Source organism: Barbatula barbatula (assembly GCF_947034865.1).
Source record: "Barbatula barbatula genome assembly, chromosome: 4".
In the NCBI taxonomy this organism is placed as follows: Eukaryota; Metazoa; Chordata; class Actinopteri; order Cypriniformes; family Nemacheilidae; genus Barbatula; species Barbatula barbatula.
In genome coordinates this window covers 25,904,173-26,029,878 of record NC_136768.1, presented here as the reverse complement: position 1 = coordinate 26,029,878, position 125,706 = coordinate 25,904,173, and the positions used below count along the sequence as shown (strand labels likewise).

The following is a 125,706-nucleotide window of genomic DNA, read 5'->3' as shown; positions in this document are numbered from 1 at the left end:
TGTACACTCTGAGCAGTGCTGATTTAACACTGGCCATTTTACTGTGTGGGCGGATATAAACAAGAACACAAAAAAAGAGTGAAGAGACCATAAATGAATTTGACATTGTAATTCATTGTTTATTAAAGCGTAATGCTATATTTTATACATATAGTGTTACAATATTCAGTAAGCAGTGCTCATGGTACTCGCTTTGACCTCTTCATGCTGTACTCAATATCAAACAGCAACTTAAGCATGCAGGACGTTTTTGTAAGAGTTTGTTCACACCTGGATCAGATTTAATCTGATAAAGCTCTCTGTGCAACAAAATGCAGGAACAGATTTGTTTTTTTCGCCTGCTCAGAGACGGGTGATTTTGATCTCGGTGGAAAGTGTTTTGCTATTAGTCTGTTTGTGTGAGTGAACTTCCTCCCTCCTCACAGCCACCCACTGAACCGTACCAGTCAGGGTACCAGCAACACTGTTAATTACCGGCTCCTATTCACACGCTTGCCATGAAGGCCTTTTGTGGATGCCGGCATTGCTCCTTGACAGAGCGGTCTTCCGCCTTATACAGTTCTTTGGTTTTCCGCCCTGCTGGTTTTTCGCTTTCACACTAATTCCTGGTCAGTTTTGTGGTTTGTTAGCAAGGAATGGGTGTGTGTACCACTTTCCTGTAGTTTAGCTAAAGCGTGAAGGACAAACAGAGATGAGGGGGCATTTTTTTGTTGTTAGATTAGTTTTTTTTCTCCATTTCCTTTTCGAAGGCAAAGAATACATTGCAAAACATTATTTAGAAGGCATTGCATGTCTTCAGAAACTGGGTGTTAAATCTCTTAAGGGCACTTACTGTAGGTGGAGATGTTGACATAAAATATAATAATGAAGAATTAATGGTCCGTGGTGGTGAAAGTCTTACTTGACCCAATTCAGCCTAATGAGCACAGTGGGTCATAGAGGTTCATGAGGCTAAACAATATGAGCACCTTACAATCATGGGATGTTAATGCGTTCAACTTCAAAAATGTTAAGACATAGGACACAGTGGTTACAGTTTACAGTTTTTTTCAATTGCTTACACACTAAAATTAAAACTTTCCCACAATTAGCAAAACCTTACACCTCAGGGAGCAAAACACCAGCCTACACTAAAAAATTGGATGAACTCAATGTATTTGTGTGCAGGATCCAATAAATATGTGTAGCTTCTAATCATAAAAAACAGACTAATTCAATTACATTTAATTGGCCCAACGTAATTTTATTAAAAACACTTTAGATCAAACTCATAAAAAAGACACATGTGTTATAATGGAATTTTGCTCGAGTAGGAGTGTATATAGTGCTCTTATTTGACCACACTAACATAAGAGCACTATATACAATCCTACTCAAGCGACAATTTATATCCTGCCCAAAAATATGTAGCTCATTCAATTAGTTATTTTTTGAGTTAAGATTTCCTTGCCATTTCAAAGCAAAGGCTTTCAAATGAACACACCCATGAACCAATTGGTTAAACACAGCCACAAGGTGTGCACAGACACTGGTGCTTAATTGTAGACACACCAATCAGGTTTAAGCACTGAAGGAAGGCAAGAGGTCTTCAACAGAAATGGATGGTGTCAGAGGAAGAGTGCAGATGAGAGGGGGAATCCGGAGAGACGAAGGTGGAGGAAGAGACAAAGGTAGAGGAAGAGACCCAGGTGGAGGAAGAGACCCAGGTGGACGAAGAGAGCATGGTGGAGGAAGAGACCAAGGTGGAGGAAGAGACCAAGGTAGAGGAAGAGACCCAGGTGGAGGAAGAGACCACGGTGGAGGAAGAGACCCAGGTGGAGGAAGAGACCAATGTGGAGGAAGAGACCCAGGTGGAGGAAGAGACCAAGGTGGAGGAAGAGACCAAGGTAGAGGAAGAGACCCAGGTGGAGGAAGAGACCAATGTGGAGGAAGAGACCACGGTGGAGAAAGAGACCAAGGTGGAGGAAGAGACCACGGTGGAGGAAGAGACCACGGTGGAGGAAGAGACCAAGGTGGAGGAAGAGACCACGGTGGAGGAAGAGACCAAGGTAGAGGAAGAGACCACGGTGGAGGAAGATACCAAGGTGGAGGAAGAGACCACGGTGGAGGAAGAGACCAAGGTGGAGGAAGAGACCACGGTGGAGGAAGAGACCAAGGTGGAGGAAGAGACCACGGTGGAGGAAGAGACCAAGGTGGAGGAAGAGACCACGGTGGAGGAAGAGACCAAGGTGGAGGAAGAGACCACGGTGGAGAAAGAGACCCAGGTGGAGGAAGAGACCACGGTGGAGGAAGAGACCACGGTGGAGGAAGAGACCAAGGTAGAGGAAGAGACCAAGGTAGAGAAAACAGAAAATTCACAGCTTACTGCATGTTATATCAACAGTTTTGGTATCTATTGGTGTATCATTTTACAGTAAACTACTTGTATTTTTTTGGCCAACATATGATTGAACGTTGAGAACCCCAAGGAGGGATGGGCCTCATATTTACCCAGGATCAAGAAAGAGAGATCATTAGCCTCGTTGGGCCAATAATGCAATTAGACTTAAAGAAATTCAAGCCCATATTGTCAATCATAACACAGTTTTCAATAATGCCCAACAGGTCTCCGTCAACAATAGCGCATATCCTTACCAAAAATTAAGTTCTGATGAAACAACTGTATAAAGTGCCATTGAAAGAAATTCAGACAGGGGGAAAGTCCTGGTGTGAATATGTGGTGGTACATTTTGTTCACTGACTGTAGTAGTATGTACTGCACATATAACCTTTTTACTGTACATGTAATTTTACTGTATAGCAGACCTACATATTGATCTACACAATGTGATATTTTGCTGTATTTCAGAGAGTTTTGCAAATGGATGCGGAAGAAGTCCTGCATGCGTTTATGCACATTGATGAGGCTGGATTTATGCTGACAACAGTGAGAAGAAGGGGAAGAAACATCATTGGCTATTGTCAATGTACCAGGGCAACGTGGGGGTAACATTAGCCTTTGTGCTGCCATTACACAGAATGGGGTCCTCCACAGCCATGCACACTTGGGACCTTACAACACTGACCTCATGCTTACAATTTTAGACAGATACTTCCCCTTCCTAAACCCCATCGAGGAGTTCTTCTCAGCATGGCAGTGGAAGGTTTATGAACTCCGGCCGTATGTCCAGATGGCCCTAATTCAACCACGGAGGAATCATGTAATCACATTGAAGCAGCATCCGTACAAGGGTGGATTCGTCACTCCAAAAGATTCTTCCCACGTTGCCTTGCAAATGAAAATATAGCTTGTGATGTTGACGAGGCCCTGTGGCCAGATCCAGCTAGGTGGAGAGATGTTTATTTTTTTATTCGGTACTGAGCTGGATATGTCATTTCTTACATTACTTTATTACTAAACGTACCATTGTACTGTAAGCTTACTCTATGAAAACTGGAAAATGTTTTGTTATGAATGTTTTATTGAAATGTTCAGTATTGACTGACTTGAGCACATGAAAAGAAAGAAATATTTTCATTAGTCTGCACAATTGTGGTGTTGGAAAATGTATTTATACACTTTCTTTGTGTAAATGATAATATTGTTTTAGGTTGAGGACAGGAGTGTTTAACTGATCCGAGAAGAATCAGACTTTATGATGGTTGGGTTTGTTATGACAACAAAATAAGTTTTTTCTAAGACATCATTTTCACAAAAGTTTTCCATCTTGGTGTTGTGCTTAATGTGTGAAGGGGTTTGAAAGACCGGACCCTGTTTTCAGAAGTGTGCCTCAGATCCTCCCAGTCTCATGATCCATTGAGATAAGTAGTTTCAACATTAGTTTCACAATGATTTCAATATTTGACATTGGCCTCACTCATTAAGTGTTTAACATATGAATGTTATATTTACAGAATGTTCTTAACATTTTATGTATTTGCGCAGGGTCAAAAATATGTTGATCTCCTCTTGTGGCTTTAGGTTACATTCCAGACATGCTTTAAACTTTTGGATTGCATCTACAATCCAAAATGAATATATCGCACAGATGTCAGTTGGCCATTACTGAATATACACACAGACTGCGCTGTTGTAGTACAAAATTCTGATCAAAAATAGACCCATTAGTTGTTTTTATTGGTGCAACAAACATGATTCACAAAATTCATTTACTTTTTTATTACAAATTAATTGTATTCAAAGAAGCACAATAAATCATCCCAATCGTGATTTTAGCATCTTTAAGAAGTTAACCAGCATACTTTTATAAAATTGGGTATATCTTGCATATTAAGCTAAAAGTATCCGAGCATTTATACTTCATTGTAATATGGATTACATTTAGAAGACATCCACTGCATTCAGTCCCAAAAGCACATTTTCGAAACAATTTCAATTAATTCAGGAGTTAACAAATCAATTAATTTATAATCATGATAATAAAGGGGGTTAAGGTGGGCCGAATGAAACGTCTCAACATGCGGCGTACTGTGGCATTAAATTAGCAACTATGCAACAACATAAGAATGTTGATCCCTTTCAATTTATCAGGACGTGTTAGATTTATGTTATGTTTTTTAAACAAATAGCTGATCTGAATTACAAAAGGTTGACATTGGTTACACTGCAAAAATACTTTTTCTTGTTTTTCAATAAAAATGTCTAAACATTTTGATGAGTAAAATGACCTTAGAAAATAAGTCTTGTTTTTAATAAAAGAATATTAAATTTCAGTGAATTTGCGTTATCTTGAGTTAAGGTTTACCTTTTTCATACTCACTCGATTCAAGATGTCTTTCGTTACCCCACTGGCAGATTTATCTGAATATACATTAATATATTGTATGATTTACAATATGATATTCAACGATTTCAGTTTTACTGAAGCATTTCTTCATCACAACTTTTGAAAACCAACACAAAAAAACACAGGCCTTCCTGTTCGCATTTATCTCTTTTATTTCTAATAATAATAATAATAAATCATCTTACATGTTGTTCTTTCACCTTTGCTTACTTCAGCCTTAATCCGAGTAACATGGCTTTATAAGATGTCGTTTTGACAATATGTTATATGCTCTCCGACTTGTAAGTCGCTTCGGATAAAAGGTCCGCCAAATAAATAAACGTAATTGTTAAACTGAAGTCATTCATAATCTTCTATGACTAAATTAAGCAAAAACTTAAAGGAAACAAGCCTTCTGATGATCTCACAAGAAAAATCTTACATCCAAACCAAAAGGTTATGAACAGAACAAGTTACATCCGCCAGTGAACTCCAACCAGCACCACTGGGAGAAAATTCTGCCATCATGTACTCAACCTATCCTCATATATGCACTGTGTGACTTGTGTAAAAAATGTGAATGTGTATTCCTTCGAAATATCTTCTTGTGTATTCTGCAAAAAAAGTCATGCAAGTTTGGACTCTAAAATAATGGAGTAAATGATGACAGAATTCTCCCTTCCTTGACAGATATTCTAAGTCTTATCCACATTGTCCCAGTTCCATTTCAATCCTCAGATGACAGCCTGCACATTTCCTCAGGTGAACTGACCTCCAGGAGGTTTTGCAGGTGTTTGATGTAGCTTATGGCCGCCCTCAGCGTCTCTACCTTGCTGAGTCTTTTCTCCTCAAATTCCCGTGGCAAACGTTCACGGAGTCTCGCGTATCCATCATTGACGCATCGAACTCTCTGGCGTTCTCGCTCGTTGCGTTTGTGGATGAACGCGGGTTCAAACGAATAGCCACGTATGCCTAAATGGCCATAAAGGTAGGAAAAGCATCTAATGTATCGCTGGCCGCAGACTGGTTCCTGGTAATTCAATGGATACTGGTGGTTCAAAGACAAGCTCAAAGCCAAGGGATGAGTGTTTGATGCTCTTCCTGCATTACAGTGATCAGAACCCATTTCTGTGAAGAAGCCAAGCACACCAAAAAACACCACATGAGGTTTGGAAACAACAATTAATGTCAAATTGACTCACTTTGTGTATGAACTTACTTTACGCCACACGGTCTGTTCTTCTCCGTCGTTCACCAAACATCAATTGAGAGTCTGTCTTCAGCTTTTCTTATTGCTGATTATTTTAACACTGAAGGTATAAACTTCCGCTTTCTTGCTTTTTATGGGGGCAGGTGAATGAAGCTTCACAGCAGAAAGCAAGAAAGATGATGTAATTTGATTCTTATGAGATAATCATCTCATCTTACTGTACATCTTAGGAGAGAAACCTTAACCTCTCGGTTGTGAGTCTTATCTTGTTCAGAACAAAAACAAAACTACAGTAGTATTAATTTGGGTTTGCAAGCATTTTGTCCCACTGGAACCATTTCTTATCAACATACATAAGATTTGAAAGTAATGCTTTAAGGTAAGCAAAACCAGTAGTATTGCAAACGTGTGCAGTTTTGATATAGGAACTGCAGGCACATCAACAGTCAAAACACCCTTCTTGAAAAGAGCATTTATTCCTAAAAGACAGTAAACGTATTTAATAAACTCAATAAATAAACAAATGCATGAAATATAAGTCCATTAAAAGACAACAGTCATTTTTTATCTGGCATAATATCTGTTTATCGCTTTGTTAAGAATAACACATATTCAGGAGCTAAGACGAGGTCTGCGGTATCAGGGATGTTCAACCTGTGGTCGCCGCCACCTGGTGATCCACAGAAGTGATGCAGTTGGGAATGTTTCGGAAAATCTGCATATTTTTGTCAGACCAAAGGGTTTATTATGCGTGATGTCACCCAGGCGCCATTTTGGAGGTATTGTTACTGACAGTGAGCATAGAGATTATACAAGACGACTACAAAAACATCACAATTAAATGTCAAAGTGGACAAGTAAGTAAAACCAGAGAATCCCATATTGTAATTTACCACTTCGAGACTTAGAGGGGTTGAGGATCTAAATGCAGCTTTATTAAGATAAACAGGCAATAGCTCAGGGCAGGCAGCTGACAAACTTATAAAAGGTCACAGGCAATCATCGAGGCAGGCAGCAGAGGTTCCCAAAACGACAAGCAAATCCAAACACGTAATCCAATAGACGAATGCGCAGAAATACGATAGTCGCACTAAACAAGTTTTAGCAATGACAAAATGATTGAACCTGGCTTATATTGACAGATGTGATTACAAACAGGTGAAGGGAGTCCGGGTAATGTATTATGGGAAGTGTAGTGAATGATGAAAGGAGACAAGGGACCGGGCCATTATTTTAAATAGGAATTTCTTTGGATTCTCACATTCTTGGGAATATTTTGGATAAGAACACAGCGGCATGAAATGTGTATAAGTGATTTTTGGATATATCACAACAAAAGTCTTCCATATTGTGGCTTTAACTTTAAATTATTTCCTAATCCTGAATCCCTGAACTCACTTCACTGCATTTTCTGCCTGCTCTTAGTCTACTTCTTCACTGTGAAAGGAACACAGCGCAAACGAATTACATTTATAGTATTTCAGACTTCTAACCTTAAAAGTTGGGATGTTGGTCATTGAACTGCCCATTCCAAGATTTTATCATCATCTAATCCATATTGCCATTTCGGGTACTATAAGGCAAGGCCAACAGAATAAACGTGTTTCTCTTTACTCCCGGTAAGCCAGTCTACTCTTGAGTACAAATGGACAGAAAATCCTCTCCGAAAATCCAAACACGAATGAAGCGTTAAGCGCGAGTGATTTACATGTTAAGTCAATGAAAAGATGCGATGACCTACTTGCGGCACGAATAGAAAAATCTGAACTTTGGCGAAAATTCGGAGGCATAATGAATACATTTCAAATCATAATAAAATCTCCACAACAATTCAAGTAGTACCTCCGGCCCATGTAATTTTCTGTTACAAACCGACCCGGCCCCCCATTAAAGACAGGGAGAATTATGTGGCCCTTGCAGAAAAAAGTTTGGGACCCCTGGTCTACAATATAATAGCCATATAAACGTAGCGTAATTATAATAATTAAAACATAGCAAAGAGGCATTGACAGATAAATTATGATGAGAAGAACTATTATTAATATTTCAGTAAAGTTCATCTATTCTGTTGTTAGTGTGGTCTTTAAACTTATGAACTGTGTATGGATTGACAAAAGTGTTACATGAGGTTTTTGACAACAATGCAATAAATATTTTAGGTGCATCAAAAAGCGTGCTGGTTAACATACCAGAAGACAAGCTAATCCAGCAGAAATTAGTGCATAAGGTCACCAAAATGAATTATTTGAACCTCATAATTAAATACAAAAGGAGAAAAACTGCAAAAAGGTCCACTTATTGAAAAAAAGAACCTCCCCTTTCAACTGGCTGGCTACGGACCTGCTGTTATATATATATATATATATATATATATATGTAACCGGGTCACAAAGCTAATGCTAGACACATCTAAAGCTAATTGATCCCGATCAATTTGAAATCGCTGGTAGAAATGTTACACTGGCCCTTTAAGAGGTGATAATTAGCCGAGGAGTCTCGCGCTTGTGTTCTTCCGGTGAGCAGCGCGCTCGATCAGGCGTCTCTTGCTCGCGTGGTAAAGAAGGGATGCTTTTAAAGAGCTTAAGTTACTCAATGTGTAAAATTCAAACGCATTGTGTGTTTAACTTGTGCTCCCGGTATTAATATGCGATTATTTAGCTGAATTTAGAGGGAAGAAAGTGTTTCATAAGGCCCTCGTGTGCGCGCCTCAGGAACAGCATCGTGAGTGAGTGTTTTTATCTATTTCTCTTATGGCCAGTAACCAGTTTTCTCGTGTATGCGTGTTCTGCGCGACTGTGTACACAATTGTGTAATCGGGTTATAAATGTTCATACAGAGTTTGTCTGCTATGCAAAATACGGGAACGAGGCAAGATTGTCACGTGCTAGTGCGTTTTTGCATCAGCGTGAAGAAACAACAGGAAGTTGAATGATTAATTCACTTGTATGGTTCTGTAATACGCTTGTGTGTAGTGTTACTGAAGCAATTATTAGTTAAATGGGGAATTCCTGTTTAACATGTGTGTAGAGTATCAACCATTCTGGAGATTTTTGGAGCTCTACGTTGTGGAGGTTTTACTTTTCTGTATTTCTTATGGAATTGCAACCGCTTGTTTTGTTTGGACACTCTGATGTTTGTTTATTTTCCAGCAGGCTGCTAGCGTTGTCTATGTTAACCGTACCATAACACGAACGAGCGCACGCGCACTATGGAAAGCCAAGAGGGTCAAAAACGCGCGAATTTTAACACGTCAACGACACGTTAATTACGTGTAGTTTACGCTTGAAAAAATTAACGTGTACTTAACGTGTTAAATCCTTTTGTTTATTTGCAATTTTCTTGTGTAGCCCACACGCATAAATATCATCTTAAAATCAAATTTTATTAGTAGGTGCCATATTACAGAATCGAAATTAAATCACAATAGATATCAATGAAATAAGATACTGACACGTGTTTTTTCTGTAATAGCCCATCCCAGGTTATACTCATTAAAGTATGGTATGCCTTAAGATATAAATCATAAGACACTAATATAAAAGCAATAAAATAAACTGCAATGCTTAGCTATACTCCACGTTTTCAACTGTATAGTTTTAACAGTAGAAGGTTTACAAGTAATATTATTTCTGAGTTCTCGTCAATGTCAAAGGTCCGGTAAAGTTGTTATTACAAAACTTGCTTTTAATAAACATTAAAAACAACTTCTAATAACAAATCAACTCTTTATGAAGCGTTCATTTGAAAAACTGATCTGTTAAATTTTTTTAAATGTTTTTGTGTTAGTTAGCTGTATTTTTGCAAATAAACTCGTCATATGCTTATCACCATATTCATGGTATTATCTAGTAGTACTTGCGTTTACTGTCTTAACTGTTACATACATTACTGTATTATTATTTATACAGTAAAATGCCAAAAGTCGTTCTCATTTACATATTTGAGAAGAAAAACCACACGCTCATGGGTCTGATACCTGCAACATTTTATCTACACGCTTTAGCAGTGTTTACCGAATTCTTCGGCTAAAGGCAGCAAAAACACGAGACGCCCGGACAGTTATGTTTCCACGTTTTCTATACGGTTGTCTAACGGTGCTGAATCGTGCTAATGAACGTGACCAGAGGGGTTAAAGCTCCGTCTCTTGTGTTACAAATTCAGCACGTGATGTGTTTCTGTTTCGTTATCAGCTCTGCGGATGACATGGATAGTGACGGATTGGAACGAGAACGACCCTTACACTGGTTTGTACGCGCGACGTGCCTGTGTACACGCGTGCCTGCATGTGTGTTTGTTTGGCACTTGCCGGGTCCGGAACGAATTACGCAGTCTGGACTTTGAGAAGGGTTGATATAGGCCATTGCTTGTAGCTCTTAAAATTATTATTCCAGACAAATAAACACTTGTGCAGTTGCACGGCTGTTTCCGTTTTGAATCTGTGAAACCCCTCTGTCTTTGAGGATCAGAATGGTTATCTATAATCAAGGAAAAAAACAGTCATTAATATCTTATCACACATTATAATTTGTGCATTAAATGTAGAATTGGTAACTGCATAATTCATACCCTACATTTCAAATATATAATAAGCTCTTGAATTATTGTGTTCTTCACAAAACATGACATACCTCAGGTGTCATGACTTCGATAGCATGCGAAGGGCTAGATAAATCATTTTTTTTCCAATGTCAAAACACTGTACACCTTGTCAATGATTCCCTCAGTCTATGACAGATATTTCACTTAGTATCAGGAAAAGAAATCAGCATCTAAGAATCATTTAATTTAAATATCAATAGTTTCAGATTATAATAATTGTCAAGATATTGGTAATCTGTAACAGTACAATGTTATATAAATAACAAATAAGTACAAAACGATCTATAAAAAAAGTAATTGTGGTATGTTAAGATGTCACCAAGTATGTTGCAAGTACCAAGTTAATGTAAAACATCTTTTTATTCCAAAGAAATATTATTGTACCTGTTCTTGATCAACAATGGAGATCCGTAGGTTGCATTGGTTTTTCAGTTTGGGTGGATAACTGGGATGTTTATGTAAAAACATTGTGTGATCTAACAGCACCAGATGTGAGGTCATGATGCAGTTTCTACAAAAAACAATATTACCAATTATCAATATGATAATCCTGATATTAATTATCACATGTTTCATACAAACATATTTCTGTATTTTATTTAAAGTTTCCATAACAATTTCTTCATCCTCCAAATGTGTCAACCAAAAGTCCCTGTTTCAAAGCCGTGAGGGTGCTGTAACATACATATGCATTAAAAGCAGTTCAGTGAGCTTTAGTTTGTATTATGGTTCTGTTGCCTACCTTTGTAAAGAATATGGTTGTTGATCACATCCACAGCTGAAGGGGGTGTGTTTGCGCATTGTTGTAGGATCTATGCCAGAACAATCTGTGTGTAACCATTTGTTGCACAGATCACACTGAACCCACTTCATCCGTTTGATGTGTGGATACAGGGTTCTTAAAAAAACATAGTCAATGCAGCAATATTCATATACACTAAAACTCGCAATTTATATGGTATACTACTTACTTATTTCCTGTGTTTTGATAAACACATGCTTTTAAGTTCTGGGCCATGCAGGTGTTGGTCTCTATTTCTCCTTCTCTTTCTCCAATTGCAGTCGGAAAGTCCTGTCCAGTAGTACATATGAGTTTTAATATTGTATTTCTATTCTATTGAAACTCTTAATTCCTGTTTGTCTTCAGTTACCACATCTTTCAACATGCTTGTGGCGTGGTAAACACGCAGGTGTACTAGCTGACAAGTTTGAAGCACTTCAGAAGACATTTTCAGGTTTTTGGCTTCCATTTCAGCTGCCTTTGAAACAAACAAAATCACTAATGCGGTTCACAGCCCAAAATAACACATTTTAAAAGCTCAAGGTCCTCTATTGTTTCAGGACTTGCATTTGAATGTTCTCTCGGTAATGATGGACGCTCCTGGAATACCCACCACATGCATACGTGTCTAGGGGTGGGCGATATGGACAAAAAATATCTAGATATTTTTGGCGATTTTAACGATAATAAGACAATATCCATTAAAAATGTGTTTTTAAAACTCTGAGTTACTTAATCACTGATGATGCTAATGGGCACAATGTTGAATGAAAACAGTGCTTATTTATTTTCTTTAACATGTAAGTATTCAAGTAAAAATAATTCAAAGACATACAAAATACTAATTGAATTGGTGTAAGAACATCGAACTCTGAGTAAACATTCAGTTGTACACCTCTGCTGTAATGTAAATTGTGCAGCATACAAGCAAGATGAAATAATAATAATAATAATAAACAAATAGCATCTGTAAACAAAGTACTCTGATCTGTAACACAACCTATGGCCTTATTGAACAAATACCTAACTTCAAGTACTGCCCAGTACAAAGATTACACAAAAAAAGGAAAATCTGCCCAAAAGGTGCACTTCCAAATCTGAAATCCTTTCGACTTGGCACTGTATATCTGGGGTCTAGGGTATTCATGAGTTCTATAAAGCAACTGAATCTGCAGCATTTCTTTTGCTTTAAACTTGGTGATAGCATTTGTAATGTCCTGCCACCTGTTGCTTTTCTTATCGTTAGGCACATTTCTGCTAAACAACTCCGCTAAAGTTTACTGAGTGTGTTGTGCTGCAGGTACCTTAGCTGATGTTGGCTTTTCTCAGGCAGCGGAGTCTCTGAACTTTTCATACTCTTGGTATTCCTTGCTATGGTTGGTCCGCAGGTGGTGAAACAAGTTGGTTGTAAAGCTGGTTCCTACACACTTTGCTGAGTGCCGTCTTTTGCGCAACATCAGTTTTCTCAAAACCAAACCACTTCCATGCAAGTGAGGCTGAGCCACGTTTAGCAACGAAGTCATCCAAAGTAGATTGCGACGCTGTGGGTGTCTGCATGTTGTCTCCTGTCAAATGTTTAGCCTAACCACATTCGTTAACCGGTGTTGAACTTGTAGGCGGCCATGCGCTAACCATGCCTGTGAGAGAGATGACGACGTGTATGCGCACAACAGCGACGACGTGCTGCTGCAGCCTCTGAATATGTGGGGTTTTAATGCGTGTTTTGGAGTGTTTTTTTCAGAGTAATTTAAATGCTAGATAATTGCACTTGGTTAACACAACAATCACGCTATTATCGCAGATGATATATATTGCCCACCCCTACTGTGGACGAGTGGTGGACAGTAACGAAGTAAATGTAATTTGTTACTATACTTTAATTAGTTTGTGTATCTGTACTTTACTCAAGTATTTCAATTTTGGGAGACTTTTACTGAATTCGGCATACAGAACAAGCTTGTTCGAACTACTACAGACAATGGGTCAATTTTTTTTTAAAGGCATTTCGTATATACGGAGAGCAAGATGAGAACAACAATGCTTCAGGTGAGGCTGAAGATGATGAGATTAGGGATGTACCGATCCGATACTCTGGATCGGATTTGGCTCCGATCCATGCCTTTTTTAATGGATCGGGTATCGATCATGCGCGAGTCAGCACAACCGATCCAAATCCGATACCAAATTACCAGCAGTTGTTGAACGGGGAGCTGTATTTAAGTAAATAGAAAACGTTCGTTTATTTTGAGAAAAATGCATTTACTTAAAAATAATAATTAAATACTTTGAAATTTATTTTGCGTAATGGCCCGACAGGCGAGTTTAGTGGGGAGACCTTTCAGGACCCAACTTATATGGCAAAAAAAATGCCTATATGGAAATTTCAGCGCGTTGAAGATGTCGCAGATGTGGAAATATTTCACGCTTGAAACGGCAGAAAGCAGCACAGCTGCCAGTTGCGCGTTACAACACGACACATTTAATCAAACATCTTCAGAAGCATCACGGAAAAGATCACGAAGAGTTTGTACAAGCGAAACGCAAAAAGGACCAATTAAAGCACCAAACCTTGCAGGAATTATTTCAAAGGCAAGAAAAACTTCACAAAGACGACAAAAAAATCTGTAAAAATCACAGAAAAAGTTGTGGAATTTATTGTACTAGATAATCAGCCTCTCTCTGTTGTGGAAAATGTAGGCTTCCGTCGCCTGAACCGCGTTAGTTTACCATCGCGTAAATACATTTCTGAAACAGCTTTGCCCGAGTTATTCTATAGTGTCGTCGCATGTTGCGGATCAGTTAAAAGTAGAGCTGCAACTAACGATTATTTTAATAATCGATTAATCTGTCGATTATTTGTTCGATTAATCGATGAATCGGATACAAATTTTTAAAAGCATTCATTTTCAACCCTTTATTGAAAAATAGAACTGACATTGCAAAACATATTTCAAAAGCTTTATTATTACTTATTATATTATTATTACAGCTGGCTGTGGTTTACATGATGCATTTCCCATCAAGAAGCCTCTCATGGTTTGCTGTTTTTTTCTGGAATTTTTTCGGGTCTCTCTGATGGTCTTTCCTCTACCTCCGCTCTGCTTTTTTTATTTATTTTTCCTCCGCTATGCTGCGCGGCGCGATCAACTTTTTTTAGTCCTGTGACACACTAGATGCGTGGCGTGAGCGTCTCAGAAGCCTGGCGTGACCGTTTTTAAATCGGCTCCCATGTTAACAGGTTAGAGCTTGCACACTGCCTGCGTGAGACGAGCCGCACGGAAAACGCGTGCATGCTAGGAATTGAATCGACGCCTATTTTTCACGAGACACGCAAGCGTGTTGGAAGCGTTTCCAGGCAAAATAGAATAAGAAAAGATGTTTATATGTAATTGTGTACACGAATACATATTAATGAATGCCATTTTGATGTTTGAAAGCTAATCATCATTTATTTGATCGTATTTTCAAATTGAATTTCATTAAACCAACATCTACACGTTACGGGGTTTACATGTCCACTGTAGAAAACATCAGGACTTAAATCATGTTTATAATGCATTTTTGGAGAAACAACAAGTGAATATTGAAATAAATTATACATTAATAGTCCTATTAAGTATGAGATATTATTACTAAAATGTTGCAAATGAATACTCCAATTAACTACTTTTTTCCATAAAATCTTCCTCCAAGAAAATGCTTAGGCTATATCCAATGAAAAGATACATTGCATTGAATGGGAATATTAATTTATGTCCATCTGAAACACATATTGCATAAAGTAAACTCGTGCATCAATTGATTACGTTACAACTTTAATAACATATCTGAGAATCATCTTAATACGAATTGTGGTTCGTATTAAACCCCAAAATGTATTGGTGACTGAATTATTTTTGTTTTTTATGCTCTTAACAATGTGATTAAAAATGGAAAAAAATATGACACACTACAATAACAACGTAGTGTAGTGTGTCATCTGAGTGACGGTCCAACATCAGGTAATAAAGCTACAAAACATTTGGAAATGTTATTTAAATAAACAGACAGCCTACTTACTCATTTTTCGGATTTTGGAAGGTGTAGGTTATGTGAAAAAAGTTTAAACCTGTCGTGAATACAAGACCCTTGTCTGTCGGCGGCCTCCCTCTATGTCACCTTTAGCAGCAGCAGCGCGCCAGCGCCGCGTCAGGCACGGTGCTGGTGTGCAAAGATACAGAAAACACGACGCAGCCGCCACAGAGCTGACACGCAACAGAAACGCCACGCTCACGCCACTCAAACATGCGGCGCGCGTTATAGTCGCGCGATACAACGAATCGATAATGAAATTCGTTGCCAACATTTTTAATAATCGATTTTTATCGATTTTATCGATTCGTTGTTGCAGCCCTAGTTAAAAGATGTAAAATCTTTGAGCTTCACTGCTAATATTTGGAGCGCCGACGTGTGTCCCATTCCCTTTTGAGTTTAACCGCGCATGGGATGGATTCTAGTTACGCATTGCAGAGTGCTGTGCTACATGCTAAAGAGTTGCGAGGATCACACACAACAGCGTGATTTCAGCTACAATCAAAGAAATGCTGGATGGTTGGAAAATACAGATTGTCATTTGGATGACTCCATAGCTTGATTAAATGTAATGTATTTCAATTATAAGTTTAGCACAGTGTTCTTAATAAAGATGTCCGTCATACTGTGTATATTATTTATCTAAGTTTTGATGTATTTCATGAATATGCAAAGCTTGACTTTAAGCAGATAAATTTAATGACTGTGTGAGTTACAGACATTCTAAACCTTAAAAGGTCAACAATAACTGATATCGGATTTGGATCAGTATCGGCCGATATTTGAAAGTTCAGTATCGGAATCGGATCGGCAGAGAAAAACTGGTATCGGTGCATCGCTAGATGAGATCAGTGAGGATGTGGATGGTTTTGAGGTGGACTTTGTAGAGGTCACAGCTGTTTTAGTTGAAGATGATGGCTTACAATTCCAACTTCCGAAACATCATTGATGTGCCTGCCACTTATAAACTTGGTTTCCACAATGGACGCAGCTAAAGCCTGTTCAAACGATGCTTACAAGAAGCTGTCCCGATCAGCATTCTCTAAGTGTCATGCACTATGGAATAAGTGTGGCAGATCTGCTGCTGCTGCAGAGATTATAGAAGACGCTTGCAAAATTCAGCTGATCCGCCCCAATGCAACAAGGTGGAATTCCTTAATTCTCACCATTGAGAGAATGCTTTGAACAATTAAAGATCAAGGAGAGGGGGCTATCAGAACCCTCTGCTCTTCACTCAAGTTGCCAATGTAAGTGCTGTTAATGTTTTTTTTCATTTCTTTAAATTCATGTTCCAGTAATGTTAATGGTAAAACTGCATTTTTTAATGCATTACTTTGAATAGTTGCTTTACTACTCAATGCTCAGTAAGGATCGGATAGAAGTAGATACAGTACAGGGAAAAATAGAACTCTGAAAAAAAGTGTTTAATTGGATTAAAGTAAAAAAATTGCGTCAACTAATTACTTTACTTTGGCTAAACTTAAAACTCTTACTTTGGCTAAACTTAAAATTCTTACTTTGGCTAAACTATAAATTCTTATCTTTGGCTAAACTTAAAACTCTTACTTTGGCTAAACTTAAAATTCTTACTTTGGCTAAACTTAAAATTCTTACTTTGGCTAAACTTAAAATTCTTACTTTGGCTTAACTTAAAACTCTTACTTTGGCTAAACTTAAAATTCTTACTTTGGCTAAACTTAAAATTCTTACTTTGGCTAAACTTAAAATTCTTACTTTGGCTAAACTTAAAATTCTTACTTTGGCTAAACTTAAAATTCTTACTTTGGCTAAACTTAAAACTCTTACTTTGGCTAAACTTAAAATTCTTACTTTGGCTAAACTTAAAATTCTTACTTTGGCTAAACTTAAAATTCTTACTTTGGCTAAACTTAAAATTCTTACTTTGGCTAAACTTAAAATTCTTACTTTGGCTAAACTTAAAATTCTTACTTTGGCTAAACTTAAAACTCTTACTTTGGCTAAACTTAAAACTCTTACTTTGGCTAAACTTAAAATTCTTACTTTGGCTAAACTTAAAATTCTTACTTTGGCTAATAATGGATAATTAAATCTTTTGAAAGCAAAAAGTGTCTTTGAACCAAATAAAATCTTTTAAGTTGAATGAAATCTCAAATGATACTTTCTTAAATGTTTTCTCTTTGTATAAACTTAATTATTTTACTTTACTTCCAAACAAATGTAATTTAAAATATTAATTTAAAATAAATACATTTCTTTACTTTCAGAATGTGTAATTTAATCATCTTTCTAAGATGAATGAATTAATCAAACTTTTGACAATTTATTTTTGTAGAAATGCAACATTGTTATACAGTTTGTATATAGGATTTTATACACATTGTAAACAATGTAAACACATCATAAACCTTTGTAGAAATGTTGTATTGTGACAAATTATCAATGTTTATTATATAGTTATACAAACACTGACAGTAGAACGGTTGTCACAATATGTATAATATTCTTATACAAATACAAACTGTATCGAGGTGAATCACAATCGAGGTTTAGAAGAACATTCAATCTTTCCACAAACAGTCAATTAAAACTGACACCGCAATTAAGCCTTATGAACTGTGCATAAGTTAGTTGGTATGGATGGACAGGTGCCACTCTAAGCAGCATGTACTGAATATGGCGCAAAATCTGATTTAAAACTCAGCATAATAAAACCAACTGTTTTTAATAAAGCACATTCTAAATAAGCCAACGGTAGAAAAAATGCTTTTCGCCTTCATGGAATAGTTAAACCCAAAAATGTAACTTCTCTCATCATTTTTTTAACCAAATTAAGTCAAAGTTAAATACATGAATGGCTAAGAATTTTCGTTTTTGGGTAAACTATTAAACTTACCCAAGAATAACACACACATCAGGTATAGTAAACATTCTAATACTATAGTGGTGATTATTTGACGTGGATCAGAAAGGATCATCAAAGTTGTCCTAAGACGAGAACAATACCCATTCTTGTCTTAGGACAACTTTGATTCACTTTTTTGATCCCGTTCAAATGTTGACTACTGCATTAACCGAAACAACTGAATCCAAGTGAACAGTTAACTCTGTATAAAATCTTTTATACGGTCCAACATCTAAAACAAGATTCACGATCACCAGAACATTGTAGTTGGGACAAAGGAAACAAATTTACTCCTGCAGCTTTGAAGAGAGGTTCTGCACTCTTCGGCTCATTTGCTTATTCTCTATGTTCCCTCTATGTTTAAAGGTTTCAAAGGTATATTTGAGCCCTTCAGGATATTTTAGGTTCAGTGCGTAAATAAGTCCAAACATCATGGTACAGGCACATGCAACTCATTTTGTACCTCCACACGGTCAATGACAATGGAAATGTCCTGTGCACAACTGAGAGCATCACTTTCACAGATCACAACAACTGCCATGGCTGTCTTTTCAAATTCTTTCTAAAGTCTAAAAACATACAAGAACCAAGCAATCGAGGGACTGTGGAAGAAAAAACACTCCTTTCACATCTGAAGAATTATTTTTAAAATGTAGTTAGCTTTCCTACTCTAAGTTGTAGACCCAAAACGTCTCGGTTGCTTCGATTCATACATGTTTATTTGTGTTCAGCTTAACAATGAAATTTGAACGGTTTATAGCGGGAGGGTGATTTAGTGATAAACATTTTCATTTTGGGTGAACTAGAATTTGTAGTGCAACGATGTTTAAAGTAAATTCTGTAAACTTGCTAGCCGAGTTAGGCCCGTCCATTGTAATACTAACCGTATGTAAAACAACAGTACATCATAGTTTATGCAATTATACGTATATGATTTCAATAATAAACCCAAATGTATCTTTAGAATTACTTACCGATTTTAGATATTCCCGTTTTTCCAAGCCGTCTTCATCCATGCGGTGTAACAAGATGGCGGAGAGATGAACGTCCTCACGCTCGACTACGGGTTACGTTACACGCCACGTGATAATGGGAACGTATTATTTTTTATTTGTTTCAAAGACATGTATTTACGTTACACTAGCAAGACTTACTTTAAATTTGAATCAGCCAAACTTTTCACGTTACATTGATGGCTAGACAGAAAATCTAATGTTTTGAGTCGGATCAAGTACAACTTCTTTAGAGTAATGACATGCCTTGTGCACTTTTACAGTGAAGAATTTATCTCCTGAGGGCCTAGTAATTCCACTGTTTGTAAAAGGACACACACACACACACTTAAAATTGAAACGACAACAATTAATAATTTCATGTCATTACAATGTGTGATAGGTTGAGTCCTGTTGAAATTGCCTTTCTAGAGGAGTATGCCAGAACCATGACCCCCGTTGCCAAAGCTGCTACTCTTACAAATAAATGTTGAACCGAAACTTTCTGCTCTCAAGTCCTGTTATCTTATTTAGTTCTAAAGGAAATAATTTGGCTTCAAGGTTTTGGGCTTATGAATATTTTAATAAACATCAGTGTCTGTCTGACTAATTATTGTAATTGTATTAATAGATTGGTGTGCCAAGAGTGACATTACAGTCTTCACATAGACTGAGTTAAGCAAGAGTCTTGTGATAAAAATGCTAATAGGACATTATAGCCATAAAAAAATCATAGTACTTGGATACTTGAGTACATTTGAAGGCAAATACTTTTGTACTTTTATTCAAGTACATGGTTTGTGTACTTCGTCCACCACTGCTGTGGACACACCTCGGTCTTTGTTTACTGCCCCCACATTGACAGTGCCTTCTTCCAGACAGTGTGCCATGTCACAATGGTTCACCCATGCTGACCCCAGTTGTCTTTGAGGTTAGTAAATACTGAAAAGTAAATGTAAGTCTGTGACCGGCCATATTCCCCCCCAAAAATAGGGAAGACGCAACCAACCTCCTCTTCACTGGCCTTCAAATGTAAGTCCTTACATTTCTGGGCTCTTGACTTTGGAGCAAATGTTAGACAAAGGACTAATCTCAAAGATTTAGAGTTTAGTGTTTGTGGAGGAATATAGTGTTGTGCAGTGATAGTTCTTCGAAGGTGGTGGCATTCAGTTCCAGGGTGTCCACTCTGGGCTGCTATCTTTGCCATGTCTCTGCAAATATCTGACTCGCAGTATATCTGTCCTAGGAGAAGCGATTTGACATGGACTGGCACTCTTGGCCCATGTAGTTCCTTTGGTGTGATGTACAGCACATTTTTTTATCTATGCAAAGCATAGGTTGCTCCAAGCCATGTTGCATTTTCTCATGCCGCCTCAGATTGGATGTGTTGGAAAAGTCAGGTCCGCATTTATGACATTTGAAACAACTTTTTGTGTTTCTGTCTCTAAAACTTTCTTGTTGCATTCGTGTATTAGCTTTCTCCTATGAAAGTTTGTCATTGGGAAAATTTTCTTTTTGCTCACGGGTGGGTTGTTGGACCACTAAGAAATAAAGAACAAAAAAGGTGTAGCATTCTAAAATGTATTGCTAAAACAAGCAACTGAACTGATGTTACAGAAATTGTCAAACCTGAAGATTTTTCTGTCACTTCATGACTTGAATTCAGGGGAAATGTTTTTTATTAGTGGCAGTTCTATGCAATAATGACTGATTCATATTTTGTATAATGAATACAGCTGCACATAAAAAATTATACAGTAAACTGTGCTAGGTCAAAATAAAAAATAACACAAACCATGGTTTTCAGATGAGATTTGAAATCCCCTGGTCTCGCTACAGTTTTCTGCACTTTTGGGAATGCCAGTGACTCCGGCCTTGCACTCCATCAGGGCAATAGCAGGGTATAGAAAACGTCACTATAATAAAGTACACTGTAAACCCGGATAAGTATAATCTACTTAAAAATTTTAAGGCAACGAGTTACCTGGATTTTTTTAAGTAATGAAGCATTAGTTGAATAAGTGAACTGGACTACGTTCAATGTACTTGAGCCCATAATGGAATGGAATAGAATATTTAAGTTGAATGTACTAATAACCGAGTTACAGTGACTGAAGATACTTAGTTTAAACAATCATTCCCCACCCATTTATTTAACTCGGCTTGTTAAGTAAGCATTACTCCATTACCAATTCAACTAAATTGTATATTCTAACTGCCCCAACTTATTTCTAACTCAAAATATGTCTTTCAATCAATAGAACCATGTAAAATACATAGATACAACTGACACATTAAACTGATCCAATTTTTTTATTGAACATGTCTTTTTTATTAGCAACAAAAGAAACAAAGCCATGACCTAATTCTATTTCCTCACTGATGGCATGAAAAGAAAAAATATCTTCCTCTTTACCTCCAATCATATTGAATTACACCTCTCTAAATTATGTTGACAAACTGGCAGGATAAAACTCAGCCCTGCTGAAGACTGGCATCTTAAAAGTTATACTTCAAAACTCAACATTTACTCTTCAAATTTGGTTTACAAACTGGCAAGATAAAACTCAGCCCTGCTGAACACTGGCATCTTACATTTAACATATACAAATAACAAATCTGTACATGGAAAAACAAAAAAGTGTGTGAGAATAACATTAACTAAATAAGCTAACATTAGCTAAATAACAAAAACTTAAAGAGGCATGACAGTAGTTAACTAACAACGAATAAATAAAAAAAAAATCAAGAAATTAAAGCTAATTATGTTAGCTAGTGTGCAACAACTTACCAGGATGTTTGCAGTTCTCTGGCTAGCTGCTGCACCGTCTCAACTTTAGCTGTCTGGAAGCAACAGAGTAAAATGGTTCAGAGCGGACATATTAGCTCGGTATCACTTTAAAAGCATGTAGAGATTGCCTGGCTAGCAGTCTATTGTGTGAACTCGAAGTGTACCCAAATCAGACGGTCGCCAGACACGTCGGAGCAAAGCTAAATTTATTTCAGTCAGTCGTAGTCACACAATAGAATCCGCTAACAAGGCAGCGGGTATTAGCGCCAACTTACCGGGACGTTCGATGTTCCGTGCTGAGCTAACGATCGCTGCTTCAGGTGTCTGGCTCAGCTCAACTTGCACTAGCTGTCTGGAAGCGACATGCAATTTCCGTTACGGGCGCTAGCTAACATTACCCGTGAAGATATTCGTTAGCTAGGAGAGTGTGGGGCAGAGTTAGCTGGATAGCTACCCTGCTAATAACTAGCGAAGTTCATTTTTCAGTTTTTTTAAAATAACTACAGTACTATTGAAATGAAGCTTTGATATACAGATATATATCTGATAGATACTTTGAGTTATATCAAAGTATAATTTCTATAGTGTTGTCTCCATGAAAATATATAATAAAATATTTGTACAAATGTGAGGGGTGAACTCACTTTCGTGATATACTGCTAGCTAAGTTACATCAGCAAGCAGTCGGGACTGCAACGGCATGCCAGTGCCAGGTTCCCACTTACCGTTTTGTGGCTGAACTCGGTTTATTCACCGAAGGCTTCTAACTGCGGTGAATTAACAACGTGCTTGCTGTAACGGCAATTTAGATACAGGTGTATTCCGTCTCAAATTTTGGCGGTTGTGACGTCAATGCGTTGCTATTTGTAAAAGGCAAAACTTGATGATATTGAGTTGTTTGAGCTCAAACACATAATTACAATAAGATAGGCCATTAAAAAGTACAGTTTACTCAGAATTCTTAATTAATGTAAAGAAATAACATGTTTAAGTAGTACAAACTCAAAAACTTAACTTAACTTAACTTAAAAACACAATTACAATAAGAAAGGACATGAAAAAGTTAAGCTTAATCAGAATTAACTAGTAATGTCAACAAATTAGACACATTTAAGTAATATGAACTCAATCTGTTTGAGTTGAATCAAAATCTGGGTTTACAGTGTAATTAAAACACACTGTGAGAAACGTCTCATAGGAAGATCCACTGATAAATTATTAAGAGTGAATTACCAGTTTTTGCTTCTTTGTAAAATATTGCATTTCTAAATTGCCGCTGTGACGGATGTGTCCGTGTGACTGCAGTAAGGGCAGTTAGTGTCTTCAATGAGACTATATAGTTAATCCTCTGAGGCAAACACAAATTGCCTCTCTGAAAAAGACAGATTTGAAACCGCTTTAGAATTTGTATACAGCAGCATAATAAAAAAAAGTATTTGATAAATTTAAAGTGTAAATAGTGTGTATTACAGTACAGAACATCTCTTTTTAAACTGTCCGGGGTGTCATGCAAAGTAAATTTATTTAAGAATGTTGCAATGCATTTGTGTGACTGATCTAAAATAAACGGTAAACATATAAGGTAAAGGGTGCATTTGGGGTCAGTGTTTGTTTTAATCGAGAAACATTTGGTGCCAGTATAGGCAGAAATGGATTGAGAATGTTAAGGTCACAAAAAATAATCAATTTTAACGGCCACCATCATTGTAGTTACACTAATGTAATGTTGTCTTAATGTTAATATGTAAACATTACATTGTGCAGATGTTTTAAAGCACCTAACCCGGCACCCTTTTGACCGCAGAGCTCATAGGGCAACAATAAAAGCAGTCCTTGCAGTCAGGAGAAAAAATATGTAAATGTACTTTACTTGCCTGCCATGATTGTGGATTCTCAGATGTAAATTCAGAGCTGAACAAAAGTAATATACAAAAAAAACACTCCATACTTATAACAATCTAAAACAAACGACATAATTTTTATGACTTAACATGTATTCATATTATTGGTTATCACTTATAGTTAAGGTGTTCTGTAAAGTTCTAGTAGTCTGCGATAGGGCCGGCCTAAACTATGTTTGCTTCTATCTTACCTCCCACTTCGTAAGATCTCTTTTTATTGGCCTGGGTAGTTTATTCGAAACTGTCAGATTCCAATAGTTTAGTTTACGTCGCATACGTCAATTGTAGGCCAAGTTATTTTTGATCCCGCTTACTGAAGTGTCAACATGCCACAATTCTTTTGTCATAGGATCCCAATATTTAGTGGGGTGTTGTGGGTAGGCTATGAAAACAGTCAGTTTACAACAGTTAAATTGGGATAAATTCTCTAAAACGGCAATCATGCAAAGGAACAAAGACATATCAACAGATGCATAATGAATGAGCTAGAGAGGGAGGAAAACACAACACAAAAACTGGCAAGTTCCAGAAACCATTGATTTTTGACTAAGGCAGACTGACAGCTGCCAGCCAGCCACTGATAGGTCATGTGCCGCGGATCCACACTTCGGGATTTCACGGTAAAATAACTTGCTATCATTTGGGAGATGCTCATTTGAACGCCGATTAATATTACTATTATATATGTGTAACCGGGTCACAAAGCTAATGCTAGACACATCTAAACATTTAGAACCCGATTGCACCGTTTTGTACATTGTCTGCTATGCTACCAGGCAAGATGGCTTCTGTGACTGTCCCGGCAGCTGATTGCTGCTTTAACGGCTGATTGGGACCTCGAACTCCGCCCACTCCGCTGCAGCTGGCTGGGCTCTTTAAAAAAGCCCAGTTTTGGATCATTTCTTTGTTCCTGCTGTTGGTTTGGTTTGAAACCCTGTGTGGAGATTTTTTAGGATGTTTAGACAACTTCCATTTTTGGGACTTGTAACAGCAGGAGGGAGCATCTGGTTGATTATGGATCCTAATTATTTGTGTTAATTATTATTTTTCTTTTCCTTGTTATTCCTAGGGAGTTGGGGAGTAGATCAGAGCTACCCCGGGGTATACATCACCCGTAGGAATACTTCTCTGTCTAGAAACACCAGCTAGACCTGGGCGGACCACCAGCTGTAAATTTGGTTAGGGCGCCTTGATCGTGTGCCAGATAGGGATGATTATTATTTATTTGGGGGTTAGTATAGGTTAGGGGTCGGGTTCTTTTTTTTTTATTTCTTTACTTTGGTCCGTCCAGCCTTCCCATTTTCCCTGTAAATTACTATTGTTTATTATTTACACTTATTTAGCCACGGTAATATAAAGTAATAACTGGAACTGGCAATCACTGTGGCATCCGAGGCATTCAAAACAGGGTTGTTGGTGGTTACTACTGGTCTACATTTATCCATAATGTGAAAGAATGGGTAATACACTACAGAGGTAGCAGGCCACTTTATTTTTCCTGTTTTTATAGCTAAGAACTTTTGCCATCTCTGGTTTTTGTATACTTCCTTGATTGACAAGTTATATTTATTAGTGGTCAATGTTTTTTTAAATTGGCATACAATTTTTGTTTCTCATGCACCTTACACAACCAATTTTATTGTAGCCATATTACATTACTAACTTGGAAGTGCCTGATTTATATCGAAGCTGCATTTTTATTAATAACATACCAATGTGCTGTATGGTGGCCAGAAAAAGGTTTGTATAGAGCCTTTTTTTCATATGTCTGTCAAGTATTCTCCAAAGAGGTGTGTTTTAAGTAGTTTGTATTGCACGTTATGTCATTTTGTGTTCTCCCAGACACATTGCAACCTTCATTGACCAGGATCCTGGACGGAAACACAGGAAGAGACCTTGAGGTATGTTATAAATGATGAGGAATTGTGTCAAGCTAATTTGTTTTTAACTGAACATGTTTAATACATTGTGCTCTGGAATACTTGTTATGTGGGAATATCAAACCTTGGAATGTCGCACCTGGCCAATCAGAATCAAGCGCACAAAACTAATAACACCTGGTAACCCGGTCATTATTACACTATCAGGCTTTATTCTGCGGTAACAACCTGCTGCCTGTATGTAATCTCTTACCTAAAAAGTTGTTTTTTTAAAGTAACTGTTGATGCACTTTTCCTTTTCCAGTTTTTTCCTCAACAGTCCAGTGGGGATTATTGTGGTGTCTACATGCGGATGGCAAAAATGTTTGATTTTATCATCTAACAGCTTTGATAAATTAAAGTCTTTCAGTGTAATTTGAGTTTCACAGTATGCTCTCAGCATTCACAGAGGTTAACTGGTTTTTAACTGGTATGTGTTCAATCTTTGTTTGTTTGTGTATAAGGAGGAGGTGCCATTGATTCGCCAGTGGTGGTGCATTAACCTCATGGAAAGTTTTGCCTAGAAGGGTATGATGGCTTTAGATACTGAAATTGTATCTGACAGAGTTCATATACATTAACATATGTAATCGATTTGGCAAAGGCATGGACAGAGGTCTGCATACTGGACTGAAGAAGAATCCCAACTCCTTCAGGGGATCGTTGAGCTTATGTTTAGGGTGTCGAAATTCACCACCACCTAACTGTCACCTAGCAGAAGAGTAGTGGATGACGAGGACATTGATAAGGTAAATGATTATACAGTAGTGGTTATACACAAATTTTTTTATGCATGCTGAATAAATAGTTTAACTGTTCTGCCATTTTAGTATCCAAGGAATAATTGACGATAGGCCATTAAATTAGTCAACCAATTAGAATATGACACAAACTTCATTTACTTCAATAGATGCAGGAGGCACACATTGGGTACAGAATCACAGACACTTATTCCATGAAGAGGTGACAGCGCCGGCCTTTTTTGCAGATCAACAATGCCACCAAGAACCTCCTGGGGGTCAATTCTCGAAGGATGACTTTTTGTTTATATTTTACTACCAAGAAGACATGCACACACACTACATTTCTCATTGTAGAATATAGCATGGACCTTTAGGCCTTGATAGAAACATTTTTCGAGTGAGTGAGGAATGGAACAAATGTATAAATAAATTGATTGAATACATGTGTAACTTTATTCTGTGTGTTTCTTAAATGTATACATGTATTAAACGATCTAGAAAAGTTGAGTAGAATCCTCTTTAGAAAATAAATTGAAAGAAACACATCTGTATTTTCCAAATTCTGTCTAGAGAATTTAAACAATTCAGTTTAATTTGACCATTTATTTAATTCAACAAAGTTAATGTGTGCAACATATTAACCAAATTTTAACCGAAATGGATTGAGTAGTTCTTTTTTATAACCACCTTAAAACAAACAGGCTTTATAATGCAGCAACAATTTAACAAGCCAGGAAATATCTCAAAGCAGCTTAAGAAACCATTAAGGAACAGGAAACTTATACAGATATAATAAATACAATTTATTATATATAGATGTCATACAAAGTGTATAAAGAAAACCGTGCGCCTATTGGGTAGCGAGTGTTAAACAACAGCAGTAATGATATAAAAGAAAGTGTTTGAAGTGCCGTAAAGTGTTTTGCTTAATTTCAGAAAGGAAGTGACGTCAGTTTTGCGCATGCGCGGAACAAATCGTGTTTCCGGGATGGATCCGCAGTCAAGCAATGCTGCTCAAAATGGCAGAGCGGGAAGAACAACGACGGTGAGTCTTGTCTTAGTAGTCATTTAACAACAGGAATTGTAACCAAATCTAAAATAAATCAAGCAGCAGTATTGGCTGTGATTTTAAATCGAGTGACAGGAAGTAATTATATCGCGAAAAGATGTAAATATTTACTCTGCGACTGGTCAACATTAGCATTGATGTAAGACATAGAAGTAGCGATGGGTCATATACCCATGAGGTGTTCATGTGCAGTTGGTTATGTTTGTATGATATCATTTACGTAAGTTTATTTTAAGTTAATAAGCTGTACCGTTACCAAATTAAGTAAACATTTCTACGTGTGCTATAAAACGTACAAGCTTTGATAAGCTCCACTTAAAAAACATTACATTTAGTCATTTAGCAGACGCTTTTATCCAAAGCGAATTACAAAGAGTTCAGCGAGCAATAAGCGATATGTCATAAAAGAGCAATAATACAATAGGTGCTTTTACAAAGTAACTGGTTTCAACAAAAGCCAGAACAACACCTGTTGAGAGAAGAGGGTTAGTGTACATTTATTTTCCATTTGTCTGTCAAGTATTCACAGAAGAGGTGTGTTAAGTAGTTCTTTGTCCTGCCAACCACATCTCTCACAACCTTCAGAGTTAGGAAGAATGTTCCACCAGGAAGGAGTTGTGAAGGGAATGAGGGATTTAGTGCCCTTATGAGAAGGCATTACAAGGCAACCTTGTTTGCTGAACGCAGGGTTCTTGATGGGGTGTAGGAGGGTGTGAAGGTTCTTGATGGGGTGTGGGAGGGTGTGAAGGTTCTTGATGGGGTGTAGGAGTGTAGGAGGGTATGAAGGTTCTTGATGGGGTGTAGTAGCGTGTGAAGGTTCTTGATGGGGTGTAGGAGGGTATGAAGGTTCTTGATGGGGTGTAGTAGCGTGTGAAGGTTCTTGATGGGGTGTAGGAGGGTATGAAGGTTCTTGATGGGGTGTAGTAGCGTGTGAAGGTTCTTGATGGGGTGTAGGAGGGTTTGAAGGTTCTTGATGGGGTGTAGTAGGGTATGAAGGTTCTTGATGGGTTGTAGGAGTGTAGTAGGGTATGAAGGTTCTTGATGGGGTGTAGTAGGGTATGAAGGTTCTTGATGGGGTGTAGTAGGGTATGAAGGTTCTTGATGGGTTGTAGGAGTGTAGTAGGGTATGAAGGTTCTTGATTGGGTGTAGGAGGGTGTGAAGGTTCTTGATGGGTTGTAGGAGTGTAGTAGGGTATGAAGGTTCTTGATTGGGTGTAGGAGGGTGTGAAGCATAGGCGGAGTTTGACATTCGAGCCAGGGGGGGCAAAAAAAAGTCATTGTAGCAGCTGGGACCTGGGCTATCAATTGGGGAACACAGCCCTAACACATATGGACACAACAAACATGCTAAATAAACACATATATTTATTTTTAACCCAAAGAAGAAGAAGAAAAAACAGTACAACAATACAATCATTCTTTTAGTAAACAGGTAAGCCACTTGACTGCATCGCATCTTCGGACACAATTAGGATCAACGCAATAAAATTGCGGACCACTTTTGTTAAAATATTATCTTCAACCAAAACGAAAAGATTTTTTAAGTTTTTCTTTCCTTTTTTCAAAACACATTGTGGCAATGAGAGCGATTAAAAAACAAGTTATATTTCGCATTTTGTTGTAGGCTACTTCATGAAACATTTAAAACATTTTGAGACAAGGGGAAAAAATAAAAAAGACGCCATGTGAGAGGCTACAGTATGCATAGATACAAAATTGCCTTTCTCTTATAAGTGTGACAAGACGGAACATTTTCAACTGACAGTCACACAATACTCCCCACTTTTAATTTTTATATCAGTGGGACCCCCGTCCCCATCCCTCAAAAGACAGCATATTGAAAGCAGTGTGTTGAGTTTAAAGCAGTTATTTGGCAGAGAAATCAAATTTACAGACCTAGACATTGTCCAGACTAGTGCAACAGTAATTTTCGTTTTTTGCGTCCAGCATATGCGTCGATAATGGTCTCAGGTGAGAGCTTGGCCGTAATGTCGCTTTCGATGTGAAGGATCGCAAGAGAGGAAAACCTGGCTGCTCCCATCGTCAACTGCAGCCAGTTCCTTATCCTTATTTAAGATATTTATAATATATAATTTTTTTAAAGAATGCAATTATTTTTTTTGTTGAAACAATGCAATTACCCGTTTCAGTCGCCAGGGGGGGCAATGCTCCCCCTGCCCCCCCGCAAACTCCGCGCATGGTGTGAAGGTTCTTGATGGGGTGTAGGAGGGTATGAAGGTTCTTGATGGGGTGTAGTAGGGTATGAAGGTTCTTGATTGGGTGTAGGAGGGTGTGAAGGTTGTTGGTGGGGTGTAGGAGGGTGTGAAGGTTTCTTGATGGGTTGTAGGAGGGTGTAAATGTTTCTTGATGGGGTGTAGGAGTGTATGAAGGTCCTTGATGGGGTGTAGTAGTGTAGTAGGGTATGAAGGTTCTTGATTGGGTGTAGGAGGGTGTGAAGGTTGTTGATGGGGTGTAGGAGGGTGTGAAGGTTTCTTGATGGGTTGTAGGAGGGTGTAAATGTTTCTTGATGGGGTGTAGGAGTGTATGAAGGTCCTTGATGGGGTGTAGTAGTGTAGTAGGGTATGAAGGTTCTTGATGGGGTGTAGGAGTGTAGTAGGGTGTGAAAGTATGCCGGTGCAAATCCAGTGATTGTCCTGAACGCAAACAATCAATACTTGAATCTGATCCGGGCTTCAGCCGGTTACCAGTGGAGAGAAATTAAAAGAGGTGTCACATGAAAGATGAGGCGTGCTGCTGCGTTTTGAACCAGCTGGAGTAGTTTGATAGCGTTTGCAGAAAGACCCAGCAAGGAGCGCATTGCAGTAGTCCAACCTTGAGATTACCAGGGCCTGGACAAGGAGTTGTGCTGCATTCTCAGTGAGGTAGAGTCTAACCTAGCGAATGTTGGATAAGGCATATCAACAGTATCGCGTTGTCTTTGCAATGTGATCATTGAAGGACAGCTGTTCATCAAATATGACTCTGAGGTTCCTGGCTAAATTTGGAGGGAGTGATTGTGGAATTGCCAAATCGGATGGTGAGATCGTGTTGGACCGTGGGGTGTGCCGGAAACACAAGTAGTTCTGTGTTGGTCAGGTTCAGCTGGAGGTGATGCTCTTTCATCCAAGCTGAGATGTCATTATATGACAGTCAAGTTACTTAAGTTAATAAAAACGACACAATGCACTTGATCGTCCTTGATGCTGTCTCTTATTTTCCTACAAAGAATGAACAAAAATATTTTTCTTTAACAGACATTGGCTTAAACCAGGACTATAACTTAGTTAAATTAAGAGAAGAATACATTGAAGATATTTGTCGGTATTTAAAAATGCCTTTACAATGGCACTAATATATTTAAAGGCATTTCTGGGCAAGTTGTATTCAGTAAAGATAGGTCAAACATTCATTTTAGTCTGGGACTAGCCTTAAGCTTTGTCTGTGAAACCTAGCCTATGTGTGATAGTGTCGTCCAATTCTTGGGACATTTTAAAGTAAGAATCCCAGAATCTGTGAACTCATCACTGATCTATAATAGGTTTGATTTAAATAACCTTTGTTAGATTAACAGTTTTGTTATTTTCTTTGTATTTGTCTATTTGATTGTTAACTAGTTATGCTCTTATTTTGATCATACTTTGTAATATTTAATAACAGTTCTGTTTATTTAAATGCATTGTAGGACTCTTGTAAGTTCTTCAAAGACTGCTTTCAAGAGTGACTTCTTTCAAGGATTCTCTTATTCAGCAGCACAATGATGGTAAGGTGGTAAATGTATTATGAGATTGAAAGACCAGATGGATGTGGACGTCCAAAAATGCTCTGATATATATCAGAGGACAGATTAATTTATTTCTGATGCTTGGAAAGCCTCAGAGTTGTATGAGAGACACCTAACATTTTACTATCGCGGGATGAGAGAATGTAGCTTTTCAGCCATCCAACTACTGTAGAGGGATGAAATTGACGAGCTTGATTCCTTGCTGTCTGAAGTCAAGAGTACTATGCCAAACGTAGGGTACAGGGTGTTGTCAGACGAGCCCTCGTTGCCAAAGGATATCGAGTGCAGTGGGACAGAATAGATTCATCCATGCGTCGTTTTCTTTCACGAATGTCCCAGCTTGGTTGTGTTTCCCGATTCACTTATTCTGTTCCATATCCCAAGTGTCTTTACCTTATGAGCTTATGGTTTGTATCTATATGATAATGCCAACTTCACATTTTACACACAAATACATTTGTTCTACGGTTGATGCTTTGGCTGCATTCTATTTTCATATGATATTGTAGTTGTTTTCTAACATGCCCTGATATTTTCACCTTTGATTTAGATACATGGTTATCTTTAGGGTTTAGATGGATATTCAAGAAGGTAAGACATGTCAACCTTAGAACTTTATTTTAAATATGCGTTATATAATTTGTGCTGGAAATTAGTCACTGTACACCGTCAGGAAAATTGAAACAAAAGATGACAATGGACTGGTACCCTTTAAAAAGTCTTAACGGTGCAGTATTGACCTAATAATGTGCATCCTTTAGGTGGAAAGGGTCCTGCTTTTGTGCCTTTTTCTCTGATGGTGTACACATTACATTTTTTCAGATCATGTACTTGCACATAGCAGACAACAATCGCTCTGAAACAATGCTTGGATTTTTCAATGAGGCAGTTGAAGACTTTGGTTATCCCTTGCGGTTATGTTTTATTTAATCAACAAGTTTCATAGACACGTGATGTTTACTCTACAGTTTTGCTCCTTAAACCAGAAGTGCTTTTGATACTTTTTCCTCAAGCACTTTATATTATTATTTGTGTTTGTCACTTGCAGATATCAGCAGGAATTTGATGATGGTATGAGATATTCAATTCAATTTTATTTATATAGTGCTTATCACAATTTGCATTGTTCCAAAGCAGCTTTACAGGGGAAAACACAGAACATGAATAGTTTAGATATTATTTTCTAGGTCTTTAACAAGTTAATGTCAGCATCTCCTGGTGGTTTATTTAGCATATTTTGCATTAAGTGAATGCTTGGCTGCACAGAAATGTTATCTAATCAACATAATGTTTATTTTTTTAGAGTACGAGGAGATCACGGTGGCTGATGTTTTTAACAGGAGGTGCAGAAAATGCTTATGGAATGGTTTTCCCAAGCATCCCCAAGAGACCGAGAACACTGAGGTAATTTTCTGAAGATAGGGACACCCTTCAATTCTCACAGTGGTAGATATGTTAAAGGTAGTCTAACAAAAAAAATGATTTTGGTTATTTTTAGACACATTTTCCAATCGCTGCTGCAGCTGAACAAGAACGTCAATGTGCCAGCAATTCAAACTCACAAATTGAGCCACTACAGGAGTTGGAGTAGACATCAGACTCGCATTTATACAGAGTTTGGTTGAAGGTGTTTTTCAGGTTTAAACACCACTTGTATGACATTGGTTTTCACTTTATTTGAACTAGTGCTTATTTAGTATTTACTGCAAGTGTATTCAGGTTATTGACCTTTAATTGTACATGTTAGTTTCATACAATCCATTACAAAGTCTATTTTGAAAGTGTTAAACCAATCCAAATCCAGTAGATGCTGTGTTTCCACAAGCTTGCAAAGTGGTAGAAAACCCATTCATTGTTATGTCAACAGGAAGCATTAGGGTCCTGCTGCAGGTGGAGGCCTTGAAGTTTCCCTTGCACTCTTTAACCTGCCGACTGTTAGATCAAACTTCCCATCCAGTCCAAAATGAGCTTCTGCAGCTGGTCTGAGGTGGCTGCATAAAGAATTACAAAGTTTATATTTCCACAGTATGGGTTTGATATATCAAGTTGGTGTTTAGAAAACCCACGAGGGTCTGGTGATCTTCCTTTCCTCTTCAGAGAGGTTATGGTTACTTTCCAACTATTAAAAGCATTTAATTTAACAACACTCCAAAAGCATGCAAGTATATTATTTTATTACCATCAAGAACATCAACGTCAGAAAATTATTCTGTTTACTTTCGGTTTCAAGGTAAGAATTGACGTTCAAATGTCATGAACATTCAACTTGGTGTAATATTAAACTGCACCTGTCAAAGTGATTTGCAGCATCCATGTTGCTGGGTGTTATACGTTGAGCGGTTGCTATCTAAGAATAACAACCCTTGGAAAATCTCTGCTGGCCAATCAGAATCAAGTATCCCAGAGCGCGTGTAATAAAGCCTTAGATTACAGAGTATAGTTTGAACAATATATGTACTGTATAATGAGATGTTTCTTAAATATAAAGTCTTCACAGTACTGTTTAATACCTACCAGTTGGATGGTATGCGTCTGTTCCAAATCTGGACAATCCTCTAGTTGTTATCGCTGCAGTCCACCCATCAACACATGAACTAATCCCAGGAAGCAAAGGGCCACCATGAAGAAATGAGTGGCCTATCATGCCCCCGGCACACACCAATTAGTCACTATCATTCAGAGTTTGACTGCTACAAGGCGATGCTGTTCACCCTCAAACAGGAGCGTTACATCTGCTGTGCCTGGAAAAGAAATTAAATGTGTTAAGATCAATTCTTCACTGTCTTAAATTATGGAAAAAAGATTTCCAGTAACACCATGAATACCAAAATTCAGAGAAAAGTCAGTACTCCGCTTCTCAATAGGCATCTCCTGTAAAATATGTTTTTAATCAATTTCAATGGAGATACGTTATGAAAGTGAACATTAAATCTGTGGTTTTTCCATTTTATAGATTTTGTTATCCAAACGTCTCTCTAATTACAATATACATTTTAGTGGAGCAGCCCAGTTGATTTCCTTTGCCTTATAGAAAGATATATATCTTTCTCTCAGCACTCCCATTCTATCAGGAAGTAAAATAATAAATAAAATAATCAGATCAGCCATTCTTGCATGAATAAGAATAAATTAGCCCATTAGGTTATTTTCTTTTTATTGGTAAGGACAGTATAATAATTGTTACCTTTGCCTGTTGAAGGACCTTTCCAATGAACCAGATGATCCCCCTGCTGATGATGGTGGTGGTGGTCCAGGAAGATCTTCAGTCTGATAGGGATTTGTCATCTCTTGGACTGTTTCTTATTAAAAAAGTAAATCTCAGATGTTAATTTTTCTATTTATTGATTTGAAAACTATCTTAAGTATTACTGCCGGTCAATGCTTACATGGGTCTGTAGAAAATCTGTCAGTATCGCTGTCTGTGAAATGGGGCAAGTCTGTAAAACAGGCATTTAGGAAAGGTTATTGCACTCAATATGATAACTCTGATGTTACAGTTTTTTCTTTAGGAAAATGTGAATAATAACTTCCCCAAACGTCTCTTCAGCATCTGTGACCTGAACAGCATCAGATATCCTCTTCTAAAATCTCAGACTGCGCTTTCTAAGTCACAGGTTGCAGGAATTATTGAATGCTCTAAATTAGATGGAAAAACATTTTAATAAAATTAAGGAACTTACTGAACATTCCCCTACTTGTGGCCAGAAAATGCCCCTTCAGATGTTGGCTTTACAAGAGACACAGTCGGTTTGGGGCATTTTAGAGACTTCAGGAGCATGGTAGGGGATCTGTGGAACGTGCATCCTGGATTGGAACCAAAGCACATTTTCCCATTGTTGGAGGCAGATTTTAGTGCCCGCAAAGCCTAGTTCCACCTTTTTTAACAGAATGTAAATACAATAATATCAGTGACACATTTCTTATGGGGGCGTGTTTTTATTATTTAGATAATTATTTTATCACGTTGCAATATGTTCACATAAAATTCTTAATGCGCACCAGTGGCTTTGTAAAACATCCAGCTTCTCTTCAGAATTTAACTTTGGAAACTCTTCCTCCAACTGATCAAAAATCTAATGAATATTTAATAAATACTGCTCAATTATCATTTTTGTAAATTACTATTGGGTCTTAAAGTTATAATTTATTCAAAAGATGATTTGAATACACTGAATTATTCAGTAAGAAAACACTTCATTACTATTGCTTGAAGTGTCATTTCAGAGCCAAAGTATATAGTTGGACCATCTGTGGGGACAATCTTCAGGTTTTTATATGAATTGCACACGTGCAGCACTCTTGTTTAAGAAACATTACATACCTCATCATGTTTAGCAGACTCTCCTAAGGATCTGGAGATCTTGAAACATCTGCGGTGTAAAAACACCTTGGAAAGAGCAGCTTTACATCCATCTAAATCATAAACATCTTACGGACATCTTCTCGAGATCTACATGACGTCTGAAAGCAGACGTCTCCGAGACGTATTGCAGATGTCTTGGAGATGTAAATGCAGACGTGAGCCAGATGTATGTGTGCTATCAGGGTCTGAATCAGTTGGTGTTTGAAGCAGCGGTTTCAGATAAAACATAAATCTCTTTTGGTCCGTGGAACCATGCGTGTTGCCTCTTGAAGGGTCGCCACTAAAATGGAAAACATGCACAAGCCGAAAAACAATCACTTGTGGGTTCTGTCATACATCAAACGCTATATCATGCGGAGTCGCCATTACATCAACACATAACGGTGAAACTATTTATTGCTTCTGGTTTTTACAGGCCTTCAAAAAGAAACTACAGCTAGCGTGGTAAATATCTGCCTAGCTTGATGTAACACATACGAACATGGCAAGAACCCTGTTTAATGCTGCCTTCACGTGCTCTCGGATTCAGTTGTTTCATGTTAGCTAGTGATGAATGACTCACCTGTCGTGGTTCTTCTCGCTCCGCCATTTTGTTCAGCCATGCGCGAGCGCGAGACGACTTCGCCTTAAATTCCCGCCCCGCATTGTAAATCAAAACGTGATTGGCAGGGAAAACGTGCCGCGATTGGTCAGCGCGATGTCAGATTGGCTTGAGTAGATAGTGGGCGGAGTCCACCTATTTGTGGATTGTGCGTGCAGCGATTCACAAACGCACAGAAATCGATCCATAAATGTAAAGAAAGCGATCTACAAATAAAGTAGCAAATATCTCATTGTATTTATTTGTGAATTCCATCGCTTTTTGTGAAACGTCTAACATATATTTATGGTTCGCTATTTGTGAATATGTGGGTTTAAAAAATGTATTTGAAACTATTTATTTGCGTATTATCGATTATTTTATCAGAATATTGCAACAATTCTGATCCCAGAGGTTATTGGGACATGATCTGGTTTGCCCACCTGCCTGAATTCTACCCTCTCAAACTTATGCAGTATGCACGTATAGTCAAAACAATAATTCTGATGTATGCACTACAGCAACACCTTTTGTCTCATGTAGAATTGCTTCATATTTATACGGACACGCAAACGTTTCAATGCCACACACGCTACATGTAACAATGTACATATTTCGAGGGGGTATTATTGGCTCAGTATCTGTTTTGCCCGAGTAATATTTTCGTATTATAGTAATATTTGAGGTAAAATGGGGAGCAGCCCACCGTTTTGGAAGCACAGACTTAAAGTGGTGATAGTACACTGACCTTGGGGTCAGGATATGACTACTACGCATGTTGTCATCTGTCCTTGCTGGTAGATGATGGAACGTCACCCTGCAGTACAAATCCATACAAAGTCAAAACATTATTAACAAAGAAACGCATAAATTGCAAGTAGCACAAGGACACATTTCTCAGTACTGAGGTTATTTTTTTAAACTCTTCAGTTGTCCTAACCATCTTCAAGTTAGCGCAGCAGTTCATTTTAAGCCTATTTGAACAATAAATTGAGCGTTTTGGTTTTGAGTCAATCTTCCACAACACTACAGTTTATAATTTACTGCGGTATATCTTATGTAGGCCATAGTTTATATTTCAGTACAAAATCATCCCAATGCCGTCACCTGTTGTATAGATACTAATGAAATTGAAATACTAACACTTGCGTTCATTTTGAGTTTCATCTTTAGTTTTTCTATCATAATATATTTCAATATAGTATTACTGTATAAAGACGGCTTGGGGCATTTTAGACGAACAGCAGTTTGTGCTTTCACATGCTACACAACCTCAGAACAGTTCACACATTGCTGCTTTGTCCACTGTTTCCCACCTTTACAATGAATCCAGTTCAGCTTCAGACCCAACTTCCAATATCTCAAGTTTTGCTTACAATTACAATTCAGACAAAACGTTTGGGAGTAAAAGACCGACTTGCATGATAAGATTCACCTGCAGACATGTCTCACTTCTACCTTGGTACAATTAACAAGAGGGTGTGGCGTCTCTAAACTCTGCCCTCTAATATTATATATATATATATATATATAATATTAACCTTGGGGCTACATGCTTATATTGCAGTGTAGCAGAGATGGCAAAAGTACACACATCCCTTACTTAAGTAGAAGTACAGATACTCATGTTTAAAAATACTCTGGTAAAAGTTGAAGTACTGACTTAATTTTTTACTCAAGTAAAAGTAAAAAAGTACGAGCTCTAAAATATACTTAAGTAAAAAGTAGCCATTACTACTACCTGCTTTAGCCTGTATCCATGAACAACTGCTATAGAGAACACAGGCAGACAAAAGTGAGTTACATTGTTAATTATACTGAAATGCAAACAAGAGTGAAAGTATCATTATAATTCACACCTCACCTAGTTTACCAGATGACAGATTAATAGGCCTAGTGAAAATATTATAAATCATTACCACTCAAATTGGCAACTTTCTAGATAATCCTATTCGCTGGCTTAAACAATTTGTGCTAAAGACTGAATATCAAAGTGTGTGCCAACAGCACGAACAGCACTAGCAACATCCCTTTAACAAAACTGAAAAAATTGGAGAGAAAAACTTAAAAACAAATAACAGGCAAGCAACATTAAGTTATTGTGTGTGTTTGTCGGTGAGTGTATGTGTGTGTTCTTTTTCTGGTCAAAAAAGATGCGAAGTGTGAACAATGAACAACATCTAACTAACACGCTAGCAAAATATGAATTCATGATAACATTACAGACTTAGCAAACATAGAAAATAGACTATAATTACGGAAATATTTTTAACACCGACAATTTCAAACATCTCCCGAATATATGGCCATGGGTGATTAGGAATGCAGACATCCCAACCTGCAAAAAGTCATTTCAGGGAGGTGTCCCGAAGACCCCCCCATAAAAAAATGAAGGACAAGGATATGACAATTCACCACAGAACTGCACTTTCCTTGTGTAGCGAAATACAGTTGAATATAACAACAATGAATGAATAAAATAACTATTTACACACACTGCAAATGTAGTAGGCCTAGGCCTATTTCCTACATCATATGCCTTTTACTTTTCTTGCAAGCTTTCATTTTATATGTAGATTAATTTTACTATTTATATAAGCTGCTTATTCTATTTATACTTTTATCCCAAGAGCCATCATAGAACTGAACAATCATACACCCCTACCACCCAGTCAGCACCGTTGCACTTTATAGATAGGGGCTTTTATGCAATGGGACTTCAGAGTAATGTTGGATGCCCTGTTATTGTTTTATATTTTTATACTTTATTTATTGTGTGAGTGTGTATATGAAAGTGAGTATTGTTTTAGAGGATGCACAAGCAAATTTAGTTTTATGGTACTACTGCACAATGACAAATAAAATTCTCTCTCTCTCTCTCTCATGTAAACTGCTTTTATTTACATTCCATTGCCATTTTAAATATGTCTAAGGTGTTTTCACGTATCCGACCTGAATAATATGCGCATGAAATCAAATAAAACTTGATGAACTCACCTCAACATGTCTTTACAATCATTAAACCCAGATATACACTGAACAGAGTATTCAGTTCGGGACTAGGGAGAAGAGATAAAAGCCCGCCCACACTGACAATTGATTGGTTGATTTACCGAAACGGGCCAATCAGGATGCTCTCTGTATTACCTGCGCTTCACGAGGCACACACGCAGACTAGCACAAACACACACACACACGCAAGGTCTCGCGCTCCCTCTCTGCTGTGCGCGCGCTACATGTGTTGAAGCACAGTCTCTGTCACGCATGCGCGCTCTTGATCACTCGCTCTAGATTGCGGGATATTTTAACTCATTTGCGGGCATCAGGGAGCCGCTATCAATATGCGGGAGACTCCCGGAACTTCCGGGAGACTTGGGATGTCTGACTCACCTAAAAACCAATAAACCAACAGGCTTCTTGTTTAAAAACAGCGCGCATGACAAAAAATAATACAGATTAAAGTAACAAGTCTGGTTTGAAAATGTAAGAAGTAGAAAGTACAGATATTTGGTTAAAAGTGTAAGAAGTGAAAGTAAAAAGTTGTCGGAAAAATAAGTAGTGAAGTAAAGTACAGATACCAAAAAAATCTACTTAAGTACAGTAACGAAGTATTTGTACTTCGTTACTTACCATCTCTGCAGTGTAGCGACAATGAGTCTTGGGGAAAGATCAACTCAAATGGATTGAATATTCATTGATTTATGAATATAATCTGCTGGTCGTTCATATTAAAACTCAATTTTCCCGATAAGGAAAAATGTTTAATTTAGTACAAGTAACCTCTTATAGAATTGTTTAAGTTATATGATTATTTCGTTTGTCCTGCAAACTATGGTCATAACTTCTCATTCAATTCTCAATAAGGAATTACTGCCTTACGAACGTCTAAAATAGTCTTAATTTTCTGATCAGGACAAATTAATACTTCCTAGGTTCGTACTGTTTATATCACTGAAATAGTAATACACTAAAGCGTAGGTAACGTTAATATCTTGGTTTCATTGACTTCGAGCATGGGGTGCAAATAACATATTCCGTTCACATGTACTTTTTGGGATTTTAATAAACACAAACTAGAGAGTATAACACTACGGTTTCACACAGAGTAAATATGCACAGACATACGTATAACAAAACGAAACAAATAAGGCACTAAACACAATTTTTCAGTAAGAATAACAGGAAAGAGAGAGAGAGAAGAACAACAGAGAGAGAGTAACAACGTTTCACTTCGTTCCTTACAAGAGACCTCAAGCAATTTAAATTATCCCTAAAAGGGAGCTCTTAGACGACCCTTAAATGCAGTTTGATTGTAAAAGGAAGATACTTGCTTTGTTCTGCTTCGTGCGTGTGTGTGTATCGGGTAAAATGTCCTTTCCGGGGCCTGTGGGGTGTGGCTCCAGGCTGCGTCCAACAAGGTTGCGGTTGCTAAGCGATGGAAGTCCGTTCTTGCTCGCGGTTATACAGAACTTAGTCAAACTCAGATGACCAAATAAAAGAAGTTATCAATGAAACGAAAGTTACAGGAAAGCAGCGAAAACTTCTTGCAGAAAGGTTTGGTCGGAGGTCTCCGGAGATGTCCTCCGAAGTTGGCGTTGTTTCTCTTTTGGCGGAATGCCACGATTAACGTTGGGCATCTGATTTTATAGATAAGATCGGCTATACCTCTCTTGTACGGTGGCCCAATCGGATATAAGAGATCGAGGCGGGAAGAATTCTCTTTGTTTCGCGGACTCCCTCCTCCTGGCTAATCTAATGGGGGTAGCGAAAAAGGGCATTCATTCTTTGATAGCTGGTACTTCCGTACCATTGCATCGTGTGGTAATCTCTAAACGAAATTCGATATATTCACATTTTTGTGGTTACAGAGGTACCAAACACTATGATTCTGTGCCTCAGGAATGCATAGATGTACAATTATTACCGTTACCGGCATACAGGGTTCATTGAACATACAATTAACGTCATGGCTGTTTTATGTATAGCATTTGAAAACATTGAATCATACACATATACATTTAATACAGTTTCCGCTAGTTGTTATCAATGAAGTCCTTATATCGTGAATTCTTTGGTGTGTGCGTAACTGCAGTCCGCGTGTGTTTGGGGGGTCATGTGTGTGCGCAGATCTTATGACTTGGGCCATTTGGGGGCCATAGGAGTCACGCGGAGCAGCTATCTCCTGAGGGGATCGTAAAACTGACTTAATCAATCGTTTTGTCCCAGACATGGTGGCGTCTTCAGGCTAACTCATGTTGGTATGCTGGTGTGAACAAAAGGCTGTGTTTAGCGCGATCTGACAACGCGCCTGCCAGATTGCCTACCCATCCTCATTAGTGTTACAGCAGGTAACTATATCACCCTGTAGCCCAAGCCTGGTTGCCTAAGCTAAGCAGGGTTGAGCCTGGTTAGTTCCTGGATGGGAGACCTCCTAGGGTAACTGTATAGTGATGGGGACACTGTGTTCGTACCTCTTTTTGTAACCATGGCCGATCTAGAACAGGTTCTGTTCTGGGAAAAGTCATAATCGGTTTTGAGAAAAATGATATAATTCTTATGCATCAGTCACTCAGTCCTTCGTATCTCTTACATGCTTTCTGTTTCTCGCTCTTTTAATGCAAAACAGTAACAACGAGCTCTATAGTTTTCAGCATTATTCTGATCAAATTAGTTAGGGATCATTTTTTATTTTAGCTCACTTTGAATTAACTTATCTTAACAGTTAAAAGTTTTGATGGGCAATTTCAATGTTAAGGATGTGACTTGTTCAGTCAAAACGTGAAACATTTTTAAATATAAAAATATAAAGAGACGATGAGCTCTGTAGGATTTCTGTGTATTAAAACGTACACAAAGCAATAATACTCAACACATTGAGAAGGGATGGCTCTTATAGAACATCAAATAGTAACTATGGGCTTGTTTTAGTTTTCACGTGGCCGTTATAGGACTAATAGGACTATTACCCGACTATGGAAAACTATTTGATAAAAACAACAAAAGATGCTTTAAAACTTTAAGAGAGACTTCACACTAGCAGGCCCCACCCAACATTGACTTTAATAAGTATTTATACTTTGTTTAAAACTAAGGTTGACATATGCATGGAATTGCCCAAACGTATAAGAGATAGATGTTGAATAAACAGACGTGTAATGATGTGAATACTTATGAGAAGTTTATTTAAGGCACCGCCAGCCTTTATAATCTGAGATCGAGTGAGTGAGGTAGAATGGGCACATGTTTTTTTTGGCTAACTTCTTTTCGCTCTTCATTATTACATGTATTTATCTGCACAGAGACATTGTTAATATACTAAACATACAGGAATCATACGATTAAGGTCATTTGTTTAAACTTTCGGCACCATCTTATAGTTTCAAAAGCAAAAACCGAGATTTAAAAAACGCATATGTCATATGTGTACAAATATATATACATATTTATATAACGTACATATGTGTATATGCACTAACTTCAAGTTATATATCTTCATGTCACTATTGTAGCCACCGGTCATTCACTTCTCCGTTACCATTCACCTTCATTGCATCATATTACCAATCGGGTTCTGGGATTCAATGTGAACAGATCGAGGACGTCAAATTTACCAGTCATAAATAAAGCCGCTTGTATATTATGTGTATTGTTATATAAACTGTAGTATGTATTATATAATAACCCAGGACCATTGTAAACATTTCAACCGACCGATGGGTTGCTCATTATTGCCATTTTACACAAATTTAGAGTTGCAGTTTAGTTTTTGATTTGAGTCCCGTGCCATCACATCAGGCGTTTTGACAAATGTTAGAATTTGACAATAGTGCTTGACGTCAAACGTGATGTTCTGAATCCACTCTTTCCCTGCGGCTGTCCTCATGATATTGTATAAAATATAACAGTCAATGAAAAAGTTTGATTGTGCAAGAAAAGCAAAGGAAAGGTTTTTCTCAGGACCGCAGCAGTCTTTGGATAACAAGTGCTGTGAGTGCAGTGACCGTGTTGGCCATCAGGGCGGCGCTGTTGTTTTTATGAACTGGTTCAGTGGTGGACGCTGGCAGTTGTGTTGTCGTTTGAAGGAGGAAGTTTTGCGTGACGGCAGAGAATGTTTCTGGACCATACGGGACAGAAAGGGTCTGTGTCAACGCCTGGTATCCGGGGTATGTTACCTGTAAACAAAGTCACACGGTTTTAAATAATGTCAAATACACGATTTCTAAATGATACAAAAATAATACTTGTCATCTTAAATCGTTTTTTCAAGAACATAGATTTGGAAGAACTCGACGTAAACCTGCCTGTTTACATTTATTTGTTCTGGTGAACGCGGAGAAACATATTTGGAGGATGCTTGTAAGATTTATTCCCACTATGGGAGTCAACGGGGGGCAAAATCTGTCTGGTTACAAGCATTCTTCCAAATGTGTTTCTCTGCGTTCATCAGATCAAGGACATGTATACAGATAAATGATGACGGATTTAACCTTTAAGTACATTTAATTTCTCAATCATGACATCCATGATTTCCAATGACAGGACTTGTTTGATTCCTCCCCAAACCACCCGAAGCCTCAACTCTACACTTCAAGAATGTGGTGTTATAAGGTTTATCCCGTCACCTGTTACTATCCGTGCTGACTATTGAAAAGTTCTGTTAACTTTCCCCTCACTACTTGTCTGTTAACATTGTTTAGTCTTTCTTTTGTTATTATCTGTCATTACGGTGAGGCAAAGAAAGTGTCTCATTTGCCTGGTAGGAGGAAATGAAAACGATCAAGCTACACATGGTGCCTCCTGCATTCCATCCCTGTATGCTCAAAACATATCTGCTAATCCAAACCCTGTGACTATAAACACTACAGTAAATGTTTGTCATACTTGGACCTTGTTTTCTGAAATTCACAGCCATATTCAGACAACTATCACCACGGCATTTGTTTGGAATTGACCACAAGAGGGCGCTCTCTTACTGTGAAGGTGTAGGTGCCGGGCAGCAGCAGTCTGTAGTACTCTCCATTACGGTCGGTCCTAAACGGATTGAGGTTATTTCTCCCTGCCACTTCGATTACGGCATTCTGGACCAGGTTTCCATTTGTGTCCATAACTACGCCTTTCACTCCTGCGTGTAACAAAACAGAAATCTTTGATCATTCTTAAACACTACGGCTTGAACAATTTTACAAATGGACATTCAGTATAACAGCCTTTTCTTTTGCTAGGGCATTTACATTGAGTCACTTTTATCTAAAGCGACTTACAGAGACTTCAGAGTCATAACATTGTGCTGTTGTATATCTTTAAAATCAGGGGTGTGCTCAGAATATTTAAGTATTTGGTTTTCAATACATCTGGGATGTAAAGGGCCGGTGACGCTACGATGTAACTACAAACCCGACAAGAGTATAATAGCGTTCCTCATCAATGGATGATAACACGGTGTAACAATTTAGCTTCAACCGACCTTTTTAGAGTTCTTGTACGATTCTGTGGTGCTTATTACTGTGTTAACATTTATTTGTAGTGTGTATTTAGTTCAAGTAAATGTTGATCTTGGATCATGATATACTGTATTGGTATATTGCAAATAGACATAAGGTGTACAAATATTCACATCATTTTAAAAATAGTTTGAAAATTCTATACACTTCCGTAGCAAAAGGAAGGCGGGATGAAGCGATGACGGGTGACAACATAACTAAAACTAAAACGATCAAATGTACACTTCTCACGTCTTGGACGTCTCATGTTAAACTGTTGTTATGCCAGCCATGTCATTTCTGCGTACGAGTAATAATACCAAAATGTATAAATGTGTGAAAATTATTTTTCTGTGAATACTTTAGTATTCAGCATGTTGAACTTTATAAGTAAACGGACAAATGAAAGCTTTTGAAAAACACGCTTGACATGATGGGTAACTCAAACCCTGTGCTTTAAATTAGATTTGATATTTTAGGTATTTTTCAAATGTCCAACCGATAATATCACATCAGTGAATTCTGCGCTCATATTGTATGTGTGAACGTGCTGCTACAGCCCGAAAGAGAGATCGTATCAGTTGAAATGAAGCGTTAAATGACAGCCCGCGTCATTACATCCCAACCGGTCTACGTGACCAGAGCAACAGCATCGGAACAACATTAGCCTGTAATAAATGAGCACATGTGCGTGGAAAGAGCAGAACCTGTAAGGGTTTTCCATGTAAACACTTATTAAAGTTGCATCACCTGAAAGTCAGCATCATACTGTATGTGATCTTTAAGCGTTCACCCAATCCAACAAACACAAAGCTCCAGCGCAACATAAATAAGAGTTTCATGCCCTTCTCAGTTGGTTGAGGTTTGTCTTTTAAGAGCTCAGGTGTGGTGTGTGTATTAGCTCATAGTGGTTCTGTTTTGCCTGCGGTTGGGTTACAAGGATGTTGTATCAATGCAGGGTGTGGACAGTAGCGCGAGACCATAATGAGAGCCGTGTTCCAATACATTAGCGGTGGGACGATCACGTCACCAAAGGTCGGTCGGTAGTGTGTTTGTGGGAGTATGTCTTACTGTTACTCTATACTGTATTTCTTGTGTGTGTACGCCCTGATACCGTACAGAATAACATTTACACGTCGGCTAAAAATGATACGTTTGTTGGAAACTGTGCTCCGTTTCAATGTTTGCTAAGCTTGTTGATTCGGCGGCCGCTAAAGCTTCTGATTCCCGGTTCACCCAAAAATGGACTTTTCCATCGTTTGCTCGCCGTTCCAAACCCGTCTGACTTTCTGTCCTCTTTTCCAGAACGTTGGTATCCAAAAAACACGGGACCTCTCGAATATCCTCGTGTTCCACACCACATTGACGGTGTCATTCGAATGCGTGTACATTTCATGTATTCAAGTGTATACGTGTGGCACTTTGGGTGCGCGGGGGTGTCTGTACAAACCTAGGTGTACTTGCTTCATGTAAGCTAGCAGAGCAGGTTTGTTAGCCTCCCACAGAGCAGGAAGTTCGCTCTCTTGAGGATATTTACAGCAAGAGATTTCCAATGTGATTTCCAAGCACTGGGCCCGCACATAGTTATAGTCTTGCATTCCCCCTGAGGACAGAGAGAGAGATTCTTAGTATTCAAAACGCTGTAATACAGATCACCCCATTGCAAATAAAATCATTTTACCTGATAAAGGATACCATTGGTATCCATTAGTGATGCCATCGAGGAAGTACGAGCCAGAACACGCGTTTCCTTTATGCATATCAGTGTGGTTGAAGGAGTAGGTCTTCGCCAGGTGAATGAACACGTCATTATCAGGGGCGACACTGCTTCCTCCCTGTAGCTCACTTCCTGAAAGACAGCAAATTGCATCTTGTCATCATCAAAGGACTGTTAATCCTACAGTATTGTGCCCGAGGTGTCTACATCTGATTCATAGTGGGGTGTTTGTGAGAGACCACATTTTAAGATAACACACCTTTTTAAACCGCTTGTAAAGGCAGTCGAAAGCCACTAAAAGGAACCATTAATATCCATAGGTAAGTAACTGACCACTATTGCTGTTGTCGTACGAGTAGCTGGCGACCACCGCCCCTCCGTGCAGATTGGCTGAGAGGACGAAGGTCTCCGTGTTCAGCCAGTCGATGATGGCCGTGACTTCCTTCTCTCTTTGTTGTTTATTATTCATCTCGAACACATCTGGAAAATTCCGGTTCAGGTCCACTCCGTTTTTATTATACCTGTTAAGGAGAAAGTAGTTATTATAGTCTTTTTTATTTATGACCCATCATTCGGTGAAACCGAAATGCGGATTCACAACTCTGGAACTTCAGGGAATGCACAAAAGATGTTGGGCTTTGCTTCCTTCGAGTAAAAGGTTGAAAGATATATCACTCAAGCACCTAAACATTAACGCTGTAAAAACAGAATTGTTCACATATTTTTGAAATGCGGTAAGCAACCGTCAAACAGAGGAAAACCTGTAATTGTTTTATTTTACCGTTTCCATTGTTGTGTCTGTCAGTCTACATTCACAATCGTGAATGCCCGCCATGTGTGTTATGCTCTTATCTTCCCATCTGTCATAATGACTGATGTTGCTAAAACATTGGTTACCAACGCCAACTGCACTGTTAAAGCTCCATTACATCAACCTTATTCTTTTGTGGACGTGTTGAAGTCTATCATCTGCAGTTTAAAGGCTTTGATGAAAACCCCAACCTATGCTGACACCGACATCTTCCACATCAAACGGCTAACCGACAAACTACTAGTCCAGCGACTGCATTTCACAATAGTTTGCGCACTGTCAGGTCTACGTTACGAATTTGTGCCGTGACACTGTTGGGTGAAGCATTTCGTTTTAATCCCGAACACGGCGCAAAAATGTGTCCCTCTGGGCCTCTTATCTTCTTACTGTCACAATGCTTTGAAGTGCTTTTAAAGAGTCAACAAATGTGACAGAGCGGATCCTGCAGGTCTGATGATACATCAGGATGGGAATCGAACCCATTACTAACAACATTTGACAATGCTTCCTTTTTAAAGGGATAGTTCACCCAAAAATGAAAATACGGTCATTTACTTCCAAACCGGTATGACTTCTGCAGAACACAAAAGATACTTTGAAGAAGGTTGTTAACCAAACAACACTGACCCCCATTGACTTCCATTGTATGGACACAAAACCACCAAGATGTTTCTCCGATATCTTCTTTTGTGTTCAACATAACGAAGTCATGGACAGTTTTTGAACCCACGAGGATGAATAAATGACAGTATTTTGGGTCGGTGAACTATCCCTTTAACATTCCTTGACACTTTCCATTATGTTTAGCCAAATGAATTATTACCCAAGGTCAGAGCTGCTGTTGAGCTTGTGACAATTCAAACCAAATAAGCAAAACAAAGGTTAACATCATCTGCTTTTTTTCTGTAGAGGTTTGGGGTTTGAGAAGGGAGTCTCCCTGGGTGGCCGACGTCGAAAAGCAACGCGATGTGAAACCGACCCAGACGCGATAAACAAGATGTGTGTGCCACATTTCACTGGCATTCGAAACAGACCAAAAACTAAAAACGACATTCCTGTTATCTCTGCTCTTGTACTTAAATGGTAGAGATGAAGTTGTTTATGCCAGATTCTTTCAGAAATATCAGACCTCTTCAATTCGTTTGAAATCTGCTTTGAGAAATGATCAACTACATCATCAATACGATGAGTTTCTGGCTCGGCTTGAAGCGTTGTTTTTGTTCACGGATTGCAGGTCTCGTCCAGACACCTGATTCTTCTCATAAGAGCCCTAAATCTAAATCATGACGCACGCGAACGCTGATCTTTGTGGAGCGCAGGCCTCTTTTGTCATGAAAATGCATGAATAACAGCCTTGAGCTCTATAAACTACTTATCTGAAAGTGCCCTTAAGGTTTCCATTTGCGACGAATTGTTAGTTTCGACAAAACGAGCATCTGTTATCTTGTCTGACAGTCTTCATCTGCTTTGCGCCTTTGTATCCGTTACTGTTAAGATACGGTAACTGATCTAGTTCAGGTTTAAAAATGCACCTTGCTTCACCTCTGAAATGCGAAACATAGATTTACGAAGTGAGTAAACGCTGCGTGGCGGGGTTTACTTTATTTGAGGCGTTGTTTATGTTTAAGACAGATTTACCATGGTTTTCTCTTTGGGTTCACTTAGTGTGGTTTCACGTTCACGAACGCACACACACTTGCTAACCGCATGCAACACAGAGCTCAAGGCGGTACGTAGCCGTAAAAAATCCTTGTCCGACGGCATTCTAGTGCTGTCAGTTTAATTTGGAGGAGTATCAGACATGTCATGAGACGCCTGCATGTGTGTGAGCCATAAATCTTGGAGTGAAAGGCATTAAATTGTGCTTTGTGGCTGAGGAGTGATCGCGAAAGTGTATTTCGCTGCTATTTAAAGGGACAGTTCAACAAAATTCTACAACTGCATACAAACAGTTCCGTCCCATTTTTCCGGTATGGCATAGGGGTTTCATGGAAATTAACAATGACAGTAAATGGAAGTTACGCCTGGCTTGACATGCCATGTTTGCATGTACACAAATGCAAGGATATTTCTGTAGGAGCAACGTTCTGAAAGCGCCACTCGACAACAGTACTGTTGACACTCAACAAAAGGACTACATACCAATGAGGAGTACTCTGTTGGACCATGCACATACAACTTGGAATAACAGAATATAACCCCTAAAGTTTGACATTGAGATATAAGGTGAATTCAGTAGATGTGTGTAACTTTTGACATCAAGATTACAAGACTGTCCCAGTCTATCTGAATAGCCAGCATTTTTAGGAACAAGCACATGTTTGACATGGTGAACAGAAATGAAGACCCAGGACTCTCAATCTCGCCCTTGAGGAAACATTTTCATAGTCCAGATGTTTCTTCTGCATGAAATTATAGTGTTTTGACCGAAACCTCATATGATTTTGATTTGCGCCAGTGACGAACTGACCAGTGGTTTGTTTGCGTGTGTGTTTGCCTCGTTTCGCCATAGGAGAACTGTGGCCAAAACCTTTGTGGAACCATTTGATCCAAGTCGCCCTAGCCATCCAAAACCTCAGGAGTTGTCTTTTCTTAAGCTGGAAGGAAAATGTGCGGCTGTGTTGGAAGTTAATCTGACGGAGACGTGGATTTATTAGCTTCCGAATATAGTCAACAGCACTTTAGCATCTGAAAATAGCCCGTTTCCCAAATGAATCTTTGCAATTTTGAGGCTTCTCATCAGAACGGCCATATCCTGTCAATTAGTCCTTTGAGAACGACACATTTCCTCTGAATCGAAAGGGTAACCATATGCTATTGCTTATTATGGTCTTATTATTCCCGTCTTCAGAGGGCGGCTATAACCTTTTCCAACAGACAAATAACAGACATTATCCAAGTAATACATCGTAGTAGCATTACATAAGAAGGATTTCTTGTGACTTGAAAAGGATCAGAGTGTTCCTCTGAATATTCAAACACATACAATGGAAAGTGCTTTTTGTCCCGGGGTTGAGCAGCAAAATCTTGATGTTACAGAAAACTATCAAAAATATTGAGTTCGGTTTAAAAACGTAGAGCGTATTTTATTACCGTTATCCATCTGAACTGGCCGAAATATTCATCCATGGCCCTTTCAATGCTTACTTGCATTGCGAACTGCGGCACGCCATTACTTATTGACATTTTAATAAACTCATCACGTGAAAGTTTTATACCCAAGAATTGTTTTCCAAACATGCCTTTATGACACGAAAGGTCACGCGTTATCTATTGGATGTAAAAACGAGCGGTTGCTGTCGGGGGTAATGTTGTTTGTTTCAGCTGGTTGACAGCTTTGGTTTACACAGGCTTGCCAAGCCTCACAGGAAGCTCATAGCGAGAGCCACGGCAGTGAGAGCAAACCACAGCACATATAAATATCTTCTCCTTCATCATCATCATCAATGTACACAGCTGCATCTCCCGCTTTACTGTATCATCATACCCAGATCAGAACTGTTTCCAATTGCGTCCCGTCTGAGCAGAAGCACTTCTGTGGACTTGCAGGAGGAGGACGGGTTTGTATTCAAGGATGTGGCTTTTATGGTATTAGATGAGGGCTGGTATGTCTCCGGAGTTTCGGGGCTTTTTGAGTCGGGCATATGCCTGAGCGGGGCACGTGAAGTGAGGGCTTCTAAAGATGTGCTTGTACTTGTACAACAGGTTGTCATGTTGCTGTACTGCATGTTAGAAGGGATTCAATAGATAATGTGTCATTGCATGCTGATGACATACTGTTTTGAAGTCACTGTACGTAGGGCCCTGTGAAACCTGTCAAATCTTCAATTGTTTCCTTTTTACGTTTTTGGGATTCTCGTTTTATTTGCTCACAAATACCTAAAAAATAACATAGTATTCACTTATAAACTATATAGAAAAACCTACAGTAGATACTTTGAACCGTACAGGGTACAAATAGTATAATGTACAAATAAGTTACAGTGCTTCCTTTAGGTTTATGACTTACATTTTTAATAATATTAAATCCATTGAGCCCAGTCGAGTATGTATATCAAACAGTTAACATCCAATGTTTTATGAGGCCATTTATTTTATATTCCGATTTACTAAATGCGGTTCATGTGTTCGCTGTATAGTAAGACGCGGATGCTGCAAGACATGCAAAAAAGCTATTTACATATTTAAAACAATATTTTCTTATCCTTTAGCTGTTCAGCGCTACTTTCTGGTTAGGAAATAATACACTTGCCATTCATGTAAGTCAGCAAAATTTTACAGTCCGTTTCATTTCATTTGGGAATGAGTATGATGCCTCCAAGTGTTGCCTATAGGTTATGTTATAGAGTCCATATGTGCCCTGCTCTACCCATCTGTAGCGGAATGCAAATATACCGGACTGGTCCGTATCTGGTATTTAACTCCGTTATCACCCCACCACCTTCATATCTTATCGCTTAGTGAGTTTAGATAATGACATTTGTTTTATGCAAATCACTGTCTTCGCCGTGTGAAAGCGACAGTAAATGATCCATCTCTATTTAACCGTATAGCTTTTGTGTACGGACAACGCTTTGATCTATTCTTCTCTGACTGTATCGCTGAAAAAAGTTGATACATTGTTCATTCGGTGCGGTCACTTTGTTCAGAAGTTATGCTTTTCAGATCTGACGTTGACTCCACACGGCTGGAGTTTTGTTTATCAGGTACGTCATCATAACTAGTGAGTTCTTTCATAGTGTTAGTTTGATGACATCTACGCCCTTCGGGAAAAATATGTACTGCTGTTTCTGAGTCTGTGGGTCACATTGTTTGAGTTAAGGTCTGTTTGCTATAGTTAAACTTTATCTCGATGTGTGTCCGTGTGTGTGCGATGCCAAGTGTCAGATAAGACGCATGTTTTGAGCCTTTGTATCCTGCTTATCTGTTAAGTTTTGGGTGATTTGGGGGAAATGAGCGTTGTGTCTCTAAATGTCTCACGGTCAGACTGAAGACTCCTGCAGCTGGGAAATAAACAGTTCAAAAGCCGTATCGCGGCAAATGTCGTGAATTTTCAAATGTCTCAATTGCATACCTCATCCACCAATCCATAGACTAAATATGAAAACAAGAGGATATAACTCAAGGTACAATGTGACCATATTTGAACTATCCTCTTTAAAAGATCAAATGTATTCATTTATTTATTTAAATAAAAATATAATAATAATATAAGTTCTGTGGCACACACACTCACCGGCCCACTATGTTCATGCAGTCCCGTGTAGAGGATTCAAAGCCGTCCGGGTTCATGGAGGGCAGGATGTGCACTCGGCTGCTGTTCAGCAGATGTGTCACAAAAGAGTCGGTCAGGTAACGGCTGGTCAAATAATCGATCAGCTGCAGCAGTAACACGCGTCCTACAACCTTAACACAAACACATACAAATCATTAAAAACACGATACGTATGCTGTACACATAATGACTAACTAAATCACTTTGATGACTAATAAAACAACCAATGACATTGCACCGTGAGAGGGGGCAACCAGCATGATGACCCGGGCAAGCAGGTGACAACATGTCTTGTAACAATAATAATAAAAAACGTCTATTACCAATCCACATTATTTATTTTTAATGAAAACGACATGTTTAATAGAGACCCGGCGCCTGAGGCACAACGATCAACACTACAGATGGTATCGGTCTGCGGTGTGGGTGTGAGTATATGGATGTATGCCTGTGTACAGCTGATAAGTTACAGCCTTTTTTCCAAAAAATGTGGCCGAGTGAGATTTGGTTCAAGTACACGCTGTCTCTCTCCCCCCCACACACACAGACAGCAGATGACACAGTAAGACCTGTGATTACATACCACAGGTTCAGACCAGCCGAGCCGTGGGTCAAAGTCGGACTGCCCCTTATGTGTTGTACTCGGTGTATGATTACTATTATCTGTAGCACACAGCCGTCATCGGTGTAAGAACACACCTTACAGTAGATGGCAACGAAGTAGAAATAAAAATATGATATACGCAAACACATATATGAAACATTAAAAGACACACCGGGGTCCATATACAGCGATTTATAGGCTGGGATTTCACGGAAAGCAAGTTTTGAAACGTTTAAATTAGAGATGCAACGGGTAAAGTGTCAGCGGCGCGTTGCACAGGTCTCGCATCTCTCACGGAGGAGCTCCGGGAGCATAAAGGGAGGAGCGACAGGAGGGTACGAGGAGAGAGGAGTAGGGCTGTAGTCAACCAAAGAAATGCTTAGTCGACCAAAGTCCTGTCCTGCGCAGCGATCAGTCGACAAAAAAAAAAAAAAAAAAAAAAAAAAAAAAGACGCGATGTTTTGCATTTTGATTGAACATTTATTAAACAATCGTCATAGAACATTTATAAAACAACAACGAAAAGACATCAATAATACATAAAACTATAATAATAATACAATTCTTTGAAAATTAAGTGATTTTTTTTAAATAGCCGAAATTAAAGTATTTAAAGTTGGGGATGAAACATAGGCTAAAAAAAATAGGCAACTGGTCGACCAATGAGAATGTCAGTCGACCAAGACGGCATCGACCGATTAGTCGACTAAACGACTAAAGTTGACAGCCCTAGAGAGGAGCAGGCCTGGACATTATGTTTTTTTTTTTACGCCGGCATTTTACTTTCGTTTTATTGTTTGTTTTTGTAATATTAAAAGATGTGTTACGTTCGCTGGTTCCCGCCTCCTTCCTTCCTTTTATCCATCTTTGTTACACACCGATACTTAATTTCGCCACGGATACAGATCAGCAGATTCACATTTTATTAACTCATATTATACTCAACACCAAAAACTATCTATATATAAAGTTCTTTTAATCACTTATAAAGCCTTAAAGGGTTTAGCCCCTACCTACCTAACAGAGCTTCTATCACACTACAACCCATCACGCTCTCTAAGATCTCAAAACGCAGGACTTTTGATAATACCCAGAATAACTAAATCCACCAAAGGGGGTCGAGCTTTCTCATACGTAAACTCGTAAACTCCAAAACTCTGGAATAATCTTCCTGATATTATTCCAGGATCAGACACACTCGCCCAATTTAAATCTAGATTAAAAACACATCTTTTCAGCCAAGCATTCGCTTAATGCAAATATGCTAAATAAACCACCAGGAGATGCTGACATTAGATATTATTTACTAGAATAATTTAATTTACTATATAAAACACCATGTGGCGTGTTTTACCCTGTTTTGGGGTTTTACTTTTTATCTTTCCCCTGTAAAGCTGCTTTGGAACAATGCAAATTGTGAAAAGCGCTATATAAATAAAGTTGAATTGAATATATACAGAGCAAATATTCATTACATTATCCCGTCCTTTTTTGTTTGACAGGATATATCGCCCTGATCATCCGATAACCGATAGTGTGAAAAGTTGCTTTATCGACTTGGATTCTTGGCCGATGTACCGTTGCATCTCTAGTTTAAACACTGGAAATGATAACATTAAAAGATCCAAAAATATTTAGGTAATTTTAGGTCATTACGATCTTAATCAAAATTAATTTTACGGGATGGCTAATTCATACGAACTCATACAATGTGACACGTACAAAAACCCCTCCCTTAACCCCATCCCTACACCTAACGTCACTGACGAGAAAACAAATCGTACAAATTGGATCGAACCTATTCGTAAAAAACGTACAAGTTCTTGTGAAACAACCAAGAAGCTTACTGGTGACGATGGCCATTCATTCCTCTGTAAGAATAGGCAGATTTCTTTGCTTTGAAACACAATGGCTGCTTAATGTCACATCATGATGGGATAACACGGCCATCTGGTTTTGCACAATCTTGTGGAGTCAATACCCAGAGCATGACGCTATTAAACCAAAAGAGGGACAAACCAATCTCATACTAAACTCATATTACATTTACAATTCAACTTTTCGCTCAGTTTTATACAAACGTATTATATTTTAAAACTCCAAACATCACTGTACAGTAAATGCATGGTACAACTTCCAATTTGAGACGGACTACTGATCAGCTACCAAGAAAACACAAGACAAACCACGAGCAGATAGACAGGCAAGCAGACAGAAAGACATACAAGTTAGAAGAGAAATATAAATAAGATCACAGATGACTTCATTTCATTTGTCACTGTGAAACGGTCTTGGGATACTGTGTTTGATACGCAAAGTTCACTCGTCACCATCAGTTTTCATTTACTGACACACGTGAGACAGAAGAAAAGCAAGGAAAACATCTGTTTTTAGCACAGATTACACTGTTCCAGGAATAAAGAAAGTCTGTTTCCTCCCACATTGGCACATCCTAGAGTTTGTCTCTCGCTTTATTTATTTTCACCCGTAAAAAGCCAATTGTTCTCTTCAGAGGTTAGACGTCGATTCATCATTACACTGCTCAGTTAAAACGTACATCGATGCGGCCCGACCTTTATTGATGTGGTTTGGTTTTTGTTTACCGTACAATTTATGTGGAGTCCGTCCACATAACTGCACAACGGCAAGGAGACCGAACACCGGAGAAACGGCTCCTCTTCAAAGAACCACATCAACACAAACAGCACTCCCTCAGTTTCCTCAGCACCATAACCACCATCACAGGGCAACAAAAACAGCCATGATACTCTTCACACAAAGCACCCCGATCATCACACGTGTACCTCTATATCAACTCAAAGTGTGTGCGTGTGTGGGTCTGTGCGAGGCAAAGTTGTTAACACTTGTTGAAACGAAACACCTGTGAGAAAGAGGTAAAGGTAGAGGGGTCCGGCGTAAAAAGATTAGCAGGAATTCACAGATTTTCTCAGGATGTGCTGACACATTAGCTCACCGTGGGCTTATTTGGCTAAATAGATTCCTCGTATTTCTTCTTTTAAGTTGTGAAATGTTTTGTTCAAATGGTTTTGGGAATCCGACAGACGATAATCTCAGACGGCACGCCTTCAGACTGACCATATCGCAGATTTCACTGAACGTCAGCAAACGCCCCAATATGTTTTTTCTGAGAGACCGTGTGTATGGATTTGTATTACCAAAAAAATGGCGTAGGTGCATAAACAAAACTTGTATGTCATGATTCAATGACTCAATTCAACAGATGTCTTCTGGAGAATCAAATAGTCTAATCTCTTTTTAATAACCCTATTGAAGGAACAGCTAAAACCTGCCTTAACTGGTCGGCTGGTCTCCCAGCCTGGTTTTATTTGGTTTTGCTGGTCAAGCTGGATGATTTTAGAGGGATTTCAGTCACGGCTGCTAAGACCCGAAGAGCCACCGGGTAAAAATAAGCTGAACATTAGCTTGACCAGGCTGGACGACCTCCTTATTACAACTTTCATCTTAAACAAATATATTATTCTCATTTAGCTAAATCAAGCAGTAACGCTAGTCCCGACTCGCGGGCAGCCAAATCGAATCGGAGATGAGAGAATGGCGTCTTCTGCTTCTAAACCGCTGTTTGTTATGTATAACACAGAATTACCAATACAAAGCGCTTAAAGGGGAAAGCTCACCCCAAAATCTACTTTGTGTGATTTTGTACTCGACCGCTTGACGTTAAACATGTTAAGATTACTTCCTGCATCTTCGGAGCACAAATATAGATATTTAGGTGACAACTGAGAGATTTCCAGGCCTCCTCGTAGACATCATGGTGTTGGTTTTTGTCAAGGTCCAGAAAAGCACTAAAGACATGGTTTCATTGGTCCATCCGCTCATAGTGGCTCAGTTGAGTGTTTTGGAAGCGACGAGAATGTTTTATGTGCGGACAACAAACCAAAATACGTCTTTCATTCGCTCTGAGTGAGCTTCATTCTTGTTGTTATGTACTTTTTACGAACTCGTATGGCATATTTTCTTCTAATAACACTGAATAAAATAGGTTTGTTTTTGGATAGGCTAATTATAAACTTGTTATGAAATGGTGGCACTTGAATAATAACAGACTAATATAATATTGAAAAATGCCCTGCCATACAGTGACTTTTGTATTACATTGGTCCACACGAGACGTGACACGCGACAAAAACCTTTTCTAATATTAATTGTACTTTGTCATGTTTCCCTGTCGCAGCTGTGTGGACAAAATCTTTAAATAACACGGACGTACTTGCTCTGTTTGATTTTAATTCGTTGAGACTGCATACATTTCCTTGTATCAAGCCTACACAATTCCCTTTTATATCTTTTCTTTTGAATTATTTATATGTCATATGTAACATAGTCCGGTTGGCCTTGAGACTTTTCTTTTGTAAAGGATAAAAAGCCCTACTTCGGTCCAAACGGAGTACAAAACTGCACTGTAAATACTTTTTTTTACAATCAAAACAACCTAAACCAGGGAGATTAGGCATGGATCTACATCATTCCATAGATTACTCAGGCACGTGGCCTACGTGTTAACATCGGCACGTTTGTGCAGTTCATCTGCGTGTCAGTTGGCAGTGTATACACAAAGAAAACTCTCCTAGATAAACACCCGTACACACTATACCCCCGGCTTCTGTCAAGACCTCCCAAATTCCGGCCCCTCATAACTCAAAATGTAACTGTCCCTAAACCAGATCAGGTTGTCCTCGAACAGACTGAGAGTGAAATGAGAGGGGGAGAAGAAAGCCACGGTCGGATTAAGAGCGCTCCATATATTCACAATCACGCTTTTATGCAGCGGCGCTAGTGCAGGCAGTGGGCTGAGTCCGGCTTCAGCGGCGTGGAGAGGAATAATTTAAGACACAAGTAAAACCAGAGCTGAAAAAGGCAAGCTAGTCACACTACACCGACTCTACTGGCCAAAGGTCATTCGACCCAGTGTAATACATTCACCGGACTTCACCGGAATGGCTCTCAGTGTTGGGGCAAGTTAGCCTGTTTATATAATAAGTAGAATGGAAGTATATAGGTGACCGCCTGAGATGGAACGGTCGAGGTCTATACTTGAACCTACAGCTAGTATTCAACTTTGACGTTTACCTTTATCTGTTCTCATCTCATCGTCCTATATCATTCACTTGTATAATCTCTTTCACTAAAGAGAGACTTTATGCTTTTCAGTTTTTAAACAAATCCACGTTTTCCTATCCTACGAGGTCACTGGAGACGCTCGACCAATCATTGGATCTGCTGTGCGCAAAGGTTTGGCACACCTCACAGCGAAGTGACTCATGGATTGTTTGAGTAATGTTTACGTGTTGACGTTTCTGTTAGTGTGTGTTGATGTGCGCCGAGCTGAAGCTTGCGGTTGTTTCAGATGCACCTCCCATCCCTAAATGCCCGAACAGTTTGCTTAGCGCTTCCTCGCATTCGCGTGATGTGAACAGTGCTCCGTTTCAGACATCCAGACAGGATGCCGTCTGATTAGGTGACAATATAGTGCTACAGATGCCGTCAGACAAGCGATGCTTTGACTGGCCCACTTTAAAGAGCCATCAGAACAACGTGGCTAACCGTGTTGATCGAACACATTTTAGGAACAGCTTAGAGCAACAAGTTCAATTGCAAAAAGAAAAGAAAATGACGCTGATGATTGATCTCTGCGTTTGCTTACTAGCCAAAGGCTATATTACAAAACAGCTGCCGCTAGAAACAACGCATCCCATAAGGAATGGAAAACAAGATTACGGCTGTTACCGTTACTTGGCTAGAGTCTTGTGCATTAAAGCCAGTGGTGTATGCAGCTTGCATTCACCAACCTACTGTAAATAGCCAATAGCCCAAATAACCTAAAGCCCCAAACCTTAAATGGATCATTCCGATCACAGTCTCAATTAAGCAAATGTATCCCACTCCCCCACCCACAGAGACAGGAAGTGCTAATTTTACAATGGTTCTAAGTGCGCTAAAGATCCCCCCTAGACACCCCACCCTGAAATTTTTCCGGCGAGGGTCACAGTCCACTGCTCTTCACATCCACCCTAGCCTGTTCCACTGACTGCAATGCTTTTGTGCACGGACCCCCTTTCCCACACCCAATGTACCCCTTTGGACTGCCATTGGCCCCCTCCCGCTTAAAGAAAACTAAACAAACACATAGCTAGTTAAAGGTGTGCGAGGCTGGGTATAAAGTTATATGAAGCCTTAGTCGCACAATGGCTCAAGCTTGTACTGCAAGTCATGGTAAAAAAAGAACCATTGTCAATTTTCAGTATGCATTACCTCGTTGCCGTGCATGTTGCCCACATATTTGAATTCTGGAATGCCTGTCCGATGCTCTCTGGGGTGTTGACCTAGTATTAAGACCCAGAGTTCTCTTCCTAAAAAGACCAAATGTAAATGTTAATCGACTGCAAACAATTGTTTCAATAGGCGAGCCGGTGCATTTGCAAATGAATTCGGTGTCTGTGGACCTCGTGCCGGTCACCTGAATAATGGGTCACTGTTTTCATTAGTCACCAGATACTCCAATAATGTTTTTGCACAGTTCGGGCTGGTACCTGGCAACTCAATCCCATGTAATCTCACGTCTAGCTCTCATATTCACACTCTCGCTGCCTGTCTCTCTGAGGACTATTGTAAATGGAGGTCTCACATTCGTCGAGCAAGTTTAAGCATGCATCCTATGGGGTGAACTAGAGGAAAGAAAAGTTCAAGGCCGGCTTGAAGAGAGAAAGTCATTCAAAAGTATTTGAACGGTTCTTACTTGTTTTTGCCAATAAGAAATGTAAGGTTATATGCTATATTATATAAATATGCCATTTTATCAGTCATGTTCTTCAAGGACCATCCTTTTTAAACAGTATTTAAACAGCACCCCTTTTATTCTTGACAATTATTGACATTCAGTTTGAATTTTTTTTATTATATTCAAAACGTTAATATTAACATGCAGCTTTTCAAAGATAACCATTTTTAACGTGGCAGTACTATAACTTACATATGGCGTTTAAGGTAATAATCTACTGCTTTGAATTGTTTGTACAGCCTCACCACCCTCTGCATAAGACGTTTTTTTTGTGCAAAAGGATCTCTGTATCTAACATGTCCATCCTGAACCTCCACCGGCGCCAGCGATGGCTGTACTGTTGTGCCTGAACTAAGCATTTGTGTGTGTGGTCCATGTCAAGTCCTCTGAGGTGTGGTCTTTGATGTCTCACTCCCTTCACAGAAGCCCCATTGATCAAAAGAGGATTGCAATGCTTCCCGTTTCCTTGCGAGATCAGCGTTTCGGTGTAGAGACCGCAGGTTATTCATACAAAAAGGAGCGTTCTTGTTACGTATTGCTACCAAGCATGCACAACGACCTTTAAAACTCTTTGAAATTAAAGTTAACTAAGTCAACATGATGTCTATTGCCAACTGAATTGTCGGTTTATTTTAGGAATCACAAATTGCTAACATAAGCTAAAATGGAGAGTTGTTTCAGAGATTGAGTGTGCTTTTTAATTTTGAGGCAAGACTATAAAGAGCCTGACCACAACCAAGATGCCACATAGACCTACAAGAATAAGAAATAATTGCATCAGCTCCATCAGAACGTTTCGGGTCGGAGCGTCCTCACCGCATACATGTTTTAACAATTCAAGTTACGGCTTTGTTTACACACAATTGAAACATGTGTTTTTATGTGATAGGAATTTAATAGTGGCTTCTGTTCACACACAAACTAGAAAAATGCAGATTTACAGTAGGGCCAAAATTGTAACGGTCTCAATGATCATTTGCCCAAATATGCTGTAATAAATTCTACACTACTAGTATTAATCTACCTGGACATTTTTTTCTCCAAAGCTTTAAAAGGGTTTTTGTGAAACTATAATGGAATATACTTTCTATGTGCTTTTTTTCCAAAACCACAGTACTCAAGAGCCGACTGTCCCGTTACAGGACATGATACGTCATTACTTCCTCTACCAGATAACAGATCTAAAAGCTCATTACTTCTGTTCATCAAACAGGACAAAACAATGTAGAGAATTATGAATGATTAAGAGATTTCGAGATTTTCGTAATCTTGATTAAGCCTCAGTTTCCAAATGCCGTTTTGTCTGTTACATGATTAGCCTTGTGCTTTAGTCAAGGCCTAACAAATCAAGCATATAAAACAAAACTGATTAGACAAAGACAAGAAGGTCAACAAACAAGCACAGTCTTCCAGGCTTAGCAGGTGGTGTCCTGGATTACTCGTAGTCAACTCAGGTCTTTCATTTCCTGCCCTTAAATAGGCAACACGGAGGGATTAGTACAAGAGGTTAGCTGGACAGGGCAAGACCCCACAATGGCTACACAATGTCTGAGTCTGATTTTAGGAACGGGCTTGAGAGTTATCCGGCGTAAACAGCCATTAATAAAGGCTCCCAGGAGACATCGGTGCTTCATTAAAGGTTGATTTCTTTAAGTGCGTCTCTATCATCTAGATGAAAAGCTATGATGTTCTCGGATTAGTTTTGGACACCTATATGCCATAGCTGGGGGAGATCTTTAATAGGGGTTTACTTAAGGTTTTAACAAACTAAAGTGGACCCAAAGGGTCACCCTTGGGGCACTCCGCTTGTCTTTAGTGGAAGAAAGAGATTTGTTACGTAGCATATGGATGACCACCCTTAAAGAAACAGAGGTTGGAGTACCACGACATAAGCATTTAAATCAGAAGGGCAAAAGGAGAGAGACGAGCAAGAGAGAGGCTAGGCAGCGGATGTGTTCTACTCAATGACGGTTTTGTGTCGAGCCAAAAGAGCAACTTGATCCAAGGACAGAATTAACTTAAAATGTCACAGGCTAACAGCCGTTTCGCCAAAGCTAAACACCCTATCATATTTAACACGATAGCTGTGAGCATGGTGACCACTTAATAAAATTACTACATTTAGTGAAACAATTTATTAATCTTGGATTACAAATTGCCCCAGGAAAGATAGTTGCACGTTAAATTACAGGAAATTTAGGTTAAGTTTAAGCCTTAACGTATAGAATGGAATTAAAAGCTGCGTATCGATTTCTAAAACAAATGTCTTCCAAATGTAAATCAAAGGTCTGGTTTATTTGCTACTCTCCAAACACAGCGGAAACATTGTGCGCCTGGGCGCGCTGTATTTACCCCCTCTGTTCGACTCTTGTCCGTCTGTGGAAAAAAGCTAACTTTCAGTTGTTGTACCGATTTCCCTTTCAAATAACAAAGACGATGAGCAGACTATTCTTCCAAATGTCCCCGGGCAAAACAGCCTGCATCAAAACATTTCTTTCACTATGGTTGTATAGGCTTAGAGTCAGATCTTTGAACCGTGGCATTGTAGTTGCCCTGAATCCTTTTGTTGAGTAAAAGGTGCAATCACACTAGGCTTTAAGCAAGAGAAATGACCTCAGACCATGTGTCTAATTCGCCTTTTTATAGGCCAATCTCTGATGTTCAGGTCCTGTGTTGGTCAAATGATTTTTCACTTTTGCGTACTGGAATACTGAAGGTTGCGCTTCTCTTAACTTGACCATTGATAGGCAAGGTAATGATAAAATGTCTACGCGCACACTTATTAACATACTCTTTTAAAGATAAACTTGAGAGCTTAGAAAAGACATGTTAAGTCGATCACGTTTATGAAATGTGTTATCTCACTGGATTTTTGTCACTGATATGAACCGCTCTGCAACACTAAACGCTTTGGTATTTGCCAGTCAGAAACTACAACTCTTTACTAACTACAAGTCTTTATTTAGGCCGTTTGCCAAGATTCCAATCAAATGTTTTGTCTAAGGAGTGCCAAGATGTACAAAATGTACTTGTGCCAGTATGAAAACAATTTTAACATACTGTAAAACTATTGTAACCGGTTATAATAATGCATACTGCATATCTGTCAACATCTACGGAATGCAAATACAGGTGAAAATGTAATACAACTGGAAGGGCATCGCATCCAGTAAGTAAAGATATTGTTTGGTGTTGACACGTAGCTGATGGGAATGACCCACTTACAAGCGATATTACAAAGGGTATCAGGTACGGGTGTAAAATTCCCCAGCCATATCAGAGAGATAGAGTCATAGAAAGGAAGAAATAGAGAATCTCGCACTGGAAGGTCTCGGTATTCCCGGACAAAGTACCAAATCTAAAGAGCTTGCACTTGGACACGTTGATAGCTCATTTTATGCCGTTCTATCTTTATCATTAAATAAAGACGAGCTCGATTTGATAAGCAGTAAGTGTCCATACATTATAACTTTTAACCCTCTTTCTTGTCTTCCCGTACAGTTAATAATACTTCTTCGATGTTTTGAACTGACGTTCCCACATAAAGTGTCCAAATACATTTACAAATGCAATATAAAACGAGTCAATTTAGCTTCCGATCACATGGTACTTTACTACGTACAAAACAATATTGTCAATTATTTTTCTTTATACGAACCAATTGATCCACATTCATTGCAAGATTCCTACAGTGTTGCGCAGAGGCAATGACACAACATGTATTTGGCTCAATCTTTCACTGCCTGAAGAGACATAAAAATACGTGTTTCCCAATAAGCTCTGACGAAAGGCCAGGACAGAAGTCTGGACCTGTTGCATGTAGCTGTCACCATAGGCCTGCCCTCAAACACACAGTGTGCTCTTCGGCAAGTACCCATACGTGCTCAGGAAGCGTTTAAAGTGACAGTCCACCCAAAAATGTTCAATTCTGTCACCATTGACTCACATTCTTGTCATTTCAAACCCATATGAGCGTATTTCTTTGTAACACAAAAGAAGATATTTTGAAGAACGGCACTGGTCCCCATTCAATTCTTCAAAATATCTTCTTTTGTGTTCTGCAGAAGAGAGAAGGTCACACAGGTTTAAAATGACAAGAGGGTGAACTGCACCTTTAACCCATGTGGATCAATATACAGATTCCTCTAATATATTAAAAACAACTTTTTAGCCGAAATTAACGTAAGCAGAAAATGGACTGTAGGCCTATTATTAAAAGAGGTTTGTGTGACATGGAAATGTTTTGAGTTTCTAAATAATTGTGTATATATTATCATTATTATTACAGTGTGAACGGGACTAGTAAACCCAAAATGTAACTTCCATATATCTCCATCTACAAGGATCTAATACGTTTCCCGATGGTCTATTTTGTGCATCCCGTTGTGTCTCACCTTGAACAGACTGGCCAATACTGTGTAGATGCGTGATGGTGGGATACGTGGTGTTGATGTCTTTCAGATACTGCTCCATTTCCACGCTGTCGTGATAGCGAAAGCTCAAACACTGAGCGGATGGCAGCCACGACCAGAGGAACAGGTACGCCACGAAGACCATCATACTTTCAGCCCAAACAATGGAAGAAAGCATAGAGACGAACATAAGAGGACCGTCGTGTTTTTGATCATTTCTATTGGCATCAGGCGGGTATTCAATTGATGAAGACCTCTTCAAATGTTGACATGTAAACACAACTGGCTCATTGTCACATATTATTGATGCACTTTGACTTGATTTAGTGACATTTTAAATAAAGTTTAGTTCGAACCTTTAGTGTACCTTTACCTTTACAGTCTAATGACACCTTGGCTATTCGGTGCGCCTTTTACGCATATAGCCATGCCCAACATCGCTGTCTATGAAGGATGTTCACTAGGATTTCAAACGCATCCAAGATCACATCTATATCAAATCAAATGTACGCTTGTATACATTTACAAAGAGCAATAAAAGAGCACAATAGGTGCTCATACTATACATTGCATGGTGTTTTTCTTGCTATAGACTTTCTACTTTATTTAACGACGTACAGTACACCATACCTGAACCGTTCATAGAGAAAGCCGAGCGTCAGGTGCCATATGGAAGTGAGTGTACTTGATACTTTAAAGTACTTTAAAGTGACCTTGATAGTGATCTAGTGATATAGGACAGCGCTGGCTTTAGCATAATGAATCCAAACACAACAACCAACTGACAAGGTTTACGAGAAGTAGAACAACACTGCATTGTTGCTTTCTTTATTCAAACAAACAAACAAACAAACACATCCGTGAATATTTCGTCGTACCTTGCGCCTCGCGTGAAGCTTTGATGTCTCCGGTCGCCGTGTTGACGTTGCGCTGCGTGTGAAGTCACGATATCATCTCATACCGCGCACAGAAAGTTCACACGATGTTTCTCCGCCGGTGTCATGAGTGATGTGAAGACGTCTCCGGCCATACCGCGGTATTAAACTCGATCCGGTCTCGTGCGCTCGAAGCGCGTGTGTGGGAAGGCTTCAGAGGCGGAGCTGTACGCACGCGCGCGCGCGGATAGGAGCGAGTTTGCTTGCAAAATGAGATAAAATCGTGTTTTTGTTGTGTTGTCGTGTTTGGGTGTATTTGTACATTTATTTGTTTGTTATCGTGGAAAAACAAACCAACTGCACTTTCATTTATACTCATTGCACATTAAAATACGCGATTTCTGGACATTTTTATTATCTCGTTTTGGAACCGAACTCGTCATGTTGACTGAAGTTGTTGATCGGATATTTGAATGAAACAAGATGAGTTATCCATCAAATTCAATTAAAAAAATGTTACAGCAAACTGTTCAAACCAGTTTTATTCATCAATTGTTTTAAACAATGCGGTAGGAAGGTGTTTTGTGAAAAGGTGACACGTCCGATCGTTACGCTAAACGTTTTCCTGTTTTTGTCATGTTGAGCTTTTGAATCGGGTCCACTTTGAAGCCAGTATATAGATGCGTCTTTAAGAGTATCGTGCATGCAAATCAACTCAGCTATGACGTAGAAAAGCGTCCTTGACAAACTCTCTACGTCATAGCCCATCAAACATTTGCATGACATACTATTTAAAGAAGTGTCTACTTGTCTCGAAGTGGACGTGATTCAAATGCTCAACAGAAAAACAATCAAGTGTTCTGCTTGTAGAATAGAGCGAACAGGAAAAAAGCTTACACGAATAACAACGCTCGGATGTTGCTGTCACCTTTTCACAATACACATTCATACCGCATTGTTTAAAACCATTGATGAATAGAACTGGTTTGAAGTCAGACGATGAGGAATCCGTTCGGTTTTGCAGCTGTCAGGTTTAAGGTGCAGCACTCATCTAGCGTATCGCTTAAGTCCCTCAGGGCAACAATTCAACCAGATGTGACAAACGTGAAGCTGCAAGTTCTTTCTTTAGCTTTGAGATTACCATAACGCGCCATATGTTTTTCATTTTAATAGACAGATGCATGTGAAGTGGAGACGTAAGGACGTCTGCATTTACATCTGCAATACGTCTCGGAGACGTCTGTAATACGTCTGCTAAACATCTGGAAACATCTGCTGCGTGAAAACATCAGCTAAACATCATAGAAACAGCAGCTTTACATCCATTCTAAATCATAAACATCTTACAGACATCTTCTTGATGTCTACATGATGTCTGAAAGCAGACGTCTCCGAGACGTATTGCAGATGAGCAAACTATGTATTGTAGATGTCTTGCAGACGTCAAATAGACGTGAGCCAGATGTATGTGTGCTATCAGGGGAATACAGTTTCCGGGTCCAAGCATCTAACGTTATTAATCTCACATCGCGTATTTAAGCGGAGCATTTATTAGCTCACAGTATACACTACAGTCTCCAGGCTTCAGGAATCTCCGACATCCATATATTAATAAATTCTGAAAAATGAATCACTGACTGGCCTTGTGGGATTGCGTTACGAAGATGAAGACTAGGATCGTGGTTTTTCAGTTTTACAGCTCACCACTAGCGTTTAGCATTTCTGCATTTTTTTGTTGTTGTTGGCCTATAGCAACTTATTGAGCGTAAACAACCGAATCGAGCTTGTCAATCGATATCACGGCGTGTTGCATGCTGGGTCGGCGCCGCCATCTTTGGAGGTGGTTTACTAGCGATTGTTTTGTTGACCATAAAAAAATTCGGACTGGGTTAGATATTCAAGCCTTTTGAAAGGCATTTTGACAATTCAGAGACACCGTACAGACGAGTGCCAAATACGAAAAACGCAAACGAAAATGTCGGACTGTATGTGCAAAGACCTTTGCCCTTCCGATGACGACAAAGCAGGTCAAAGCCGGCAGACTCCACAGTTGAATACCCATTACAAAATTCACGTCAAATTTTACCAGTCCAGTCTCTGGAGTAGGACGATGAAAAGTTGACTAGGTAGTTGTAGATATCAGGATCCTTCATGTATCCTTATTGATACGCGTCAGCATCCCGGGGGCATTAAAGGGATCTATTATGTGTGATCGATTTAGTTTTGCTATGCTTTTGAATGAAAGGCGCCATTCACTTCATATTCACTCCCGTCTGTCCTTGCCTGCCGGGATGGAGGTGTAAAGAGAAAAGATCACGTGACTGCCGGAGCTCTATTGCCCCAAGAGCGTTCCCCAACCCATTAAAAATGTCCCCGCAAACATTTCCTCTTTAATCTTTGTGCGGATTGTAAAATGTGCTTTAGATCGGTTTGGTGAATATGTCTGCGTTACCGTGCTAATATAGTGGAATATAACAAACTTCAAAGGTCTCGGTTGTCTGGAAGGCAACAATCTAATTTCCACAAACTCAAAGCAGACCTATTCCTTTTTAAATCATAGACGGTAAATCATATTTAAATTCCAGCCTACTTTTGTCCTAGTTTTCATACAGCGCAAACAATAAACAGATTCCTTAGATCAATAAACACGAGCCGTGAATAGGCATTTGTCATACTTTGAATTCAACTGAACTGACCTACTTGAAAAAAGAAAACACCTTGAACGAGGCGATGTCTATTACCATCACTTCTACAATAACAAACTACACCTGACGATAAAGATCACTGAACTGACTAACCCCTAAATCTCAGCTTTTCCACGGTGAAACACTGTCCTCGCAGAAGTACTGAAATAACTGGAAGCTCATTCACAAAATGAAAGTCTCTCCCATTTGTAAACTGCTTTGGATAAAAGAATCTGCTAAAAGGCTGAAGATATCAAACTGTCACACGGTGGACTCGCTGCTGCATTTCTAGATTGTTGGAGATGCTTACCTGTGCACTAGTCCAGGGTTATGGATGTGACATTTTTCTTCAATTGGAAATATTAAGTCTCAGATTATGTATTTATTTCCAATATGTTATGGATGCGACATGCTGTAGAAAACTATCCTGATGCTATTGTCATTTTAAACATTTTATTCCGTATGTGGTATTAGATGAACTCAAAGTTAATAGCAATCGTATAATGTGATTATCAGAGTCGATGGCAAAGACCAAAAAAAACATATTACTTACTGATAAATGAACACTCTGTCACCAGTAGCATGTGATGTAATAACGCGTCTATCCCCAAATAAAAATGTCCTGCATGGGGGGACCCTACAGCACATTGTATAAGTCAATATTATAAGCTTACTGTTGTGAATCAGGGTAAGATAAGACAACCGGTCGAACACTGATCTGTCCAGGTGTATTAACTAAATCATTTATTTCTGATTATGTTTATCACGGATTGTAGATTTAAGAACATTGAAACATGCGTGAGCTCTAGAGATAGAAGATGCGCGTGACCCATGTCAATTTAAACAGCAACAAAAAAACTTTCCAAGGAAAGCCATTTAAAACCTTTTGTAATGTTCTCTTTGTGCCTGAACAAAGCCTGTCACTACAGCTGTCGGGTGACTGTGCGGATCACGTGTCTCTGTTTTCCATAACTCACATTTTCATCACAGAATGTCCTGTGCTCCTCCAAAGGGCCCAAAATGTAGACCACCATTCGAGGCAGGGGAGGTTTTCTTCACGGCGCGAGATTCAACTTGACCTCCCAGATTCCACGTCGCTGATCTGCTTACACAAAGAATGGAGCTAGAAATGACAGGCATAGGGGACGGCTGTCGTCTGTGATCAAGAAAATAGCACAACAATAAAGAGCTTCTTAAATGATAACATGAAGCTTCCGGAGTAAACATGTATATCTCTAACCTCAAGGTGCAAAAGATCTTTGCATTACCCATAATCGTATGATCAGCTTGTAAAGCATTTATGCTAAAGAGAGATTCTTGTGCATGTTTTTGAATGGGACAATGAGTCTTTGTCATTAGATCCTGTGTTCATTCAAATCCATTATAATAAATTAAACGATAAACACTGAAGATTAAAGTTTTATGTCGAGTGTTATCTATAGTAGCCTATCACTTCCGAACCAACTTGTCCATGAAGCGATCTACCAAGGTGTCTGTTTAAGAGAGGCAGGGAGACCTCTGGTGGTAGCACTTAAGATGAAGCGTATAAAACAACAATGACAAAACATCAAACCTTCATTAAAAATAAATATATGAAACATTTATTTGTTTATTTTTAGGTTTTAAAGGATAACAAAATATACACACTATAAAACGTGGACTAAGTGGTCTAACAAGTGGGAAACTTCTGCATGGATGTGCATATAAAGGAAACTGACTTCCAACATCCGCTACAAAAGCTCGACACCAATCGATTCAAATGACAAAATTGACTTGGAAATGAGTTTAGGTCTGAAATCCACGTGTTGCCGCTTGGTTTGATATTTTGTTGTGATGTAATAACCTTTATAGTTGATCAAATACATGTTGTGACCTCTGTGACCCCTGCATCTACAGTATCTGCTCATTCCAGTTCCGATAAACTCGTTCCTTCCTCATTCATTATGTAAAAGTGTGATCGTTGGCGTGCTAGAACACAATGAAATATCACTAACATGACTGGCACTTGTCTTTTTAACCACCTCATGTTGTTTATTAGAGAAGGGACAACCTGAAAACAAACTTGCATTTAGTAGCCAAACAGTGAAATAATGTTCAATCCAACAATCAAAACTGGAACATCGTATGAAAATGAAATATGTTATGATAAAGTCTGTATAATGACATCACAATTTGGGGCTACAGCAGAAAATAAGTTAGCTTTCATTTTTACAAATAAAACATTGAAATAATAGCATTGTTCTTATTGCGGCGATGCAAATTATTGCAAATTAATATAAGGAATACATTAACAGCGTGTGTTGTGTGGAATGCTGTCGAAGCTGTTTGGAAGACCGGTAGAGCTGATAGATTAACTTTATCGAAATATAACATGTCTATGTTTATCTCTGTATAAAAACAAACAACGTACTCTCTGAAAACAGGTTTTGTGGTATTTGAAAGGCAGACATGTAAGCCTACTGCGTGTCAAGCGGCACACAAACCGAGTCATTGAGTTGGTAGTGTCAGATGACATCAAGACGTCAAGGTGTACACGGATAAAGCAATACAATTATAAACCCAGCAGATATACATCATATTCCGGGGCATAGTGAAGAAAATTTGGACAAAACGTCAATAAAACATGCAAATCGTTGCCGAAACCCAGCCGGATGACCCATGCAGAACAGCAGTGTGCTTAGTCGCATATTAGTAATCAGGTTTTTAATGCATGTAGTGCAGTGAAGTCCATGATTTTCAGATGTTTCAAGAAAAAAAACCACAAGGAGTGTTCCCTCAAAAACAGGCCAATGGGTTATGAGTTTAATCTAGTTTCTCAGTTTGGATTAGAAAACCTCGCACCTACAAAATTGGATCGATAGATCTGTGTCAGTTTAACTCATACCGTGATTCTGTCACAAAACCTGTGCTATTTGCGAAAGCAATTTCACAATTACAAAAAGGTTCGTTATTAGAAGACTTACCGGGTAAGAACACATTTTGGACAGACTTTCACGATAACCAATCACTAAATTGACTTCCCTTTAAGAGTTTAAAATGAAATCATAACTTGGAAAAAAAACATTTGAACAATGAAAGGTTTCATCCAACAGTTGTAGTTTGTTCGTGATTATACTTTCCTACACAAATCAGTGTTCTTGAAAAATATATTCACAATCAAAGAATAAAGTGTCCTCATGTATTCATGTTTCAAACACATCAAAAATAGATGACAATCAGTAACTGTGTCCATATGAGAGAAGCCCTCCGAACATCCATTTAAATATCTCAGTGTGATAACCAAAATAAAAAACCTCTCTTAGCACGTCTAACCATTATATAGCTCACATCTGCAGTTGAAGAACAAAAATAAACTCTTTTCAGTTAATCATTGTAAAGTACAAACGGTTGGAACTGGCAAACCTTTTGTTACAGTAAGACTTGCTGCGCAAACAAACAAAACAAAACCTCTCGCCAGCCATCACTTACGTTGGTCCCTTTATTCTATTCCAGTTCGTTCACCTCAGAGTAACATGGACTCTTGCATTGCAAAGGCCTCCTGCGCCTGCCTGAAGTGTTGACCTCCAAACAGCGGGGGGAGCTGTTGCCTGCCAGAATGCTCATGGTAGGGTCCTCTTAAGTGGAGCACAGCATCCGAGATGGCCGTGGGATCGAAGGAAAACTCTTGAACCGGGTGAACGGGAGACAGCTGAGCCTTCTGGAAGCTGGGAGATCGAGGTAATCCTGCTGAAGAGTGTGGAGGCCCCGCCTCTATTTCTCCATACCAGCCCTCTCTCCGCCTTGGTCCCTCATATCGCAGTTCTGTGGCTGGATAAGCAGGAGACCCTGTCAACCGCGTGGGCTGTCTCAGGCAATATCCGCTCTCACCGACACTGTCCAATTGGGTTGCAAGCTCTGCCGGAGCTACCTTTAAAGGGGGCATGCTGGGTGGTGGTCGGTAGGTTACGTAGCTGCTGTGCATGAATGCTTTCTCTGGAGAATCGTTATATGAGGTACGTGATGTTGTGTCGTAAATTAGCTCGCCATACGGCGGGCCGTACAGTCTCTCCTCTTGCCGAGAATCTGATGTGTAGGTAGTGTAGACAGGCGTCATGCCGGGCGGGAAGTGCAAAGGTGCACGCAGTTCTGCTTTGGATGGAATCATGCTCTGCTTAGGCATTCTAAACGGAGAAACACTGGTTCCACCGCTAGGGGGACGGGTGGGGCTGCCTTGCCTCATAGAGGGTCCCCCGTATGGCCGGGAGGGAGGGCGAGAAGGTGGCTTCTCCAGCTCTATGATCTCCATGTCCTCTCCATCCGGTCCCGGTACATTATCGTATTGCGAGGCATTGGATGCGCGGTTGGAGCCTGCCACAAACCCTCTGGAACGTGTCCGCCGTTGTGCCCCGATGACCTCCTCTTGAGTTTGGGAGCTCGGAGAGGGTGGAACACCCGTCGTTAGACTCGACTGGCTCTCCCGAAGTGCTGCCTTCTTTACCGCTACTAGTTTGTCCTCGGAAGGCTTGACCCAGCGTGGTGTGATGTCCCGGCGCATGCTAGATCTAGCACTGGTGTTGCGATTTATCTGGTTCTGGGTTGTTACTTTGCCACCATCTGTCGCGCTGTTAGGAGTTGGGAACTTTTCCTTCGAAGGGTCCGCTCCCCGCTCCCTTTCACTTTTGCCAGGATGGTGCACTTTGTCCAGGGAGCTTGACGGCCGGCTCTCTTGATACTTCTCAGGCGATCCATCAGAGATGCGAACAAACCCTGCTTGTTTACTGACGGCGCTTTCAACAGGGCTAGGACCACGAGGGGGACCCTCGCCTGTCTGTCCGGCCGGCTGCCCGTTAGCCACGTGATTGGTCGCTGATCCAGCCAATCCAGGAGGCTCAGGGGGAAGTTGACCTAATGGTTTCTTAGGAAACTCATCATCTTTACCTGTGTGATGATAGCAGAGCAGCCGATTAGAATCGAATAAACACAAGACGCCTAAAAGTTTCTAAGACCCTATGAAATCAATTTTGGAGTCGCTTAGGTTGGTGTCTCTTAGCTTTGAGATCATCTTTATTGTGCTACGATCTAAAAGCATAATTGTCTTCTGACCAAAAAGGGACTTGAGTGCGGAATTTAGGACCCAATTAAGGATGTAGTTCACCGGATGTAAACAGATCCGAGTGACGCATACAAATACGGAGGCACGCTATCACCTTGAAATCTCATTGGTCCTTGTGTGCCTTGTGACGAAACATGCATATGACAACTTGTCACGAGACACGCGAAAGCCAATGAGATTCGAAGTTACTGACATTCCTCCGTGTTTGAATGTGTCACTTGAAACTGTTTGTTTACATTTTAATTTAGCAAAGAAAGCTCGAAATATTCATAGTTTTGTTTTAAAAGACATATATAACAGAACTAGATTCAATTGGATTACTTTCATGATGGACGTTATGTGTTTTTTGGAGCTTCAATATGTTGGGACCCCTATTAGAAGATCACAGAAATGATGCGTTAAAGTTCAACTGAAGAAAGGATTAACGAGAGTAAATAATAATGAGAGAATTTATCATTTTCCGGTGAACAATTCCTTAAAATGCCTTTGATATCAACGTCCCTTACGTTAATGCTATTTTCTCTGTCCTATTTGAAAAAAAAAAAATACAAACTAAAAAAAATAGCAATATGAAAATACGTCAACACGCGACACAATTTCATGGGGTCTTCAAAACGTGCAAATATAAACAAACACCAGTGCGAAAGTCATGCAACGGTTTTTCGAAGAAACCAAACTTCCAACCAAAAAGTGTTCAAGTTTATACTCATACTTGAATAAAACGAAACCAAAGAAACATCCACAGCTGGTGTAAATCAAAGCTCAGATTGTGAAGACTGAGGATTCAAGAAGCCAAGGATACGATTAAATGAAAAAATCAACACAACACTTACAATTCAAGCCTGACTGAAATGTAAACCATGTTGAGAAAGGACGTGTTAGGTACATTTTGGAACACACAATATATGCAGGATATTCACGGAGTTCGCAGTGAAGAAAACTGAAGAGAACGTCAAGGGAATGATGAACATCTACACACAGTGTACTGATGGTTAGGGCAGCTCTCGGCTTGTGTTAAGGGGGCGGGGGATACCATGAGAAACCACGTACACATAAACCCCTCCACACACGACAAAAGATGATGGTGGTGATTCACATTCATGTTGCGCGGCCTGTGGGGCATCAAGTTCATTTTCGACCCTGTTCACATGTACCAACCTTGATCGGACAAAATTGTCTCTTTATTTTCTCTGCAAACAAATATATTTTTTGACGCGCTACTACAGATCTACGCCAAACACTTAAAAAAGCATTAAAAAAACATTCCCGACACAGTTTAACGGAACAAAACAACGTTTAACTGAGGAACCCAGGCTTTGTGAAAGACAGAGAAACAAACGAGGGGAGGGCGTGTGCGTGGTGGGAGGAGACGAACGGATGGTTGGTTGATTGACAGATAGAGTAGTCAGCATGTAATTGCCCACCGGTTGGTTTTGTAGGAGGGTTGCCGCCCCCCTTTCCCAGAAGCACTAGTGTGAGCCGAGGCTACGTTCGAGGCGAGAGGGAGAGAACGCAGATTAGACACACGGCACATAGCAGCAGTAAGTGTGTGTGTGTGTGTGCGTTATAGAGACAAAGAGAGAAAGAGGAACAGATTAACAATGTTTGCAGTGGGTTGTGTCAATGGCGACATTCTGCAGCCTTACATTGTATGATAGAACTGTGTGTTTGCTGACAGTACCTGGAGGTGGAAGCTCAAGTTTAGAGCGTCTGAGCTCAGACATGGCGTTCTGAAGCTGGTCTATGACAAAGTCGTCCTCATAAAAGAAATCCTTGGACAGAGTCGCCTGAAGAAACTTGACCAGGTCCTCCATGGACAACTTTAGGAGGGTCTCTATGACGCACGCACAGAAAAGAAACCAGAATGTGACACACTAGCATGTCCGAGCGAGATTACACGTGCTGGATATTCATATAGACGTCTATTGTTTTTAAATGAAGCGAATTATGACGACTGTAAACGTATGAAGGACCAAATAATACGCGTAACTATGTCTGAGGTGTCATTACTTTTGTGGAGTTTGAGTATGGTGTAGGACATCGCGGTCAGAATTCGCTCTCCTTCCAGAATATAAACATCCCAAATCCTCAAGGTGAGAGTAAATGGAGTCTATAAAAAAAAGAAATACACACACACACACGTAAAGACAGACAAAACGACATAGTGATATAAAATGATAACGGTGCGTTTATTTAAATACCCGATCCAAGAAACACTGAAAGAACCATTTCAAGGTGTACAGGCTGGTGAACACTTCCTGATAATCCTGTAGAGGGCGGCAAATACACGGTTATCACATGCACACGCGCCCTCTTATATTATTAACATATATATTATGAGATATCTGACATATCATTACTTCGGTTTTTGACACATCGCTATTACAAATAGCAAGGTTATCTGACATATTTCACAGCACGTTCTTTTCATCGTGTAACATGATTTTACGTAGATCGATCAGAAATAAAAATGACTTTTGCTGGGTTTTCGAGGTTAAAGTCCCAATTTACATTCACTGTGTTTTTATATAAAAAAGAAACTACGTAAAGTACACGGTAAAAGTGTCGCACAGCAGAATGCTATACCAATGTCACATGGTCTTGCATGTTTAAGTTTCTGCATTGCAATACGATGAAAAGTACGTTTTATTTCGAGTTTATTTATCGCATTATATATGAAAGCAAGTGTGCAAGTCATTCCATAATGTAGGAATCTTAAAACGCACTCATACAGCAAAAATAACCCGAGTATAATGATAGTTTCCAATCCTAAACATAGACACTGTACAGTACATGCGCCGCATGGGAAACAAAGCTTTTCCTTTGAATTTTAATCCACGTACATCAAAAGGGGACTCGCTCGCACCAATAATGAATCCAGTCATCCATCTCTTTATTTATTAATATTCCCTTTAATGAATTAATTCATCTGCCCTTTAATAAATCCCGGGCTGGCATTTATTTTAAGCTCTTTCTCTTACAGGAGACTCTGCCAGCTGAGATTTAACTCAGAAAAGACGTTAATACAACAAGCACGGCGCAAGCTTTGGATCTGCACGAACAAACCTTTTTTGCAATGATAACTACTGCTCATGGTGTTTGAATGTACTATACTGTAATAATCATCATTTCTCACCATCATGAAAACAAGTTGACCCGTGTTAGGACTTCACATGTGATTATATACACTGTGTATACATGCACCACACTTTCATGGATGTAAGAAATCAGGTTCTCATTGGAACCAGCTTACATGTAGTATATCAAGGAGGTAGAGGATGATGTTTGTCTTACTAGATGTTGTTTGAGTTTGGGCAACATCTTCTGCAGAATGCGGTCATGATGTTCCTGGAAGCGCAAGAGTTTAGGGAATCCCGGTATGAAGAAACCTGTATACGTACACCCAAACAAAACCGTTAAAGTGTCAAATTGTATGAACTGTGATAATACTTCTTATTTGTTTCCAATATAATGAAAGAATATTTTTATAAAGATGTACCGTCGGTGTAATAATTCAAATGAAAGGTCGAACAACATAAATCGAATGTTAGGTGTGTGTTATTTCTTTCTTTATTTTACAGCATTGCATTACTTTCTTTTACATTTACAGGTTTAAAGGGATCACCCCGAAATGTAAATTCTGCCATGAATTACTCTGTGTTCAACAAGACAAGGTTACACAAAGAAAGATATTTGGATGAATGTTTGCGACAGATTTCTGAGCCACCATTGACTACCGGGGTAGAAAAAGTATTTTCAAGAATTTAGGAAAACAAACCGTTTGACTACCCGTCCTTGCTAACATTCTTCTAAACTTTCTTTGTGTTCAACGGCAGAAAGACATTTATACACATGATCGGACTACTTGAGGGTGAGTAAACAATGACAGAATTTTCATTTTTGGGTGGAGTATCCCTTTAAATGTGGATCCTGACCTTTGGCCCCATTGCAATGCTACTAAATGTGTACATCTCTTTGGGTTATCCGAGCAAACCAAGGTGAAATGCTAGAGATGTGAGATGTATGTATGTACAGCAGAGGCCAAAAGTGACTTTATCCATCATCCAAATATTGTATTAATGATAAAAAATGGTATCCATGTTGCATTTGTGTGTATGCAGTAAAAACTAAAGCTCAGCTTTGAGAATCATTTAAGACGGCTCAGTTTAACGTTTGTAAAGATTCATTCAAAATCAGTTTTTGGGATATAAAAAAACACATTTCCTAATACACTGCGTGCCAAATAATTTGATCTATTTTGCACAATGTACTTCACTTTTGGTCGCTGCTGTAAGCAAGTAAGGGTTTACCGTGCATTGAGTGTTTCTGTCCCGACAGCAGTTTGACCAGCGCCCAGAAAGCATCCTCTTCATTCATGTAGATGAGTAATAGAGCTGTAATCTGACTCATGCCCTGACAATAGCCCACCTCCTACATACACACACATACCAAAAGAACCAAACCATAATCTGCCAGTTCATTCCGCACATAAACAAGTGCAAACACATACTCACATCTGATAAAAACCACTCAAATATAAGTCTAGAGGAACCACCTGATGGCAAACAACCTTTTTACTCACCGTGTTATAAACGGAGTACGCAGTGAGCACATGAAACAGATCCTGTTGTCTGAAATACACAGAACAACACATTCACATACTTGTTCTGCATTTCTATGATACATCATTCGTTTCATTTCGGAGTTCTCTCCATCTCGTGTTTTGCCGTTTTCTTCCTTCTCCAGCTCACAGCTGTATACCGTCACACTGTGAGAATGATCCGACCCGTTCGCATCTCCTCAGGTAAATGTCACGTCAGTCAATACCAGCACTTTAGCCCCGTCATAACTCAATACACCGATAACTCAAAGAGAAACGGAGGTCTCGCCGATTGCTTCCTCGACTTTCTCATTTCGCACGTTGTTTTATGGCCGTGATGAATGGAAGCATCGCTGAGGAGGTTGTAAAATGTATTTTACGCTCAAGGGTTCCTTTACAGCACGCGGATTAAAAAGCATCTATAAAGCCGGAATCGAGGGACTCCATTGAAAGTGCAATTACCTCGATTCGATGTGACTTTTTCGTGACATGTTATCCGCGACAAAGCCACGTATGGCGAGATGTTTGTCATTCTCAATGATTCGATTCTGGGTTTAAAACGAATAAGTTAGAGAGCATCCGTGATTTGTTCCAGAAAACCGACGTGTGATTCCGGTAATGCACTTATAAAGGAAGTCTATGGAGCGAGTGTACAGCAGCCCGCTTTTATCCTAAAGCCCTTATAGAAATTGTACTGAACCCTAAAAGTAAACTAATATAATCCAAGGTTTCCTCAATTTACCTTAACGGTTAAGTTGAAATGATAAATGATATAAATGCGAACCAAAGACTCGCTCATTTTAAATCCTTTTAAATTGCATTACGGGAACTCGTGAGAGGTGCATTATGGGAAATCAAATGTTATTGCTGAGCACTGATGCGATAAGATAACTGTTTATGTGTGTGTGCACGTGTAAAACACTCACTTGACATCATAGCGGTGCATGAACATAATGTGATCTCTATATGTACGATTAATATCCAGATCGATTTGACGAACATCTGTAGACAAAGTCCTTGCTTTGACCTTCAGTTTCTGGAGGGACAGAGAGAGACAAATGATTGTATAAACAAGAAAAACTTCCAATGAATTACAGTCAGGCGCTCCGCAGGCCACAAATGAATTCAAGCACACGCTCGTAGACCACAGCATGAATTCTGACGCGCACACAAAGGTCCAGGCCTGCGAACTGAAAAGTGTGTTTTCTGCCCAGCTGGACGCTGCTGGGCTTTACTAAAGCTGCTATTGCCCGAGTGATATTTCGCTCTGCGGTGTGTGTGTGTCAAACCACATAAGTGTCACTTTCGAAACCTCAGGAGCTGCCGATTTTAGAAAGTCATATTTGAGCATTGCATTTATGCATGCGTGGAGAAACTCAAGTCCACCGTGTGTGTGGTCCTGGAAAACCCTTCAGTGTGGAGACCGAATGTTCCCATGATGTTTATTTAAACATAAAAGTTTGTGTATATAATATACACGTCGTACAGTTTATACAGTATAAACATTAATACATCTATCAAAAATGGAGCCCATGTTTGTGTGTGGGTAAGTGTGTGTTTACCTCATAGAAGTCCTTCTTCTCCTCCTTGATTTTGGGGACGTCGAGCAAATGACACCAAACCTGACCTCTCAGCTGCAGTGGAATCCCTTTATAGATCCTCCTCGCCAGCTACACAAACACAACCGAATGGGTTAGAAACTCGACCACATACATCCATTATATCGAATCACATGCGCCGGAATGGTATTTAAAACAATGACTGTTAATAAAATATTACAGATGCACCGATATTTCTGTACTCGATTATATAGAATGACATCTACCTTTACAGATGGCTCTGCTTTTTTTCGATTTTCTTTAGCATAAATGAACCCTTAAGGCGCATTGACTCTGCACGTTAAAAAATAAATACGACCTCACGTTGTGTGAATCACATTTACACGCTGCCTCCGATATTTTGTCTGTCATAAAAAACATTCGGACTGGGTTCGATTTTCTGCGTCTGCGAACCTTTCGGTCTGTGGGTCACATCGGACACCCGGCGTAATGCTGCACAAGTCGCAGCAAAAGTGTTTTTTCTAGTTTCAGCCCGACGCCGAACTCAATTTTCCATCCTGCGGCGCGTTGTTTAAAAAGGAAATGCATTTGCGCTCATTTGTGCACTAGCACTGAGTGTTCTTAAAATCATGCGCTTAGATCGTGAAAATAGTGCCCTGTATGTTCTAACAAAGTGCTTTCTTAGTGCATTGGTTTTAACAATCTGCTGATGTTATTAATAGTTATTAATGGCTGATACATCGGTGCATCCCTACAAAAGATAAAACCAACAAACGTCTAAAGCTTCAAAATTCCCACAATGCCAAACGTCTGCCTTCATGAAGTATATACAGTAGCAAGCACATCCTCAATACAGTATATACTGTGGTTAACCACTTTCTAAACATTCAATATTAGTTTAATGGAACACGCGTGATTGTGTAGTCAGTAAAGATTAAATTCCCATCAGAGACTAGATTAAGAGCTCAAAAGCAAACCGCCGAAGCCACAAAAGCTAATGGCCGACGTGAATCGTCTCTCAGCCACAATTAAACCCACCCGCTGGAACAGACAGAGAGAGCGAGCGGGATAGAGTGAGTGATGTAGGATAGCAGAGGGGTGGAGAGGTAAATGAAAAGAATGAACACTTTTCCGTTTCCTGCGCTCATCTGTCCACATTACCGCCGCTAAGTGATTTCCTGACCATCTCTTTCCCCCCTCAGGGCCCATCTGCGTATGTGTGTGGGCATTGAGCAGTTGACTTATGATAATGATGATATTCATCATTTCTGGGAGGGCGTGTGATGAGATTATTATTGACAGACAGCGGCGGGCACATACTGCATCTCACCGCCATATACCGAACATGCACGTGTTTGAACGTATATCTCTAATCTCCATAACTGGCTAAGTGAGACGATTGAGACCGTTTGCTTCTTTGGATAAAACATGACGTTAGTAATCGTCAGGTGTCTGTGTTTTTGTTTGTACGGGTTTGTTGACGGGATATTGGCGAAGTAATTGTGGGTGTGTGTGGAAAGTCAATGACTCCATCTGTTTGGCAAAAAGACCAACACTACAAATGCAGAGCGAGTGAACACATTTCTGGCACTCAAACAAATAAAATGAACATTGTTTCATCAGGGAGACTCTCCCCAGAAATGATCGATTCATGCTCATGTTGTTCAAATCCTGTATGTGTTTGTTTATTCTACGGAAAGTAGATGGTTTGAGAAGATTTTGCGTCCATACAATTGAAATCAATGGTTGCCGAAGCTTTTTGTTTCAGACATTCTTCAAAGAACGACTGGAGGGTGAGCAAATGATGAAAGAGACAATATTACATAGAAATGATAGAATAAATAGTATGTTAAATGTCACATGAAATTGGATTTTAAGAGCGATGGCTTGTGGTCTCAGTACATCGGCACTCTTGCTTGTTAATAAACGAATCAACTGTCGCCATCATTAAGACGTCTTATTAGAGCATATACGTATATTTAGTTCATTCATTCAGAGAGATAGAGATAGAGAGAGAGAGACACACGACACATTTAGTGCACATTCAGCTGGGGTCGCACACTATACCGGCGCTACGAGAGCATCTCAATGCTAAAGCTTCAAAATTCCCACAATGCCACCTTGTGCCGTAACTACTGTCCATTAAAGGGGTGATTCGCCGGAAATACGTGTTTTTCTTTGTCTTTGGTGTGTTATAAGTTCCCCGTGCATGTATTAGACACGTAAAATTGCCGAATGTAAGTGCCGAAACAAAAGATGCATTTTTATCTGGAAGCGAATGCTCAACCGGACCTGCCTGAAATGCCTCGTGTAACCACACCCTCTCTCACACAAACTCTGTATGATGTATAGGGTTGTTTGTTTATAAGAGTCGTTACATTTCCGTGCAGTATTCGACCAATCACTACGCACTAGTGAACTGGCCAATAATAGCACATCTTGCTTTTCAGAGCAATGAGCTTTGTAAAATATCAGCGCGTTTCAGAGAGGCGGAGCAAAGAGGAGATACAAACATGCACGGAATGTGGAAAAAACACATTGTATTACATCTAAAGCGAACAACAATATTCGATTTAGCCGCGTCAAATGACTCATTTAAAGTCTGAAGGGAGTAATAATAAAGCCTGTTTATTTTATTGAAGAATGTAGGCCAATCTGGGCAAAGCCAAACTTTGGTTTAGTAAATAAAAGTTGGTTGAATGATTCACAGACGCAAAAAAATGGCCGCCACTTACTATCCGTTTTAGTCACATTTAGTAAGCCAAACATTTTCCTTTATAAACTTTGCTATAAATGCAATTTGGTACCGCGAAGACCCTACTTGAAGCAGGACGGTGATGTTCTTATGGGACCATTAAAACACAAGACAGTGACGGAACAGAGCGGGCTTTAGTCATTTACATACAAGATAAAAGACTTTCCGTAAAAACAGATTGTAACTCTCTCAAGGACTTTGTCAAAAGTGTATTTTTAGACACGCACACACCTTGTCGCTGTTCTTGTATTTATCCCAGCTTTTCAACATTTTCAGCCATTTTGCAGTTCTCTCAATTTCCAGATGCTTTTGCTAAAAAACAACAACAAACACATTAAACACCACATGATTTACCTGTTCAATACTCATACTAATAGGACTTATGGAGTGTACTGAGGTCTAAAAGGTTTATACAGTATAACATTACGTATTAACAGAAACAAACAATATCTACTTCTACATGAGCAGATCATGGTTTATAAAACGGCCATGCTAGTGTAAAATACACGTTTGAAGCCACGTTTTGTAATTTCAGGTTTTTTCTCTCCCAGTTTGTTCCTGTAGCTCAATTTCGCATTACAATACCAGTGGAAAAAAGTGACAGGATCGGTTCACACGAAAGCACACATTGATCAAACGTATAGCTTACAGTGTACATGTCCTGTCAGTTGCTTTGGATCAAAGTGTCTGCCAGTATTAAAACACATGATTTTTTCAATATAACTTCTATTCGACGGAGAGCGCGCAGGGCTTGAGTTTAGTTTCCAGCTCAAATGAAACCGATCTGGTGCCACGGGCATAAACGCAGGTCTGGACTCACCTTTTCCTCCCCTACGTCATATGCTGGAAGCTCGTTCTCACTGTGAAAGGACAAAATAAACACACAGTTAAACATTGAAATGTATATAATATAAAGTTGAAGTGGGCAATTGCGTGCAGATGGAAAAGGTAGGTCTGGTGTTGGTGGGTCAAACACCCATGTGAGGTCTCTGAAGTTTTTTAAGCCTTTTTAATTACTTTCAAAATAGTTTAGACACTGTAAACGGTCATCATAAACAGGCATATGAATATTAAACTATTTTACGTTTATGAAGAGCAATCTCTCCTCCATTATTTGTGGTACTTTTGTTTCTGGTTCGTGCATTTGAATTCACAATAATCCTACAAAGTATAATGCATGTATTTCCCTTTACACGAACACATTTGTTTTTCAGATGTTTGGACTCTACCGACAGGGGTTCACGAACATATAAACAATTTTTGAAACTTTTACTGCAAACGTCACGTCCATAACGCTGCAATTTCCCACCACAATCGATTCTCATAGACATGAACTCAAATACCAGGCTTGAATTATAAATGTAATAAGCAAATAAGATGTTCCCACAGCTCTGACATCAACATGGCTTTACAGGACCATAAATCATACACTGGTTATTTTGCTGACGTCGAATCTTGGTTCCTGCGAGCCGTTCGCATGCATTAGTGAAAAAGGGAATTACTTTGTTCCACAGGAAGTACACTGACTGGATAAATAAACATCGCTATTGGTAGCGATGCCCCTGAAACCCCCACCCTTGAAACCGCTCAAAGTGTGAGGTCGCAGTCAGCTAGACAAACAGGAAACGCTTGTTTCCATGGCAACCATTTTGGGACATTCGCGACGTAACCCAGGGAACTGATGTCATGACATTATGGCTCTGTTCCAAACCCCACTGAGCTGTGTTACAGTGTTCTGTGCACAAAGGAAAGGCATCTATGGCCTGTATGCCAGCATCCGTACCAGAGTCGAACCGCACACGTGACCAATCCAATAAAGCTCAATGTATCTGCCACGACAAGATCAAAGTGACACGCTTTTGAAAATGATGACAGTATATCTGTAGATATCTGGTGAGAATTTGACTTTCTTCTGTTCAGAACAGCTTTTATGGCACAAATGCATGTATGATGGTCATGTTGTATGTACGTAATGAAGACGAACACATAGTTTCGAACACATCTAAGGTAAATAAGGTTTACTAAAGCTAACCGTATTTAACCAGAACTAAACAAAAAGTAATAAATTGATCTTATATAAAAATACATAAATCATAAAATGACGAAAGCCCTTATAAAACGGATAAAAAAAAGAAAAAGGGTCAAAGAAAACCTAATTCACAATATTAATAAAACTACAATAACCCAGATTCAAATGAAGAACTAAGATCTATTACCGCAAAAGTTATATTAAATTGTTTATGTTACAATAAAAACAATTCAATTTGAGAGAATAGTGAATCCGCACATTCAACGATAACCATATGGAGGACCGATATTGTCGGGATCACTGTCAGAGACTTGTTTTTTGCGATAAACCATTGAATATCCAATACATTAAGACCTCATGGATATTAAGGCCTCGTGCATTTTAAATGTGAAACTTCAGCTCAGAAGTTTAGATGTTTTGACGCTTATGTTTACCGTTAGTTATCATTCTTGGTGTTAACAAATAATAAATGAGTTCACCTTAGCGTGTCATTTATTAACTTTTTTTATCAACGTTTCAAAAATGTCACCGTACAATATCACACTTCCTGTCTCTCTCTCTCTCTGTGTGCTTGTTCATCTATAGTATCCATGTGTGCTCGTATCTGCTTGACCGTATTATTTGGTTATACTTCCACGTCCTCCTCCAGTATTCCGTTTTCCTGCCATCTCTCTGAAAGTATAATTGCAGCTTTCTGATCTGCCAGCCACATGTGGTACCCTATAAATACCCCATAGTGCACTGCTCTTAAAGGGGCCTGGGTTGACCGCAGTCCTCTGTGCCAAAAAGAGATGACAGGAGTGGACAAGAGGGATGTCAAGATAGGGGTGAACAGCCAGACTCTTTCAGCACTCGCACACATAAACACGACACACCTCACAGAACAGAATATGGACGTCTCTTACTGCAGGAAGCCGAAGCGGTCCACTACTTTATACAGATCAAAGTTGGTCTCCTCCCACGTCTCCACCTGTGCACTTTCTTTACCCTGAAAGCACAAATATAGCGAACTTGTAAATACAAAAGTCCAGACAGAGTGCAAGTCTGTATGTGTGTATAGAGGTCTGACTTTATAATGATTCATACATATTTAAAGGGATAGTTTAAGGGAAAGGGAAAAGCAAACCAGTTAGTATACATTTCATTTTTCCACTCGACACAAAAGAAGATATTTGGATGAATGTCTGTAACCGAACAGTTCTGGGGCACTACTGCAGTCGTTACGCCTTTAATATGCAAATATAGACACTGTGATAGTGTATCACTTTATACATAATAGAAAAATATATACATATATCAATATATAAATACATATATCAAATCTGCAATTATGCCAAATAAACTACTAATAAACCAAAGGCAATATATATCCACTTGGCAGAAAATGAGAGCATTATTTTGGGAATCCTGAAAGACGAGAAAAGAACACGAGAAATGAATCAATAAAAGAGACAGAAATACCACGGAGGATAAAAAATGAAGTGCTACAAGGAAGAGCCATACAGTCGTATCTATAGTGAGATATGATAAGTAGAGACATGCATGGCTTGGATGTCTGCGCGGGTCACACACCCCTTCTGCACTCTTTCTTCGATCATCCACCCATCAGACAATGACCACACAACAGCAGCATCCACACACCAGTATTTTGTGGTTTATAATATCTGATTACCTATTAACATTAAACTACATCACTTCCTATAAACTACATAACTTCCCCTGGTTAGTGGCATTCACACTTCCTGTGTCTCACTTCCTCTGCGCATGAAACACAACAACACAAGCAGAGTGACTAGATAGTAAATATGTGACTGTCGGTGTTCCTTAATACTTATTTTATGCATCGTTTATGTATCCACTTAAAAATGAATACGAATCTACACAAAATGGTCAATTATGACTCATCCCTTATTACACTTTTGCATTTGGTCTGCTAGTATTTTTTTGTTTTGTTTTAGGGCATTAAAGTGACACTTTAACCAAAAATGTAAATTCGGTCATCATTTACCTTCCGGTTGTTCCAAATCTGTATAAAGGTTGTTGTTCTACAGAGAAAGATATTTGGAAGAATGCTTATTACCAGACAGATTTCGCCCCCCACAGTGGGAAAAAATACAATGGTACTCAAAAGTGCCCCAGAAATGTCCTACATTCTTCAAAATGTCTTGTTTTGCGTTCAACAGAACAAAACCACACTGTAAACAAAAGCTCTCTCGGTCCGTCTTGGGGGAGTTGTGATCGGTTCACAGCTATGGAACTGACATTGAGGAGTTGTGCTTCACATAAAAGTTAAAATTCTCTTCTAAAAAAACGTGGCGCTCAGAAGCAGAAGAAGTGATACGCAGGCATGAGCCACATAGAAAACTGCTTTTACAATGGAAGCCAACCAGCGTTCTTCAAAATATCTTCTTTTGTGTTCTGCAGAAGTAAGTCATATCGGTTTGGAATGACATGAATGAACTCTCCCTTTAGCGTCATCATTACCATCATATCGGTGAAAATATAGCATCTCATTTTTTGTTTTCTAATAAGATATGAACAAGAAAAAAGTGGGGTTGTGCTTTCTGAGCAGAGAAAAGAGCGGAAGGGAGCTTATTACAATCCAATTTACGGACCCGTTTCAGAGTCACAGCCCCCTAATGAGAGCTCAGATTATACCCTATTACAGCCGTCGATTTAAAACATGGGCGCAAGAGGAAGACAGCTCACATCCAAGACAATATTAATCTAACACGTCTCTTCCTCTCATAGAAAACAATTTATCCAGATACAAGACCGTTTTCAAATGCATCCTTGTGAAAAGCATCTGTTGCATGCAGTTCTTACATCAAGAAGTGTTTTAGAAATGCACTAGAATAAAAAGTACACATCCAGTAGTCAGCTTACAGCAGAAGAGCGCATTTGGTTAGATCGAGCATGTGTTTCAGATCTTTTTCTTCTGTTTGTATAACTTTGCTGAAAGGTGGATGGGAAGCTATTTCGCGGGGTGAGTGAATAATGGCTGCCGCTCCTCACCTTGTCATATTTGGCGAGTATCTCGGTTCGCTCCTGTTCCAACTTTACTGCAGCATCCTTCTCCAAATCAGACGCTGGAGAGAGAGAGAGATAGAGAGATTAGACACAATATTCATTACATTTTTTCCTTTCGAATATCTAAAGCATAGCAACAACTGGCTTTTCAAACAGGACCGATTATGTGGTTCTAAAGGGCAACGTGCGCCATTCACATCTTAAGCAAACAACTTCGGTCTGCTTACAAAACAATACTAATACAAAGCCTGGAAGAGAAGGATTTGTGGAATAAATAATACATTTGTGTGTGAAATACTGCTTCCAAATGACTGTAAACAAGATTTCTTGTTTGCTTTCATGTTTGTAAACCGAGAGAGACGAGGTGAAATAATTCTCTAGGAAAATCAACAGCAAATGCTTTTCACGGTTTGACCTGTTGTAATCCCGGTACATTCCTTTATCCCGACCAAAGAAGCGTAGAAGGAGACGGAGAAAGATAGAGAGAGAACATTCTGTCTTTGTCAGACCCAACCAACTGGATCTCAGCCTGCACTTTGATGCTAAATAAAGTTGAGATGGAAAAATGCACTTCATCTACAGATGTAGGACTCAGTTTTCTGTGTTCTGAATGTTGCTCAAACATTTTGGGCAATGAAATACAGCCTTTCACAATGTACGCTTCCAGGATTTAGGTTAACTTTGCCACTTCCTGTTTGGCAATTCTGTTCTAGACGATATTTCTCAGGCAATACTTCTCTTAACACGCACACAATCCTGCAGACTTCCACCAGCTTTCAGAGTGCCCTTGGGTCCATGCCAGTTAGACTGGCCATGCTGGATGAATAGGCTTTTAATGCCAATGAAAATTCTATGAAAGATGCGTGTGTGTGTGTGTGTGTGTATTTAAAAGATGTACAGGATATAAAACACACAGGAGAGGAAAGGAAAAGAATAGCAAAAGGGCAACTCCGGCGTTATGAATGGGACATTTTCAGTAAAAACTTGTAATATAAATTCTTTTCAAATATAATGAATCGTCTGCTTCTACTTGACCGAACCCCTAATGATAAAGGCCAGACATCTGAAAAATATCAGTATATGCACAAGTTTTTGAAAAGAGAGAAAAATGCATGCGGTGTGGATTTGACAAGTTTGTAAGAGACAACATTTTAGGATTTCTGTGTATCAACATATACAAACACAATTATACACGACGCATGGAGAAGGATGGCTCTTTGTTCAATTCAATACTTGTTGATTTATGAGGAATATGGACTGTTGAGATGGATGTGAGACACTTATATTTTGAAGAATGTTGTTAATCGGCACCCATTTACTTGCATTGGTTTTGTGTCCATACAATAAACCGTCAATCAATCGTCAGGTATTTTTCTTTAGAAAGAACTCCTGGCGTGATACAGTGTTCTAGTCATTTTTGCGGATCGCAGATTGTTTTGATAACGTCGTCGTGTGTACGTGAAACTTTTCATCGTGTAAACGTGGCCTAAATGACAACAAATGAAAAGCGACGACAGGGTGAGAAGAGTTTGCGGTGTTTACACAAGGCTGCTGGTTTTAAAGTTGCCTTTTAATCTCAAGGGCCTCCACCGCTTATTAGCATTCACTCAGCACAATGTTTCATCTCAACACTTGCTCGTTCATGCTCCGTACATCAGCCTGACAGCTCACACAGAGCGTATGTGAGCACGAGCTCATTTCTAAAAGCCAGTGAATGTTCCCAGAGGACTCGGCTGCAGAGATGCCATGCGAATGAAAAGCATTTTAAAATTGTTAATGGTCATTTGTCAGATTAAAAGTGCTCTTTCATATGAATAAGCCTGAAGAAATCACAGCTCATCTTTCCTGCCAATTTACACATCCGTACTGTCGAGCAGGGATTCTTGAACAAGCTGACAGAAATCATTAGTGTGAATAAGAAAGAAAAGACAAGAGCAGTGGTGAAATACTGGACTTTTACACCGGGACCTGCGTTATTTTTCAGCTGGCGTTATTAGCGCTCGCAAATATTCGTGTGAGGGACATTAGCTTAGCACATTTTTAAAAAGGAAAAGTTGATGTTTGTCCAGCGATTGACATTAACCAGGGCACAACAATAGAGAGAACATATTTTCTACCCGCCAGCGCTACAAATATGTTGATCAGTTGTATAATAGTGACCAAAAGGGATGTTTGGAGGTACATTATTTGGTTTTAAACCTCGCTCGGGTTCGAAAACATCAAAATATGAGGCGTATGGTGCAAAGTAGCGGAAGCACTAAACTTTTAAGTTACCCCTAACACACCAATGCCTCATGCAGACAAAATGTATAATGCATTTTTAATAATATATTTAAATAAAGACGGAATGTGTCAATTGTCAACACCACACGTGGTTTAAAACCATAAAACATTTATCGTCTTTGATTCATTGACCATTTTTGCTACAAATCCAGAATATAGTTGCCAAGGTAACATTACCCAGCTGGCTGACAGAGGTTTTGTTCAAACTGTGAAAATGACTTCATCACTTAGAATGGGTTGAAAATGATAATTGCTGTACGCCATCATATTTTAACAAGGTATTTGTATGTATACTTGTATTCATACTATTAAAGCTTTATGGCATTATATCTTTTACATTTCAGCAGTTGTGGTTTGAACTATATTCAATGTTAAGCTACGCAGTCATCATATAATAAAAATAATGCGTTTTCCTTAGGCCTTGAGCCAAGTGTATTGTATTGTATGGTATGGTTACTGTAAATGTATTTTTTGAAGCAGGTGATCCTTATTATTATTACTTCCATTTGTCGAATATATAAATAAAACTTCAAATCTTGATTTGAGCTTGTGTGAGAATAAAGAGACTTCAATAACTAGCTGTAACAACTCAGCGTCTCAGCCGGGGTCGGGGGAAAGTGATGAGAGTGAGCATATTAATCATCCAGTCCCATCTGTAAATTGGTGGTCTGCTCCGGCTCACCTAGGATGCGCGACCCGATCCTCCACAGACCAGCCCTCCGAACCCCCACGGATCCATCCTAAACCAGGGACCAGCCAGCCACCAACCCGATAGTTCGGGATCTCCATCCGCCAGCTAACATGTCTCTGCCTCCAGCCTCCGAGACCTGGACTCCACCTCAGCACTCCGACCGAGTGGAAACACCTTGGCTCCTGCTTTCCTCATGGCCCTTCATCCCAAGAGCTCCACCAGGCTCCCTCGTCCCTCCGGCTCCGCATTGCTCAGTATTTGACCATTGGCCGCCTCGGGGTTCCTCCTTCCCTCCGGCACCACCTCCATCCTCGGTCGCTCTGGCTCCGCCGCGGTCTTCCTGGTCCCAGCCTCTGTCGCCTGAGCCTTCCACTTCGCCTGGCCCTCCTGACCCTCGATTTCACCCGGGCGCCCAGTCTGCTCGGCTCAACCCTGGACTGCCACCTCATTGGCTCAGTCTCCGTCGCTCGTCCCCAGGGCGTCGTACCTTAGCACTCTACCGTGGCTCCTATCTTGACGCCACCCTGGGGCCTCCTCCTGGCTGGTCTCTGGACCATCATCTGGCTCTTTCTATTCTGGCACCATTCGTGGCTTCTATGCATCTCCCCTTAGACTCTATATATAGTGTTGTGCTTTGTTCAATGTCACGGCTAGTTGTCTTTTGTATGCCGCTAGTTCTGAACTTTTGGATTATCTATTCCGTGGATTTTACTCTTACCTGCGGATGTTATACTTACCCGTGGATGTTAGTCTTACCTGTGGATGTTATACTCACCTGTGGATTTTTACCTGTTTGCAAATTAAACCCTGTTAAACCGTCCTTCCAGTCCTGAAGTGTGACAGTAGCACATTTAGAACAAAAAATCTGTATGTATTTTTGAAGTATAAGTATATTGAAAATGAATGAATGGAGAATGCTGTGAAGGACAATTACAGTTTATTATTTGCCATGACAAACTTACAACTAAATATAAGCCATGAAATCATGCATCATTTATGCCAGTCTCTGCTGCAGGTCTGAAGGTGATCTTATGACTGCTAATGTATAGTTACAAGACCAATAAAATGTGTGTCAAAACCTCATTTTCTATTTTATAAACATATGTTGCCCGAAAATGCTTTCAATGCAACACATTGTTGGGCTACAGACATGTTCCTGTGTTCATTTCTTCACTCTGGCATCTTTGCCCTCACAGATGATTTCACTCGGATTCAAGAGCCATCCAGCTTTATGTCTCCCACACACTGACACTGTCTGACACCACTTAACAAAGATTCATACAAGTTTCAGAGGGAAGAATTTAGAGCTATTATCCACAGCTATTTTCATCAACACTTCAAGACGTTATTTCTCATTGTTCCGTTTTACAAACTCCTCAATTCCTGCTGTGTTCTTAATATCGCTGTCTCTCAAGCTCTCTCCCTCTCTAAAAATATCCAGAACTTCCTCAAAGTGGTATTTTCAGTTTTGTGATGTCAATGAATAGTCTGGCTCTTTATAACTTCACACGCACAGAAATACACTGAACTCTGGTAGCGTCTGTCATTACATTAGATTACTCGCACACACTTTCTAGCTACCATTCCAACCACAGCCTCTTTCATAGCTTTGAATGTACAAATCAGCCTTTTTAAATGAACGAAATCATTCAGACCTTCCCTAGGTCTGCAATTTGTAACAAAATGGCATTTAGTGTAATGCACTTACAAGGAAGGGTCTATTTGCACTTTTTAACAGGCATTAACATGACACTGATCATATCCCCCACTATCTTGTCTAGCATTCCTAATATCTTAACATCAACTAATCATGCAAAGCCAGCAAACCAAGTCACATTTGCACACTATCAGTGGGTACAAGACATTCTGTAACTATCTGCAAAGTATCATATTCTATTTAAATGTATTAACGCAGTGAAGCGTCACTAAACTCCGCCCTTCGAGTTGTGGGTAATATCAGCCATGAATCCATGGATTCACAATTTGTGTTTTCACTGGAAACAGTAGACCATACGGGTATGTTGAGAAATGTCATTTCAGCATACTATGAAATAGTATAGCAATCAATCTATAGCACAATCATTTAGTTCAGTAGCGATTTATTAAGCTTTAAATAGGAACTTGTTCTCTTAGCAATGGCAACCAAATTTAAAGCATTTTTTATTTTATGCATCATTTTATAGATGGTTTTAGAGTGACAACATAAACAAACGTTACTGCGCATGCGTTCGTGGACTGTCCTTAACTTCCTGCACACATTCACAAACAATAGTGTGTCAGACTGTAGTTTATTTCTCATAATAGGCAAATGAAAACCGAGAAGAACCGTTACTTGGCTAAACTCGTCTCTTCAATATTTTTAACGTAGACCGCGATACCAAGCTCAAACGCTAGATGTCAATGTACCGTACGGTTTGTTTAAATGCGACCAAACTACAGGAGAATTTTAAATGAACATCCAACTGAATTCAACAAATCGTTTATTTAATACAATTGTTATACGATAAAAAAATAAGATATATTAATATTAACATAAATTAAATTAAATATAAATAGTTATATATTATTAAAAACTAGCCAAAAGCAGACCGGAAGTTCAATGCAATCCCGGCACACACGTCCAATGAAACGGTCTATATTACAGCATAACACAAATATACATATTATAGCCTCCACTGTGATTTATCATTTTCTTGCCCTTCTTTTTTCAATGAAGCTTCTCCTGCTCTCTCTCTCTCTCTGAGCAAATGAGTGTAATGTTAGGTCTGACTGGAGCCACATTCACCTCCTCTTCACTCGTACATCATTTCACCCTTATTTCAGCCTTAATGAAATAGAGGATTGAGCAGGGACCAAGGGCAGTGACAAGGGCGGAAAGCAAACCAAAGGTTTGACAGTCCAATTTCTGTCGTTTCTTACCGCTACAATCCCCATGCGAATCGCCTTCCCAAGCCACGCCCCCTCCAAAACACCAACACATTCTTATCGAAGCATGTACATACCCTTCCAAAAGAAACAGAGCAACCATGGTATCGTCGTTCATTCCCTTTTCCTTCCGGAGCTGTCCCCATCGCGTAAAAGCTGCACCGATGTTAATTCGAGTTTTACCGCTTTCGTGGTCCAGACGTTTTTTCGTCACTGCTTTTTCAAACAATGTCAATCGTTTTTTATATTTACTAGCAGAAGGTTTCTCAGGCAAGTCTGGTTTTTGTTGACGCATGATGTCTGCATGAACTGGCTGCGCAGTGGGATGCAAATGACTTTGGATGAATATGTAAACAGGACCAGTCTCAACCAATGGCTATCGTCAAAACGTTCGGCCAGAATGTTTTTATTGGTCGAACGTTTTTCGGTCCTACGCCTTTCACAGACCACATATAAATATAAAAATATATTTGTCTTGCTATCAGGACGTGAAGAGATTTCCAACCAGCATGACAAAAAAAGATTTCTCAACAGAATCATGCATTCTGCCTTTAATTCCAACAGACTAAAAACTTCTGCTTCCTGTTTTGCATTGCTTTCTATACAAATCAACACAGAAAATGTGCAAGAAAAGTATCCTATTACTTTTAAATGAGGCTTTTAACGAGGGCTAGTTTTTACATAGTTGGTTAATGTACACATGGACAGGCATCTTCGTCTATTCTGTAGCATCTAGAAGATTATTTGATATCCTGGTTTGTGCAGATGTTGGTTTTGTTATACATCTTCTCAATATAATTCTTAATAAAGCTTTTCAATGTGTGTTTCTACATGTTACACTGACATACGACCATCGAAGTCTTTAGAAAATGTGCCGCCTATATAAGGGACAAAAGTGTAAACATCAAACCCAGCAACTCCTATTGAACAATCCAATTCTCTCTTCCAATCTCATTGTAAACAAGATAAAAAAGCAACAAAAGGTCAAACATTCCAGAAAACACCTAGCTGATAAATCAAAACCATGGCGATGTCATCATGTCTTACCTGGCTCATTCTCTCCAAGATCTGTGTCAATGCGATTCAGATTTTTGGTCTGCATGAGTTTGACGAAAACACACACACACTTATCAGATTCCCTCACTCGGCATGTTGAAAAAAACGTTCAGCAGCTTTAAAGCGATCCAGTTTCTTATCAGTCCAAGCGAAACGGGACACGACTGAGAGACAGCGAAAGAAGGTACATAAAATGGAGAAAATAAAATTCTTTGTGGACTGGTGGACAAATATGACAGTAAGCAGGAAAGGAGGCAATGCGATGCGCTCTGACAATACCGCTGTTTGTTTACTTGAGAGAAACGTCACACTTCAGACCCACACACTACATACCAGACTGACTAACAAACAAGAGCTCCTATTCACACACGTACACTTAACTGACCACTCGGAGCACACACACGGCAAAACTGCAAGTACGGTCACCTCGACAAAAATATCAATGTTTCTTAAAAATATTAAACTTTTGTCCTTCAGAGTTTTAGAAGCAATAATAAAATGTATAAACTTTATAGTCCTAACATAGTATATGCATGGCAGCATAATAAATCTGTGAAAACTCTCCTTTGACCAATGCAAAAAAAATGGAAAGGACACAGAAATATTTGCGAGATTAAGAAGATAAATTATTTACCAGCGTGCATTCTTGCGTTACATCACTGATTTAAGACTCGACTCTTTTAGCCAAATCAGATGTGAGCATTATCCCTTGTCACTGATCACTGATCTGGGCTTGTGATCAGAAGGTTGGTGGTTCTAATCTCAGTGCCAGCAGGTCATGACTGAAGGCACCTTACCCCTGATTGCTCTGCAGTAATGTGTCACTGTATAAAACTACTTGTAAGTCGCTTTGGATAAAAGCGTCTGCCAAATGAATATATGTAAATGATTAAGTAGAAAAATCTATAAACACGTACAAAAAAATCTACTGTAACCCACAACAATATTAAACAAAAGTGGTGGAGTCCTCGCTGACTGAGAGTAGATGGAAATAAATCCTGTGATAGAACAGTACAGGTTAAAAACTATTTACTGAAAGTGCCGACCATCGAACACACAAACCAAGCAGGTGTGCACACTGTGTTTAAACAATGGGAAAGTTACTAAATTATGAGGCTGGATCAATAAAGTTTTGGAATAAAAAATAAAACAAAACAACGGGGAAAAGTCTTCGGTTAACAGGATTCAAAACTGACGTATGGCATCACTTCCATGCACAGAAACTGTTTATTACAAGCACATTACAAACATTCTGGTGACAAAATCTCCTCCGTGGAACACAAAAGTAAATGTTTTAAAAAATGCTTTTCTTGACTTGAACATAACGGCAAACCTAATGAGATTTGAGGGCCATATTTGCGGGAAAGATGACACATGACAGTTAAAGCGATGGCTGGTTATAGGGATACAAAGTCGAAAGTCTTTAGAATAAATTGTAAATCATAATTTGACTCTTATGGACCTGAAAACAGAAGCATGCAAACTCTTCAAAATGCCTCACTTTGTGTTCAAAAGATGGAAATAAATTAAGATGTCAAACATGATTTAAGAAATGACTTTTAGGAATTAAAAACAAAATAAAGGTCTGATTTGAAGAATTTTGTCATGCCTGTCCAGTGTGTCGTTTTTTGGAGGTTCTACTGACAGAAATGCAATATAAAATACATGTTTTTACTATCTAAGAATGAACTGTTTCTATCTACATACACCGCGAGTCTCCTTACAAAATGAAGCGTTATGTTTTTATTATAGTTGAATTAACTTTTAATACCTACACACACACCGAGGGACCAACATGGAATTAGCCTCTAAACGGAAAAACTTCTCTACAGTTGGTTGCAATTTATCTGTCCTTTAATGTAAAAATCTGTGTTTGTGGAAACAGTCCTTACGTTACATCAGTCATTTTTTCTTTTTTTATTATACATAATTATTTTGTCATTTGAGAACTTCTAGCAGAACATTTAACAACAACACTCAACAACATATCATGCACTCAGATACGGCCGGATGTGTTACGGTAATGAGATTTTCAGCAGAAAATGCAATGAAATACAAAAATTCGTATTATTATTATTACACAATTCGCTTTATTATGATAATTTGTATGTTAATGCATTATATACTTTACATTTAAAATCAGTACTTAAAATCATTGCTTTTATATTTAAAAACACGTTTCGTGACAAAGACGATGACCAACTATTCCATCAATATCATATTAAACAGCTTTCGTTCTTTGTCCTTGACTGCCGGACACACACATGCGCGCGCACACGTTCCCTCCCTTACACAATCTCTGCACCTGTCGAGTGTTAGCTGGTGCGAACCCTATAAATTAACTCCGATGACAATCTCTAAAACACTTAGCTTTACAAACCATACGCATGCACACACTTCTGCTCATTTTTACATACACACCTGCAAACCTGCTGGCAGCACGACGGCGAGACGGCGACACCAGTTCCTTAACAATCTGCAGCACCTGCATGCTTAGATGTAGGTGGAGCCGAGATGTGAATAAAAGGTGTGGCAGGAGGCGGGGCCAGTGCAGAACAAAGACTGAAGAGCCTCATTCTTGTTATACATGAAAAGAATACTACGATCAATTTTGCTCGTCCAGGACACCCAACCAAGTATTATAATTGACTCTGTGGTCCATATGGCAAGATAACGTTTCGCTAAATCTCAAATCAAATCAAAAATGACATCCAACTAACAAAAAGCAACACTTTTGCACTTCTAAAGTAAACTGCCAATGCATCTATCAAAAAGCAAGTGAGCTCTTCCATTCATGTTTTTCGAGTAACTTGTCTCCTCCTCCTTATAGGGTCTCTGGTAGCCTTGTTGCCATTGACGTCACTTCATTTCACATAAAAAAGCAAATCCAGCAATAGCTTTGGTCCACAACACTAATAAAAACATATTAGCAATGCATAGTGCATGAATTCAATCTTTCTAACTCGGTAACTCAGTATCAAATCTGCAGCGTCAGGGTTAAAAAATCAACTCCTGCAAAACCCAAAATACTCCTGCAGAATTCTGCCAGTCCTGGTGGTCCAAACGGGTCCGCGTCTTCTTTCTTCATCACTTACATCTTTTCTCATTGCTTCTCTCTCTTTCCCACACACAAATTCTTCTTGCACTCAGTATTGCTGTGATTCTTCTGGTTTATGGCAGAGAGACACAAAGTCCACTTCAATCTCCTTTAACCGCAGTGTGTTTGTGTGTCAGGTGAGAGAGACCATCTAGATAAAGTGACTACAATTCTCCCTACCGTACATCTACAGACTTTCTCTCTCTCTCTCTCTCTCTCTCTCGCAAACATCCAAATCAATACCAGGACTGCTCCGCTCTATTCTGTCTCTCTCTGCCGTTTATTCTTCACAGCCCGGGTTGTGCTCTGACAGCTTTAAATTAGAGAGCATCTGTTACAACAGCCCCTCCTCTCAACTCTCTCTCTCCTCTGTTCCTCCTTGATTCAGGAGTACGTGAATGCTGTTTTGATCTACAGAACATACCCACGACTGGAATAGAAATCGTGGCCGGTCATCGATCATTTTGAGGCAGAGAGTATGACAGGAATCGTGAGGAAAAGAAAGGTATAAACGTGACAGATGATAATCATGACGAGCCTAGTTGAGAACAGTGGCCGATCATCCTTCTTTTTAATATTTTATTCAGGTAATGCATGTTATAATGTGACAGAAGCCAAACACACAAATGTAAACACTTGGTAAATACCAAGTGTAGAGTAAATATTTTGTCATTAATCAAACACACACACACACACAGAAAGCCACAGGTTTAATCATACAGCACACCAAACCCTACAATAATATAACACACACTCATACAGAAACACACACAACACACCTCCAAGCATGCCAATCATCTAACTTTACCTGTCACAGGACTGATATCGCTCAAGGGTAGAATGTTATCATGCTACACTAATGCAGAGTGTGTCTTGTAAATATGACACGTTGATGCAGTGTGTGTGTTGTAAAGATACTTAGTATGTAAGCTCCCCTGTAATCAATCTCCATGATGGCCTCATTAGAGCTAAAACCGTCAAAAACACATATCAGCCAGAGACAATTACAGTAACATTACATCATCACAGCTCACCACAAAATACCACGGTGAGTAAACCGGAGACTGTATTTAACCACAGCTATCACGAGACTGAAACTGGAGTGCTGCAAAAAAAACCTCTGCTAACCAAACTGCAGTGCAAGTTCAGCATTACTGCATTCACAGTGTAAATGTGTTCTTTAGAGCATAAAGCTTTTACAAAACACTGGACAAAAGATAGCATGGAATGGTTGGATATTTGGAAGATATATCGAATTTATCAAAATATCACAATGGTTTGCGATAACTAGGCTTGCGCCTTTTTTATGTGGCAGAAATTCATGAAGCTTTTACTACGGTAGACGGTAGTATCACGTGCATTAAATAAACATTAGCCAATATCAGTGTTATAGTGTCAAAAACAAGTTTAATAGCTTTTTAAAATATCATCCAATAATAAGAAATAAAATAGAAAGTACAGCTAATTGATAATTGGGTGTACCGTATAACCAAATGGTCAGAAATGTAATAATATACAGTACATAACTGTCTTCAGAGGTGTGAAGCGTCATGTTTTTATACCTTAGAATCATCTATTTCTATCTACATACACCACGGGTCTCCTTGCATGGAATACACCATGTTGTGTCTACATAAATATGTTATCTCCTTCAGCAAACAGGGGGAAACGTGAAGACATCTTTGTCCTGTGTCAGCCACCATAGTGCTTCGAAAAGGAGGGGTGAGCGGTGGAGTGAGCGGTTGGTTGCAAATCACGCAACATATCCCTTCTTACGCCTTTTTTGTTAAAAACATAAAACTGGACATTACTTGTGGCGTTTTCTTTAATGAGGGTGCTTGGGCACGGCACCTCCGTGTTGATAATTCTGGGTTGCCAGCCCAATGGCCATTCAACACTATCCGGAAAAACGCAGACTTGTCAACAGTCTGGCAGCTGCCTTCAGCAGCATTTCCAGTGAAATCCAACCCAAGCACACACATGTAATTTCCCATTACAAGCATTAACGTCGTGAATCAGCGATAGGAGAGTTTGGAAAGTTGACTTCTATGCATTTGACCAATAAGTGATTTTGGTTTATTTTTAACCCAAAAAGTTACTGCTTGCAGCTTTAATATCGTTTCAATTTATTTTCCAAACTTAAGGCATGGCATATCTCATTATTTAGCAAGTTGACCTCGATGGAGGGAGGTCATAGAGACGGATAGATGGCAACCAGAGAAATGACCAGACAGACAGATACTGCTCAGATTACACGCTTCAGGTCAGAAAACACACACATACAACCAAGAAGCAATCTGTTCAGCCTGGCTCCCTATCACTGGGAAGTTATGGGAAATTGAGGCGACGTTCTGCCCCCTCTTCCCCCCCAAATTGTGATATCTTGTGTAACAGAGAAACAAAGCAATAGAAAGAGAAGATCTTGGAGGGTCTGTTCTTGACACCTACAGTGCTAAACTCCATGATATTATTCTGTGGCAGTTAAACCTGATAAGTGTGGGCTGAGCGCGGAACTGATCTGAAATCAGAATTTCTACCGCAAGATCCTCAGTGTGTCAGATGGAGTGTTGCGTCATCATAACAACAGTGTCGGAGTTGTAAAACCCAGGCTGCATGGCTCAGTTGAGTTTTAATAATGAATGTTGGAGAATGCACTCATTAGGTTTAGACACGCACACACAGACACTGAAATCTCACTGCACCACACAGCAAACAGTACAGTATGTGTATTACATGAAGATGTGCCTTCTATAATCTCAAGCGTGAACTTTTTCTTCTTTTATTGACCACCATTGACAGAGAAAAAGAGAGGATTGGGAAAACCCCAACAGCGTGTCACGTCCTGTTGGCCAATCTCTTATCCTGCACGTTCACATTCATTGTAAAAGATTGCTCAATTCTAATTGCATACAAATTATTTTGTATTTAAGGGATATTACAATTTTGCTCATAAGCTTGATTCGCAACTTTGGATGCTTTCCTGTAGCTCAGTGACAAGAGCATTGCGTTAACAACGCAAGGTTGTGTGTTAGATCCCAGGGGATTGCAGATACCTATGTATAATGCATTGTAAGTCGCTTTGGATAAAAGCGTCTGCCAAATGCCTAAATGTGGGTGGAAGCTTTGGCTACTGTTACAAACCTCTGTTATTCATTGTGTTAGAGAAACCAAAAAACCCTGTTTGATCATAATTTCCGTCCATCCAAAACTAATAAAATGATTTTACAGACATAATTTCAAATACACAATACACAGCCCTGTAAATAGTCCATTCTGTGCTTCATGATATTTTCTTTACGTTTCAATGCCATGTTACTCGAGTAACTTATTTTAACAACCTTGAAATTTGTAAGAACAACTTGTTTGCCTATAAAACCAGCCAAACATACAAGTTATTTCTTCCATTGCATTTCCAGAAGCTACTTCACATTTTTGGCACAAATTGCATCAAGTGTTTTCTTTTTCTCCAATAAGCATAACTTCTAAAGAAAAAAGCTTGCCATGCAAGGTGTGCATAGTTTTCCGTGAATGTCAGGCGTTCATCGTCTGTGGAAGTGTTGCAAGGTCTACAGGCATAGAGTTCATGTGGGTCCATCCAAAAGGAAGTACAAACTATGTACTGTAGGTAGTACGTTTAAAAGCTGAAGACCTTTTACTCTCATGCACTCTCCCAAGTCACACAAACACGCCCTTGAACAAGAGATAAAGTATTGCGGCAAAGAAAACGTCATACACTCTCTCGCTCCAGAAACATGAGGCACAGAATGTTGTAAATGAAAATAAACATACATGTCTTATCCACAAACAAAACTACTGTTGTTACTTGTAATGGTAACCTGTTAGTAGCCTACTCCAGTCCAGACAGTTTGTGTGTGTGTGTGCAAACTAACAGAGCACAGATCCATTTCCTCAAGTTCCAATGTTTACTGGGAAATGTAATCACATTCCTCTTTGACTTCCTTCCTGTGATCATCCATCTAGTTAGCTGTGCAAACACACCCACATATTCAACATCAAACCAAGGGCATCTGGGTGAACATCACATGACATACTAAACGGGCATGCTGGTTGGATAACTCCAAGCTTTGGGTAGCTTGACGTCGGCTTTAGACGGTAATACAGTGTATTTGTATAAAACGACACTTAAGCCACACTTAAACATGTGTAAATCCTATTGCACTTAATAACAAACAGTTCAAACAAATGACTTTTGTAAACAAATAGAGCTAGTGCATGCTAGCCAAATTGTTTAAAGCTACAATTCGTAACTTTTGGGGTTAAAAACACCTTATTTTTTCTGCGAAACACAAAAGAATATTTAGAATAACGTCTGGGGGGTTTTGTGTCTATAGAATGGAAGTCAATTGAGGGCCAATGTTTTTTGGTTACGTCAACTTTAATTTAAATTTTCATTGTTACGAAGCAGCTGTACATGAAACATATTGACTTATTAAAAGTATACAAACATTTAAAGTTATACAAGTAAAAACAAAAAAGGTGAAAGACGCGCACACACACGGATTCAAACACACACACATACAAAACTACGGAAGCCGTAAAGTGCCAAACAAAACAACAAATCGCAAAACGCAACACCAAATCTGAAAACACATTAACAAACCATAAAGCACAACAACAATTCCGGAAACACAACGACAAATCCGGAAACAAAATAACAAATCAGAAAACACAACGACAAGTCAGAAAACACAACGACAATTCGGTCAAACCGGAAAAGGTAGGTCTTTTGTGTGACCGGGGTAGTTACTGCTGATTGGACGGAACCCCTGTCAATCAAGATAAACAGGAAGTACAGTTCTGTAGCTAGCGGTACAGAATAACAAGAAAAAGTAGCTGGCGGCAGTGTACACAAATATATAATGTACTGTCCTTATTGTGGGTTCAAATTTGGTGTTTTGCATCTGCTCTGAAAGCATTGTGTTTCTGGAATCTAATCTAATTCCTGACATCGATTAATAGGGAATCGTTTTTTCGTCTGAATAAACCTGCATTCTTGAGGTGTCTTTCAATAGAGCGCAAGCTGATCTTAATATCATGATATGTTAGAAGCATATCTAGAATCACGCCATATGAATGTCCTTCTTGAAAGTAGTGCTGAACAAACTCCATTTCTTTCTATGAAAACACACGCCTGACTGTTTATCTTGATTGACAGGGGATCCGTCCAATCAGCAGTAACTACCCCGGTAGTTGTGGCTGAATAAAGTGGTCGTTTATTCATGCGTTTATTCATGCGTTTAATAAAGTGGTCGTTTATTCATGCGTTTAAAAAAAATGTGGCTGAATAAAGTGGTCGTTTATTCATGCGTTTAATTCTGGGTAATGTTGCAACTTTACAACCTGATCTGTCTGCACTCCATCCTTCACAGTTTTTCTAAATATACTCAGATTTTTACCCACCCAAACATATTTGAGAACATTATGCATTTATAATACACTCGCCATCTTCTCCAGTGGTATTCAATGTGCATCTGTCATCGCATGATCAATAAACCCCATCTTCTGTTGGCACCTGGTAAAGCGGCCATATGTAACAGTACATTACGACGGATCAATAATAAGCTGTGACCAAATCTTTCATAGATTATAAAACATGAGATGCTCAGGAGGGAAAATGAAATGGCATCTTTTTTTCATGGTTCATACACATCAGCGAATCCAGGATGATGTCACGTCCTCTCATTAGAGCCGACACGGGGTGAATGAGCGGGGGGTATGGGGTAATTAGAGTAATTAACTCAACACATACACACACAACATCCTATTCCTCAACACTAAAGCAACACGTATGCAAGGTCAAAAAATGGGCTGTGCTGCAAAAACTCTCTTTTACACATAAACAAGAGTTGAAATTAGATCAGAAGAAACAGAAGCAAAATAAACAAACAGCATTATTTTCTTGCCTCAAATTGTCTGCACCACATCCACAAGAGCTGCCAAGATTACACACATGCAGACACACTTCTGTCCAGCTATTTCAGGTGCCTTTTAACATAGCTGCTTTTGGTCTTTGTGTTTTTTCTCTTTCTTCGATTCTTATTGATGTTGAAGATGAAAGAATCAGGACCCTGCCGAGTCGAGCATTAGAGGCTAAACATGCGAAAAGAAGGCGGAGTGGGTTTGGGAAAAAGAGAGACATGTGTAGAACTAGCTCAGACATTAAAGCCTCGAGTGTCAGAACATGAGTATTTGTAGAGCGTTTGTTTCAAAAGTTTGCAGAGAGTACTTTTATACGGAAAAGGTACCAACCCTTAAAAAATGTATCATTTGTTACTCCCCATGTGAGTTTGAATTGACGTTAGGTTGAGTAAAAATGAAAGAAATTCATATTTGGGCCACCTTATGTGCCAGCACCCCTTAGAGGAAAAAAAGACTGCAGCATTTTCCCGTTTCATAAAAACAAAAGAATGATGCATCTAATAGATTTCCCTACAGCCATTTAAAATAAACCATCAACATTACTGTGCAACTACTGTATATCGAAAGCTCAAAACAAGGATAATAAAACAGCGGGTAATAAAACATCAAGCTATGGGAAACTGGGAAAAATGTCTCTGCTCCCTGACTGCCAGAGATCTGAGATAATGATAAAATAATGTGTTACTGTATTATTTAAAACTTTTTTTATGTGAAATGCTATGTTTCTAAACATAACTAACTTTGTTGTGTAACTTTCCTGAAACATCGTAACGTTGTTGTGTAACTTTCCTGAAACATCGTAACTTTGTTGTGTAACTTTCCTGAAACATCGTAACTTTGTTGTGTTACTTTCCTGAAACATCGTAACTTTGTTGTGTTACTTTCCTGAAACATCGTAACTTTGTTGTGTAACTTTCCTGAAACATCGTAACTTTGTTGTGTTACTTTCCTGAAACATCGTAACTTTGTTGTGTTACTTTCCTGAAACATCGTAACTTTGTTGTGTAACTTTCCTGAAACATCGTAACGTTGTTGTGTAACTTTCCTGAAACATCGTAACTTCGTTGTGTAACTTTCCTGAAACATCGTAACTTCGTTGTGTAACTTTCCTGAAACATCGTAACTTCGTTGTGTAACTTTCCTGAAACATCGTAACTTCGTTGTGTAACTTTCCTGAAACATCGTAACTTCGTTGTGTAACTTTCCTGAAACATCGTAACTTTGTTGTGTAACTTTCCTGAAACATCGTAACTTCGTTGTTTAACTTTCCTGAAACATCGTAACTTCGTTGTGTAACTTTCCTGAAACATCGTAACTTCGTTGTGTAACTTTCCTGAAACATCGTAACTTCGTTGTGTAACTTTCCTGAAACATCTTAACTTTGTTGTGTAACTTTCCTGAAACATCGTAACTTTGTTGTGTAACTTTCCTGAAACATCGTAACTTTGTTGTTATGTCAGGTGTGGCATGGTTGGCTTAGATTTGTCTTTACACATTCCTCAGAGGTAATAACTTTTTTCGACTATGTCGCAGTTACAAATCAAGGTTTTAGCAATTTATAGAATGACTGCCAGTCAACATGCAGTACGAGTTACGAGATACTAGAAGCTAAATTGATAACACTAGCTTGACTGTGATCGCAAATGTGACACGATGATGTCACGAATATGCTTAGCGCTATTAGTATGTCAAGAGTCGATTGTGAATCGAATCGTGCCTCCTAAGAGTCAATTTCAATTGAAACATTAGGTATCAAATGCTTCACATGCTTCACTTGTAAGTCGCTTTGGATAAAAGCGTCTGCCAAATGAATAAATGAAGCAGGGCCACACCACATGTAACTAAGTGAGCATACGTGATTTTAAATATATATCTGCCATAAGCACTATGCATTTCTAAAAACCTTTTCACCGTGTAAGTGTTAAATCTTTTTAAAATTTTAACTGTATATTTAAAACTTAGGTGAGGATCAAAGAATCGAAGACTTGTGAATATTCAGTATCGTTGCTGATGCTTAATGGTGTGGTGGAGACTCAACAGGGGACACACCAATCCGGGTAAAGTCTCAAATCAGCCCTTCCAGAGATGACCATTCTAATCCCCACACAGTTGCCACAACAACCGAATACACTTAAATACACTGCCGTCCTAAAACACGCCATCTGTGAGATTAAAAGTCAAACCCCCATAATATCCTGTTCTTACAGGAACTTAATGTAGGATCTGAGTTAATTTAACCGGAGTCAAGAGTGGTTCTTTAACCAGATTTCATGGGACTCAAGCTGTTTTGAAACAAGATGTAAAGAGCCATGTATCTACAAATAAATCGCTCACGTTTCTAAGTCTTATTAAGTTATTTACGTAGCGACACATCTACTCTTATCTTGGATCCCTGGCTATGACTGACATGGAAGAGTAGCCATACTGCAAATTTGCTAATGCAAGTGAACAACAAAAGTGTGAAAAGTATACAGTATCTAATGCATATTACTATGTATCAAAATAAGAACGTTGCATTTCCTAAAAACCCTCATTTATAAGAACCTACCTTTAAAGGTCGAGTGTGTAATTTTTAGGAGGACCTATAGACAGAAATGCAATATCATTTACGTAACTATGTCTTCAGAGGTCTATAAAGAGGTTACATAATGAAGCGTTATGTTTTTATTACCTCACTGTACGTTCACACCACCAGCGACTGTGTGTCGCAAGTCTCTTGCTAAGAGGTCATAAGGCGGCGCTCCTAGCTTTGGTTGCTCTAGTAACATTTATAAACAAACCCTGCAGTAACTGACGAGAGACGGACGACGTGAGCTCCACTTCTGTACTCCTATTGGTAGTCGCTCCCAAAAGTGGTTTGTCAATTTCATAAGTTGAGCATTTCTCAACTTTTTCGCGTTGCTAGACACGCCCACTTCCACTGTCGCCGGAAGTAGACGAGTTTGGAATGAATGACATTGCGTCAATTTGTCGCTGGCGGTGTGACAGCTATTTCTATCTATATAAACGGCGGGTCCACTTACATGGAACTTGCCATGTTGCTTCTAGAGTAGCCTTAAACGGACAAACTGCTCTCCTCTTAGATCCTGCTAAATTTCATACACTGGACCTTTAAACTACTCCATACTCTAATTTAAAAAAACTTATCTGCTGACCACCAACAAAACCTTCATAAATCACACAGAGTCTAAATGCTTGAGAGTAACACATGGCCAGATGCTCAGATTCAATGTGATCATCCACAAAATCCTCTTTAAGGCAAGTGTGATGGTTGGTCAATCTAATGTTTGACCCGCCTTTCCTCCACTGTGATTGGACGGCTGTGTAAAACAAGACAGTGACGAGTTCTGTGTCTTACCCAGTTAAAAATTAAACGAGAAAGAGTACAGAAGCTCTTAAACATCATTATGATACAAAGTCCATCAAAACAAAGTGTCATCAGTTTGTCTAAAAGAATGCAGAATGTTTGAATGTCTTACGCACCATTTACAAGTGACAGGGAGCATGTGTACATTTATTTCGCACTTCATGAATCCAAAAATCCAAAAAAGCGATAGATTTACAGCATAAATTGTTCTTTGCGTGTTTCACGAAGGAGTGTGTTCATCTTTTGTATCAACATTGTGGTGTTTTGCTTATGATTTGTATATGTACTCACTCATACTGTGATGCTGCGTGTCGGTGGGGGTGTGAGCACCAGGCAAGGTTCTTCTCAACAGCTGTTCTCCTCAAGGAACTCATGACCTGCACAGATCAAACACACATCCTCAGCAACAAAAAAGACCAGCCAACATATCAGACCATCATTTAGGAATGTCAAGACAGGTTTGGTGAAAACAAGTGCTTGACTTTATCGGTACCGTTAATCCGTACTAATAACAGATGAAGAGTTTGGTTGCAAAATGAGATAACTGATTTTTTTATTGTGCATTCCAATTAATATCAATCAAGCTGCAGTTGGTTTGTTTTGATTTAAGACATACCTAAAATAATACACCTAACAAACACAATAAAACAAGGATTTATGAACATTTTAGAGTTCTCTCATTTCGGAGCCAAACTCTTCCGATGATTTTTTAGTTTGTTATTGGTAAAAACTAAAGCCAATAGTCGTTTTTTACCTTAATGTATGAAGGCAGGTTTAACTTATTCTCACAAATTCTGAATCTGTTGTATCAATGTGTTTGTGGCTGAAGTGTAAAGATACTTTACAAGAATACAATTGTTTGCTTTCTTACATTCTTCAAAATATCTTCTGTTGTTTTCAACAGAACAAATACACTTATAAAGCATTTTTTCCTGCTATGGCATGTCAAAGGTGGTTTGGTTACTAGCATTCTTCCAAAAAATCTTTCTTTGTGTTCATCAGAACGTTCATACTGATTTGAAACAATTTAAGGATTACAAGTTACATTTAGCAGACGCTTTGATCCAAAGCAACTTACAAAGAGTTTAGGGAGCAATAAGCAAAACATCATCCAAAACAAAAGTTGAAGTCTAAATTGAGACAGAAATGACATTGTGGTGAGGAAGGCGGGATGAGAGCCGTGCGGCGGGGCCGGTGGCGTGAGTGATAAGTGCAAGCAGCTGTGCGCGCACCGGTCCCGCATCTTATCACGGAGGAGATTGGGAGCTTAAAAGGATGTTCGGCAGGACGGTTGACGAGAGAGGACCGGGCCCGGTCATATGTTTAGTGTGTGTATGTTTTATGGCCGGCAGTCGACCGTGAGGTGGCTGCCGGTCAGTTACTTCTGTGTTTATTGTTTATTTAATTAAAGTTTTATTGTTTGAATGTTCGCCGGTTCCCGCCTCCTTCCTTCCCTTTTATGGAACTTTATTACAGACATTTTTGGGTGAACTGTCCCTTTAAGTGCATAATGTTGTTAAAAATGTCAAACAGTGAAATGAAAAAATTTAACTGTACATCAAAATGCATAGGTAGATTACAAACACTTAAAAAACATAAGAATGCATGATTGTATTTGCATTAGAAACCAAAATATCACACCGCATGCCATCTGCACTCAAAATAACCTTGCATGTTCTTTTCAGAACTAACTTCTAAGCCCATTTGTCCGAAAATTACAGGTTGGGATGCTCAGAAAAAACTAATGTATTTACAGTCTTCTGCAGGTCAACGAATGCCTTACAGCTGTCTAGGTGAGAATAAACCCCCCGCAACTTGTACGTTAAAGTGGTCTATTACATCAAATGAAAATCATTCCCACCCAGCTCTAAACACAAACACATGAGGATATCGAGACTTTGACGTCACCCGCCGCCTTGTCATGACCCTCCCTGCCTTTTCAGTTTTCCCAATAACTCCATCACTTAGGACAACTAATAACCCCTCTGCCCCGGCCTCCTGCCGTCACCATTCACTATAGTAGAGTAACTATTACTTTCATTGTATGCGTGTGAGTGGATGATAGTAATGAGAAAGCGAAGGATGGCATGAGAGGAGGTAATCACTGTAATAAGATGATACAGAACGGGTGAAGGTGACAGGACATGTGAATAAGACCTCTCCCTCTCACACGCTTGAAAGATGAGCAATCATTTATAATTCAAGGAAATGTTCACAATGACAATTATGCGCATTTTTACATTTCCATATTTTTTTTTAAGTTCTTAAAAGAAGATTTGACTTTGCACCGTTTAAAGGGATGTTTCACTCCAATATAGAAATACGTCATCATTTATTCACCCTCATGTTGTTCAAAACCTATATGACACTTTCTTCTGTGAAGCAAGATATTTTGAGAAACGTCTGAGTGGTTTTGTGTCCATACACCGGAAGTCAATAGGTCCCAATGTTGTTTGGTTACCAACTTTCCTCGAAATATCTTCTTTAGTGTTCTGAACAAGAAAAAGTACTAAAGAACTAACACTTTAAAATGATTTGAACCATATACAAGACACAATAAAAGTATCAAAATTGGTCCTTTTGAGTCCTATGATAGATATGATGGAGAAAAACAGACTGCATATCTTCTAAACATCTTAGCTCTCAAATTTGACCTTGCATTGTCAAACTAGATTAAAGAGCAATGTAAATCATGTTCCAACCAACATAGAGCTTTTATTTTAAAACGAACTAAGTCCACACAAGCGTTTTCAAGCGTTTCCAAGACATCCTAAATGGATGGACGATGAGGTTGAGTTGTTGCTACGGGTAACAAATAAATACAAGGTTTCAAAAGCGAGTGAAGGTGTCCTCGCATTCCACTGCTGAACGATGACTGGAAAACATTCATTCGCTTTTAAAGAAATGCAATCTGAAGACTATACGAACTGGCATTAAGAGCATCCAATGCATCACATGATGAGAGATGATTTCTTCGAAGATCAATGGAAGTAGACGGGAAACTAACACTTGGTAGGTGAGGAAGAAGGAGAGGGGGAGACTGTGGAAAAGCCGGTCTTAATGATGGGATTACTGCAGCCATATGTTCACACATTCAGCTCGCACATCAGAAAGAGGAACAGCCATGTGAGGGTGAAGTTAAATAAGTGAATTCACAACAACCACATAGGCCACGCACATTTTCCTCATCTGAATATCAGTGCTTGGGTTTTCTGTTCAAGCCAAACCATCTCTCCGTGCCAGCGGGCATCTGTAGCGGCGCTGGGCAACCTTTCATGCACCAGAGTTGGAGCTCAGGAATGTGGAGACCTTTAACGCTTTGTGTTTCCATACATATAGACCCTCCTTTATTGTAGCTGAACATCCAGTGTGATCTTGAATTCAGATACTAGGTTGGGTGAAAACTCATTTTCAGACATATTCTTCCATTTTGTTTGCCGGTATAAAATTAACCAACATCACAATGACTTTAATACACTTTTTAGCTGACTATTGAAATGCAAAGACTGCTCCGGTAGTTGCTCCTGTTTTAAAAGCGCATAGAAATTTCGTCTTCTTCACCTCCACGACGGGACTATCATATGATGTTTTTGGATGCAAGTTCCTGTTATAGTTCATTCCATGATTTTTATTTCATTTTATTGAATTAGCTGCAAGTAACGTATGGTCAAATTATACAGGACAAATTTCTCTGCAATTCAAACGTTGTTAGAAATATATGGGATTATGTAAAAACACAAGTTAAAAAATATATAACCCTGCTGTTAAGGCAATAATCTTACAGGTTGTACCTTTAACCTATAGCTATTTTGTTATGCTGCAACCGATTCGGCCCTTTTAACACATGCATACAAATGTTATCAAATATTGTCACAGAAATATTTGCAAACAAACTAGATTTCCAACAGAATCCCCCCGCCCTGAGGGCCAGTTATAAAACTACAGTAGCAATGTCTGCGCTGCTGGGTTAGGGGACATGTTTCACAAAAGTAATAACTGCGTCCCACGCTAGTGCCCATCAGAGAATGTGTAATGCGCCCGCTATGAAAGCTTTGCTCCGCTGTGTGCGATGCCATGGTACAAATCCACCCGCTTGCACAGGAAGTGATCTATCCTTATCTGTTCGGTTCCCCATCGGTTCATCTCTACTTCTCCAGCCACAGTCATCCATCACATATCTGTGTGTATGTGTGTGCTTTGGCTCTTAATTCACTTCCACCAGTTATCATCAGAATAAAGGAATAAAAGTATTTTTTATTAACATAATACACAAACTGCCGACTGTTCACACCTACTTAAAGTAGAGCATCTAGGCTATCTGACCGTGTTGCATCCTTTCTACTATTTCACCTGAAACAAGTATAATTACAGGTATTGAAAGGAGCTATATCGTTTTTATCAAACTAAGCTGTACCTATCTATCTGTTTATCTATGCCTTCACATTTCTTTAATGAGTTCATATCTGATGTCAGACCTGCGAGTGTTCGGCTCTATATACAGTGACAGGACAGCGATGTGAGTGACATACATATAGGCAACACAGCTCAGCAGAATGTGAGAATGCCGAGAGACACACACCCACTATCAATCTTTATAATGGATCTTTGCTCGTGCATGAAACCTACAGTATAATATACGTCTCCCATAGGCCTATGTTATAGGCTTTATTAGACACATTTTTGGGTAATGAAGTGCGGTTTGAGATTGAATTACACAGATATTATAATAAAACCACTTAACCTTATTATAAGAATAGCTAATATGCTGTAATATGAATAAAGTCGTATTCATTGGTGGTTTGAATATGGCTGGAATCTGACTCTTGCATAAATGTACCATTATAGAGATTTTGTACTGGCACACGCTATACTAAATACTATCGCAAGTGTAGTATCGTTTTTACATGGTATCTTCAAAATACTTTAAAGAACACACTACGTTATTTTCCTTTCCGCATGTCGTAATAATTAAACGTCTTAAAACGACTGTACTAGTGATTCGGGACAACGCTGCGTTGAAAAATGATGATGAAATGCATTTCATGAAATACTGTCATTTAGGTTTCAAAGATTTAGAGCCGTTTGGGACTAAGGATGGGAGAAGCGATCCTAATATCGATACCAACGCAGTCGGATTGATACTGGTTTCAATGATCGATATTTTGCTTCAAAGTTCTGTAAACGATGGTAAAGTAGACTTTATGCTACTGTTTACATCTCGTACACTAATCCAGCGGTACCAAGCGCAAACGGGCACTTTAGGGAGCGAGATTCATGGGGCCTCTGGAATATCTCCTGGGAGGACTTTGGGGTGTCCAGCTAGCGGTACTTTCTGCTTTTGTTTATGTATTTTACTTCGTGTTTACAAACAATCCTGCGCACTTTGTATATATGACGCAAGGTACATTTTAGTTTGTTAGTTTAAACAAAACATTCCGTAATAAATCTACGTGCTTTGTTTATTTGAAATGTAGCCTATATTTGTTTTACGTTTACTTTGACAGAGAAGCCTTAAAGGAGAAGTTGTTTAGGTATCGTGTATTTGTTTCGGTACAAATAAAAATCTACGTTTTTAAACTTGTGCATGAATTTCACAGTAATGGATTTATTACTAAATGTTTTGTTTAAACTAACAACATAAAACGTATCATTTTCATGAAACATATCTGGCTTCATATACACAAAGTGCGCATGATTGTTTGTAAACGAAGTAAAACTTATAAACAAAAGAAGAAAGTCCCTCTAGCTGGACCCCCCAAAGTCCTCCAATGTCCAAGGAGATACGGGCTATTTTTATTAGGTTATTTAAACATAACTTTAAATATATGGCACTTTGACAGCACAAATGACTGATGTATTCCGATTTACGAAGTGACATTTAGGTTAAAATACAGGTTTTTCAAACTTAAAAGTATCGGCGATACCTGACCCCGTATTTTGCAGTGTCGCCCATCGCTCGGGACACCTAATGAGTGACGGCAAGCTCAGCCAATCAGCGTTCTGCATCTGCGCCTCTCAGCCAACCAGGCGGCGCCGTTCGTGTTTCTGAACAGCCCGTCGACATCACGCACTTGGCGCTAGGCCTCATTGAATCCAATTTAAATCAAGTTTACAGTGAATTAAAATCGCGTTTCCTACGTAACGGCGCACGGAAGCCCCTGACGTCACACACTGCGGGTGACAGATGTCGCCTTAACGGCCGCGTTTCCCCGCACGGGGCTCAGAGTGCCCCGCTAACGCTACTTTAGCAGGACGGACCGCGAACTTTATCAACAGATCCGATCCGCACGTTTACCTTTGAAGCTCCGCTCGCATCCCTTCAGCCGGTCCCGCGGTGAAACCGAAGGCGGAACAGTCGCATAGTCCGGCGGCAGGAAGTCTGCGGTGACCGTCGAAGCGAGTGAGAACTGCGCTCACTATGGAAACCCCTGCAGCAGCGGCTCAGGTACTCACGCGCCTCCCGCCCCACGTCAAAACAACACAGAAGTCGTGTCGTCACCACGCACGCACGCTTTATTATCATATATTCAAACGTGAATTATAATGGCTAATATATGCGTATATGCGTTCATTATAAAATCGAGTCTTTTTATATTATACTCGAGTCTTGCTTTAGTTTGACGTACGTCGTAAATGAACGTTTTTCATGAAAATTGCGCTTTAACAACGCATGATAGCTTCCGGTAGCCGGTGAAGGAAACAAACGGCACTGAGGCGCCATCTTGCGGCACGGTACGGTGCTACAATCACACATTTAGGAACTTTCGCAGTCAGTAGATTTGCTTTGAAGTTTTAAAACACTTGTTTTCTTTATTTATATTCGTCACACGTTTAGGAATATAGTAAACTCGTTAAACTATGGGATGACACGGTGCTTCACGAACGGTGGGAGGCGGCCCCCGGTGGTCACGTGATGTGACGCGGGTGGTCGTGGTTAGTTTTATAATATATTTAAAGAATCATTTGTAAACAGCGTGGATTAGAAATACGATATTTATTTACGTGCATATATTCAAATTTGACCAAAATGCAATAAACAAATGAAACATAACAGGTGTTTAGTATTCAAGCAGTTTATAATGTAGAATGATGTCCACCGCCACATGAAAGAAATACTTAAAAAGACTTTTTATTTGTATTATTTAATCAAGAATATCTTTTGCTGGCAACATTTAGCATCCATACATGTATATTTGAGTTGACGAGCCTTTATTTGTCATTGTAAAGACAATACGTCAAATCAATTCAACGTTTAACAAATAAGAAAACTGTAAAATGTGTTTCATGTGACATTTCAATGATACTGTCTATTTTATTTTGTTCCCTATAAATTATCACTCATATAATTAATATATTATATCCACTACTACCTGTTGAGATTATCATTTAAAATCATGATTTGTCAGATTTATGAGTCGACCTATATGTTCTTTCTATATTACTAATATATACACACACACTTTTAAATAGAGTGAAAGTTTATGTTTTGTCACGTGAACACGTCCTTATAAGCGCAACTCCACAGTGTGGACACTAGAGGGCAGCATTCGACCTCTTATTGTAAGTCTTTCAACCAGATGCTTTTGATTATTTTTCATGTGTCAGTGACACAACATATTGTAAACAATCCGATGATATAATCCTAAAATGTTCCTTCCCGCTCTATGCAGAATTGCATAGCATGCAGCCAAGGGATAATAACCGTTCGAGATGAATGTACTGTAATATAACAGCGTCGTTTCTTTTATTATCCACTTCTAATACATTAAAGTACCTAATACGTTCATAAGCAGTGTATTCCTGACCCATAGTGAATCCTTATAATATCATTGCATTGAACTGGAATGTAAAAGGAATCCTTTGCTTTCATTGTCAGGTTATAGTCAAATGCGTTTGATGACAGTCCTATAGATGTATGCCAATCTGAATAAACTGGCTCATGTTCATGGCTATTCTCGCCTTACCTGTCCTGCAGCCTCACATGGCCAGGATGAGTTTTTCCTCCATCGTGTTGCTGGACGTCTTTGTCGTCTGATGTGAAGTCTTTGGAATCCAGCAAAGCTCTTCGATGAAATGATTTGACGTTCATACAGGCCCAGATTCAGTTTTCAGTCAGGCACTGACACGGACTCCTTTAGTTCTGACACTTCTTTTGCAACATGTATTTTAAAAGCGTCATATTTGAAATCGCAACAACACAAAACCTTTTCTTTTGATAGCTATTGTAACTCAATACGCCTGTGAAGTATGAACGGGCAGGAACTTTTTTAATGTTGTTGTAAAGTTGAACAGAAATTCCTGCATACCTGCGATGATTTATTGATTTATTTGAGATTTGCTGCTGTTGAAACCCATAGTTCACCGAAGAATAAACATTCTATCAATTCTGTCAATCTATTCGAGCTTCGGTATCTTGGAACAGAGCACACATGATGTCATATATACTTTACACGTATCATTTTCTTTAGCTATTTATTCGTGGGTCTTCAACCCATCGACAGTTTACAATCAAATGAGCGTTTTGTAAATCAAGGAGTTTTATTTTTGGATGAACTCTTCCCTTTATGAAATGATGTGAACTTAACATGACTGATAAACAAAAGCAAGCATCGAATCCCTAACACCTGATATAATAACCTTCTGGAGCATATAAATGATCAACGTTATTTTCTTATAATGGTAGTAAATAGATTTGGGACTCTCTGGTATCTCTGTAGGGATGCAGACATGGACGGCACAGTGAATCGGGACACAGACACAGAAACAGACGGGGGGCTACGCCCAGAGCAGCAGTACAGTACAGAACAGTGTGACCTCATCATAGTCAGCACCTTCGCTTTTATACATCGTTGAGTTTGCACATTGCATCTAGTGAAATCTTTAAGGAAGCGGGTCAATTTGGACTTGACGTGAACCGGTTCCTCGTTTTTGAGGTCGGACGTCACGTCCCGAAGGAACAGGGGCGAGGTCACGTTCTAATAAGAGCACGATGCGGCTGTCCATCTACTGTTAAAGCAAGTTGGGCTGCACAGAAATATACATATACAGATCTTTATGTATATTTACCATGTTTGGTGATGGGACGGAAATCAACTGCAAACGAAAGCAAATATCGGAGAAATGAAACCACAAACGATACAGAGAGAAGTGAGGCGGGAGATAGAGAAGAGACGTGAAACGCCACAACATTCGTACAACATACTGGACGGATACTGGAACACCACGCCACAGAGAAAGAGACGAGTATTAGGAAAAATGGTTTAATATCGGAGACAGAGGCAAAAAACTGCATCACACAACATACATTTACAAAAATAAGTCTGACCGTTCCAGCTACACAGTTAGGTTAACAGCAAAGACAGAGAAACCAGAAAAATCTAAACAGCTAAAAGCAAAGTCCTCGAATTACTTTTATCTCGTTGTCAAACTAATACATTTATCCACTGAAGGTGACTAAATACTTCTAAATCGTCTTATCATGGTGACAGCACAATACTCAACTAAATGAAACTTACCGCTGTTGTAAAGACAAACTTTACAATGCATTACGTATTTATAAGCCAAATGGAAAACTCCTCGACCCTCTTTCCGAGAAAAGAAACAAACGAAAGGAGAAAGGAGAAAGGAAAGCAACGTGAAGATTAAAGAAGAGGCGGCTAAGGATACCAAGCCAAAGTGTTCTCCTAAAAAATCTTTATATCAAAACCTCCCGTTCTGGACGCCAACTAGAAATCAAACTCGGGAAGCAGTCGCTGTCGGCCCGGGATGGGGCCGCGCAGCCTGTCGGATACATTTTTTTCCTTTAATCGCCAGTATAAAAAGTTCCACTGGTACAAAAGGCATAAGTACAATCAGTGATAGAAATAGGAAAGCCTGCTTTTTTTGTACTTTTTCAATTCCCATCCAATGACAGATTTCCAAAGTGTTGTCAAACAAACATGTATCACGCTTACATAATCCACTGAAATGCATTGACTTTGGCTTTTCTCAAGACAATACTTAAAACTATTTAAATCTTTTCAGAATCAAACGAAATGATATTAATCTACAGACGACAAGCTTTTGTTACGGCACGTTAGATAAACACATACATTGTTTTCAAAAAACTTGACATAAGCCAAAATGCAAAGAAACTACACATCATTTTTTTTTTCTTCAAACTACAATTGTTAAATACCACTTAAGAGAAAGAAAAGAAACAAAGAAACAACAAACAGGTTTCAGATGTGTGTGGTGCATTAAACCCCCGAGTCCCGAGTCTCAGCGAGAACTCCTGTGAGCTTGTGCTTTACTAAACATCAAACGAATTCCTTTCTATGCGTGTGTATGCTAAAACTGTGCCGGCCGTGAAAACGTACCCTGTTTGTCTGAAGTCGGCGGAGATGATTGTGATGAAGCGCGCCGGACGCAAAAACTATGGTGGAATCTAACCGCCAGTGTTTCAGAAGCCCCGATACTGAGCTGAGGTAAAGACACTTAAGCTAGACCGCAGTCCATTACAGCGATACTACGTCAAGCGAATCAAATGAAATCCAACAAAGTGGCATTTAACGAAAACCTCTGCATGATTATAATCGCCACACGGAACTCAAGAGGGTCGGACGAATACGGTTTTCATCGGGTGACGGGTAACCGATTTGTATTTAGTATTGGGTAAGCAATCAAGTCATCAGTTTTAATACGGCGCGCTAACGCGTGTGCTTTTGTGTTTGTGCTAGTGGTTATAAAATTTGGCAACGACTGACTGACTGTAACTTCCCAATACGAAACCGGTTTAACGGAAAACAAATCTGTCGGGCCTTATTCATGAAACACAAGCCGAGATTTCCGGGGTTCTCAAAGTGGTTCGCAAAGTGCACGTTTTGTATAGAAATGAATGCTTTAATGCAATTGGCTACACTATAAATGAACCTACACTGTAGTTTACTGTTTCTACAGATATTAACGTACAATCAGTGTTGGGTAAGTTACTGTGAAAAAGTAATGAAGTACAAGTCACCGATTACCTATTCAATGGTGTAATTGGATTTCGTTACAAATTACTACAAATTAAAAGCATTGAATTACTAATTACATTCTATATCAACCTTGATTAGAATCGATTCAAGGATAGACATGAAACGGCTCTTTTAATTCAGTCAGATAAATAATAAATAACTTCATAAATTATTCTTATTAACTGACCAAAGTATACAAATGTGAGGATACATTAGAGCAAGCATTTTAAAGTTAGCGACTTAACGTGTTGATGCAATTTCCACCATTGAATATGTTACACAGTCTTTAGTTCAATGACATCAGAAGTAACTGTAATTCAATTACTGGAAAAATAAAAGTAATCCTTTACTTTTTCGAAGGAAAAGCAATTAAATTACAGTAACCGATTACTTACCCAACACTGCATCCAATATAAAAATGTTACTGTTTTGGAATACGGTAAAACGATGTCAAATAACATAAAAAGACTGCAGATTAACAAGAATTTATTTGACTTTTACTGGTAACCAAGCTGATGGAAAATTACAGTTTTTTACATGTTTTCTGGGGGTTGTTTCGATCCAAAATACCGGGTTGTTTTAACCCATTGTGGGGTCAAAATACATCTTTTGCTGCCCAACATCTGGGTTTGTCCATTTTGACCCAATAGTGAGTTGAAGCAATTTCAGAATTGGCTTGACGAACAAGTGCACGATTTTGCATAATAATGGCTTTTTGCAGTTTAAGTAAATATTGGCTTGCTTCAAAATGTCGATATCTGACTCAACCACGGGTTAAAACGACCCAGAATTGAGTGCTGAAATAACCCGACATAGGTTCGCTTAAACCCAACCGTCGACTCTATTTTTACCAGCATTCAGCGTGTGCTTCATGAAAGAAGGTCCTTTGTTTTTAAACCGGCGAAAAAGTTGGAAGGTTCTAAAATAACGTGGACAGATAGAGGACGAACAACCGATCACATGTGCACATTTACACAGACACAAACCCTTGGCACACGTTTTCATCGTGCGGCAAAATATTCCAGCCCACTAATACTGATCGACACGTTAAGGCAACGGCAGAGCCGGGGTAGAAAATAGTGCTATAAAGTGAAGTAAACGACTTTTAAGGGGGCTGCCTGTAAACTAGGTTTGTAAACAATACTTATACGGGCCGTATGAAAAAGATGTGTAAACGTTTTCGGCAGTGCTACAGGCGCTATCAAATAATGAGGGTGAAAGACTTTGGCATCAGGACGGTTTCGCTTGTCCTACTAACGTAAAATAGTCCTGATAAAGGCAGCGGGAAGTAAGACTACACTGAGATTTCGTATTAACTAACATAGAACAGCTGTCGTGTGTGATGGTCGAACTACTGATTCACATAAAAACGTTCAATGTTTTGTCTCGACACGCATAAATCGTTCACTCACAAACATAACGCATCACATGACCTGTCACATTTGGCTCTGAATGAAATAAGTCGGCCTTCAGTGGTGTTAGTGGACCCTTAATGTGTGTGTTTGTATGAGAGAGGAGAACTGCTGAGACTCAATCTCAGGGGCTCACATACACACACCGTCAAAGAAAAGAGGGTTGTGAGCTCAACCTGTAGCACAGGTGTGTGTATGCGTGCTCACTCGCGAACGCATGTGTGTGTGTGTGTGTGTCCGTGTGCTTGTGAGAGAGATTATGACACATGGGCACCTTGTACATCTTTACAAAGAAAATAAGAAAGAAAAGCAAAAAACATGAACAGTTTCAGGCAACAAGACCACAGAAGAGCAAGTTAACAACCTTTTTTAAATCTATATCTTTAAATATGAGGGTTTCCATACAAAACACTTACGTAATAAAATACCCATGTTATCAAATAATTTCACAAGTAAAACACTGAAGCTGTAGGCAGGATGTACCGTCAGAATTTGGCACTAAATTCCACTCTTTATAAGAAAAAAAAATCACATTTTGCTGAACAACATAACACATCTAAATATTGTTTCCCACAATAGAAATGAAATCATAGAATGACATAGATGCTTCACAAGCCGACACTGAAACTTCTCAGAGTTTTTATATAGCTAATGACCCAACAAGAAATTTAGCGAAGAGGGACCCCTATCGAAACCAAAACAAAGAAAAGAAAAACGGGAAGAAACAAAACGAACAGAAACAAAAACCGTAGTAGTAAGAGTAATATGAAAGGCTTTGTCTATTGTTCAAGTAAATTGATTTTTAGTCTTCTCTTTAAAAACATGAGACAAATAAGACTGTTAGACTTGATGAAACCACGACTTTATCCACGAAAAGCACCGACGGGACCGCGGGTTACACAAACTCTGTTTTTTCCTCTATACATTTAAACAGTATAAAATATAGGTCATTTCATGTGCATTTAAACCACGGATTGTCTAACTGTAAGTCAGTTCAGCAAAAGGTGTGACACGTAGGTAGCATTTCCCCCCAAACAGGGCAACCTTGTTTTTTTATTCTTTTTTCTTTTTTTAATACCTTTACTACTCTAGAAAAAAGTGGTTTTATATAGACTTTAATGAGAAATCAAGCCACTTAAAATGGCCTTAAAAAACTTTACACTGTCTGAAAAATGTAAAAACCAGAGAGATTCTAATATCGATCAGACAGTTTTTTTTATTAAAACTGTGTGGAAGTAGTCTATTTTGTTTCGAAACCGGCGTAGGTTTCTTACGGCAGGCCTCAGATGAAGAGTGTTGCCGACAGAAAGTCCCGACGCCAATCCCTGTATTAAGCGTTCAAGTTTACTTTAAATGAATGAAAAAGAAAACAACGTAAAGAGAGAAATCATAATCTGACGAATGAAAAACAAAAAACAAAAGCAAAATTTCGTAATTGTTTCGCCACAGGATTTTTTAACGTTTTTTTCGGTTTTCTTAAAATGATGCTCTGGTTATGTTAGTAAATATATTCTGTCTCTAAAGAGCGAATGCAGCGTTTTCACATTATTATTATTATTATTATTATTATCATCATTATTCTTTTTTTCTCCCTCCCTTCACTCCCCCGTTCCCTCCCTCACCAGTTAATCCGAAAAACAAAGCTCAAAATGAGGTCACATGCGAAAAATGTCCAAAAAGATCAGGCTAAGGTCAAAGTTCAGAGATCAGTAGAAGGAGACCAGGTTATGATCAGGAGAACTCAGAAAGACATCAGAAACAATGACGGGACGATGAGACTTTTTTTGTACGCCACGTAGACATGCTAGGCAAACGATGAGCATAGAGTCATGGAGATGAGTTCTAGGAAAGAAAACGGGAGAGGAGAGTTACACACACAGCTCCGGCACACAACTAACATCATTAAACCATGAGAACAACAAACAAACAAAAAGGAACGAACCAAACAGACAAAAAACAACAACGACAGCAGCAGCGCTATTAACCAGCGTCACCAACGTCACATTAGCATTTCTAACGACAGTTTTTGTTCGTAAAAAACTTTACACTGTCTGAAAAATGTAAAAACCAGAGAGATTCTAATATTGATCAGACAGTTTTTTTTATTAAAACTGTGTGGAAGTAGTCTATTTTGTTTCACAACTAACATCATTAAACCATGAGAACAACAAACAAACAAAAAGGAACGAACCAAACAGACGAAAAACAACAACGACAGCAGCAGCGCTATTAACCAGCGTCACCAACGTCACATTAGCATTTCTAACGACAGTTTTTGTTCGTCATTCAAATCGATTGCAAACACGTACACGAAAATGAGGCGCTCGTTCAACCACATAAAGTACAAACAAACACCCTCGATCTCCTCAGTAGAAACACACACACCCAAAAGTATCCATCTCGGCCCGGCTTCCGATATAAGATCGCAGATGGATCGCTGTTTGGGAGAAACGTTCGTTTTTTTGGGGGGGATGCACATCAAAAAAACCAAACACAAAACAAAACGAAATCAATTTTCCACTACTTGAGACAGAGCAGAGAAAAGACAAAGTGGGGCCTGACGGATGGGATTGTGGGAAATGGCGAGAGGGAGAAAGAGAAAAAAGAAAGAGAGAGGGGTTGTGCACATGATTGTGTTTTCTTGTCACACAACAGGTTTCGTTATAAGACTTTATAAGACTACTGGACCAGGCTCTGGATAGAGAGAGCACGACTTTCGGAACCCAATAACTTAAAAGATAATAAATAAAGTCCTTTACTTCAGAGGCAGTAGAAATTTTGTATAAAAATAGAACTGCATTTTTTTACAAATAAAATTTACAGGCCTGTGGCTTTCTGCGATTTCACTTTTTCTTCTTTCGATAGACATCGCGTTTTCTTTCCCCCACCCCTCCACATAGAACCTCGAATGCTTTATTCATCTTAACCATCGACAGATCAGAATATTTTGTAACGCTCTACACAAATTCTGTTGGACAAAGACCACAATCGTCTGACGCATAAACTAACTTTTCCCTTAAAACAACAAACAAAAACAAACAAGCAAAAGCGAAACTCAAAACTCACTGACAGAAACCAAATATAAATAAAAGTCACTGAACATTTGACGGCAAGTTTTTTTTGAGGAAGCTGTTCAGGCAGTTGTTGCCGTTGACTACAGAGAGGCCACAGCGGGTTTAACCCTTTCCTCTCTAGTGCCAGCGGGCCAAGGGTTCGAAGGAGCAGCAAAGCCCTGAACCTGACACCAGAGGTCAAAGGGCGAAGTTTAATGTGCATATTGGTGCTTTAATCATATCGGAACCTTCCCTACTTGTCCTTACAAGCCTCAGGTTCGCAAAGAGAAACAAACAATACTTTATACATCGTTCCTTTCTGCTGTTGTTCATCGTAAAATGAAATAGCCATTGTATAAATATTGACTTAAAAAAACAAATACTTTACACGTGACTTAAATGAAACGGAAAAACAAAATCTGACTGTTAATAGCTGTTCATCCATCGCAAGTCATACAAAATAATGGCGGAAATGGAAGCGTTCATGTGGAAAAAAAAGACAAAATAATACTGTTATCAATAAAAAATCAAATCAAAAAAGAAGATTACAGGAGAGTGGCTCCCTCAAAGGGCGAAACTCCCCATCGTGCCCCCCACCTCCCCCCGGAGTCCCAGTTTGGTAACCGTGGCAGCAGTGGGGACTTACCCTAGCAGTGTAACATGAGAGAGGCCCTATAGTGCTAAGATCAGTACGGTTTGCTGTCGTTCTTTGAGCGCTTGAGCTGGACTTTGAGGCGCTTCATGCCGATCTGAAACCCGTTCATTGCCTGAATGGCGGCCTGTGCTGACACGGGATTGTCATAACTGACGAAACCTGCGGAGAAAAGAGAGCTGTGAAGCGACGCAGTCACGTTTGGCAGCAAAATAACTTCATGCAAGAAATGCCGCGTGCCCACCGCATCTGATGCAAGCAAACTGCAAGTATAGTATTATTAGATTTTTCACACTGAAACCCATTCTGAGTCTACGTTAAGTTCGCTGTGGTTTTCACTACATTAGTTAGTGATGTTTTGGTCCGAAAATTCCCCAAAGTGAAAATGTTTTTTAAAGGTTCTAATGTTGTAAATAATATTATGTTTATTGCTCAGGCCCATCGTATTTCTTTGTATAATATATCATCAGAAGCCACAGGGAGTCGTGTAATGTTGCCTGTGTCTTCTTTTTAAAAAAGCACCTGTAGACAAGCTTTTATTTTATTTTTTAACTTTTTTTGGACTAACTTGTTATGAAACACAGTTTTTTAGCGAGACATCTCCTTAACTTCTTCACTAATAATCTTACTTAATACAGAAGCCGTTTTTTGGAGGGGGGGAATTGCACATTTTAATATTTAAAAAACGTTACTGAATATTTGTGTCAAAGATGCATTGCGTTGTTGTAAACAGGGTGCAAATGGCTTTGTGAAACAGAACGGCACTAGAGTCTGTGAAATATGTCTAAATATGTTATTATTTTTCGCCCAATAGAAATGTTTGTGTTAAAAACTAAATGGATTATATAACCACAGGAAAAATTAAGAGACCACTTCAACATTATTTTCAGTCTTTCTGAATTTGCTATTTACTATTAGTGTTCACTTATACAACAGTTATATTTTGTTATTTAATAACCTCGATTTGATCACAGTCTTTATGTGTCTTGTCATGCCGTCAGCCTTTAACATTGCCGTTGAAAGACGCTTGACTGGAATAGCCACAATATATATAGAAATTAATTTGGAATGGTCTCTCATTTGTTTCTGTGGCTATATAAATATCTATCTTTCCTATACATATATTTCAAAGAGGGTAATACCCTGAACCAATACGTGGACCACTGCGTGTCTACTGCAAATGCTATGCCGTTCTTAACATTAGCATGTGTGTGTTTGCGTGTCAGTTCATACCAAAGCACTTGCTCAGATTGGTCTGTTTGTCGATAAAGACTTTGGCAGACACCACATTTCCAAAAGGCATGAACATCTGTAGTATGTCCTGGTCCCCGAACTCCTGTGGCAGGTGGTAGATGAACAGGTTGGCCCCTTCAGGTCCTGCTCCATACACACGAAACACATGTAAACATTTAGCGAACAACCAGAACTGTGGTCGCGGCACTGAAATACTACAACTAAGTCAATGAAGGCTTGGGTTTGAACGGACAGTACCCACAGTAGCTCCAAATGTAAATGTACAGACACTACAGACCGTTTCATCGGACGTGCGCGCACCTGACCCCCAGTTAACTTTATATTTAATTTCATTTTATTTTACTGTATAATAGTTGTATTAAATAAACGATTTGTTAAATTTTGTTGTATGTTTACTTTCTTAAATAAACAATTTGTTGAATGGGTCCTGTTGTTTGGACACATTTAAACAAAGCGTACTGTACATTGACATCTAGCGGTTGAGCTTGGTATCGCAGACTAAATTCTAAATATTGGAGAGACGAGTTTAGCCAAGTATCGGTTCTTTTGTTTCTTTTGCTTGTTTTCAGAAAAAATCTACAGGCACTCTATTGTATGTGAATGTTTACTGAAAGTTAACTGCAGCCCAGGAACGCATGCATGCGCAGTAACGTTTCTTTATGTTGTCACTTTGAAAGTCTATAAGTAAGCGATTCATAGGTTGGTCTCCCTGAAAAGTGTAAAAAATACATTGTTGTTTCGTCCAAAGTGTTGTTTTTTACATCATTTCATTTTGTTTGGCCAGCGGGCTGATATAACACGCTGTGGCTTTCATTTATTAAATATACATGAACGTGTTGACACGCCATCGTTTAAAAAAAGGCAACGCTCACTGCAAGAGCATAAAAATACAGCGTGAGCTGCCTGTACCTGAAAGATGAAGAACTGAAAGATGACGGAAAACTAAAATGCATCCTGTGTGTTTTGATTTCCTACCCTCTTTCTGGCTTCCCGCAGCGCTCTGTTGCTGCAGTAAGGACTGGCTGTAGAGGGTGGGCAGGGCGGCAGCCGCATACTGTTGGATCCCTGAGTAGGCCTGTGTGAGAGCATCCATGGGCCCGGCCGACCCGTTACTCAGGCCCGTGCTGCCCAGCCCGCCGTTCAGAGCCGCCATACCTGAGAGCATGTGAGCAACTTTACATAAAACCCAACAATAAAGAAAAAAGAAGTGCTCTTACTCATTAGCGTTTGGACTCAGGGAGTGTTTCTACAATACAGCACAACACAGGACACCACACACTCACACACACAAATCCAACAAAAAACACAAACGTAGAAAGTACAACACTCGTCGACAGGCTATAATAAAAAACGACATAAAAAACGACGTAAACGCCACTCACGCACAAACACAAGATAGATAACATACAGAATATACCGACCGGTTTATGCAAATGAGGAGCACGGCCTACACATGCACACTATGTCACAACAGCAGCACGAAACGATCACCACGGCGACCCTCAGACACACAGAAACATATGACCAATCACCTTTTAAACGTCACACAGCGGAGATCCATCTTTAATTATCTGATTATTCAACATCAGCAATCTTGGCTGTGTTAAAGGGGTTATGGGGAAAACGTTCTTCAACTTCTTTAATAATATACAACTGCATCCTCGGATCTGATAAGAGCAAAACCCCCGACTGCGGAAACAGATGCACACGTGCTCAGGGGAGCAACTCCTGTTAGTAAACATATGGGATACATCACTACAGATTTACTCAGAGGAAAGGGGTTTTT

General features: G+C 39.2%; 3 protein-coding genes and 1 long non-coding RNA gene across 6 annotated transcripts in view; all 4 read right to left on the bottom strand.

Moving 5' to 3' along the window:
• Window positions 1–32,407: 32,407 nt before the first annotated feature.
• Window positions 32,408–36,518, bottom strand: LOC306892720. Of its 2 annotated transcripts, XR_013786492.1 has the most exons (10): window positions 36,433–36,518; window positions 35,829–36,150; window positions 35,507–35,580; window positions 35,188–35,382; window positions 34,894–35,110; window positions 34,692–34,806; window positions 34,333–34,378; window positions 34,018–34,248; window positions 33,796–33,881; window positions 32,408–33,498 (listed from the first exon to the last, which is right to left on the bottom strand). It is a non-coding gene; the product is annotated as an uncharacterized lncRNA (long non-coding RNA). The 2 variants fall into 2 exon arrangements; XR_013786493.1 differs by lacking the exon at window positions 33,796–33,881 and having other exon boundaries at window positions 34,022–34,248; window positions 36,433–36,509.
• Window positions 36,519–42,489: 5,971 nt separating this feature from the next.
• On the bottom strand, window positions 42,490–65,687 carry cpm (carboxypeptidase M). Its single transcript, XM_079454109.1, has 9 exons — window positions 65,448–65,687; window positions 64,552–64,718; window positions 59,632–59,729; window positions 52,695–52,864; window positions 46,981–47,168; window positions 46,612–46,779; window positions 46,381–46,533; window positions 44,424–44,572; window positions 42,490–43,622 (listed from the first exon to the last, which is right to left on the bottom strand). The coding sequence occupies exons 2-9, from the start codon at window positions 64,715–64,717 to the stop codon at window positions 43,404–43,406; spliced, it is 1,311 nt and encodes a 436-aa protein (XP_079310235.1). The 5' UTR covers window position 64,718; window positions 65,448–65,687; the 3' UTR covers window positions 42,490–43,403.
• Window positions 65,688–70,123: 4,436 nt separating this feature from the next.
• On the bottom strand, window positions 70,124–113,043 carry usp6nl (USP6 N-terminal like). 2 transcript variants are annotated; one of them, XM_079454690.1, is made up of 15 exons: window positions 112,848–113,043; window positions 106,844–106,929; window positions 87,179–87,252; window positions 85,069–85,151; window positions 82,955–82,994; window positions 82,366–82,446; window positions 79,383–79,490; window positions 78,747–78,856; window positions 77,803–77,851; window positions 77,531–77,651; window positions 76,515–76,609; window positions 75,422–75,487; window positions 75,231–75,330; window positions 74,902–75,054; window positions 70,124–73,045 (listed from the first exon to the last, which is right to left on the bottom strand). In XM_079454690.1, the coding sequence occupies exons 2-15, from the start codon at window positions 106,845–106,847 to the stop codon at window positions 71,631–71,633; spliced, it is 2,499 nt and encodes an 832-aa protein (XP_079310816.1). In that variant the 5' UTR covers window positions 106,848–106,929; window positions 112,848–113,043; the 3' UTR covers window positions 70,124–71,630. The 2 variants fall into 2 exon arrangements, with proteins under 2 accessions (XP_079310816.1, XP_079310815.1); XM_079454689.1 differs by lacking the exons at window positions 106,844–106,929; window positions 112,848–113,043 and adding an exon at window positions 96,570–96,775 and having other exon boundaries at window positions 70,131–73,045.
• A 6,991-nt stretch (window positions 113,044–120,034) lies between these two features.
• celf2 (cugbp, Elav-like family member 2) overlaps window positions 120,035–125,706 on the bottom strand; it is a gene marked incomplete at its 5' end in the record, with an annotated part of 17,600 nt that continues 11,928 nt past the window's right edge. Inside the window, 3 exons of the mRNA XM_079455068.1 lie at window positions 120,035–122,828; window positions 123,900–124,043; window positions 124,896–125,075. Of these exons, the coding sequence (XP_079311194.1) occupies window positions 122,701–122,828; window positions 123,900–124,043; window positions 124,896–125,075 (452 nt within the window). The 3' untranslated portion in view covers window positions 120,035–122,700. The remainder of the gene's footprint in view (window positions 122,829–123,899; window positions 124,044–124,895; window positions 125,076–125,706) is intronic.

Coding starts and splice junctions, on each gene's coding strand:
- usp6nl (XM_079454689.1), bottom strand. CDS start 96,639: ATGCAGGTGCTGCAGATTGTTAAGGAACTGGTGTCGCCGTCTCGCCGT. Junction 78,857..79,382: donor AGAAGAAGGACTTCTATGAG/GTAAACACACAC, acceptor CTGTCCCTCCAG/AAACTGAAGGTCAAAGCAAG. Junction 75,488..76,514: donor CCAAACTCAAACAACATCTA/GTAAGACAAACA, acceptor CGCCCTCTACAG/GATTATCAGGAAGTGTTCAC.
- cpm (XM_079454109.1), bottom strand. CDS start 64,717: ATGATGGTCTTCGTGGCGTACCTGTTCCTCTGGTCGTGGCTGCCATCC. Junction 46,534..46,611: donor CCAATGGTATCCTTTATCAG/GTAAAATGATTT, acceptor CTCTGTCCTCAG/GGGGAATGCAAGACTATAAC. Junction 44,573..46,380: donor CATGAAGCAAGTACACCTAG/GTTTGTACAGAC, acceptor TGTTACACGCAG/GAGTGAAAGGCGTAGTTATG.